Genomic DNA, 131,988 nt, shown 5'->3' on the forward strand with positions numbered 1-131,988 from the left:
AATAAAAGAAAAATAAATTATTACATATCTACAACAAGGAAACATTAAATATGGTTGTTGCAAGAGACTGTAGCGCTACACCCTGTGAAGGAAGGACAGGACAAGATAGAACAGGAGAAGAAGCATGCAGGACAAGGGTTGCAAATCCGGCTATACAACTGAAGTTTAATGGGACAGACTAAGTGAATTATAGAAGTCTGTAGAATGAGAACATAAATGGGGAGATACACGAGCAATTCGCATATACATAACTCATTTGGCGCAATAAGTGAGTGGTCCCACGACCAGTGAAAGAGTCCAGGGGTGTGTGGCTATGGACACATGAAAGTGAATTCACACCGTTCTACATGCACAAAGACTGACAAAAATGTACTATAATTTCTATAATCGTCAATGATGTATCCTAAAATCTGAATGGAGGAGAGATGGAATTTACACTTCTCCGCTCTAACATAGTGGTGGTTTTCGAGGAGGTGCTGAAGGACTTGGAGGAGCTGGCGATGTTTGTCAAGGAAGCAAGAGAAGATGAGGTCATTAAGATATACAAAGATGATTCAATAGAGCATGTCACGGAGGACATAAATGATGAGTGTTTGGAAAATCTCAAAGGCATGATAAGATACTCAAGTGTCCGAGGGTGTGTTGAAGGTAGTCTTCCAAACGTCCTCCTCTCAAATGCGGATAAGCTGATATCTGTTGCGTAGATCCAAATTAGTGAATATTTGAGAGTTGCAGAGGGGTTTGAAGGATGGGTCAATGAGTGGCAGGGGTCTTTATTTTTCACCATGTAGTTGGGTCCATGGAAGTCAATACATGGATGAAGAGTGACATCTTTCTTGTCGACCAAAAAAAATAATCTGCCTCCCAGTGGTGAAGAGGATGAGTCGAGAGGTAAGGGAGCCACAGATATCCAATTTAGCTTCCTTTTCTGCACAGGACAAGCTAACCAGGCACTGGAAGAGAGAGGGGCACTGGGCAGGAGGTCAATGGTTCACTCATATGGGTGGGAGAGTGTTGGGGGGGAAATGGTAATATTTTAACTGAACACTGTGCAAGAGGTCATGGTATTCCTTTGGAACATGGGAAAGATTGACAGGTGTGGCAGGTGGCGGAGGTTCACTGGAGGGAGAAACGACCAAGAGAAGACAATGAGAGTGACAGAATGGTCTCCAATTAGTGACGGACAGATGAGTTCAATCGATGTTAGGGTTGTGTTTCTGAAACCAGAGGATACCAAGGACTAACAGTCTCGGGGGAGCAAATGACTAACTAACGGCCAGATGATTTCAGGGAAGATTTTCTGAAACAGGTGAATCGTGCACTTTGGTGGGTAACACGCTTGATGACATGCCCCTGCAAGGCACTGATGTTGGATGGTTACTGTAATTAAGTCCTCAAGAGAGGTGGGTTCGCCAATTGCTGAAAGCTCGTCTTTTAGTTGTTTGGATAATCCCTTTAACAAAATCCCTCTTTAAGTGGCGTCATCCCAACCACATTTACCTCCAAGAATTCTGAACTCTATGTAGTCCAAACCCGCAGAACCTGAACCTTGGGGGAGGCGTAGGAGGTGGCGAGTGGCTTGCCTACCCTTGATGGGGTGATTGAAAATTATTTTAAGTTCATTCAAGAATGAATTAAATGTTGCAAGGACCAAAGAGGAATTCTGCAAATCATGGTAAACCATGTGGCATTTTAGTAACAAATTGGCTACGTGAACCTAGGAGGAGTGTGAGGCTCTAGGAGTGTGAGGCTCTTTGTATGGGAGGCGGGGTTGTTCCGTGCCTATGAGCTTGGAAGGAATACTCATGGAAGAATTGATGAAGTGGCTCTGGGAGGACAGGAGGGATAATTGTCTTGTGAGGGTATTCAAAGATAACATTATCTTGCAGAGGGCTTTGTCCTGTCTGCCTATTTGTGCATCCTAATAGGCGAATGCTTCTCTCAACACATCTGGTGTTGGTGGGTCGATGATGGCTCGAGTATTATGCCACGATACTAATTCGTATCAGCTTTGACATGATATTCCCGTGTAGGTATGAAAGCATCTGGAGAGGTGGCAGTCGAGTTTTTGACCAGCTTTTACAACAGAATTCCATCAGGTTAGAAAAAGTAGTCTTCATTGGTTTGGACAGAGGAAAGATAGTGAGTGTGAGTGAGTGTTACAAGTATGGTGAGGATGGAGCTGCCAAAGAAGAGTCTTAGAGGAAGACCAAATGAAGGGTGATGAATGTAGTGAGGGACACACATTATTATTTACTCTCATTATTATTATTTATCATTATGTATTTAGCTGCCAACATGCAGCTATGGGGGGTACGAATGATTGGGGTTTGGCATAGAAACATGAGATTCAGAGATGTATTTAAGCCACCAGTGGTTACTACAAGCTCTTTCTGCATTTAGTAAGTGTACCAGCTAAACTTGACTCTTGCGACAATGGTTAAGAGCAGTGACAATGCACCATGCATCACTGCATCCTTTTCCTGATAAAGATATGTCCAAACTTATCATTGCACTGTGTTTAAAGGAGATGAGAGGAGCTGTTTTGATCGGCAGCAATTGAAGTCGACATTGAAGTTAGCCCTTTTTTAAATATGTCATCTTGTATGCATCTGCAAAGTTCCCCAAATCTGGTCAACTTGCCTCCATAGAGATTTACACCTCCCACCAAACCGGATTCTCACTGGTCATGAAAATAGAGCCCTCCGTCATGTGGGAGGAAACTGAAGTGCCCGGAGAAAATGCATGCAGGAACGAGGAGAGCATGTAAAACTTCACACATTTGGGGCCAGGATCGAACCCAGATCCTCAGAGCCGTGAAGCCAACGCTTTACCAGCTGCTCCACCATGCTACCTGGATTTGTTTGTTTTGAAGAAATGATCCTGTTGTCACTGGATACCATATAGTCAATGTAATTCTTTCTCGAGGATGCTGTCAACAAAGTATGCTAATTTCAGAAAAAAGAAGTCCAATAAAATGTTCTTTCGCACACATCACTCTCTTCAATAACCAAGGTCATCATTCAAATAAATTGGGACAGTAATTGTCACATTTTTTGCCGTAATGTAAAGCTGACGCTGATGTAAAGCTATAATATTAGCGTCATCTTCTTCACAAACAGAATTTGTCCATTAACACGGATCTTCAGGCAGCCAATGGTAAACGCGTGAAAGCTTTGGACATTTTCGCCTATGCACTGGCCTTCTTTAAGGAGCAAGCACTGAAGGTAATGTATCTGATGCATGCATTTATGATAAGCATTACATACATTGCATACATTATTTGTTATATAAACTGAGGGTGGATCTAGGGAAATCCATTCCGTTCATTTATGAACAAAACATTCCCATTTTAGGTAAAGCAATCAGTGGGCTGTGAGTTATACATTACATATGTCATGAGCCAGGCTGGACTAGGGCCAAGAGGGGCATGGCCACTGCCCTGGCAAGTGACACCTATCACCGCTCACAGCTGTTTCACATTGGAAGAAATGTTTAATAGGTGGTAGAATTATGAGGGGGTCCTGGGAAAAATGTCTTCAGTGTAAGGAGTCATTAACTAGACCAGTGATGCCAAGACTTTTTTAACCCAAGATCTACTTTTCAAGCACCCAGCCTCTTGTGATCTATCGACAGGAGGGCATCATCGCGGGGGGGTGGTCTTGAAGGCGTGGTTGCATCGCCTCGACTGCCATGGAGACAGTAAAAGAAAGACTCTAAATAGGAGACCAGCATGCTAGAGCGCGCCTTTATGTGCGTGCAATCAGCATTTCTGCCACACCTGAATAAAGCGACAAGCTAGATGATAGGCTGACGTCTTTTTTGGCACGTCGTCACAACAAAACTGCCTCGTGATCAATGAGCACAACTCGACCCACTTTAAGAATCCCTGTCCTAAATAGTTACATACTAATGGCTAAATCAAAACACTATGACGCTTTTATGAGGAAAATCTTTTAGTCGTGTTGGTAATACTGAGAGAGAAATAAAAGAACAAATCTGCTCTTTGTTGCACAAATACAAGCCTTAAACATTCTTTGCTCACCGCCTCTTCATCTGTCATTCACCAGAGAGAAAACAACACACACACCTAGTGTGGTGTTTCATCCAACCATTAGGGGCACTTTGGAAAGAAGTGACTAGATATGGGGCATAGAAAAGGAAACGAAGAAGAAACAAAGATGAAAGTAACCAAGACACTGCTCACTGCCATGTGCTAACTGAAAAATGAAATGAAGTTAGAGAAGGGTTCTTCTGGGAAATAGACCACATATACACGACCATATAAAGCCCGTCATAATTAAATGCAGTGTGTTATTTCGCATTATTGATACAATCAATTGATTACAATTTAAAGCAACATATGTACATTCAGAAGGCGAACTTGCCAAGCACAGTGATTCATAAAAATATAATTATATATTATTGTATATCTATATAATGAATGAATGAATCATAACACCACTCATACCTACATACAAAGAGCTGACAGGGTGTTTGTTTTTCATCTTGCAGGAACTGAGTGATCAGACAGGTGGACAGTTTGATAATAATGATGTCCGATGGGTTATCACGGTTCCTGCCATCTGGAAAATGCCTGCAAAGCAATTCATGAGGGAAGCTGCTTATAAGGTCAGCTATGGGCTTCCAATTTCTATTCTTATACACAGGTTGATGTCTAGGATGGACAGTGTCATATGGATTGACTATATATTTTGCACATGAATGGTTAATGAAACAAATTCACAAAAGACACCATCTACCAAGATGTAGACTTTTAGAGCAGGGGATTTTACTTCATAATTGAGTGCATGCGCTGGAATAAGGGAGAAGTGTCTTCTTATGACTGCTGCACATAGAGGAGCCATCATGAATAGCCATGCACTTGCAATGATCTACAGCATTCACAGATGTCATGAGGATGGAGACAGACGATGATGAAAATAGAGACAAATAAATAATACAAAGGTCATGGAATGTTTGTTGTCAAAAGTGCTAAATTGCATTATGTTGCTCTTGCACAAATATAATGATTAGTTCTACAGAAATACATTTTGAAATTAATACAGATCAACTTTTGTCCGTTTGAAGACGTACTTTGTATTCCTTACTTATTGACTGTCCCGAATTTAAGCTTGAACTTACGGCTGACCTACTTCCCTTTGAGTTCACATTAGATCTTTGGGAGGGTGCAGATAAGAATATCGAATCAGTCTCAACCCAGCTTGCTTCTTTATCTGTCTTTCCGATCAGATCCCCTTGCAAGATATGTTTGGTGAGGGCATTAGATGTGTCTACTTGACGACGAGTCTCTCCATCAGGTCTCTTATGTTGATGATGTGCCTCATATGCTTCTTTCACTTCTGATGAAGCATTGTGTATTTTAGTCATTTGGTCTTGTCGTATCTCAATGGGGAGGGTTCCGTCATATGCTCTTTTAGCGTCCCTCACAAAAGACTTTCACTTCTTGTAGGCAGTTGTGAAACCTTTCAAAAGCCTTCTTGATTCGCTTTCTTGGAGTTCTTTGCCTTTTGCAGTTAGTTTTCTGGGGCTCTGACTTCTTCTAAATTCCTCTTGAGGAGCATCTTGTTTTTCTCATTCTTTTATAATGAATTTGCATTTAAATTAGCATAATTAAGATCTTGATATGACTGGTGTACTTCTATAATTTCAGGTTTATCAAGATAGCCATGTTTATCTAGTGAACTTACTTTAACATAAGTTACTTCTTAGTATATTCTTCAAAACGGAAATAGCGCGATGTAACTTGCTTGGAGGTCTGTCGAATGGCAGGTGCACACGTCAAGGAATCTTACGCCAGGGAGGTTGAAGCAGGTGCACACAACGTTCTCGCGTCGGGAAGGTTGAGACAGGCGCACACGTCCTTCCACTTCGGGCAGAATGAGCTCTTACTTGACCTTCCACCTTACGTCGTGGAGGCTGAGTTCTTATGCCGGGCAGGTTGAATTCTTACTGCCGGGCTGGTCTGAGTATCCATTTTATCCATACTAACTATATTCTTCCACCAGGCAGTCATGATGCTCAACTCCCTCTCTGCTTTGCCCTCACTTTTGTTATCCCTTCCTGGCACCCACCACCATTGACTCTAGACCAGAAATTAAGCTCATGCACAAACCGCACTTTTTGCACAGTACAGTACAACCTCGGTTCTCAAACATCCCCGTTCTCGAACCGCCTTCTAGAACGGATTGTGGGCGAGAACTGAGGCTGTACTGTATTTACCTTAACCTTGCAGCACTGTCTACATTCCCCAACTGATTATTCTACTATACTGTTGAGAATTGTTATAATTTAATACATTTTCCTTAATACTCAACCCTGTACATTGCTGCTCAAAATATCAATACCACACATCTATGCATACTGTTTAACTGTTTGATCTATTATAGCACCGCAGGTCTGAGAGAAATGGTACGTTGTATGTCAGGTGCAGTGAAGAAAATAAGTATTTGAACACCCTGCTATATTGCAAGTTCTCCCACTTAGAAATCATGAAGGTGTCTGAAATTTTCATCTTAGGTGCATGTCCAATGTGAGAGAGATCATCTAAAAAGAAAAATCCAAAAATCACAATGTATGATTTTTTTAACAATTTATTTGTGTGATACAGCTGCATATAAGTATTTGAACACCTGAGAAAAACAAAGTTAATATTTGGTACAGTAGCCTGTGTTTGTAATTACAGAGGTCAAACGTTTCCTGTAGTTGTTCACCAGGTTTGCACACAGTGCAGGAGGGATTTCTGCCCACTCCTCCACACAGATCTTCTGTAGATCAGACAGGTTTCTGGACTGTCGTTTAGAAACACAGAGTTTCAGCTCCTTCCAAAGATTTTCTATTGGGGTTTAGGTCTGGAGACTGCCTGGGAGACGGTGGTCCCAGCTCTTTTCAGGTCATTGACCAATTCCTGTCATGTGGTCCTGGGCTGATTCCTCACCTTTCTAAGGATCGTTGAAACCCCACGTGGTGATATCTTGCATGAGGCTCAACTCCCATTGAGATTGACCGTCATGTTTAGCTTCTTCAATTTTCCAATGATTGCTCCAAAAGTGGACCTTTTCTCACCAAGCTGCTTGGGTTAGGGTTTAGGTTAGTTTCTCCGTATCCCCGTAGCCCTTTCCAGCTGTGTGGTGTTGCACAATTTTGTTTCTGGTGTCTTTGGACAGCTCTTTGGTCTTGGCCATGTTACAGGTTTGAGTCTTACTGATTGTATTGGGTGGACAGGTGTCTTTATGCAGCTAACGACCTCACAAAGGTGCATGTGATTCAGGATAATACATGGAGTGGAGGTGGCCCTTTAAAGGCGGACGAACAGGTCTTTGAGGGTCAGAATTCTAGCTGATGGACAGTCATTGAAATACTGATTTGCAGATGTATCACACAAATAAATTGTCAAAAAAATCATACATTGTGATTTCTGGATTTTTCTTTTTAGATTAGCTTTCTCACAGTGGACATGCACCTACGATGAAAATTTCAGACCTCTCCATGATTTCTAGGTGGGAGAACTTGCATATAGCAGGGTGTTCAAATACTTGTTTTCTTCACTGTAGCAGGGCGTTCAAATACTTATTTTCCTCACTGTATGTATAACACATCTGACGATAACAATACTTGAACTTGATTCCTTGTCAGAAAAGAAAAGTTAGGATTTTGTGCCAACATATATTCATGTATTCTGCTAGTTACAAAAATGGCTTCATCTCTTCTTCTCGCTCTTGTACAGTGCAGATGCTTTTGCACTGCATTTATTTATATATATTTTTATTTTTCATGACTTTCAAATGTTTTTTTGCTTTGTATTCAAACGCTTTTAATTATGTAAAGCAAATTTGGTTACCTTGTGTATGAAATGCACTGTACAAGTAAATTTGCTTTGCTTTGCTAAAAGTTAAAATCGGTTACAAGTGATGGATTGGGTTCTTGTCAATAAACGTACAAAAAAAATATATTTTGTGTTCTGATACACGAGTGCAGATACCATTAATACTCATGTTCTGCGACATCACTATTGCGATAAATAGTGTGACCGGTGGTGATAGGGGTGAGAGTGGGCATCCTTGTCAAGTTCCTCTTTTTAGAGTAAAACTGTGATGTGATCCCATTTGTGGTGACAGTTGCTTTGGGTGAATTGAAAACTTTGCAAATCACTGAACATATGAATCACCAAAGCCAATTTTTGTTAGGTTCTGTTTAAAGAAAAGGCCAGTTAACTTTGTCAAAAGCTGGTTTGATTATTATTTTATTATTATTGATTATTATCTCCTTACATTGGTGGTAAAGCTCCATCTTTTTGTAAAACTTGTTTGGTCACAATGTATTAAAATGTTTTTTTTATTCTGTTGGCTAAAACCTTTGAAATGATTTGAGTGGGGTTTTTCCCTAATTTCAGTAATAGTTTTATTGCCGCTGTGCTAATAAGTCATCTAATAAGGCCTTTATCTTTTATCTCTGTCACCATTCTGAAATAAAGAAGTAGTTCTTGTACGGAACAGGGCGGCACGGTGGAGCAGCTGGAAAGCGTTGGCCTCACAGTTCTGGGGACCCCAGTTCAATCCCAGCCCTCCCTGTGTAGAGTTTGCATGCTTTCCCTGTGCCTGCGTGGGTTTTCTCCGGACACTCTGGTTTCCTCCCACATCCTGAAAACATGCATTAATTAGAGACTCAAAATTCCCAATAGGTGTGATTGTGAGTGTGACTGTTTGTGTCGATGTGCCCTGCAAGTGGATGGCAACCAGTTCAGGGTGTACCCCGCCACCTGCCCGTTAACAGCTGGGATAGGCTCCAGCAGTCCTGCGACCCTCGTGGGGATAAACGGCTAAGAAAATGGATGGACGGATGGATGTACAGATGAGAATTGTTAATAAAACTTTGGAAAATCCATCATTGCCTAATATTCTACTCGTTAGGATATTGTTTAGGCCCTAGGTAATCCTCTGAGGGTTAATGGGTTGTCCTATTTACTTTCTGAAATTAATCAAGGGTGTGTGATGAATACAAGCTACTGTATTTTTTGTATGATTTTTAAATAAAAATTATTTCTCCATATGTCAGCGAGTGCAAAGCGCTAACTTAATACTTTTAGGTAAACAAAGATGAGAGCAAATTATGCTCTGCTCACGGCGGGGCACAGAGGCAGCTTTCTTGTTAACTGTCATCAAACACCGAATCTCAAGTACTGTCACATTCTAGCCAAACAAGAATACCTATTTTCATAAAATGCCAGTAAAGACAAGTTGTGAAACAATTATGTGAATTATGGTAATGTCATAAAGAAATGTTTGTGTTGCTAAGGAATCCAGCCATCCATTTTTTTAGTCGCTTATCCTCACAATGGTTGTCAGAGTGCTGGAGCCTTTCCCAGTTGTCATCGGGTCGGAAGGAGGGTATGTCCTGAACTGGTTGCCAGCCAATGACAGGGCACATAGAGACAGATAACAGTCGCACTCTCAATCACACCTAGGTAAATTTAGAGTCTCCAATCACTGCATGTTTTTTGGGGATGGAGGAGGAAACCGGAGTGCCTGGCCACGCAGGCATGTGGAGAACATGCAAACGCCACAGGGGGAGGGCAGGATTTGAACCTCGGTCCTCAGAACTCTCTACAGCTGTGTCACCATGCTGCCTAATTTTGACCTTAAATATCTAAATGAACATGTACTTTACTGGTGTAAATTAGTTTTTCGACGTGCAGATTTTATTTATTTATTCTCCTTGTTTTACTCTTCTTCCAGATTCCCTAATTTATGTTAAAATAAAAAATAAATCTCTGCGGCGCTCCTGGGGATCTCCCCAGATGCCCCCCCACTCACAATGTCGGCATTCTCTAAGTTTATTTTTGTTGTCACTACCAAACGGTTTCAGGTTTCCCTCTGAATAGTGAAACACTTACATTTAACACTGAATAGGGGGTCATGGGCATTCCATCTTAATTGATCAGGAGAAGTTCTGATGCCGGATCCTGGGTGAACCCGCATCTCTATATAGTCCACTGCCGGACCACTGCTTGACGCCAAATTGAAGCATATTAACGCAATGTACGTTTAAAATGTTGACAGTCAATGTGTTCTGCATGTCTCACAAGTTCTCACAGTTACCTAGAAGCCTTCTTTATCAATGCACAAGCCGCTAATCACAGTTTGGGTGTAAAGCCAGCCGGGCAACATCGCTTTCTCACACCAGGGCCAAAGCTTTGGGGGCCCAAGTCAAATATAGTCATCCCACACCCCACTTCCCACCCTGCACTTAAATTCAATTTTGACAAAAGATGAGTTATGTAATTTAGGCCACTTTGTCCCACTTTTGAAATCTTATGGAATTATCAGCAATGGTTATCATTGACTAAAAAATGTGAATTTGACAAAATTCTTCTATTTCCTGAGCTAGATGAAGTCCTTAAAATCCTTTTTGAGAATTATTTAACAAGTGAATAATTGCAAAACACTTTTATTGTAATAGATTTGACCCATAAATTAATCATTATTTAATGTGCCATTCATCAATCCATTATCTGAGCCGTTTATCCTCACAAGGATCACTGGACTGCTGGACCTATTCCAGATATCTTCGGACAGGAGGCGGGGTACACCCTGGACTGGATGCCAGCCAATGACAGTAATGTCCCATTTCCACCGCTTTAATACTGACATCTTGGCGATGAAAAGCATCACTTGTGTCACTATCCACTTCATCATATTTTAAAAAAACAAATACTGAAGCATAATTTATTATTTTGATGACAGAATAATGTTTATCTTGTGCAAAGGAGCAGTATGTAAAATTTTTGACAATTATTATATTGACAGTGTATGACAATATACATTGTAGGCATTCTGACTAGGACAATAGATCTCTTTTGCTATTTACTTTTAAATAAGGATGTAGCAGAAATCAAATGTTGCATATGACTTTCCAAGTGACCCTTTATATTCTTATACTACATCTCCCTGACACGTTTGAATTCCAAATCATTGTTATAGTAATGCGACTCAGTTTACCTGGAAGTAGTCCCAAGTCAGTCATTTGTATTACACACAGATTGTATTTGTATTTACACACACTGATCAGACCAACACATTATAGTTTTCCTGTCTTCCACAGTGAGTGTGCATGTGTCAGTGTGCTAAAATATTCATGAAAAAGGAGGGGAAATGTGGATGATTTCATGGATGTAGACACAGGAAGGAAGAGGAGGGCTTTTAACTCTTATCTGCCATGTCTGGAGGCAAGGATGGTGGGGCATGCTAAAGCTGTGAATGTGGTGGAGAGAAAATGAGTAGTGGATGGGTTGGGCATCTGCAGTGAATCAGCATTGGGACTGAGCTGAGCCTCGGTCGAAGAGGACAGAGGGAGGGATCTACAATTCTGTCTCCCTTCTGGGACCATGATGTAATCCACAGTCCCTTCTTTTATCAGTGAATTAACCCCATTTATTTCGACCACATGAACCATTAAAACTAATCATAATTTTATTTTCTGGGTTTCGTGAAGTATTTTTCCCCCAGTTATAATTATTAGGTTCTATTTGAACTATAGAGAAATGTAAGAAAAAACCTGAAAAGTGTAAATGGGCTATAAATGGGAAGCTAGAATATTGACTTTGTGAGATGAGAACACCATGTCCTAATTGAGTGTCTATCATTTCCACTTTCTTATTGCCATGCCAGACTGAGTTGATGTTGAGGCAGTTATGTCGATTTTCGATATCCATCCATTTTCTGAGCTGCTTATCCTCACGAGCGCTGCAGCAGTGCTGGAGCCAATACCAGCTGTCATCGGGCAGGAGGCGAGGTACACCCTGAACTGGTTGCCAGCTAATCAAAGGGCACATGAAGACATACAGCAGTCGCACTCACAATCACACCTAGGGGCAATTTAGAGTGTCCAATGAATACATATTTTGGGATGTGTGAGGAAACCGTGGTGCCCAGAGAAAATCCATGCAGTCATGAGGAGAACATGCATACTCCACACAGGCGGTGCCTGGATTTGAAACACGGTCCTCAGAACTCTGAGGCCAACACTCTACAGCTGCAGCACCTTGCTCCCCGATATCCAGTAATATACAGATTGTTAAAGGGGAAATCCAGTGGTTTGCATTAACAATGTATCCAGTGGGTCATGTAATATGTACTCTATCTTGACAATGTGATGTTAAATCTTCTCTCATTTAATAGTGTTTTGAGAAGATTTTTATCGACAATTACGAATTTTCGGGGGTGCTGCCATTTTCACAAGTCACATGACCTCCGTGGGCATATGTGACGTGTTATGTGCCGTTCCAAATGCTCGATTACATGGGACACCATTATGCCCAGCGTTGATTTCTCAGATTTATCCTCATCTGATGAAGAAATAGCAGTTTTGGTTGATCGGAAAGACAAAGGAATACGTCCATCCAGAGTGGCGGAGCCGTGAGCTCCCTCCGAGCCGAGCCGTGACCTCCCTCCACGCCGAGCCAGGAGCTTGGTTTGCCGGGGAGGAGGAAGTCATACAAGGAAAGAGGTTAGCATGAAGTGGTACGCTGAGAGGACTCAGGAGAGGCGGACGTAATACATTACGATGCGACATAGGGCAAAGGTAGAGTTGGCGAAGGCTAAATAAGAGGCATATGACAACATGTATACCAAGTTGGACATGAAAGAAGGAAACAAGGATCTCTACAGGTTGGCCAGATAGAGGGATATAGATGGGATGGATGTGCAGGAGGTAAGGGTTATTAAGGATAGAGATGGAAATGTGTTGACTAATGCCAGTAGTGTCCTGAATAGATGGAAAGAATACATTGAGAAGTTGATGAATGAAGAAAATCAGAGAGAATGAAGAGTAAAAGAGGCTAGTGTGGGGGAACAGGAAGTGGCAGTGATTAGTAGGCGGAAGTTAGAAAGAGACTAAAGAGGATAAAAAATGGGAAAGCAGTCGGTCCAGATGACATACCAGTGAAGGTATGGAAGCAATTTCTGACTGTGGTTTTTGACCAACTTATTGAACAGAAAACTAGCAGAGAAGATGCCTGAAGAATGGAGTAAAAGTGTGCTTGTTCCCATTTTTAAGAACAAAGGCGATTTGCAGAGCTGTGGGAAGTATAAAGGTATAAAGTTGATGGGCCACACAATTAAGTTACTGGAAAGAATAGTGGAGGCTCAACTAAGGACAGACGTAATTATCTGCAAGCAACATTATGGTTTCATGCCTAGAAAAAGTACCACAGATGCACTATTTGCCTTGAGGATGTGAGTGGAAAAGTGCAGAGAAGGTCAGAAAGAGCTACATTGTGTCTTTGTGGATCTAGGGAAAGTCTATGACAGTGTACCAAGAGAGGAACTGTGGTGCTGCATGCGTAAGTCTGGTGTGGCGGAGAAATATTTTTGAATAGTACAGGACATTTGTGAAGGCAGCAAAACTGTGGTGAGGTGTGCCGTAGGTGTGACAGACAATTTTAAGGTGTAATTGGGACTGCATCAGAGATCAGCTCTGAGCCCTTTCCCGTTTGTTGTGGTAATGGATAGGCTGACAAATGAGGATAGACTGGAATCCCATTTGACCATAATGTTCGCAGATGACATTATGATATTTAATGAAAGCAGGGAGCGCTTGGAGAAACAAATAGAAAGATGGAGGCATGCACTGGAAAAGAGAGGAATGAAAACAGAATATATGTGCATGAATTAGAGGGGTGGAGGGGGAAAAGTGAGGCGCCAGGGAGAAGAGATAGCGAGGGTGGATGACTTCAAATACTTGGAGTCAAAAATCCAGAGCAGTGGTGAGTGTGGTCAGGAAGTGAAGACACTGGTCCAAGCAGGTTGGAACAGCTGGCGGCAGGTATCTGGTGTGTCGTGTGAGACAAAAATCTTTTCTAGGATGAAGGGCGAAGTTTATAAAACAGTGGTGAGGCCAGCCATGATGTATGGATCAGAGACAGTGGCACTGAAGAGCAGAGCTGGAGTTGGCATGTTGAGGTTCTCTCTACGAGTGAACAAGTTGGATAAGATTAGAAATGAGCTCATTAGAGGGGCAGCCAAAGTTAAATGTTTTGGAGACAAGGTTTGAGAAAGCAGAATTCAATGGTTTGGACATGTCCAGAGTTGAGAGAGTGAATATAGTGGTAAAAGGGTGCTGAGGATGGAGCTGCCAGGCAAAAGACCGAGAGGAATATCAAAGAGTAGGTTGATGGATGTTGTGAGGGAAGACATGAGGGCAGTTGGTGTTAGAGAGGAAGATGCAGGAGATGGGCTTTCATAGAAAAAGATGACGTGCTGTGGCAACCCCGAACTGGAGAAGTTGAAAGGAAAACAAGATTTACTGTATGTGTCTTCAGAATGTAACAAACACATGTCACAACAGATAGCACTTACATGGGTGTAAAATAATAGTTTTGATTAAAAAAAAAATTAACAGTCTTGGGAATGTGGTGATGGGTCTACAGTATTACTAGGCATGAAAATAAATATTTTTTAACATTATGTCTTGCAGGACTGTTGCTCAATACACCATTGCATTTAAATACAGGTAGACCAGAAAAAGGAATATATGCCACTCCCCTGTACCACTAGATTCCAAAAGTGCATTACTGGATTGGGATCTTTTGACAGTTGAGTTTAGCACAGTGCTGTGAACTCAATGTTACATTCAGTAAAGTCAATATTATTCAAGATTGCATGTGCTTTGTGACATTGGCATTCATTTTTTTTTCTTCTGATGGTTGTGTGTGAAAGTCAGTGTTATATGAAATAGATCAGTATGAGGTGACTGCGTGTTTAACAAACTAACCCAAATTCACATTATTGTTTTATTTGATTAGCAAAAATATTCTATCTTTTGCCATTATTTAGTCTGGTCTCGTCTCCCGTGACAACCCGGAGCAACTCATCATTGCTCTGGAACCTGAGGCAGCGTCAATCTACTGCCGTAAGCTCCGCCTCCACCAGATGTTGGACTTGAGTAGCCAGACCACTCAGAATGGCTTCAGTCCCACAGACAATGTTGGAAGTACAATGACCCAAGGTAATAACCATGAAACAGTAATTTAGGATCACTAAGACTTTTTCCTTACTGTGACATTTGCATTTTTGCATTAAAGAAATGTATTTTTTTCTGCTGTATGTTGATTCTCTTGTAGCTTCTCCAGGCCATGGTAAACAAACTTTTTTTCCACATCTAGACAGATGCATGCTAATTAAGTACATATTTTCTTTACACAGGCTGCATCAAATGTGAATGAATGTTGCCCAGAGTGCTCTCCCACTTCAGTTCTATGTTTGGTTAAAAATCTGGGGTTATTTCTCAACAGCAATGAAATACAAGGACTAGAGGAGAGTCAGTATGGTATATTAGCTTTGATACTACAACCCGGAGAGAATGTATTCAGTCTCATTTTAATCTGACTCGTTTTGTTTAAAGCAGGGGTAGGGGGAGAGCCTTGAAACAATTTATACAGTGTGCCCGTGCCCATTTGCAGTTCATGATTTGCGTCCTTGCATAGTTGCAGATTTTTTTTTTCATGATGTACCATATTTTCACAACCCTCAGATGCACTTAGAATTCTTAAATTCTCTCCTGAATCGATGGGACACCTTATGTGCACACTAAACACTACACTTCTAAAATCTGTAAATGTTGCCATATAGCTATTCCAATGAAGTCCCCCTGAACACATACTGTATATATGCACACATGCACACACACACACACACGCATACACACACATACACACACACACACATGTCGTGGAAAGCGTTGGCATCACAGTTCTGAGGTCCCGGGTTCAATCCCAGACCTGCCTGTGTGGAGTTTGCATGTTTGCCCTGTGCCTTCGTGAGTTTTCTACAGGCACTCCGGTTTCCTCCCACATCCCAAAAACATGCAACATTATTTGGATACTCTAAATTGCCCCTTGATGTGATTGTGAGTGTGGCTGTTTGTCTCTACGTGCCCTGTGATTAGCTGGCAACCAGTTCAGGGTGTACCCCGCCTCCTGCCTATAGACAGCTGGGATAGGCTCCAGCACTCCCGCAACCCTTGTGAGGGTCAGCAGCGAAGAAAATGGTTGGTTGGTTGGATGCTACTGTATCTTTTAAGCTAGTGTTGCTATATAGCTATATTCTTTGCAGCGCTAAACATGTATGTAAAAAACGTTTGAAGTGCATGATTTGTGTCAATTATTTCTTCGCTCATTGTTTTGTTGTGTACTGGTAGTGCTGTTCTATTTGCTGTGGTGGAAAGATTTTGATTTGGTGTGACACCGTGGGTGGGGATGGTGTGTTGACTGGTGACCCGCTTCCACTACTTGTAGTGGGGGGAGCAAAAGTATCACCTTGTGCTTCTGTTTACAAAAATAAAGGGTGCAATGGATGGATTCGTGCAGGACGTCTAAGCCACGCCCACTTAGATACTGTTGTTAGGCACCCCAAGCTACCGATCGAAATGGCGGACGGAGTGTGGCCGAAGGATGTTACGAGTGATTCACTAGAGCAAATTCACAATCATATTTCTGTTTCCTTTGTGGCCATTGTATCAGAAATATTGACATAGAGTGTATAGAAAGGCCTGAATTACTTTCAACAGGAATATATTCATAATGTCAAGGTTTCCCAAACGGTAACACCAGTTAAAGTTTCTGCAATGTGTTGGCCGGTTGGTGTGTGTTGGTGTGCTCCAATTTTATTGGTTGGATTAAAACTCTACAAGGGCTCAAATTCCATAACTTTTCTCATGTGCTGTGTGAGCAAAGCTACACGTCTCTGCCACAGCAGTGGAATAGATCTAGAGGGTCCAAAATCGAACCAGTGCAGATGAGTGAAGTAGTTGTAGCTCCACCAATAAAAAGGAGGAAATGAAAACCAATTCTTTGTCAGACGGAAATGAACTACAGGTTAAAATAATGAAATAAATAATGAATAATAGTAAAAACAATGGGATGGTCTTTGTAAATTTGTAGTGCTAGGCCCTTGTCACATTCCTGGAGATGTTCATCATCATTGTACTTTATAGCTGTTACACCGACTAACTTACATTGTAACAGACGGCTTTGTGCTGATTTATCAGACCAACACATCGCCCACAAGCCTTAATCCACTGTTTACATTCATCTAAATTACGCTTTGGGGTGGCAAATTGCACCAGATATCCTCCCAGTAATCTCTCTGGATAGCGCTCGTGTCCATTACACGTTCCCCAGCCACATCGAAGCACCATATTTCAGAATAGGAGATAAGCAGGACTATACACTCGCAATTCAGAGGCTTAAAGTAAACACACTCTCTTTGTGGGTACAAGATCCAGGATGTGGATAGCATGGGTGGAGTTCAGAAAATGATGCTCGCTGATTGGTCAAAAGGGAACTGTCAAGTCATTCTCATGAATCCATCCATTGTGCCCCACTGTCTCATGAGAGCCACCATGCCTGCACATAAAATTACAGTGCGCCTTATGGCCATGAAAATACACTACATTAAATTCAATGGGGAAATTCACTGAAATAAGAGCAACTTGAGCTGAGAGCTCAGTCACAGGACGAATTAAACTCGTATTTCAAGGTACGACTGTACACAGTATTTTCAGGACTACAGTGCATGGCAATTAATACGCCACGCCCACTCTGTGTTGTGTTTTTTTTTTCCCCTATATGAGCCGCGCTGGACTATCCACTGTGGATATACTCTATACCGCACGCATGGGTATGTTGTAAAATTAGATATTCACACAGACTAAATTTGTATTTGCATAACTTGTATCCAAACAATGACTGTAAACAGCCGTAAAACAGCTCAAATAACAAAAAAGTCATTGTTTTTATCCATCATCATCCTGTTCACTAAAATCACTTAAGTATTTGGGTTGAACAGCCTCAGTCAGGGGCCCCCCTATATCACAAATCAACTTCAGTTTCTCAGTCCCTCTCAATGCCATTTTCATCTTGAGTTTCCACTGATGTTGTGCTATTCTCCTCTCCTTACACTTCAAGCGCCACACGTTTAAAATCCACCAGAAGACCTTTGCATGCGGATACTTTTTTGTGAAAGATTTTTAGATTAATTAAATAAAAAATCTAGATTTTCCATTTGTGGCGGCACAGTGGTACGGCTGTAAAGTGTTGGCCTCACCATTCTGAGGACCTGGATTCAATCCCGGCCCCGCCCTCATGTTCTCTCCATGCCTGCGTGGCTTTTCTCTGGGTACTCCTGTTTCCTCCCACATCCCAAAAATATGCATTATGTGGAGTTACTAAATTGCCCGTAGGTGTGATTGTGAGTCCAACTGTTGTCTGTTTCCATGTGCCCTGCAGTTGTCTGGCAACCAGTTCAGGGTGTTTTCTGCCTCCTGCCCGATGCATGTTTTTGGGATGTAGGAGGAGACCGGAGTGCCTGGAGAAAACCCATACAGGCACAGGGAGAACATGCAAACTCCACACAGGCGGGGCCGGGATTTGAACCCCGGTCCTCAGAACTATGACGCCAACACTCTACAGCTGCCTCACCATGCCGCCAATGTGGTTACAATTATTTAATTAGTTTACAGATGTTAATGTTAAATGCATTAACCAACGGAACAATGTTTGGGATTATGTCACAATACAGAACAAACAAATATAAAAACTGAAAAATATTGTACTTAACATTTTCCTGAAGGATCCATTTAGAATTAGCTTTAAAGTTTGTAATAGTGAAAAATGAAGTGAAAGAGACAATGCCTGTAGTCAGTTCTTTTCCAAAATAAGAGTTCTTAAAGAGGAGGATGCTATTTATGTGGGACACTTTGAAGCAGGTGCAGGTGTAGATGGGCCTGGCTCAAGTTGGAGACCAACTCAAAAACGCAAAGAAATTGAGACAAATTTAATTTAATCTTAAATTTGTACATCTACATGTATTTGAGCAGTGTAAATAAATATTGACTTTGCCTTATTGTACTCTTCAGTCTTCCCGATTGCTTAATTTATGTTAAAATAAAATCCATCCATCCGGGCACTCTGGTTTCCTCCCACATCCACAAAACATCCATCCATCCATTTTCTTAGCCACTTATCCTCACAAGGGTCGTGGGGAGTGCTGGAGCCTACTCCACCTGTCAATGGGCAGGAGGCAGGGTACACCCTCAACTGGTTTCCAGCCAATCGCAGGGCACATAGAGACAAACACCTGCACTCAATCATACCTCAGAGCAATTTAGAGTGTCCAGTTAATGTTGCATGTTTTTTGGGATGTGGGAGGAAACCGCAGTGCCTGGAGGAAACCTGCGCAGACACGGGGAGAACATGCAAACTCCACACAGGCGGTTCCGGGATTGAACCTGGGACCTCAGAACTATTAGGCCAATGTTTTACCACCTGATGCACCATGCTGCCAAAATAAAATCCACCTAGAATATTTTTTGGTCATCTTTTTCATGCCTTTATTGTTTGGATGTATGTATTTTGTTATTGTTTTCTGTCATGTCGTTATCCAAGACGCTAATCCTCACAAGGGTTGCGGGAAAGCTGGAGCCTTTCCCAGCTAGCTTCGGGCGAAAGGCGGACTACACCCAGAACTGGTCGCTAGTCAGTCGCAGGGTAGATATCTATACCATCACTGAGCGGGAATCGATGCTACGCTGCCTGCAACAAAGGCAGACGTGTGTACCACTACACCATCAGTGATTCCTTTATTGCGTTATGTGCATATAAATTAGCCACACTGTTACATCACAGTCCTGCAAAATTCAGAATTCATAGAGAGATTTTTCTGGAAATAGTTTAAAAAGAACAAAAAACAATAATATATGTTGATTTTACATTTCATTGTCAGGCAGGCATTCCAGTGATCCAGCTATTTGTATACAGGTGCAAGCAGTTAAAAGTTAATTATCCATTATGTGTCCCTTATACACACCTGTACCGACCTCCGCCTGTTCTCCGACTGACCCCGTACGCCTGACGCCTTTGACACTCCTGCTATCTCTGATCGATCTCCCGTGTACCAACCCTGCCTGCCCGCGGACCTGCTCTCTATGCCGACATCCTGACTACTGCTGCTGCACTTAACTCCCTGATCCCCGACCTTGGAACAAATATCTGTAGCCGGTGTCACGACACATCGAGACGGACGAGAACCCAAATGCAAGACTCTGGAGACGGAGAGGCAAGTTGGGAAAAGTGTTTACTACATCCTTTGACTGGTCTAGGAACGCCTCGGGATCCTCTCGGAAAAGCGTGAGGAAGTGGCTTGGGAGAGGGATGTCTTGGCTTCCCTGTTCAAGCTACTGCTCCTACGACCCAACCTCGGATAAGTGGAAGAAAATAAATTAATGGATGGATGGATCAATGTGCGAGGTTAAGTTTATTAATTCATTTTTTAGTGGTTAGTGGAGTTCAGCCACGTTCTCTCCAGTGTCAACCCCAGCATCTCCTCCTATTGTGAAGTGGTAGATCACCTCACCAGGGATGAGCACAAAAGTCCAATAACAGAACACCACTTGGATTCTGATTGCATGTGTTCCTACACATCACGCCCTTCCAGGTCTTACTGTCATTGCCCACATGAACATAAAAATCCCACAACAGATCAATGGAGTCCCCATTGGTAGGGCTCTACACCACCAATTCAAAGACTCCAAAAAAGGTGAGTACTTTCAGCTGCTGTATGTTGCATTAAGACACATCCCGCCACCTGAAAGCAGAGGGACGCTACCCTCTCATCCCCAATGTACAGACACCAAGTCCGCAATATGTAATCCCACACCTGCTCAGCCTTTCCCTGTGGGCAACTCCGGAGTAGTGAGAGTACAACCCCTCTCAAGAGGACTAATACCAGATCCCAAGTCATGTGTGGCAGGCCTGACTTATATCTAATCGGAACTTCTCAACCTCAGACACCAAATAGGGCTCCCTCCTCCCCAGAGAGGTGACATTCCATGTGCCCAGAGCTGGCAGGACCATGACCGTACCCCCACTCTAAAGCGCGGCTCCCAGACGTGCCTAAACAACAGAAACACACACACTAAAACCAACATGTCCAGGGGCGGGTGGAGGAGAACCGGGGGAGGCCACCCCCCCAACCCTAGTCTGTCTGGTGGGTGTCCAGGCCACCAGAAGCGAGGCGTCCGGCCAGACACGTCAGGAGGACAACCCGGATGCCAAGCACCAGGATCCACACGGGGCGATTCGGGTGTACGTCCTCGGGTAGGAACCCAACGGTGAAGCAGGAACCAGACAACAACATGCAACCGCTCCGAACGAAGACCTCCCAAGCCGTGGTTGCGAGGCGACCGGGGATTGGTCGCCGCCGAGGCTCAGTCGCGAAGCAGACCTAGAAACTAGCTCATGAGGCGGCCAGAGAGCGGTCGCGCACCCGCACAGCCAGGGCTGGACTGGCAGGACCATGACAGCCGGGGTTTGACTTTTCAAGACACATTGAGCGATTTGATAAATAAATGCCCTGAACGCCGAGCATGCTACTTGATCACTTTTTTTAAGACAGAAAAATAAGCCATACGACATAGAGAGAACCTGGTCAAGGATGAAAACAATTGTGATCAAATAAAAGGCTGGACTCACTCCAATTCACTTGAATGTACCCGGGGTGATACAATTTGGCTAAAGCTGAACTATTTCATGAGTTTAACTTTTTTGAAAATATCAGACAAACAGATGGCATCACTAGGTGTTGCTTCAAGCTTATGTATCAATTCTCTGAACCATTACTTTTGACGACGATTGAGTCTGTGGTGGCGCCCAGCTGACTTGGGGAAAGAGCCAGGGTATACCCTGAACTGGTCGCCAGTCAATCACAGGGCACATATGGACAACAAATAATTTGTCCTCACATTCACAGAGACGGACAATTTAGTCTTCAATTAACCTACTTCGCATGTTTTTGGAATGTTAAGATGTCAGGGGTGTGGTCATGCCACTGCCTTGCACGTGGCCACCCCTGGCAGCAGCTCTTAACCTGCGCCTCAGTGAGGATAATTATGTCATGTATTTAAGCCTGTTTTTTGTCATTAGTTGCCAGTTCGTTGTGTGGGTTTAGTGTGAGTTCATGAGCTTCTAGTGAGTGCCACCATAGTCAAGTCTTGTTTCATGTTCCAAGTTTTTTGCCTTATAGCTATCTGATCTAATTTCTTATTTTTGGACCTTGCCTTTTTGCCACGCTTTTTTTTGCCTTCGCCTTGTTGGACTGTTTACCTGTGTATGACCTCTGCCAAGAATTAAACTACCTACGAAAACCATGTCACTGCCTCTGAGTCCTGCATTTGGGTCCTACCACATGCCGCTTGCTTGTGACCGAAGGAAACTGGAGTACTCCGAGTTCATATTTTGAAAAATATGTCCTGCTTGAGACTATAGAGAGGGGAAAAATGGGAGATATCGGGACAGAGCCAATAAGCATCGGCTTTAAAGGAGGAAGTGATATTAAAGAAAATCTCAGCTTTTAACAGCTATTTTTCAAATGCAAAACTGAAATTGTAATAATGGAATTTTCCAAAAGCAACTTTAATTTAAAAACATATTTTCTCTCAGAAATGTAATGGAGACGCTTAAGCGCAACTGTGCAATAATTACAGTCTTATCGGCATCTTAATATCCCACACCTGTAAAATGGATTATCTCTGCCTAGGAAAAGCGATAATTAACACCAATTTAAGGTTAGTGAACATTATTTAAGAGAAACAGACATTTTTTTGCATCCCAAGTTTTAGATCATTGAGTTCATTCTATGAAAAATGGTAGCCAAAATAAAAATAGTTGGGTTTCTGTTTTTGTTTTGTCGTGTTCTTTTTTTAATGAAGATGTATGTTCTATGTGCATTCCACCCACCTTGTCTTTCACACTATGAGCCACACATCTTCACAAAGCAGAGCTTTGCATTTTCCAACACTCTCACAAAAACTCTTTTTCTCATTAACAACCAGCCAACAAGGAGCAGGTTCGTCGCAACCGTCAAAGTCGCACCTTTCTGGTGGAAAATGTCATAGGGGAGCTTTGGTCGGAGCTGGAAGAAGGTAGCGTTTCTTTTTACCTGCCTGTCATTCTTTTCTTCTGCTTCTGCTTGGGAGTAACTGCTCTTTCTTGTTTCACCTACAACGGTCTGACTTTCAAGTACACATTTATCCAGTTATATTTTGAATTTAATTGTAAATGTATTCAGCAATGTGTATTTCTCTCATGCTTCGTAACATTAACTGTAAAAGCAGAATACCACCATGGCTTTAAAAGGAACGGATTCACTGTATTTTACAACAAGATCTGAGGAGATAATCAAGAGACCCTAAAAAGGCTGACTCATGCAGGTTAATGAAATCCTTTACAAAAAATGAATTGGAAAAAGAAAAAGACTTCAATCTGGTAATCGATTCTCTCAATTTGTGATGAATCACGCATTGAACCAACATGGACTTCATTCCTCTTTATGAACATCATGGCATCAGCAATGAGATGTTGAATAATGTCCACACTACGCTACATTATTCTGCTCAATACAATACTGGCATCTAAATAGAGGTAAAAATAATTCATTGTTTGTTCATTTTCCCATAACTTAATCAAAACAATGTAGTCAAATGCCAATCCTGAAGGCCACTTTATCCTCCCTCGATCGACAATGCTCGCATTGCATCATGTGACCCACGCAGCTCTGATGCATACATAGCTTGCATAACGTGCCGCACACACGTCAAGAAAGTTGTTGCACGGGGATCATCTCTCATGATTGGCCCGTTACATGACGTGATGACGTACTCACCGATCCTCCCAGCTACACATACCACCTACGCCACCACCTTCTCGATCAATTTTGTAGCATAATTAAACCTAAGGTAAGTAACAAAGTTTCTTTTGGCTTGTCCTGTTAGGGGTCGCCACAGCTTGAAATCTCAGATAAACGCTCAAATTTGTTAGGGACAGTTTTTACGCTGGATGCCCCTCCTGACCCAACTCCTCTTGGGGTGTAGAGATCCCAGTGGTTTACGAACTCATGACACCTAGTCTACCAAACCAATGCTTTAACCACTGAGCTATGGGGCCTCATAATCACAACCAAGGTATGTAAGGTTTAAATATACGGTCATTCACGTTCATCTGTTCAAGCAGATACGCTTCCAGGGTCACCATTGTTGTTGCTTTGTTCCTTGTTACGGAGAGGAAAGTAAGAACAGCTTCCGGAAATGCCCAAAATGTGCTGAGGAAACTCCACCATGTGTCACCCTAACCAATACCAGCCCTGGTTGACACTTCTGACCGGGAGAAGAACTACAGTACATTTTCAAAACTGAACGTGGGGGTTGCACTGGTGTACAAAGCCAAACTATGTGTGAGAGAACCTCAGTGTTGTTAGCGCGGTCGCTGCCCGAGCGAGCATATAGAGGCCTTTAGGTTAGATTTTAAGCTTGTGAAATAAGATTTGTACTGCTGTTGTAAGATGAAATATCTAAAACAAATGAGTAATTTTTATTTGCTACCCTTTTTCAAATTGTTAAGATCGTTATGTTTGCTTTGTGAAATACAAACTGACAATGCCATGCGATGGTCAATTCATATGTCAACACTAACCTTCAACATTCTGTCTGATGTTTAATTTCTGATTGAAATATCGATGCAAACTGATACTTAAAGCATGGACAATCTGAATTCGGTCTCAGTGGCCTGATTGGAGCTACAGATTTTCATGAACTCAGCTGCAGCCTTAGAGAATGTTCCAAAAATTAGCAGAGTAGGGATGGGAGGGAGAGTTAAGTGGTGTTTTTACCGAGCAGTAAACTTCAGTTTGTCATGGTTTCTGTTACTGTTCAGTAAATTATTGTGATTGCAAACTTTATTTTCTGTTGTAAAAAGAAAACAAAAACCAGCCACATCAAGAAATGTAAAAAAATAAATAAATACAGAAAAAGATCACTGATGCTGTGCTAATGCTTACTAGTGTATCCCTTAGAAATGTATATTGTGTTGCATTCCTCATAGTGGAAAAGCAAGCTTGATTAAGCTTTATTTATGATTCCAAACTGGGGCATTCAACTGAAATGTAGAAGATGACATCTGCCATATCTCTTCAGCCAGAAACTTAAAACCTTTTATTCAGGTGACCGTTATGTGGTGGTGGACTGTGGTGGAGGGACAGTGGACCTTACTGTCCATCAGATACGTCTCCCAGAAGGACATCTGAAAGAGCTTTACAAGGCTTCTGGTAACATTTAGCATATTTTTTTGTTGGGTATTTTTTCATTTTAAATAAATGTACCTCTCCATATTTATTCTTCTTTCAATCAGCTCATTCCTTTTTCCACATCTAGGTGGACCATATGGCTCTCTTGGGATTGACTATGAATTTGAGAAGCTGCTTTGTCAGATCTTTGGCCAGGATTTCATTGACCAGTTCAAAATCAAGCGCCCAGCCGCTTGGGTGGACCTCATGATTGCCTTTGAATCACGGAAGCGGGCAGCAGCCCCGGGCAGGGCCAACCCCTTAAATATTAACTTGCCCTTCTCATTTATCGACTACTACAAGAAGTTCAGGGGCCACAGTGTTGAACACGCCCTGCGCAAAAGCAAGTAAGTATGCCTATGGCTTTGTTTCCCAACCTTTGAGCTGAAGCACATAAAAGTAGTTTATGTTGGAAAAACATCACAGCACCAACACAGAAAAAGCATACAGTGCTCCCTCGAGATACAAATTTTATTAGTTCCTGGACCATGCCCATAACTCAAAACACTCATAGGTCAAATCATCTTTACTCATTGAATTGAATGGAAATGCCATTAATCATTCCCAGCCTTCTAAACAAATCAACAACGAAGTAGACCAAGTAGAAGAGAAAACAAACAAACAAAAACACTTTAAGATACAAATATTGTAATCATAAAAACATGATAGAGAAGGTATGCACCGAAAAAGCCCACCTGAGGTCAGGAGGGTTATGACTATATTATTTTTTTCATTAGATTTTATTATAACATACAGTAGTGACATTGTTACTGCAATTTCTCAAGTATATTGTGCAATTTTTCCCCTAAATAAATTTCACGTTATTATGTACAGGGCATATCATACATAGGTTGAACAAAAGTTGAAAAACTTGTTCCCAGTAAAATGAGGTATCTGAATAGATATGTGTTTTAGAAAATCTATTAATTAGTTTAAAATGTGATTTATAGGTCTATGTCAAATTGAGGTCACATTTTAAATATTATAATCCATCTATCCATCCATCCATTTTTGGAGCCGCATATCCTCACAAGGGTCGTAGGAGTGCTGGAGCCTATCCCAGCTGTCATTGGGCAGCAGGCAGGATACACCCTGAATTTGTTGCCAGCCAATCCCAGGGCACGTAGAGACAGACAACAGCTGCACTCACAATCACACCTCGGGGCCATTTAGAGTCTCCAATTAATGCATGTTTTTGGATTGCAGGAGGAAACTGGAGTTCCCGGCGCAAAAGCCATGCAGGTATAGGGAGAACATGCCAACCTCACATAGGCGGGGCTGGGAATTGTACTCCAGTCCTCAGAACTCTGAGGCTAACGCTCTAACCAGACACGCCACCGTGCCGCCATACTTTAGATCTAGATGTGTTAACTCAGGGCAGAACATGTTTTGTTTTCAGGTAAGCAAAGGTATTGGAAGACGACTAATAGGTGTTTGTAGTTGGTCAGGTGTTGCCTTCTACAATAACCTCTATTTACATTTGTATTATTATCTAGATATGGTAATAGGAAAGATGGAGATACGCACTGGAAAGGAGAGAATGAAGATTGGCTGAAGTAAAACAGAATATATGTGCGTGAATGAGAAAAGTGGAGGGCGAAGAGTGAGGCTACAGGGAGAAGAGATAGCGAGGGTGGACGATTTCAAGCGGGAAGGAACAGTTGGCGGAAGGTGTCTGGTGTTCTATGTGACAGAAGAGTATCCGCTAGGATGAAGGGCAAAGTTTATAAAACAGTGGTGAGTCCGGCCATTATGTACGGATTAGAGATGGTGGCTCTGTAGAAACAACAGGAAGCAGAACTGGAGGTACCAGAAATGAAGATGCTGAGCTTCTCGCTTTGTGTGAAAAAGTTGGATAGGATTACAAATGAGCTCATTGGAGAGAGAGCCAAAGTTGAATGTTTTGGAGACAAGGTTGGAGAGAGCAGGCTTCGATGGTTTGGACATGTTCAGAGGCAAGAGAGTGAGTATATCGACAGAAGGGTGCTGAGGATGGAGCTGCCAGGCAATAGAGTGAGAGGAAGACCAAAGAAAAGGTTGATCGATTTTGTGAGGGAGGACATGAGGACAGTGGGTGTTAGCGAGGAGGATCCATGAGATAGGCTTAGATGGAAAAAGATAACACGCTGTGGCGACGCCTAACAGGACAAGCTGAAAGAAAAAGAAGAATATGGTAATAGGACATTAACTGACATCATTTTAATAACTATGCAACAACGCTAGGCACTCTGGGAAATCTTCTAATAGAAGTGTGGCAGCTTGCTGTTAGAGGAAGTTCCATGGTGACCAGCGACATTATGAAGTTGCTAAAATACTGTTTAAAGTCAGTCACTCCATTTTTCTCCATCATGCCAAACAAATGCATTAATTAGAGACTCTAAATTGCTCCTTAGTGTGATTGTGAGTGTGTGTGTTGTCTTTCTCCATGTGCCCTGCGATTGGCTGGCAACCAGTTAAGGATGTACCCTGCCTCCTCCCTGTTGACAGCTGGGTTAGGCTCCAGGACTCCCGCGACCCTTGTGAGGGTCAGCAGCTAAGAAAATGGTTGGTTGGTTGGTTGGTTGGATGCTACTGTATCTTTTAAGATCTTTTAAGATATCGTTTAAGAATCAGCGGCTCAGAAAATGGATGGATGGATGGATGGATGGATGGATGTTTGTTATTAGAGTGCAGACAAATGGGAGATACTCAAACACACGCAAGGCAACGCAAAGACTGCAGGGGTATTCTCATAATTAAAAAGTCAAACACTGAAGGACACCACAGACGATGAGTGGCATGACGTAACAAAAGAAAAACACAAGGCGTGGAAGCAGGGAACTAAATATAAACAGACTGACGAGGCAACATGGCGTAACTTCACATGACATTAGTGGATGCATATAGTTAACTGTCTTACATGAGGGAGCATAACTGATGAGACTACATGGAGACGGACAACAAGCAGGGGGAAGGAACAAACAGGAATATCAAAAAAGATTATACACAATCCAGCTCAACAAAAAATGTCACTAATGCAATTGCACATTTCAATGCATTGATCCATTAGATTTTGCCCAAAACTAAAATCAATTCTGTTTGTAGAATATACTCAGATATTCACTGTTAATGGCTTTGTGCTTGAGCACAAGCATTTTTAAAATTTGCCCAAGCCAACATTAGGGTAACAGTATTACAACCCTTTTTTAGATTTTTCAGTTTAGCAATGAGCATAGTAAGCCAGTGACCCCAGTTTGAATTTTAGAAGATTTATCCCATCTCCTATCTGTACATTTGAGTATTCCTCTCATCGCGTCTTTACAAGAATTTCTTTTGGCTGAAACATGAGTCTTCTATGGTTCTTGTGTGTCTCTGACACAGAGCTGGAGGTGCATAGTATATCACAGGGAAGGAAGACCACTTGTGCTTGCCTACACAATCTCATGCAACAATAATGCATATGAATCACATGCATGTGTCATGATCCTGCCGCTTCAGTGCGGCTGCGCTGATTGGGAGGCACACACCTGTGCCTCATGCGGCCTGATCATCCCCCGTATATATAGGACCCGGTGACGACTGGTCCTCGGCCAGTTCGTTGAGCTTTATGTCCCATTCCAGCACTCTCGTATTCCTGACTGAACCTGTGTGTACCGACCTCCGTCCGTTCTCTGACCAACCTTGTAAGCCTGACTCCTTGACACTTCTGCCTGCGTTGATTGTTTCCCCGTGTACCGACTACTGCCTGCCCACTCATCTGCTCTCTTCGCCCGACGCCCCAACAACCGCTGCTGCACTGGACTGCCTGCTCGATCCCCGACCTCGGCATACAATAAACGTGTCTCTTCTTGAACTACCTTGCGTCTTCCGAGTTCCTGCATTTGGGTCCTACCTCTCGTTCCGATGGGACGTGACAGTATGGGATTATTACAGGAAAAAAATTTAATGCCCTTGAGCTCAAACGTCTCCCCACCCCTGATCTGTGCTAATATTTTCTATTAAGTATATGAGTGGAATTAGATTTTTCTTTTCATTTCGGCCTGTTGAACTATAAAAGGTTTATTTATCTTTCAATGTGATGGAAATGTTTTTTGTAACTTTTTGTTCATAATGGATTCCTGAAGCAAAGGCCAACTGGTTGAATAATATTGCTTGGAATTAATCCAACACAATTACTGCAAAATCCCTCTTCATTTTTGACAACAGGGTTTCATTATCATATCAACTCCTTAACCTGGGTAATCATGGAAGTTTAATTAAACTAAATAAGCGAACATGAAAGGGCACTCTGTATAAGATTAACGTAATGTGGAGGGGGAGGGTGATACACTAACTGCTCTAACTGCAAGAAGACTGCATCTTTGCACAACTTTGACTCTTATAACAAATACTTCCCTTTTAATTGAATGTCTATTGTTCTTCATTCTAGTTAGTTTCTTGTTCTTCTCAGTACTCAATATGAATGTTGTATCTGGGCGGCACCGACTGCCGGAGACAAATTCATTGTGTGCTGTTACATACTTGGCCATTCAATCTGATTCGGATTCCAATTACAGTGAATCACATTTTTGTATGAAACATTCCAGGTCCAACACTGTTCTATACTGTAACAAGTGGAGAAAACCTAAACTCCTAATTGACTATGACCTCAAAGGACTGTCTTTGTAATTTTAACCAAGAATTAGTCACGGCTAGAACGCAACACTTTTGTGTAATCATTAGTAAGAACCTCAACAATACTCACACTCTGTTTGTTGTGGTTGACAAGCTCACAACCCCCTGAATCAGATAGCTCCAGAACTTGAAAACAGCTGATAAATGCGATGAGTTTGTTATTGTGAAAAAACACAATCCATCAGGTTAAATACTGTATCAGCACAAATCAGCAAAACGGTACTACATCTCAAGCCAACCAGGGAAAGATGTATTAGCATGTCAGAATTTGATACAGTTGACCAAAAAACAGTAGAGAAAACTGCTCAGCAGCTGAAACCAGCAACAAGCTGTCTTGACTCCATACCATCTAACTGTTTCAAACTATTGTGAAATCAGTGCTAGCTGATTTGCAACAAATAATCACTTCTGTCAGGCGAATTTCCAAAAGCTGTTAGAATAGCTGCTGTTAAGTCTCTTCTAAAAATCAGAGGACTGGTCACTTCTGTATTAGTAAAATATAGACACATCTCTAATCTCCCTTTCATAGCCAAGATTGTTGAGGAAGTTATTTTTAATCAACTCAGCAATTTCTTGAATTTAAATGGCCTTTTTTCTGTTTTGTTTTTTTACAAATTTTAAGCAGGTTTCCAAATTTATCACAGTACATAATCTGCTCTTATCAAAGTGCTAAATGATATAAGATTGAATACTGACTCAGTAAAGGTGTCAATTTTGGTCTTGTCGAATCTCAGTGCTTGCTTTTGATACCGTAGATCACAATATACTGCTAAACAGGTTGGAAACCTGGGTAAGACTAAATGGAACAGTCCTACCTGGAGGAAAGGACTACTTTGTAACCATTGGATGTGCTCATTCTCAAAAAATGCCAATTACATATTGGGTCCTTCAAGAGTCAGTACTTGAACGCCTCTTGTTCAGCCTATATATGCTACCCTTGGGTCTGATGTTCCAGAACTTTAGTTTTGACTATCATAGCTATGCAGATGACACAGTTATATGTAGCAGTGTCTCCAGAGGACTTTAGCTCAATTGAGGTGTTTTGCCACTGTCTAAAACAGATACATAACTGGGTGAGTCAAAATTTCCTTCAACTAAACCACAACAAAACAGACATAATTGTTTTTGGCAATAAAGAAAAAAGAACTATTGTTCGTAAATACCTGCACTCACTATCTTTAACAAGCAAAGACCAAGTCAGAAACCTCGGTGTTCTGATTCTGACCTGACCTTCAACAATCATATCAAATCAATTACGTAATAAAACTGCCTTTTACCATCTGAAGAACACATCGAGAGTGAAGGCTTGCATGTGTCAAGCAGACCAGGAGAAGCTCATCCATTATTTTATCTCAAGTAGACTTGACTATTATCTTCTGACTGGGCTCCACAAAAGGCATTAAAGCATTAAACAGATACAGCTCATTCAGAATGCTGCAGCTCGGGTTGTGACCTGAACAAAGCGGTCAGAGCATATAACTGTCATGTGCCAGGCTGGACCAAGGCCAAGAAGGGCGGGGCCCGGCCACCGCTCTGAGTGGTTTCATCTATGACACCTGTCGTAGGTCACAGCTGTTTCACATGAGCCGCTGTGATGAGACCATGTATTTAAGTTGGTTTTGTCATTGCTATTTTCCAGTTCGTTGAGTATGCTTTACCGCATCCTGGGTTACTCCGCCACTGCGCCATTATAGTCCAATCATGCTTTTGTTATGCTCTTTAGTTGGCTCATAGTTATCGGATCTTGTTTCTTGTTTTTTGGATCCTGCCTTCTTGGACATTGTTGTCGTGCACAACTTTAGTTTATAATAAAGCCCACTGAACATCATGCCTTTGCTTGGGAGTCCTGCATTTGGGCCCGCCCCTGTACCGGAGGTCCATGATAGAATGAACTGGCCAGAACGGGACCCAGCAGGGAAGACTCGGCGTCGCCAGGCATGTTGAAAGGGACGCCGCCTCCCTGAATATCAAGCATCTCCTATCTGGGTGGGCTCCATTATGTCATCCTCTCCTACCTTGCCACCTGCACCGCTCGTGTGCCATGACTACGTCCCAACCATTACCTGCTCACCACCGCATATTGTTTTGGATTCAGATTTTTGGGATTATGAGGAAGACTTAAATTTATCCCCTCCTTGACCTGTCACCTTTTCGTGGTGGAGGGGTTTGTGTGTCTCGATGGTCCTAGGAGCTAAGATGTCTGGGGCTTCATGCCTCTGGTAGGGTCACCCACGGCAAACAGGTCCGAGGTGAGGAACCAGACAAAGTATGACTCCAAAAACCCTATGATGTAGACAAAAATCGAATCTTGGTTTCCCTTGCCCGGATGCGGGTCACCGGGGGCCCCCTCTGGAGCCAGGCCTGGAGGTGTGGCTCGAAGGCGAGTCCCTGGTGGTCGGGCCTGCACCGATGGAGCTCGGCCGGGCACAGTGCCAAAAGGGTAATATGAGTCCCCCTTACCCATTGGCTCACCACCTGTGAGAGGGGCCGCAGGGGTCGGGTGCAATATGTGCTGGGTGGTGGCCAAAAGCGGGGACCTTGGTGATCCGATCCCTGGCTCTCGGGACATGGAATGTCACCTCATTGGCAGGGAAGGAGCCCAAGTTGGTGTGTGTTGTCAAGAAGTTCCGACTAGTTGGACTCGCCTCTACGCTCTACTTGGGCTCTAGCACCACTCCTCTTGAGTGGGGTTGGACTCTGTTCCACTCTGGAGTTGCCCACGGAGAGAGACGCCAAGCAGGTGTGGGTATACTTATTACCCCCCGGGCTCAGGGCCTATACGTTGGGGTTTACCCCAGTGGTTTAGAGGGGAGCCTCCCTCATCCTGCAGGTAGGGGGACAGGTCCTGACTGTTGTTTGTGCTGATGCACCAAACAGCAGTGCAGAGTACCCACCCTATTTGGAGTCCTTAGAGCGCTCTGGTGACTCCATCATTCTGCTGGGGGACTTCGATGCCCACATGGGCAATGACAATGAGACCTGGAAGAAGATTGGGAAGAATGCCCCCCCGATCAGAACTCGAGTGGTTTTCTATTATTGAACTTCTGTGCTCATCACGGATTGACAATAACAAACACAATGTTCAGGCATAAAGGTGTTCACATGGACGGCCACCAGACTGACTGGTTGTGGGGTTGGTGCCCTCCTCTGGTCCCCCTTTCACCATCCCATGATCATATTTTTTGTTCTGTTTTTCGTTTTTTGTCGCATTTGGATCCACGCCTTGAGGAGGGGTTTTGTCATGTGCAAGGCTGGACCACGACCAAGAAGGGCGTGGCCTGGCCAACGCTCTGAGCGGTTTAATCTATGACACCTTTCGTCGGTCACAGCTGTTTCCCATGAGGCACTGTGTTTAAACCATGTATTTAAGTTGGAGTTTTGTCGTGGCATTTGCCAGTTCGTTGAGTATGCTTTACCGTATCCTGGGTTACTGCACCATTATAGTCCAGTCACATTTTTGTTATGCTCTTTAGTTTTCTAATAGTTATTGGATCATGTTTCTTGTTTTTTGGATCCTGCCTCCTTGGACTGTGTTGTCATGCACAACTTTAGTTTATAATAAAGCCCACTGAACATCATGCCTTTGGTTGGAAGTCCTGTGTTTGGGTCTGCCCCGTACCGGAGGTCCATAACTCTGATTATAAAGTCTTTACATTGGCTTTCAGTCAGTTTTAGAATACATTTTCAAGTTCTGCTACTGGTCAATAGATCAGTAAAAGGTTTAGGTCCTGAATACATGAAAGAAAGGCTAATGGAATACAAACCTAGTAGGGCTCTGAGATCAACTGACTCAGGTCTAATAATGGAGTGAAGAGTCCAAAGCAAATGTGGTGAAGCAGCATTTGGCTATTATGCTGCAAAAAAATTAAACAAGTTGCCAAGTGAGATGGCATCTGCCTCAAGTGTATGTTTTCAAATTCAAATTAAAAACTCGTTCTTTTTCTCATGCATTTTAGAGTATTTCCACTTTTCAGTTATATTTCTTGCCATAAAAACTGTTAATTGTGCTTTTTTTATGTTTTTATTTATGCATTTGAATGTTTTTAATCATGTAAAGCGCATTGAGTTACCTTGTGTATGAAATGCACTATACAAATAAATTTGCTTTGCTTTGCTAACATCAATGAAGAGCATAAATCATAAAATTGCTAAAATGCTAAATTAAGACCTTTTTGCAGTGTCAAAGCGAGCATTGTTGTCTTTGTAAAAGCAGTGACTGATACAACTCTTGGATTGGCTCTTATTAGAGTGTGCTTGATTGAGATATAACATTGTAGCTGATTACTGTACAGTATTTTGAATTAGGGTTAGAGAATGCACTGTATATCATTTCCATTGCTTGAAAATCTTATCCAGTACTGTAGTCACTTTATAGATACTGGTAATACAAGTTAACTCAATGTTCTAACATTAATTGGAGAGAAATGCAAATGGTCATTATGTAGACCATTCTCTTCTGACGGCATCATTGTATGTAATGTTTTCTGGTACTTTTCAGACTGTAATGTTATGTACTGTTTATCATTTAATACTGTGGATAACTATTGTTCAGTGATGATGAACTCCTTTCTCTCTAGTGTGGACTTTGTTAAATGGTCATCACAAGGGATGCTGAGGATGAGTCCCGATGCAATGAATTCTCTTTTCAAGCCCACCATTGACCATATAATTCAGCACCTCAGTAAGATATACGTCAATCACACACATCGCACCGTATCTTGTTCGAAACAAATGTAATTCTGCTGCATGTTTGTGCGTTGATTGTTTCTTCAAATGTGCTTCTTCCCCCTTTACTATTTTTATGCTTTGTTAACAGATAACTTATAAGACAAGTCATAGTTTTAGTCATAATTGCAGTAGTCGTAGCAATAAGGACAAAATATGTGTGTAGCAAATCACATCATCTTATATTCAGGCCATCCAGATGTAATTGTTTTGTCAATACATTGATGCAGTAACATGCATTCATCCATTTTCTTTGCCGCTTATCCTCACAAGGGTTGCAGGGCGTGCTGGAGCCTATCCCAGCTGTCAACGGGCGGGAGGCATGGTACACCCTGAACTGGTTTCCAGCCAATTGCAGGGCACATTGTGACAGACAACAGTCACAATCACAATCTCACCTAGGGGCAATTTAGAGTGTCCAATTAATGTTTTTTGGGACGTGGGAGGAAACCGGAGTGCCCGGAGGAAACCCACGCAGACACGAGGAGAACATGCAAACTCCACACAGGCGGGTCCGGTATCAACCACAGGACCTCGGAACTGTGAGGCCAATGGTTTCCAGCTGACTCACCATGCTGCCCTGCAGTAACATGCTTTTTTTTATCAGTTTTTTTTTTAGATTTGTAATCAATTTTTTTCTTATCCATCACATCACAATGACGCAAAAAAAAGAACAACAACTTTTCAGCTCGGACATAACATAAAAGGGACATGGCAGTTCGGCAAGATACGCTATATGTAATGTTACTACCCAAAGGACCTCACGGAACATAAACATTGTATGTGGATGGATTGAAAAAACTGTAGTAATAAAATTATTTGATTTTGTGATCCACTTCAGATGAGCTCTTTGAGAAACCTGAGGTGAGCGACATCAAGTTCCTTTTCCTCGTGGGAGGTTTCGCCGAATCAGCTCTGCTACAGCAAGCTGTGCAGAACATGCTTCAGGGCCGTAGTCGCATTATCATCCCCCACGATGTAGGCCTCACTATCCTGAAGGGGGCAGTGCTGTTTGGTTTGGATCCCAGCATCATCAAAGTCCGCCGCTCCCCCCTTACCTATGGTGTCGGTGTCCTTAATCGCTTTGTCGAAGGCAAGCATCCACCAGAGAAGCTCCTAGTGAAGGACGGAACGTGCTGGTGCACTGACGTCTTTGACACATTCATCGCCGCTGACCAGTCAGTAGCGCTCGGTGAGATGGTCAAACGTAGCTACACACCAGCCAAGCCCTCGCAGCAGGTCATCGTCATCCACGTTTACTGTACCGAGAAGGAGAGCGTGGGCTTCATCAGTGAGTCTGGCGTCAAGAAGTGCGGGTCGCTTCGGTTGGATGTTAGTGGCACAGAAAGCACGGCCCCACGCCGCGAGATCCAGACGCTCATGCAGTTTGGTGACACCGAGATTCGGGCAATGGCAGTCGATGTGTCCACCGGGCGCACAGTCAAAGCTAGTATTGACTTCCTTAGCCATTGAGTAAGGAGACTAAGAGCTAATGTTAAGTTTGAAGGCACATTGGAAACGGCACACATCTCATGCCCATACAACTAGTAGAGTATGAAAAATATTCTTAATTTAGGCTTTGAGACAGTTTGGGTATTAGACGTAACAGTCTAATTCAAGCCTATCACTGAGACCATTTACCCAATACTCGCATTGTAACCGCCAATTTAAATGTACTGTTTATGATTGATCTCTTTTGAGCTAAATGATATCATGACCCAGCAAGCGCAAAGTCTCAAAGACAAAAAAAAAAAAAAAAAAGAAAAAAAAAACAAACATGGTCTGGTTTAATTTGAAAATAATGCTGATGCTTTGAATGGACCTTCAGTATTTGTGCTCTTGCAAAACAGCTTTAGGTGAAAAGCAGAAAATAGAAACATACAGTGAGCTTTGTTGCAACGTTTTCATAACGTTAGTTCTCTTTGATATATACATTTTAGTTCAGTTTACACTGGATATGTATTTTGATTTTGGAATGCTTTTCTGACGCAAGCCTCCAATTCATGTGGGGTTACAACTGGCACTTCAGAGCTCCGGTGGAACGGAGTTTGGGGAAATGCCCGGGAATCAAAATGCACCATCTGTATGAAAGGCAGTGCTATTTACTACGACACTATGATAGTGTGAGTGTGTGTGTGTGTGCAGCATGAGTGCCACTGAGAAAAATTAAAAAAATAAAACACAAGATGAACAGTAAATCTAAACACCATGAATACTGTACATGGAACATTGTTTGTTAAAAGCCTCAACAGTACCATAAATGGACATGGGAAGCAGTGGTGTGAGAAGATGTGTTGGGGGCAGAGGGAGATGTTATTCCCCACCTTAACCGGTTTGAGCGCCCAGCCTGAGTTGGATACTCAGGGCTACCAACCCACAAAGCAGTTACTATTACATTCTGATCATACGCTGTTTGGTACAATGTCATATGGTCACTGGGCGGGATTGATTCAGTCCAATCAAAACACAAGCTTACATCCAGTCATTGAATAGGTGAAGCAGCATTACAGCTTTTCTTTAATAATGCAACCATAAGCTCCCTTGGTCTGAGTTCTAAATTACTGTGGAAATTCCAGGCTTCCTTGAATATGGCCAATGAGTCCAAGAATGTGAAATATGTTGCAACTGAGCACCGCCATCAGATTCAGTTTATTGTTGCCTTTTTGTGTTAATGTTTCAGATTATGACATAAAATGTTACTTAATTGCCCACTTGGAAAAGCTCAATATTAATGTACAGTCATCCCCTGTTTGTTTATTTCTGTATATACAGTATTTAAGTATTGTACAGATTTTTAGCATTGTGTCAATAGCTTTAGCTTGAGTAGTTTTATCCACATGTGGGAGCATGAGCCCGCATGTTTCTTCACTTTTCATATCAAACACATCATCCACAATAGCAGGAGAGCCACTGTGACCAGGGCCACCAGGTCATTAATTGTGGTTCCATTTTGTTTAGCATGTCACACCAGTGCCTGCTAGCATGTTGTCAGCATCCTAGTAAGTTTCTTTTGGCTTGTCCCACAGCATGTCATCTCAGACGAACGCACATATATGTTTGGCACAATTTTTACGCCGGATGCTCTTTCTGACGCAACCCTACTCAGGGAGAGGAGGCCCCAGTGGGATATGAACCCACAACCCCTGGTTTATCAAACCAGTGCTCTAACCACTGAGCTACGGGGCCTCCAGCATCCTACCTCTTCAAAATTGATTAGAGCCGTATTTAATATGTACTTACTCTAAAAGGATATTCAAACAGGCGAAGGGAAGTGGACCAATTGCTATGGACTGTAAATTCTAATTTAACGGTGACTGACTAATGACAATGATAATGAAATTTAAGTTCCCTCCCCCTTTTTATTCATGATTCCAATTGGAAAAGTTTTGTCGGAACCTATTCCTTTGTTTCAAATTCAGTCAGCAATAACTCGCCGGTAAGAAAAAAATTCCATTTAACATGTCTTACAATGTATCATGTCAGGCTTCAGCCTGACACATGACACTTTTACCACTGTTTTAAGATAAGATAATCATTTAGCAAAACAAAATTTAGGACTTTAATATAGACTGAAAAGGATTTCACAATGATCCCTGAGAAGGGTTGTGTCAGGAAGGGCATCCGGCGTAAAAATTGTACCAAACATATGTGCGTTCATCTGAGATGACACGCTGTGGCGACCCCGAAAGGGACAAGCCGAAAGAAACTTACTTACTTACATTGAAGCCTTTTAAACTAACAACAAAGAAAAATACCGAGACAATACAGTCTATCCCAATGAAACCTCTTCACATTAATTGTACATTAAGAAAGTTTCTTTCGGCTTGTGCTGGTAGGGTTCGCCACATGGTAACATCTCAGATGAACTCTTATATTTGTTTGGCACAGTTTTTATGCCAGATGCCCTTCCTGAAGCAACATTACAAAACATAAAAATAATGTACTGGTTCTGGAAGTCATGTCAAGTCCAGAGACGTAACCTGTAGCCTATCCAGAAAATGTAAGCATCACAGCCCGGATAAATTCACTTGATTGTCTCTTCATAACCTGCGTGGAAAGTTGCAATCACAGCTTGTGAGAGCCCCTCACTGAATGCTCACAATGCCCAGGGCCACCTCCTCCTTGTTCCACCCCTTTGCAGGCCACTATTAGCTACACTTTTTAACCCCCAAAGTAGTTGCAGCTAAGTGTTGCATTATTTATTTAACACGATTCATCAACAATCAACTCCATAAAATTGACAAAATTCAGAAAGATGAAACTAATCGATTATTACCAATCCCCAATAGCTTAAGAATTGGTCAGTTAATTATTAAGTGGTTTTACGTCCATTGTCCCAGACCTTGATGCTGCAGTTGTTCGGATATCAGCATTTGACTTTTCTCAGTGTTTTGGCAAATCTTTTTCTGACACCATAAGTCATGAAGGAATGTTGTCTTTGTGGGTTTTTATTACAAATAGAAAGAAAAGTCTCTGCAAAGAGAGGAAAAGGTACAACTCCTACAAGTTGACACCCCTTACAGAACCTTAGACAAAAAGCCCCTTCATTATATCAAAGTGTAAGAGGCAGAGAAGGAAACCAAACATTCCTCTATGTCCAGCTGCACTAGCATTCACAACATAACTAGGAACAAGTATTACACACTGTTAGACTGGGATAGAGCAGGTAGTCACAACAAATAAAGCCTGTGAAGGTTTTTTAAGACTAATAGAAGCAATATTTTGTTGTATATATAGCAAGATAACATTTCCAACACATTAGAATGTTAGAGGGTGAATTTAAAGGAAAACTGCCGAAGATGAATTAGGTCCTGGAAGCTGTCAGTGACTTACAGTGGGGTTTGTTTGTGCGTTAATGTTACTTGACAAAAAATGCTGTCACATTTTTGATTGCCTGCAGTTTTAACCTGGTAATTTGTGCCTTGAAATTTGTCGCCATCAGCACATAAGCTTTACTTGTGTTTTTATTTTTCTATGTATAGGGATTCATTTATAGTAGAAGGGTAAGATGTCAGTCTGTCATGATGTCTTACTTGATGAAAGGGATTGAACTATTTCTATTGGAATTAATTGTTGCTTCACATTAACACAAAAGGACTACAAGTTGATTTTAGTTTAAATTTAGTAGGATTTTGTTTTATAAACGCTGTAATGGTCACTGAAACGGAAAGTTCCATGTCATTGGCTAGTATTAATTTTCCAATGTGATTTGAATGCAAAAAAGTAGAATAAAATGTTTCAAGGGGTGTAGAGCTTAGGGAAGGTTGAATGTTACTATCGTAGTTATCCAAACAGGATTATCTCAATAATTTTCTTTTCCTAGTCAGGTGAGTTCTGTTGGACACATTATCGTAGGCATTGGCACACAAATCGTTGGGAAAAATATTGTACCTGCAGTAAATCACTCTTGACAGCAACCTTGTACTGTGCCAGTATTTGTCATGTTGTGCTTCTGCGTTATTCTCAACGCTGTAAAGTTTTCTTATTTGAAATGGAAATGCAAACTCTAGCTTGTGCTTTCCAGGGTCATGCACTGCATGTGTGGCTGCTACCACCTCACCTCTCTGCAATGCACGTTTCGCATGTGTCATCATGAGAATGACCTATCAAAACACAAGTCGACTGCAGTTACACAATCACACATTACTGCTGGTGGCCTTGGAAGTATCAGACCTGAAAAAATGTGACATGCTGTGAGGTGGCCACCACATGCTGTACAATGATAAACTATTACATCTGTTTATAACACGTATGCACACTCAATCAAATATGCAATGGAATAATGTTTTAATTTGATGTATTATTTCTATCGGCTTAATACAGTATTTTCACTGTACTTGGACCTTTCACACAAGAGTCCTTTGTTTTGTTTTAATCAAACTTTATTTGCTATTCTGTTTAGTAAACCTTACTCTTGCTTACTTTTGTCTTACATTCAGAATAATAGAAGAGAGAAATGTTAGAATGTATACTCTGTAATTCTAAACAAAGCTGGGGAGATGTGGAAATTGTTAACAAAATGACTGACTAAAGAAAGTGAGCTACGAGTGTTAAAGTACCATATGAAGCTAAAATGCTTTCTGTTGTCTACAAGGCAGAATCTAAGGTTTCGATGTCAATCCCATCGTTGGTTGCTAAATTGGAAGTGGATGAGTCTTAAGTAGAAAACCAATGTAATTCAAGTACGATCCCTTTCACCCTTTCGATTGTAAATCAAGCACTTACTTAGTTGAACTTTCAATCATCTGTCTTGAATGTAGTATTTGTTGGCAATTTTTCAATGTTTTTTTTAAATTTCCAGATGCTCCATGTCTTTGTCTGCTAATTTTGCATTTAAAAATGTATTCTAAGCATTAACAACTATACACTCTCAGCTTCTCAAATAAAAATGTCTATTTCAAACTTTTTTACTGCTTGCTGTCTTTTTTAGTGGTTATGTTGGTAGGATACACCATTTATTGACTGTATTTGGTTTTTGTTTTTTCTCCTCAAAAGGCTGTAAAACAATTATCCAGATTCCAAAATCAGGTTATCGTGTCATATGCTAGGGATAGACATTTTAAATGCTATAGGCACCCAAATTTCCGCAAATGCGAACAGGGGTCCACACTGGACCACACACTTCCTAACTTGACATATGACAAAAATGACATTTTAAATATGGTCAAAATGTGTGCATCTCTTTTATTTTCAAGTTATCCAGTTTGTATTATATATATCCTTCTTTAAACAAAGATTAAAAAATACAATTCAAAGGTGACCCTCCCCCAAAAAAAGCTAAACAGCAACCTTAACATTAAGTGCAAGAATTCATTTTGCACATATTTTCACAAAATGATGGAAATGTTCCATCATTGTAAATCAATATTGTGTGGGCTTTGTATGTATTGTTTGCCCTCCTAAAAATATTCTATAGAACATTTCTAAAGAAAGGTTCCATAGAAATGCTATAGAAATTCAACAGAACTTTAGGACCCAAGTTCTATAGAACTCTGTTCTGAAGAAAGTTCAATAGAACTGTTCTCAAGAACTGAAACAACATTGCTTTTACATTGTATTGGTAATTTGCATTAACGTGACAGTCCCACATATAATCAGCGTTGCCTTAGAACACAGAAAAAACTTTGCCATGCTACATGGAAATTGAGCCATTAAAACATTATAGATTGAAACCTTTACTATGCAGTGTGAAACCAGACTGTTTTTCAATAAAACTACAGACAATTACAAACAATTAGGTTATACGGCCCACAGTAAAACATGTATGTTTGACGTTGAGAACAAATGACTTTTTTCTGTCATTTAGAACAAAGAACCTTTTCCTTAAATTATGTTACTAACAAAATAAAATATAATATTCCACTACGTGAACTTGAACCATGTACTGCCACCGCATCTGTTAGGCGCATATTTCAGCCATGACGCGACTAATTTCTCAGGGTCCCCTCGTGGTTTCTCAAAACACATTCTGAGTTCAAAATTACTTAAATTAATTATTGTACTTAAATTAATTATTTATATTTATTATTAAGAGACTTGGTTATTACATCCGGCAAACACTATAACTATCAGTTAGGAATCTATCAAATGGAAGAATCCATATTTTGTTTATAGAAAGAGAATTTGAAGTACTGTAATTTCTCATACATTAATGCGCAAATTTTTCCCAAAAATATTTTCAAAAAGTAAATTAGAGCACATTATGGTATGGATGAAAAATAAAAAATACAATCACATTGTATAGTCATATACAGTGTACATACTGTACACATTTCAATATGATATTTGATGCCTTATGTTACACATTTATATACAATGAAGAAAATAAGTATTTGAACACCATACTATATTGCAAGTTCTCCCACTTAGAAATCATGGAGGGCTCTGCAGAAATCAAAGGAGCATGACTGCATCCATGTATTGTGAGATTTTGGGGAACAACCTCTTTCCGTCAGTCAGAGCATGGCTGGGTCTTTCAACATGACAATGACCCGAAGCACACAGCCAGGAAAACCAAGGAGTGGTTCCGTAAGGTTCTGGCGTGGCCTAGCCAGTCTCCAGACCTAATTCAAATAGAAAATCTTTGGAGGGAGCTGAAACTCTATGTTTCTCAGCGACAGCCCAGAATCCTGTCTGATCTAGAGAAGATCTGTGTTGAGGAGTGGGCCAAAATCCCACCTGCGATGTGTGCAAACCTGGTGAACAACTACAGGAAACATTTGACCTCTGTAATTGCAAACAAAGGCTACTGTACCAAATATTCACATTGGTTTTCTCAGGTGTTCAAATACTTATTTGCAGCTGTATCACACAAATAAACCGTTAAGAAATCATACATTGTGATTTCTGGATTTTTCTTTTTAGATTATCTCTCTCACAGTGGACATGCACCTACCATAAAAATTCCCGAACCCTCCATGATTTCTAGGTGGGAGAACTTGCAATATAGCAGGGTGTTCAAATACTTATTTTCTTCACTGTATAGTACAGTACTGTGCGCTACCAACCTGAACTATGACCTCCTCACGGGAGCTTGTCATTTTATGTTCATTGGCTTAACATATTTGTTGCTACTGCACCATCAGAAATGACTCCCCGTGAGTTTGCTTCAACGTAAACTAAGACAAAAAATGTCAACTACAATGGCTAGTTGTGCAGCTGCTTTTAAAAGAAATGTGTCGATCACTCCTGCCGATGTCGCGGCCAACCCCGAACCAGCGCGGCAGTCCAAAACAAAGAGACCTGAATGGGTTGAGGTGGCTATCAAAACAATGTGAGCTAAAACCATGTATTGCGGGCATAATGGACACATTTTAATACTATTAAAATATTATGCCATCGTTGAGCATTTATTTTAGTTGGTTGAGGGTTCTAACAATTACAGGGACCAGGACAAGCGTGTCCTGTGGCCTGTCCTGAGATATATTATTTGTGTGATCTAGCGCATTCCCCATGGCGAAGGACACACAGGCGCTCCCTCCCAATAGATGCTTTTCACGTGACGTCATGAGTCACATGATTTTGTTTCAATTAATGATTGTTGTATAGACATTTTTTTTAAATCAATCCAAGTACAAATAATCAAAGTAAAAACCTAGCAAAATAGAAATACAGATAATTCCCAATATTTTGAGCATATGGGTAGTAGCAAATTAGTGGTTCACATTGTACATTGGTAGAAGAGTTTTCCGGATTTTTTAGGTCAACTTTAGGCGTGCAGATTCTACTTCAGGACGGATTATACACGAGAAATTATGGTATGTTGTTTACCTTCTAAAATCTGATATGTTCCGGTAACCCGAAATCCGAACTTTACTCTCTTGCGTTGAAAATTCATCCTTGACATGACCTCATTATTCAGAAGTCTGCAAATACTTTCAATTATATTAATAAATTCAATATTGTTTGAAAGTTAAAACAAGTACGAAATCTTCACCTGATTCTCAACTGCATATTACTGGTAAAAAAAAAAAAAATGACATTCTGTACAAAATATATAATATTCAATTACCTCTTCAGGATCCATTTGATATTTGAGGCTTACCCATCCAACTTTCAACATTTGGAATTTCTGCAAAACAAAAAGAGCAAGGCAAAATTGGCAGTTTGTTGGTAAAATTAGAGTCATCAAATTTTTCCAATTTTAATCATTCCAGTTCTGCCGAAGGGTCTTCTGTCACCTTCTGTTCAAGGACAATGAAGTCGGCCAGAGATTTTTTCTGTACAATGTCGATGTCCTCTTCTTGTGCTGCCTTATGGTCTTGATGCCTGACGGTGTCCCTTAAGCAGCATCAGCACTTTTTTTTTTGGAACCCTGAACAACAACACACAATGCAAAAGAAAAAATGCGAAAAAAATTGTCTTAAGACGAGTTATTCGTAGACATTTGGCTTACTTGCTTCTTACATGGACCAGCTCTCTTTGGAGGAATGGCAGAGGCTTATGGTTGGTGGTAGATGGGTTGAGGTTGATGGTAGATGTTTTGATTTTGAATGTCTCAGGGTTCTTCATGGTGACGGTGAACCACCTGTTCCACTGCCTAAAACATTATGAATAAAACAGAATATCAGAGTAGGAATGTTTTTTTATTGTGCTTTTTGGGACGGATTTCTTCTTATAAAGTGCTTTAAACAGAACATGTATTTACTTTAATGGTCTTGCAGGGCAATTAGAGGACTGGCAACACTTTCCGAATCCTCCACTTCAGGTGTTCTGGAGGTTTTTGGAGCTGTAAAGAAAATAAACCATGACCTGCAATATCACATCACTGAAAATTCAATATAGTCATGACATCAATTCATTGAATTCCTGGACTCTTTGAAAAATTATCATTTTCAGTGAAAATTAAAACAAAACATCCCAAATGATACATTTATATAAAAAATATTACATCACTGAATGACACTGTCGATATGCATGCACTGAGAGATTTAAATAAAACATGCCAATTACGATTTCTCTTTGCACAACTGGGAAAAATAACTTACAGGTCACTTTTAACTATCTTATTCTGCCCCAAGGAATTTTGGGCGGGTACCATAACCACTTGTGTTAGCTGAAAAAAGAACAGACAATTTGGATTAATTATAAATGCAACCGGCACAGCCTGCTCCCTTAATTAGACGGAATATATATCCTCAATGGTGGAGGCCAGTGTGTCAGGATATTTAAAATAGATTTGGTTGAGTAGCAAGATTCCATCTAATAAAATTGCGTACCACTCTCAAGATGAAAATATTTTTTCGTCGGAAGATTTTCTAAGGTAGCTTTGCCTGCAAAATAAGTGAATATATTAATGTAAGTACCAAATTTTTAATTACACATGTTCTACCTTCAATGTACTTCACAAAACATGGGGAATTCCCACATAAATATTACATAACCAAGACCAAGTTAATCACAAACTTAGAATCTGGAGCAGAGGTTGACACTTATGTGATGTGCTTTCCTCATCTTCTGACAATTCCTCCAGACTCCCTTCAATGCAAAAAACAACATTTAAATTAATATACAAACACTAAAGGACAACTTTGATGTGAGAGAGGGAGGATAAAAACTTGTTGTACAATCTTCAAAGGTTCTCTTCTTGATCTTCCGCTTCTGGACATCCTCAGCTTTAGGTACATTTTCACCCTCCACAGTAGTTATATCGTAGTCGTCACATTCATCATAGCTCACCGGAAGGAAAAAAATATTCAAGTTTGTAAAATTGGTTTTAGCTAGAGAAAAGGACATTTGTGAATGAAACGTAACATTTTATCTGTAGAATGTCGATGTTCTATTCTTGTGCTGCCCTGTGGTCTTGATGCTTGATTGTGTCCTTTATCTCACTAAGCAGCATCAGCCCTTTAAAAAAAATTATATATATATATCAATACCTGATTTGAACTTTATTTTAAGGAGTTTTAACTCCCACCATTTGTCACCCTTTACTGGATTCTGTTTCTTCTTCAAAGCAGTTCGCTCGTTTAACTTTGGCCAGTACAAGATTTCTTCTGACGCGTCAATCCAACACAATGGCACAACTCCCTCTTCTTCCACATTTCTTTCAATACACACTGCTTTGGCCCCCATCTTTATGTAACACTGACACACACAGACAGACTAGAAAAAAAAACATCCTTACCGACGGCGAAAAGTTTTGAATAAAAAGTTAAACAACTCTAGCGATTTAAATAATCCAAAATGTAAATTGTAGACGGAAACGTGGACTACATTATCAGCTTCTGTGTGTTTTGGTGACATAATCAAGCCTTGTACATAATAGTGACGCACATCTTACTGCAGATAGTTTCTCATATAAGCACGGCCAGATCCATTGCGCAGTGCAATGAACGGTCAGTTTGTCAAGTACCTACAGTTATGCTGGTGCCACGAGGTAGTGGGCTACGCTAGCTAGGTGCACATTCAACGTTTGTGACCAATCCAAAGAGACAAACCATGAAAGCCGCCCAAAGGCGAAAACATGCCGGACTCACCGCTCTCGAGCGCATTCCCCATGGCGAAGGACACACAGGCGCTCCCTCCCAATAGATGCTTTTCACATGACGTCATGAGTCACACGATTTTGTTCACGACACAATACCAAGACTACAATACAACTCGCGTTTTTTAGTGATCATTTTGTGAATGTTGATTTGCTCAAAAGCGTGTTACGGCCTTTTCATCATAGTTTTTCCACTGTGTGGCTGATGGTTTTAAGAACGGACAGAAAAAGGGGTCTGAGACTTCAGGCATGGTTTACCTTTTGCTGAGCATTCAGCTAATTTACTGTGGTAACCTCCACACTTGTTACATATCCTTACACGGGTCTGTAGGCTGTCAAGATGCCAAATAACACCCACAGTAAAACTTTGCTTTCCAGGTTTGCGATGGATAATGTCCCATTAATGATAATGGAAAATTCATCCTCGTGGTTGGAAGACCGAACGCCTCCATCATGGTCAATCCATCTTCGTTTGTTTGGTTTTTTTTCCCCTCCGTGAGTGGGATGTTATACTACCGTCACTCTGACACCATGTTATGATCTTGCTACAACGGAGAAAATGAGTATTTTAACGCTCTGCTATATTGTAAGCTCTCCCACTTAGAAATCATGGAGGGCTCTGGAATTTTCATCGTAGGTGCAAGTCCACTGTGGAGAGACAATCTAAAAAGAAAAATCCAGAAATCAAAATGTATGATTTCTCAACAATTTATTTGTGTGATACAGCTGAAAATAAGTATTTGAACACCTGAGAAAACCAATGTTAATATTGGGTACAGTAGCCTTTGTTTGCAATTACAGAGGCCAAACAGGGACGGGTTGCCGTGGTCGGGGTAGCCAAACACCTTCCCTTCCTTCCAGACAAAACTGAGAGTCATAAGCTGCCTCGTCAAGAATCTGGTCTTTCTTGCAGTGCGGACATTTGATCTTGATGAGCTCCACCCCGCAACAATCGCAAGATGTGTAGCCGTCAATGTCAATACAATGTAGATCTGGCTTGCAAACGAAATCAATAAAACTAGTAAAATTATGTAAAGGTATGCGATAAGGATGGACACTGATTGCTTGTCTTTTCTGCATGTCGTTGTTTGTGATAACTGTCCAACTGTTGTGCAATATCTGATAAAATTGTCGAGTTTAGGTCTGATGATGACGAATCTGCCATGATATGTAGACAGTCTTGCCGTCCGAGATGGCATTGTAAACAAAAAACACGTGTTGGGTGTGACATCACTGCAAAACATCTATCGAGAGAAATGGCGGCTGGCTAGCTAGCTGGCTAGCCTCCCTGCAGCAGATGTAACACCACTCACGACAGACGCCTCAGGTGGTCAGGGATATTCGCTCATTCAAATTCAGAAAGTAGTATAAAAATTTGACTTACTTGATAAATTGTCTCATTGACATATCGCATTTAATAGAGACGTTGAAATAATTGGACAAAACAGACTGGCCAAGTGATGGGAAAGCCGAAAACAACCTCCATGTTTGCTTGTCCAAGCACTTGGAAATCCCGCCCCGGAACTGATATACGACTCGGTGTCGTAAACCCACAGATCAACCTACTTTGGCAGCAAGGTATATTACGATTCGTGCAAGCGATCTGCTACTGAGTGCAAGTACTGCTGTTGCTTGTAACCGTATAAAATGCCGCTTAAAAAACAAGCTCCCTAGCATAAACGTATCTTCACTGGTACAGGCACCGCAAGTCCACACAACAATGAAAATGAAATGAAAATGATGGGAAGAAAAAAGGGTCTAACTGGACAATTCCTTCAACAGAATCCACGTCTTATAAATAACACACTGTGCTGCCCACTGTGTTGCTCTATGTTCAGTATAGAATTCTATAGATTTCTATAGAAATTCTGTATAATTTTTTTTCCAGGGTGACTGGTGACACCACAGTAGCACACCTGGTTAGAAGCGTTGCCCTCACAATTCTGAGGTTCAGGGTTGGGATCCCGGCCACGCCTGTGTGGAGTTTGCATGTTCTCACCGTGCCTGCGGAGGTTTTTTCCGGACACCTCCAGTTTCCTCCCACATTCCAAAAACATGCATTAACTGGAGACTGTAAATTGCCCCTTGGTGTGATTTCCATATGCTCAATTGGTTGGCAACCAGTTCAGGGTGTACCCCACCTCCTGCCCGATGACAGCTGGAATAGGCTCCAGCACTCCTGCGACCCATGTGAGGATAAGTGGCTGTAGGAATAATTGTGATCATAATTATCCTACATCTGCTTCCAATAAAGAAAAGCTTTGCTCTGCTCTAGATAACGTGGCAGCCTCCTAGCAGGAGATAGCAAGAACAAAAATATCTAATCATCAGAACTTTTAGAACTGCTGCCTGTTAAAGAAATGATGACCACACATGTATTCAGCAATCTTCAATACGTGCACACGCACATGAACAAACATGTACACCTTGTTTCAAACTGTTTTGCTTGTCGTCTCCTTTTTGTAACATCCATGTAAATAAGGGGCGTCTTAAAACCAAATAAATAGAGGTGCTGAGGAGAGGATAATCTGAGAGTGCAGTGGTGAATTGTACGAGACAGTTCCTCTCCTCTCTCCTCGCGAGACTTGAACTGGTGTCTTTGCTTTCTTTTTTGTCCTTTTTAATGAATGTCTGATTGGTGAACCTGACAGCGGCCCAGAAAATGGATGGATGTTTGACTGGTATGTTTCATCAACCGGGGAGAGGAGGGGGATTTACCAAATCATTGAGAACACACGTCAGGCCCAGGCCCATGGGGCAAATTTGGACTGTGTTATACGTAATTAGATTTTGCCCACAAGATCATATCAAATAAGTATTAGAGCTGGCCCGCTGGCTGCCACCCCAATATAGCACAAGAAATACTACAAATCCCAGAATGCTTTGCAAATGTGTTGCGGCTGCTGTCAGCCCACAAATTGCCCACACTTCCTCTGTTTACTTCATTAGCATCTTCAACCTGTTCCCAAACTCTTGAAGTAAACTCCTAATGAAAAATGGCCAAACAAAAGACAGAAAACTGGACCTTTCAAGACAAGTGGGAGGCAAATTATATGTTCATCATTTTTAAAGACAAACCTGATTGTCTTGTGTTTGAAGCCAGTGTGCTTGTTAAAAACTAGAATATACAGTGGCACTATGAAATGAAACAACAGGACAGATAGAGTAGTGTTGAAAATAATAGCAGTCCAATGTGACTAAGATGATTAATCCACGTTTTTAACTAATTATTAGTTGAGTGATTCAAAAGATTTACCAATCCTTTGAATGTACAAAATGGTTTTGAGTTTGTAAAGTCAACAGCACACTGCTACTTTCAACACATTGCCCAATTGCACAACCTTAAGAGTGTGTATATCATGAATGCTGGGTCTTGTTGGTTTTCTGATGTATGTAGCAATAAAAAAAAAGTATCCCGAAGATGTAGATTAATCTGGTTAGTCACAATGGACTGCTATTATTTTGAACACTACTGTATAAGGATCTGAACAAGAAGCAAAAGCTCTAGAAGATGGAGATGAAAACTAGTCGGGTTTCACAGCAAACTATGTTCACCAAAGCAAAATCCCACAGTGAGGCTGCTGTAAAGGCTAGTTTTATTGTGGTCACAGAGATCACCAAATAAGCCAGACACTTTACGGAGGGAGTCTTTGTTAAAAAAAAAAAAAAGCGCCTGCACGAAGTTTGAGAGTTTTGACACCCCTGATTTAGGGGTTTTTAAGTGGATTAGTTTTAAGGGGACTAATACACAAAAACTTTGCCCGAACTACATACAACTGTTTGTGGGTGCTTCAAACAACCGAAAATAGACCTGGCAACACTACTGCATTGCAATGTTCAAAACTATATATTTGCCATACTAAGAACGTTAATCATTCTCATTCAAGTGTTTTTGTTGAATGCGTCTCTTAAGTAACTGTCAGGTCACTTTTACACATCTTTTGCGTTTTTTGGGTTTGCATTAAACCCTGACTTTATGTCTTATATAATAACCTCCTGGTCAGTTCCATTGAATGCTAATGCATTCCAATATTTGGCACCGTACCAAAAAACATAAGATTCTAGTGTGCTTTTTGTGCAAATTATTCAACAAAGCCCGATTTCACAGGGTAAAAGAGCTTCTGCCTGTCCTGTACTCATCAGTCCCACAAAACAATCATGCCTGACAATATCTCAATGCAAAAACTAGTTACATAACCTTGCCTTTAAGTTTGTTCTGAGGATATTCCTGATGGAGAGGACCAGGTGAAAGCACAACTAAGCGATGTCTGCCATCTTCTGGTGATTTGATGGCACTGTGACAACTTAAAACTGATCAGATATAATTAACTTTACGCCATATCTGCGTTTTTTTATGTGTACGCTGGTTTTCTCTGACATTCCCAAAACATCCGTGGTTGGCTACTGAAGATTAAATAAATTGCCCATAAGTGTGCATGTGGATCTGAGTGATTGTTTGTCTATACTGTTTGTGACCTGCGATTGTGTGGTGATCAGTTCAGAGTGCTCCCTGCTGCTCGCTCGGCCCAAGTCAGCTGAGATTGGCACCAGCACACCTGTAACCGTAGTGAGAATAAATTGTGTGGTAAATGGATGGATGGGTGAGAATGGCTAAAAGTAAAAAAAGAAAAATCTTCAAACATTCTTAGTTTAAGTAAATGTTTGATTAAGTAAAGGAAAATGAAGATATTTCCTTTTTCTTCAGTTTCTGGAAAGAAATGCCAAATTTGATAGTGGCGGTAAGCAGTACAGTAAATGGGTAGCTGGAGAAACACACTTTGAGTTAATAACTAAGAAATCACATCTACATAAGTATTCAAAGCCTTCCCCATGAAGCTAAATTGAACTCAGGTGCATCCTAGTCCATCTTGAGATGCTTCAACTGATTTATTGGAGTCCACTAATTAAAAAGGCACACGTGCTTTTATAAGGTTAGAGAGTTGACATACATGTCAACATATATGCACAAACAAAGCATAAAGAAAAAGAAACTGTCCTGATGACCACAATGGCCTCTATAATAACTAAAAGACATTTTCAACCAACAAGTAGGACTATATAACTGTATGTATGTATATAATCAATGTGGAAAAAAGGGGAAAAAAAGCAGTTTTAAAAAGAATCCTCTCTCTTGTCATGAACATGCATGTATGCACCCACAAAAAATGTGTTCTCTGCATTTTACCCATCACATTGAACACAAATTGTTGGTGGAACACACTGGAGCGGGGTTCAGCTGAAGCGCCTGGGGAGCAGTTCGGGGTCTTAGTGTCTTGCTCAACCCTCTCACCCACTGTTAACTGGGATGGGCTCAAGGACAGGAAAAACAAATGGTTCATAGTCTTGTGTCCATGGTTCATATTGGAGTTGAAACCAAATTCTTATGGAAGGTCAGGTTCACCAATGAACAATGACTACCAGTAAAATCAAGATCTTGTAATGTACAATTATTATTAGTCCACTATATACAAAGCAGCACCAATTCACTATTGATGAGATCTTGAAAGACATGAACAAAGAAAATCATGCAATTAATTGAATTGAAGTTGGACTTAAAAATGAAAAGGTATGTATTTGTAAACCCTCACTACCACCATGTGAGATTTCTGTAGAATTATCTCTAATTTGGTCGAGGGGAATCAGCAGATATTCTAATGTCTATTCATCCCACATTCAAGCACGTGATCAAATGAATTCTATGTTATTTTTTTATGTCAGAATGTACAATATTTTTCACACAATTTCAAGTATGGTAAAATAATAACATGCTATCTTGCCAGGCTACTCTTTTTATTTTCCATCAATGAGTAATGTTGCATCAAGGGTTTTTAACTCATGTCCATGTCAGTGTCATATCAAGTCTAATAATGTTGCCCCTGAGGAGTTCTGCCATAATGGATCTCTGTGTGGAACCTGGCATTAACTGTTTTATAGTATTTCTGTCCGTTTTTTGCAGTCCTTTATGAAGTACCAAAAAATGAGACCAGAGTTAAAGTGCAAGTATCTTCATGTAAAATAACATTGGTAGAAGTTAGTCACCTTTTATATCACATAACTAAAAGTCTTAAGGAATCTCACATTTGCTGTACTTAAAGGGGAAATCCAGGGGTTTGCATTAACAATGTATCCAAGAGGTCATGTAATATGTACTCTATCTTGACAATGTGATGTTAAATCCTTTTTCATTTAATCGTGTTTTGAGAAGATTTTTATCAACAATTCCGAATTTTCAGGGGTCAGCCACATGACCTACGTAGGCGTATGTGACATGTTATGTGCCGTTCCAAATGCTCCATTACATCCCACGTCCCACGTAATTGAACGTTTTGAATGGCACATTACACGTCACATAAGCCTATGCAGGTTATGTGGCTCGCGAAAATGGCAGCGCCCCTGAAAATTCATAATTGTCAATAAAAATCTTCTCAAAACACTATTAAATGGGAGAGGATTTCACATCACATTGTCAAGATAAATTACATATTACATGACCTATTGGATACATTGTTTATGCAAACAACTGGATTTCCCCTTTAAGTGTCGAAAGAACAAATCCTATTCCAATAACGTTGGGACATTGTGTTAAACAAATAAAAACAGAATAGAATAATTTGCAAAGCATGTGCAACCAATATTTAATTGCATAATTAAAGACAAGATATATTATGTCCAAACGATTATCATTGCAGCTCTAGAGCGTTGGCCTCACGGTTCTGAGGTCCGGGATTGAAATACTAGCCCTGCCTGTGTGGAGTTTGCATGTTCTCCCCGTGCCTGCATGGGTTTTCTCTGGGCACTCTGGTTTCCTTCAACTTTCCAAAAACACACAATTAATTGGGCACTCTAAGACTGCCCCTCAGTGTGATTATGAGTGTCACTGTTGTCTGTCTCAACGTGGCCTATAATTGGCCAGCAACCAGTTCAGGGTGTACCCTGCCTCCTGGCTGATGACAGCTCGGATTGGCTCCAGCACACCCGCGACCCTTGTGCTGATAAGCAGCTCAGAAAATGGATGGATGAATATTATAATTGCTCATACTGATAAACTTTGTTTTTTAAGAAAATAATGACTAAGTTTGAATTTTATGGCTAGGACAAAGTCATGTTTACTGCTGTGTTACGTCACCTTTTGTTTTAACATTCAATAAACGTTTTGGAACTGAGCACACTAATTGTTGAAAGTTTACATGTGGAATTCTTTCCCAATTTTGCTTGATGTACAGCTTTAGCTGTTCAACATTTCGGGGTCTCTGTTGCTGTACTGTATAGTTCATCATACATATTTTCAATGAGAGACAGTTCTGAACTGTAGAGAGGCCAGTCGAGTACCCGTACTCTTTTACTACAAAGCCATGCTGTTTTAACACACGCAGAATGTGGCTTGACATTGTCTTGCTGAAATAAGCAGGGGCTTCCATGAAAAGACGTTTCTTGGATGGCAGCATATTTTTCTCCAAAACCAGAATGTACCTTTCAGCCTTAATGGTGCCTTCACAGATGTGTAAGTTACCAATCCTATTGGCACTAACACAGCCCCATACCATCACAGATGCTGGGTTTTGAACGCTGTGTCCGTAACAGTCCAGATGGTTCTATACCTCTTTGACCCAGGGTACATGACAAACACAATTTCCCAAAACAATTTCAAATGTGGTCTTATCAGACCGCACAACACATTTCCACTTTGCATCATTCCATCTTAGATGACCTCAGGCCCAGAGAAGCCAGCAGCATTTCTGGGTGTTTTGCGTCGCATAGTACAGTTTTCAGTTGCAATTACGGATGTAACACCAAACTGTATTTACTGACATTGGTATTCTGAAGTATTCCCAAGACCAAGTTGTCATGTCCTATACACATTGACCACAGTTTTTCGATGCAGTGCTGCATGAGGGATCAAAGGTCAAAGGCATTCAATGTTGGTTTTCAGACTTGCCGCTTATATGCAGTCATTTGAGGAACATTTTGTGTAAACTGTTGGACTTTTTTCTCACATACATGTTCACAAAGAGGTGATGCTCGTCCCATCTTTGCTTGTGAATGACTGAGCAATTCGGCGAAACTCCTTTTATCCTCAAACACAGAACCCAATATAAATACAAGTTGAACATAATTTGCAAATTATTAATTTTATTTTTGTGTCTGACACAACATCCCAACTTCATTGGAATTGGAGTTGTTGACATGGCTTCTAGAATTTCCTTTTGAAAATCAATCCATTTTACACATATAATTACAAATATTTGCAGTTGTTTTCCATTAAAATATTTTTGTTTATCTTACAAACCTTCATTTTCAAAATGTCTTAACTGTTAAGTATCCAAAATGAAGATGCTTGAGTTGCAGCATGTTGTTTGTACACGATAATATACAGGGGTGGCATGGTGGAGCAGCTGGAAAGCCTCAGAGTTCTGAGGACCCGGGTTCAATCCCAGCCCTCCCTGTGTGGAGTTTTCATGTTCTCCCCCTGTACCTGTGTGGGTTTTCTCTGGGCACTCCAGTTTCCTCCGACATCCCAAAAATATCCAACATTAATTGGACACTCTAAATTGCCCCTAGGTGTGATTGTGAGTGTGGCTGTTTATCTTGATGTGTCCTGCGATTGGCTGGCAACCAGTTCACCGTGTACCCTGCCTCCTCCCCATTGACAGCTGGGATAGGCTCCAGCACTCCCCGTGACGCTTGTGAAGACAAGCAGCTAAGAAAATGGATGGATGGATGGATGGATGGATGATATACAGAATTTTTTGGGGATTGAAGATGGATTTTTGACCCATTCAAAAATTATTTGGCAACCTTTTTCCTGCAGGTAAGACAACCCTGGTCCTACTAGAGGTGCATATGCCCTCTTCGAAATACATATGCCGGTGCCATTCTAATGACAGTTTATGTTAAGACCTGGGACTCAAGTATGTTGCACAGTGTGTTTTTTTTTTTTTTTATTATAAATTGCCAACTATGGCCTTGTCATGTCAGTTGCAAGTTTTATATTTTCATTTTTTCAGGCCCTTCTGAACAATAGTTTGCTCTTTTCCAAATGTGGAAGGTTTTTTCTTTTAAACCATTCTTTCATGTTACAATTCAATCCTGACATATTTTATATAAAAAATATTAATCGCAGGGCTTCTTTAAAAAAAAAAATAATTCTCGCCAAGTTAACTTCCTGTGGGGATTCAGCAGTTGAATAAGAACGTAAACAGGAATGTACTGAGTGACCATATCACATTTATGCATTGAGTGTATTATTTTTACAGAAGTGGTGCAAAAGAGCCACTCAACCCGTCACAGGGCAAGGTTCGTTTTAGCTTGGATGTGCATGAGTGCATGTGTTTGTGGAAGCAGACTGTGGACAGGGTGAAGAGGTTGCAGAGGCATGGCCGATTTTCCTCCAATAGCCATCAAGAGAGAGCAGTTGCTAAGGTAATCGGGCGGTTCCCGTACTCTCCAAATGGTCCTTCATTCAACTGGCCTCCCACATCCATTCTCTCCTTTTGATTGTTGCACGACTCAGTGCTCAGTGGCTTAACCAATGAAAATCATGGAACAATAAAAAGGTAGGCTGACTCATTTTGTCTTTTTTAGGCTTGATCATCTGAAAAATGACAGTGAAGGTCAGGAAATTATTTTTCTCTGAATTGGATATATTTGTGTAACTTCTCTAAGGATTCAGGGATGCTGCAGCACTCACAACATATACAAAATAAGCCACCATCAATAGTATAACCAGAGGGGGCCCCATAGCTCAGTGGTTAGAACATTGGTTTGGTAAACCAGGGGTCATGAGTTTGTTTCTCACTGGGGGCCTCCAATCCCCAAAAGGGGCTGCGTCAGGAATGGCATCTGTTGTAAAAACTGTTCCTAACAAATATGAGTATTCATCTGAGGCTGTGGCAACCCCAAATGGGACAAGCCGAAAGAAAGTTGACCAGGACTAATCGAGGGTCACTGCAAAAACTAACTGAATTGCTATCACTCATCATGTGTTGAAATCTATCATTCATATAATCATACTAGAGCTATTCATGTTATATAATTGTAATCTATAGACGTCAGTGGCTTTCAGTTCAGATTTTAAACTGCAGTCGTTATACTCAGTGGTGGGAACTAACAAAGTTTGTTCTTTCCATTCTTACATGATCACTACACTTACATATTTATGCTATCTGAATTTTACCTGTTTTTTGTTTTCTCCTTTTCCCCAGACAACTTTTAACTTTGCAGCATGGTGCTGACAGATTATAGTAACTCGCTCACAGTTCTGAGGACCGGGGAAAAATCCTGGCCCCACCTGTTAGGAATTTGCACGTTCTCCACTTTCCTGCATGACTTTTCTTCGGCCACTTTAGTTTCCTCCTACATCCCAAAAACATTCAGGTAGGTGAAAACTGGAGGGTAGCATCCAACGAACATGGCTCCAACGCCCACCACAGCCCCCTTCCCCAGTGACAGACTTTTGTTGGTTCGCCATCATATCGCAAGGGTCCATCATCACCATGTCCAATAAATGTTTGCTCCGTGATGGCATGTCTCATTTCAGATGGTGTAAATGTAACATAGCATTTCAGAAAAGGACATCATACCAACAGTGAACTGTGATTGTAGAAGTATGATGGTCTGGAGCTGCTTTGTTACTTCAGGACCTTGATGACTTTCTGTCATTGATGGAATTGTGAACTCTGCTTTCCTGTTTTCCTTCTCCAGTGCCTTCCTGTCCCTCCACCCACAATACTCACTCATACCACACTGCCAAGTTCGCACACTGCTCATGCTCCCGTGTCCTGCTCACACTGTGCTCAAGCCTTGAGATTCTTTACCTTGCGCTTCATCCCAATTGTCCCTTTCCAACTGATTCCTCATTCATAGTCTGCTTTTGGGCCCAGTCCAATATCATTTGGTTTTCAACCGTGACAGAATAGTCTGGGCAACTCAACCCAGCAACTCGTAAGAATGGAAGGAAACGCTCGTCCACCAAGGCACCAACATCCGCCAACACAATAAAGCACTTCACATCCCCTTTAACACACTAACAAAGCAAGTATCCTTCATTTCCACTCAGAAACACTCTGGTAACCCCTAACTAATCGAATCCACAGTGAGTATTCCTCCCAAACCCATTAATTTCCTTTGTGGAAGAGCTGCTCGTTTGGCTAATGCTATGTGCCAGAGTTCCTCACCAGTGTCACTCACCTTTGAATTATTTTCTGACAAACTGAAAAAGGTTTTTGACCACCCTGTCAAAGGCAGAGAGGCCTCATGGCGGCCCTTGGTCATTAATTAAGGCTCCAAATCTGCAGCCTGTTATTCCACTGACTTTCATATTCTGGTGGTTAGTGTGGTTGGAATGGCAGCTAATTGATTTTTCAAATCGTTCAAGCAGCAATGATGAACCCACGATGTATGACTCACGAGTCCAGGTACAGTTTGGGGAGCCTATTTATTCGATCCAAGGTCAATATACAGGCAGGCAGCCCAAACCAGCAGCAGTGTCAGAATTACAAGGCAAAGAGGCAAGGTGTCACCAAGGCAGGGTTCAATACACAAAGGTGTATCCTCTTTTACAGGGTTTGCATGATCATTTTACTTGGAATATTCAAGTTATTCTAGTTAGTATGAAGTGGTCAAATTTTTCATCATGTGACATGTAATTGAGCTTAAATTTGATTGGCCACACTTTTTTGCCTCAAGAGCTACTTTTGAAAATGACTCAATGACTCAAATTGATCTAACTACACTCAAAATGCCGGAATGTAAATATGGTGGAACAGTGAGAGACTGCTTAGCACATCCACCTCACAGTTTTCTGAGGATGCAGGTTCCAATACACCTTCACCTGTGTGGAGTTTGCATGTTCTCCCTGTGCGATTGTGGGTTTTCTCAGGGTACTCCAGTTTCCTTCCACATCCCCAAAACATGTGTGATAGGTTTTACTGAAGACTGTAAATTGCTCGTAGGTGTGAATGTGAGTTTGTATGGTGGTGTGTTTATTATATGTGGCCTATGGTTGGCTGGCAACCGCCTCTGCCCACAGTCAATTGCGGCGCATGGATATGCTCCTCCCACTTCAGTCCTTTTCAGCAGGTTGTTGGCATGCTCACATCCGGCAGAAGTGTGCAGTCAGCCGTCAGCAAGCGTTGGAATGTTGGCACACTGATAGCAAATGTGATCTGAAAGGGAACGTGGATGAAAATGAAGAGTGGGATAATGTGATTTTATATTCATAATCTGGTCTTATTTGTTGGAATTGAACCTTCTGCAATGATCATCACGGGTGAAAATCACTGCAGGAGCTGCTATTTCATCCAGGGTGACATTAGAAATCATGAAGATAGTTATGTTTTGTTGTGAAAATCAACATATATACTATACATTTTTGTGACTTGGCAGCACCGCAGACCCACTTGCTTAAAAGCCAGAAATGCCATGTTCCCACCACAATGAGGGCAAGTACTTCATGAATGAGCTAACTTTAGACATCACAAATACACAAAAATCGGATTCGGTCCTTTTGCAAGCCTAATGTGTTTACCGTCTTTTGCATTCAATGGACAAACTAAATGGTTGTCGAACTCAAACCATGTTTCGGACAAATTGTCTACGACATGCATAATATAGTGGAATAAAATGGATTCTGATGGAACAGGACCTTTACTGGATTGTTTTTTAAAGGCATGGCAAGGCATGCTACTATTTATAGAGGTTAATAAATACACAGGGTGTCAGAATTCTCCAGTGTTGTGGCAGACCAAATTTTGTACGTAGCCTCTGCACAAGAGCTGAGTTTCATTGTACTTGACTACTGTACAATAAAATATTGAGCTAACCACCTCTGTTCAACCTTTTGTTTGCTTTTTGTCTGTTGATCACTCACATAACTACTGCTGCATCAATTTATTTCCAAGGTCAAAAACATACTGTTCACAAGATTTTCTTAAGCAGGTCAAGTCAATTGCTATGTTGTTGTTTTCATCCGATGGCTCGTCAAAGCAATTGACATTTTGGCCAATTGTTACCTTAATAGAAATCAAAGTACATTCGCCTAAGGTACTCCCTCTTTATTGGACATCTCCAACTTGTCTCGTACATCTCTTACATTGTTTCTCCATTTTTGAATGAAGTTTCTCTTGAAGATGGCACAAACGACTCAAGGTCCAGGGGTTATATTTGTTGTGTAAGCATTCCCTCGCAGTGCTATTTTTCCATTTCAACCTACATCTATACTGCAACTCATTCACGCCGTGTCGATAAAACGCTTTGTTCGCAAGAATGCCACCCCCAAAGCTACTAGCTTAAAAAGCAGAGAATGGAAGTGCTGTCATTTGGAAATTCTCTCTGACAAACACACATAATTACAGGAATTAGTGTGCTATTTTGTCATTACCCTTCACTTTCAATGAGCCAATAATGAAAAGAGAAACAAGAGTGTGAGACAAAGACGGATGTCTTTAGAGGATTTCAAGACAGCCCCCACACCACCTCTTAGCCCACACATTCACTTTGGTGTTTTATTAATATTATTAATGCAGTCAGGCTGAAGCATCGAAGCGAAGAGTTTCTCCCTCTGATTGGTATTGTGTGAACACTTGATGGCTCAGCTCAGAGTGATTTCAAATAGACTTTGTTAGCGGCATGATGAAAATGTCAGCTCGTCTTTTTAAAGTTGTGTATTTGCAAGCGTGATTACAGGGTGTGCGTTTAAATAAATGAAGCCAAAACAATGACACACAATCAGGACTTCATAAACCAGCGAAAGGCCACAGACAGATTAATGAATGCATTGCAGACACACAAACATCCATGCATAAGATTTTGGAATTACACATATACGTGACACGTTGTGCATTCAAATAAGCAGGTGAAAGCAGTGATATCACCATGTCATTTACTGTTGATTTTGTGTTTACATAAGTGGCACATGATGTCTCTGCACTAATAAGAGTGATATTTACCCGTTCCCTGTCCTGACAGGCCTTGACAGTCACAACAAGTAAGTCAGCAGCTTAATACGTAGAAGAAAACCCTGGGCTGTAACTAATAACTTTTTAATAACACTCTTCAAGCTGTGTTTTTTTTTCCTTAATCAAGTTCTTTATTTCAAACTCTTGGTTTCAAAAGAGATGGGCATTTGTGTACTTTCAGGTAGCTACGTACCGCCTCACAAATTCATCAAATACCTATGACAAATTTGTCTTGTAAATGACGATTTAAAATAGTATATTTGGTAGTACTGCACATTCTTATGAGATCCAGTATGATGGCAATATGGTCTTTCTAATAGGAGAATAATACTTGGTTTTGAGTCAGACTGTTAGAAAGGCATTTATATTAAATAGTTAGTCACAATTGCGAGCTAGATTTTTGTTAACACCATTGTGGAACCTTCAAATTCGAACAAAATCTGTTGAAAAATGCAGATTGATGAGTATGGTGTTCTCATTTCAATTTGGTTTCTTTCCATGGGATATACTATGACATAAAGTGAATTAAAATGTCCTTAGATCAAATTATCACCGTCATAAAATGTTTACTGACTCCACGGGTTTTGTGGTGATCTTATGTCATGGATTGATGGTGCTAATATGAATTGCCAGGATTACATTTGAATTTAGGTACTTTTTTCCCCACAACATATGGACTTTTAGATTTATGACTTTGGAGTTTCAATTTACTTGAACATCAAAATATTAACTGGCTTTGCGTTCTTTTTGGCTATTTTGCGTTGGAGAGTCCGTAAGTGCAACCTCAGCAATGGGTTTGTCAGCAGCACTGGTGTGCTAATTTTTCCAAATCCTGTCCTGTCCTTTTGTACGTTAGTTATTGCATCTCCTCACCAGTTATCTCTCCCAGTCTACAAATAAATGTTGTCATGGTACATGGGTTCAAATATCTAGACCAGGGGTCGGCAATCTTTAACATTCAAAGAGCCATTTTGATGCAGTTTCCACAGAAAAGACAACTCTGGGAGCTGCAAACACTTTTTGATATCAGAAATGAAGATGTTAGTCAAGATTTTTGTGTGTGTGTGTCCATACACCCTCTCCATCTCTCATATATATCCATCCATCATCCATCCTCACAAGGATCGTGGGGCGTTTGGAGCCTATCGCAGCTGTCAACATACAGGATGCGGGGTACATCCTGAACTGGTTGCCAACCAATTGCAGGGCACATAGAGACAAACAGCTGCACTCACAATCACATCTTGGGGCAATTTAGAGTGTCCATTTAATGCTGTATGTTTTTGTGATGTGGGAAGAGACTGGAGTGCCCGGGGAAAACCCACTGAGGCATGGGGAGAACATGCAAACTCCACACAGGGAGGGCAGGGATTGAATTGTGGGGCCAATGAATTCCAGATCTCTCTCTCTCCCTCTCTCTCTCTCCCAGAGAGAGAGAGAGAGGAGAGAGAGAGAGATACACACACACACACACACGTATATATCAATCTATTCATTTTATTAGTCGCTTATTCTCACGAGGCTCACGGGAGTGGTGAAACTGAACTGGTTGCCAGCCAATTGTGTGCTTGCATTTGCCTGACAGTTCTGAGGATCAGGGTTCAAATCCCGCCTCCACCTGTATGGAGTTTGCATGTTCTCACCGTGCCTGCCTGGGGTTTCTCTAGGTACTCCGGTTTCATCCCACATCCCAAAAACATGCATTGATTGGACACTCTAAATTGCCCTTTGGAGTGATTGTACGTGCCTCTATTGTTCATCTCTCTGTGCTCTGCGAATGGCTGCCAACCAGTTTGGGGTGTACCCTGCCTCCTGCCCGATGATAGCTGGGATAGGCCCCGGCATTCCGAAAAAAACTCATGAGGATAAGCGGCTTAGAAAATGGATGGATGGATCGAGAAATTCAAACTGTCCTGGTGAACAGCTACATTGTTACAACACAAAGCCATACACATCCACCATTCTGCAAGCCCATAGCCCATGCATCTGAACAGGAAAGTTTTTTTTTTTTAAAAAAGATGAAAATTCAGAACCATGGAAGAATTGTTTTTTCAATTTCAGATATTTTGTATCAGACAAAATCAAAACAAATCTCCATCCCTGAACAGACTGTATTCCACCTCATGGTCGAACAGTCAGAAGCATCCAATCGCATTCCACCGATGTCATCATTCATTCCCAGTAGGCCTTAACTGTTGCGTGGCCTTGTGTAGTTAAAATGTAAAATGGTTCAGGAAACTGAGACCTTCTATTGGATGTTTGAATTACAACATTTCATGCATATAAGGTAGACAGAAAAAGGGAAGTCACAGCAGTCATGTTTTATATGAGGTTTAAAAAATGTCAGACAAAGCATTTGGAGCAGTTCTCATATACATGTGATTAACATGACTGTGTGTGTATGTGCATGCTGATCAAAAAAAATACAGTAATTTATACAAATGATGCATCATCATAGATACACACGTGTAGCACCTGTAAAGAATTTTTTGCTGTACTTATCTCTTCTAATCGTTGTCATGTTATTATTATGTTCTCTGTGTATGGGAGATGAGCAGAGGTTTGCATGTTTCGCCTGCCAGCAGGTGGCAGTGGGGTGTCTGCTGATGCAGTTGACAGAAGGAGAAGAAGAAGAAGAAATTCAGAGAGAACAGTCAGGGAGAAGGATTCTGGACAGCGAAGGAGATAACGTATAGACTCATAAGCATGTTGTGTTCTTTTTCTCCAGAGTTTTCTTGCTGTGAAAGCAAAGAATGAACATGTTTGACACACTATATGAGCCGTCTGTCGTGAGTGGTGCAACACAGGCACACACGAAAAAAAATGTGTGAATTGCAAAAATATTTTTGAATTTCAAAAACATGTGTTCACAGCGACATTTGTGGATTTGTAAAATATGGACACTTTTGAGACCTATCATATCCATTGTCCAAGCTGCTTATCATCACAAGAGTTGCGGAGGTGCCGGAGCCTAGCCCAGCTAAAATTGGCCAAAAGGCAGACTAAACCCTGAACTAGTCGCCAGTGGGACGCAGGGCACATATCGACACCATCACTGAGCGTGAACTAATCCCATGCTGCCTGCACCAAAGTCACACGTCTGTACCACTCACCAATAAGTGACCTTTAGAGATAAATGGTTCACCATAATTGTAATACCCGCTTGTCAAAAAAAAAAAAAAAAAACCTGCCACCAGAGTACAGACTTCATCCAGAATGAGATTTCCAGTGTTCACTTCCCTGTGTGGTGTTTACATAATTCACCCGCGGGACCTTGAGTTGGGGTGCGGGGTTCCGCACGGACTGTTTTTGTTGTTGTGCTTCCGGAGAAAAGGTTAACAGAGTTCCCGCCGTTATGTGAGTAGTGTTTTGATGTTGAACAATAAAGCAAGTTCTGTTCCTGTGTCCGACACTCCGCCTCCAACTCCTTTTCTCCGGCGCTACACTGGTGACCCCGACGTCAGTCCCGGTGTTTTCGAGACTGAAACGAACATGGCAACCGCCATCCTCAAATTGCCGGAGTTTTGGGAGACATCCGCGGCAGCGTGGTTCACACAGACTGAGGCTCAGTTCGCCCTCCGCAGGATCTCAGATGATTCCACGCGTTACTACCACGTTGTCTCAGCACTCGGGAGCTCAACGGCGGCCAGAGCAGTGAACTTCATCACCTCTCCCCCGGCCTGAGATAAGTATGCTGGGATCAAGGCTCACCTTCTCAAGGTTTTTGAGCTTTCACGGCCGGAACGTGCCCGACGTCTGTTGGCTATTAATGGACTGGGGGACAGCAAACCTTCCGAACTCATGGAAATGATGCTAAACCTGCTGGGCACGGAAGAGCCCAATTTCATTTTCATGGAACTGTTTCTCAGGCATATGCCACCGCATGTTCAGACGGCGCTCGTGAACAGTACTGTCACTGAGCCCCGGGCCCTGGCCGAGGAGGCCGACCGTTTCTTCCTGGCAACCCAGCGCTTCTCCCCTGAGACGCTGGCCGCGACGCGCATTTACTCACCTTCGGGCGCGGGGGTGGCATCCAGCAGGGGCCCCTTCGGCACCGACAGCCGTGCTGGCACAGGCTTGTGCTACTTCCATGCCCGTTTCGGTGCGAAAGCGAAGAGGTGCCGCGCCCCTTGCAACTACGACGCGTCGGGAAACGCCAAAGCCCATGCTTCGCAGCGGCCGTGAGCGTGGGCGCGAAGAGCCGGCTGCTGTTCGTCAAGGACAACCTTTACGGGCGCAAATTCCTTTGCGACACCGGCGCCCAGAGGAGCGTCCTGACGGCCACTGCGGAGGACGCCGCTGGCGGGACTCATGGGCCACCCCTACTGTCCGCTAATGGCTCCCCTATCCGCTCTTATTGCATGAGGACTGTGGACTTGTGTTTCGGGAGTCAGCGCTTCATATGGGACTTTGTCACTGCGGATGTCTCATTCCCTCTCCTCGGCGCTGATTTTTTTTGTGCCCACGGGCTGCTGGTGGATGTTAAGAGGGGCCGTCTGGTGGATGCACTGACTTTTTCCACGGTCGCCTGCGTCCGCAATTAGGCGACTTATGGTGGTCTCTCCAGTTCGCTATCAGACGGCACCAAGTACCAACTCCTCCTTGGTGAGTTCCCTGGCTTGACACGGCCCACTTTCTCCTCTGCCACGACTAAACATGGGGTCGAGCACCACATTGAGACCAAGGGCCCCCCGATCCACGCGAGGGCCCGACGGCTTGATCCCGAGAAGCTAGCAGTTGCTAAGTCCGAGTTTGCCAACATGGAGCGTCTGGGCATCGTCCGCCGCTCGGATAGCCCGTGGGCCTCGCCACTACACATCGTCCCTAAACCGAGTGGTGGGTGGCGACCGTGTGGTGACTACCGCCGCCTTAACGACGCCACTACGCACGACCGCTACCCTGTTCCACACATTCAGGACTTCTCAGCCCACCTGGCAGGCAAAATCTTGTTCTCCAAGGTCGACCTGGTGCGCGGGTATCACCAGGTTCCCGTGCACCCCTCAGACGTTCCCAAGACAGCTGTAATCACTCCGTTTGGACTGTTCGAGTTTCTGAGGATGCCGTTTGGTCTTAAAAACGCGGCACAATCTTTCCAGCGTTTAATGGATTCTGTGCTCAGGGACTTGCCATTTGTGTTCGTCTATTTGGATGACATCCTCGTCGCCAGCTCCTCGGAGGATGAACATCTGATGCACCTCCGCGACCTCTTCGCAAGACTTGAGCAGCATGGCCTGATCATCAACCCGGCGAAGTGTGTTTTCGGGGTGCCCTCTATCCAGTTCCTCGGGCACCTCATAGACAAGAACGGCGCCGCCCCCCTTCCGGCAAAGGTGGAGGCCGTCTCCGCTTTTCCCCGACCTCGCTCGGCTCGGGGCCTCCGGGAGTTCCTGGGGATGGTGACTTTCTACCACCGGTTCATCCGCCGGGCGGCCCACATCATGCGCCCGCTCTATGAGGCTCTTAAAGACAAGGCCCCCAACCGGGACGTTGAATGGACGGCCGAGAGGATGGAAGCCTTCGAGGCTACGAAGGCCGCACTGAGTCGTGCCGCTATGCTGGCCCACCCGAGCCACGGGGCCCTTGTCGCTCTCACTACCGATGCATCGGACTACGCTGTTGGAGCCGTATTCGAACAGTGGGTCGGCGGCGCCTGGCAGCCGCTTGCCTTTTTCAGCCGTCAGCTGGTCCCCAGGGAGCGCAAATACAGCACGTTCGATAGAGAGCTCCTCAGCCCCTGGCTGGCGATCCGCCACTTCCGCTCCCTATTGGAAGGCCATGAGTTCACGGCATATGTGGACCATAAACCCCTCACTTTCGCCATGTCCAAGGTGGCCGAGCCGTGGTCCGCCCGCCAGCAACGCCAACTGTCATTCATCTCTGAGTACACTACGGACATCCAACACATCGCCGACAAATCCAATGTGGTCGCGGACTGCCTCTCCAGGGCGATCGTCGGCACTGTGCATCTGGGTCTCGACTACTCCCGCATGAGCGCAGACCAGGCCTCGGACCACGGGGTGCAGGCCCTCAAGACTTCTGACACGGGTTTGCGCCTGGAGGAAGTCGCGGTTGGTGACTCGGGCGTCAGGTTGCTGTGCGACCTCTCAGCTGACCAGCCTCGGCCGCTGGTCCCTGCAAACTGGCGAAGAGCGGTTTTCGAGGCGGTCCACAACCTCTCCCACCCCGGAAGGAAACCGTCCGTGAGGCTGGTGGCCCAGAAGTTCGTGTGGCGCGGTCTCAAGAAAGATGTGCAGGCCTGGGTCGACTCGTGCGTGGCCTGTCAGCGGGCTAAGGTGCATCGCCACACAAAAGCCCCCTTGGAGCCCTTCGCTGTCCCCGAGAGGAGGTTTGACCACGTCAACGTCGACTTGGTAGGTCCACTTCCTCCCTCGCACGGATTCACCTACTTGCTCACCATGGTGGACAGGACAGGGAGGACGGCGAACCGCGTGCGAGCGGCGGGAGGGCGCGCGGCGGGGGCTGTCGAGCACCCCTCCGCTGACGCCTCCCACCTCCGCGGACGCCGCCTCGACCGTCGTGGATCCGAGGTCGAACCCGCAGGCTGGGGGAACCGTCCACCCGAACACCGGCGGAAGCCGGCCGGCAGGGGCCCCCCAAAGGCGGGTCACGAGTGCCAATCGGTCAGTGAGAATGTGCTGCGGTGCGTTGTGGGTGCGGGGTCCGGCCGGCACGGTCGTGCCCAGTTCCGGCCGGAGGAGGAGGAGGACAGCCGCGTCAGACGCGGCTTCTCCGTCGTGCCGTAATCTGGACCCACAAACGGGAGGACGGCGAACCGCGTGCGAGCGGCGGGAGGGCGCGCGGCGGGGGCTGTCGAGCACCCCTCCGCTGACGCCTCCCACCTCCGCGGACGCCGCCTCGACCGTCGTGGATCCGAGGTCGAACCCGCAGGCTGGGGGAACCGTCCACCCGAACACCAGCTGAAGCCGGCCGGCAGCCGTTCCCCTCTCCTCGACAACGTCGTCAGACGTGGCCCGGGCGTTCATCGGCACGTGGGTTGCACGCTTCGGGACACCGTGCGACCTTTCCTCAGATCGTGGCCCTCAGTTTAGCTCTGAACTCTGGAACGCAGTCACTGAGAGTTTGGGGGTCAAGCTGCACCGCACTACCGCCTATCACCCCCAGGCCATGAAAGCAGCCCTGCGTGCCGGCTTGACGGACGGCAACTGGTTGGATAAACTCCTGTGGGTCATCCTCGGCCTCAGGTGCGCCCCCAAGGAGGACCTGTTGTCCTCATCCGCCGAACTCGTCTACGGCCAGCCACTGCGGGTCCCCGGCGAATTAATCCCGGACGCCACAGCGCCCTGGTCCGCAGCCAGGCAACGGTCCTCCCTGCTGGAGGCCGCAAAAGGGTTCGCGCCGGTTCCCACGTCGCAACATGGCACCCCAGCTGCCCGGCTGCCCCTTCACCTGCGCTCTGCGGATTTTGTGTTTGTTCGTCATGACGCCCACCGTGGACCTCTCCGCCCCCCATACGACGGGCCGTTCAGGGTCCTGGAGCACGGGGATAAGAGCCTGCTCGTGGACATTGGCGGCAGACCCGAGACTGTTTCCATGGACAGGGTCAAACCCGCGCACCTGGACATTGCCCAGCCTTTGGGGTTGGCCCTCCCCCCGCGCCGGGGTCGTCCCCCTTTGCCCTGTGCCCCTGCGCCTGCCGGGGTACCCTTGACCCCGCCTGAGCCCTTGTCCCGTGACTCAATGGACATTGCGGCCCCGCCCCCCTCGGCCCCTACAGTGCACACCCGCCGGGGTCGGGTCATCATCCCTCCACGGCATAAGGATTTTGACTATGGGTGAATTCTGGGGGGGCTTGTGTGGTGTTTACATAATTCACCCGCGGGACCTCGGGGTGCGGGGTTCCGCACGGACTGTTTTTGTTGTTGCGCTTCCGGAGAAAAGGTTAACAGAGTTCCCGCCGTTATGCGAGTAGTGTTTTGGTGCCGAACAATAAAGCAAGTTCCGTTCCTGTGTCCGACACTCCGCCTCCGACTCCTTTTCTCCGGCGCTACACCTGGACCAGCTTACTGTAAAATGTAGAATTTAATTTCAAGTTCTTCTGCTCACCTATAAAGAACTAAATGATGAGGTGTTGCTATACTTTAAAGAGCTACCTTGCCAAAGATCATATTTAATGTCCCAGAATCTATAAATCATGAAAATGAAGGAAGAATCCTTATTGTCAAGATCCTCTACTGTTGAAGCTCTGACCAGATTTGGTCCATGAGACATGCACTATCAAGGTATTCAAGACCAAAAATAAAAATCTTCCTCTTTAATCATGCTGCTTTGCTGTGCTCCATCCACTCCATGCTACCCCTGTAAAAAAAAAGAGAAAAAAAAACAACTTTGAACTTGAAACTATTATTTTCCTGTCTTAAGTTCCTGGTTCGAATTTGTAGTAATCCATATAGGAGTCAAGGGGTTTCACCATACCGAATTTACTCAACAGCTTACTTTACGAGCATGGTGCACAACCACAACATCTTCTTCCCGGTACACTAATATAATTGTACATAGCTTTGACTAACCCTTAGCGTCCTTTTGTCAGTATTACATCCCTCCCCACTTAAGCAGATACAATACATATAAAATGAACAGAGAACATGAACAGGAAACATTTCAATTTTTTTTTTACACCAACACTCATCCAGTCAGTAATTCAACTGGAAGTGTTTAAGGCAACTGGGGAACTACAGCTCCCAGATTCTCTTGGCAGTCCAGCAGCATCTGACTCCACCACCTTATCACTGCTGAGAACAACATCCTCCACATCCAACAAAGTGTCCTCCATCATTCCAGTGTGGCCTTCTACACAGTCTCACTCTGCTGGCTCTCCATATCCTTTTGCGGACGTGCCAGAATCTGATCCACATGCTTCCTGACCACACTACCATCCTTCACCCTAACCTCATGCGACACTGGCCCAGTCAGTGACACAATAAGGCGCAGAATCCACTTGGGGCCAAAACTAAAGTTACAGGTGAACACTGTGTCTCCGACATCAAAACTGCATTTTTTTGCTTTTAGAGCAGGGGTGTCCAAACTTTTTGCAAAGAGGGCCAGATTTGGTAAGGTGAAAATGTGTGGGGGCCGACTATTTAGCCTGACATTCTTTGAACCATTAACATTAAATACAAATTAACTTTTTGGGATTTTTTTTAATTTAATTACAAATGGCATACTTTTACTTTTACATTTTTTTTTACATTTAGGTTTTTACCGAAATCACAAACCACAAAAAATTAAGAAAACTATAAAGGATATCTAAGTTCATGTGAAACATTACATATTATTCACTATTATATGCTCACTGTAGGAAAAGTGGTGAAAACAAAACAATGATCACTGCATATTCAAACTGTGATTTTGACGATCACAAAAAATTAATTAACTGAGATTTAAGAATTTATTTAACTCAGAGGACTTAACAAAGGTCTTGCCTGCACTAATGTGAAGGGTGATACTGGGATCTTGACTGCAGTATGTAGTCCATGTCTGGCTCAAGAGCAGTGGTTTTGATGCGCAAGACGTCACGCAGGTGAGAGTCACTCAGTCTCGTCCTCATGCGGCTCTTGTTAATGTTCATAACGGAGAATGTCTTCTCGCACATGTATGTGGAGCCAAACAAGCTCAGCATTTTCTTAGCAAATGTCCGAATTGCTTGGAACCTGCCTTCATCCAGCTGGCGGTAGAAGTTGACAAGAGGGAGCTGTTGGTGCCGACTGCGATGCTCGGCGTCACACTGCAGCTCAATGAGCTCCAGTTGCAGGTGGTCTGGAGCGTCATCAGGGTCCACGGAGAAAGGAGAGGAAAAAAGCGTGATCTCCTTTTCAATAGCTGCAAAGTCCCGAAAGCGCTGCTGAAACTCCTCAACCAGAGATGAGATGTCTGCTGCATACTTTGTCATTTGCGCACTGATATTGATCTGTGGGAAACTGGTCACAATTTCCTGCAGTGACGGGAAATGTGCGGTATTGGGCTGCGCCTGTGACAGGTGTCTTTGGAAAAGTAGCAGCTTGGTCCGAAAGGCTTTGATGTGTGAATACAGTTGGCTTACCACTGCATTTTGCCCTTGAAGGCTTGTGTTCAGCGCATTCAGATGTCGCGTTATGTCAACTAAAAATCCCAAATCAGCCAGCCAAACAGGATCATTTAATTGTGGCATGGGTTGTCCCTTTTTAGTCAAGAATTGTCCAATTTCCTCCCTGAGAGAGAAGAAGCGCTGCAGCGCAGACCCCCGACTGAGCCACCTTACGTCGGTGTGATACAAAACATCTCCGTATTCAGCCTGGATGTCGAGAAGAAACTGTTGAAACTGGCGGTGGCACAGCGCTTTGGAGCGAATATAATTAATAGTCTTTATCACCGGTTTCATAACATTATCATATTTCATATATTTGGCACAGAGAACTTCTTGATGAATAATACAGTGGAGTTTAATAGCGCTGCCTCCTTCTTCGCTGACTTTGTTACAGACAAGGCTTGATAATCCACTCCGCTCGCCAGCCATGGCAGGTGCGCCGTCCGTAATAATCCCGGTGACTTTATTCCACTGTAGTTTCATGTCATCTACGGTGGAACAAACAGAAACAAATAAATCCGTTCCTCTTGTTTGGCCCTTCAGACTCTGGAGGTCCAGAAGCTCTTCACTCAAGTTCATGTCATTGTCCACTCCTCTTAAAAAGATCAGTAACTGAGCGGTGTCGGACGCATCCGTGCTTTCATCGCACACTAACGAGAAAAAGTCAAACTCAGTTCCTTTTGCCTCTAACTGTCTCTTAATATCTAATGAAACGTCTTCAATTCTCCGTACCACAGTATTACGAGCCAGGCAAATATTGGCAAACTCTTGCTTCTTCGCGGGACAAATTTTCTCAACCATTTCCATTACACAGTCTTTAATAAATTCACCCTCAGTGAAAGGTTTGCAGTGCTTTGCAATCAGCGTTGCCACTTCGTAGCTTGCCTTTGTGGCATTTTCATTTGACTCACGGACTCTTGTGAAAAAGCTTTGCTGTGCCGTTAAAACAGCTTCCAGTTGCTTCACTTTTTCACCGCGTTTGTTCCCAGTTAGCTTGTCGTAGCTAGCATGTTTCGTCTGGTAGTGCCTCTTGATGTTGAATTCCTTGAAAACAGCCACAGTCTCTTGGCAAATTAGGCAGACACAGTTGTTTCGTATTTCAGTGAAAAAATACTCAAATTTCCACTTGTCCTGGAAGCGGCGGCCCTCGCGGTCAACTTTCCTTTTTTTGTTTACAGACGCCATGTTAGAAATGGGCTGGGCTGAAACGATCACGCAAGGTCAAGGGTCACGGCGGCCAGAGTGCGGCCACAGGGCTACTGCCATCTTCTGGTGAAATGAAAAATATGAAAAATAGCTTTTTGTACACATGTATTTTATACTGTGGTCAACAGTGCTGGCGGGCCGCATATTATTGATTTCATGATAGAGGCCGCGGGCCGGTAAAAATTTGTCCACGGGCCGCAATTGGCCCGGGGGCCGGACTTTGGACATGTCTGTTTTAGAGGATGATCTCAGGACTGACGGTCCTGGTTCTTTAACACTCTCCTGTTAAGATGCGGAAGGATCCGGGCCAGTGTACAATGTAACTTCTTTCTAATAAGTTGTTCTGCCGGAGATAGATCTGTTGAAGTCTTCAGAGTTACTCTAACACAATAACACCATGATCACCTCCTCTGTCAAAGTGCCCTCCTTGCATTTTCGTAGCATTCCTTTCAAGTGCGACTGTCATGAAATGGATGATTTTTGGAATATTATAAATGAAAAACCCACAGCCAATATGGTCCCGTGTTTTTTCACCACAAAACTTGAATTTGACATATACTGCTTTTTATAACTTACGCCATGAAAATCCTCTCAGGTATTTGTTTTCGAGAAGAAGCAGGAAGTGACGTACAGGACAGAGGCACCCCCTAGTGGACTCGTTTGTTTCCATTTGTTTTACTTACGGGAAGGTAGCTCGTTGTTCCTTTGTGTTAGCCAAGATGCTGGCTCATTGCAATGCTGGACATTGCTTGCACACTCGGGAGAATGGATTTAGCCTTCATAAATTTGCAAGAGACATAGTTCGTTGTGAAAAATGGATTGCACGGGTGCAGAGGACGAGATCTTCGTGGGTTCCAAATAACAGGTAGGAAGTAATAATTCATCCTCGACACTCTTTGATGAAGTTGTCTTAAAATGCTGTCTTGGCTCGGCAGTGGCAAAATCACCGTAGCCCTCACAGGACACAACCATTTTGGATCTTCTTCTTTTCCTTTCGGCTTGTCCCGTCATCTTTTTCCATCTTAGCCTATCTCATGCATCCTCCTCTCTAACACCCACTGTCCTCATGTCGTCTCTCACAATATCCATCAACCTTTTCTTTTGTCTTCCTCTCGTTCTTTTGCCTGTCAGCTCCATCCTCAGCACCTGTCCACCAATTTCCTCACTCTCTCGCCTCTGAACATGTGCAAACCTTCCAAGTCTGCTCTCTCAAATCTTGTCTCCAAAACATCCAACTTTGGCTGTCCTTCTAATGAGCACATTTCTAATCCTATCCAACCTGCTCACTCCGAGCGAGAACCTCAACATCTTCATTTCTGCTACCTCCAGATAATTTTTCATCACAAATGGGGCAAAATCACTTCCTTCCAGAACTACTGGCCACCCTTTGTGTACCATTGCTCTCATTCTTGAAAGTACCAGGTCTTTCAGGTGCTGCTGTGACTAAGAACGAAATTAAGTGGTGTGGGGATCTGTGGTTTTGAAATTATTTAACAGGATACACCAATGTCACCAATTCATTCCACCAGTGGGCTAAAATAACACCAAACTATTACATAAATCCTGCAGTTTAAACATGCTTTACTATAGTATTCTATCATTTTATTGATTCTATCTGTGGGGTTTGGGGTTTTAGAGCCAGAGGGCACAAGTTCAAGTTCTTATTTGGACATAAATGTAAAAATGGAAAGTATCATGAGCACTTCACTCGAAATGAGTCCTTTCATGTTTGTTTGTGTGGGATCTGTTTCTCAGTGTGACGTGAAATAAAATATAGGGGAGAGCACTGTGTAAATTCAATTTCCCCTTGAAGTATTATCTCAGCCTAGTACTATATGAAGTCGTATTTAAGCCATATTCATGTAAAATTGCTGAGTAAGAAAATGGACATAGACTGAATTCAAGATTTTATTAAGACACCACTTACATTACGGTTATTGTGGATGGTTAAGCTTGGCAAGGAAGCACGGACTGAATCACATTTTCTGCAACATTTTCTGTTCCACAGAAGTGAGTGCTGTGACAGAAATAAAGGTGAGATTAATTGACGTAAAAGTGAAGTGTATGCATGCATGCATTTTTTTTTTGAAAGTTTCATTTGTGCTGAAGAATACATTCTAAATCAATTTGATAATCAACACTGAGGAAGGACTGAAATACTAGAAAACATTTAATTCACAAAATAAATATTTCCATAGGGTGGAGTTTTCAGGTTTCAACCAGCACACACAGTCCAGTTTCCAATATAACCCCGGGATGACAGTCCCATGTTGTCCTCTAGTGGCCACTTGCTGAACTTCAACATGTGTATCAGCTCGGCAGTTGAACTGCACAAACATTTCCCTTTGGCAACTTCAGACTGATTTCTTTTGTATGTTTAGGCAAAAAAAAAAATAAAAACAAAATAAAAAAAATAATAATTTTCTTTCGGGAAAAAAAAACGTGACAGTGTGGGAATCTTATCTGTTAAGTAAGCACAAATGTTTACTTACACCTCCTTGTCCTTTCCCCTCAGCAGCTCCACTTTAGATGCGCCGTACTTAGGTTTCAAGGGATTGATAATGTGGTTGTTCCACCGAAATTTGACTTGCGTTACCTTGCTAACATCAATTTCAGCGTTTATGTGGACTTCATAGGTCTTTCCTGGTTTCATTATGCCACTGAAAAAGAGACAGTATGCATCACTCCATACACTAGCTGATATTGAGCACTGTGTGTGTGATGCCCACGAAGTATACTAACTTAACACTTAACTAATGTAACAATAATTCAACTGTTGCTATTTGTGAGTTCCATGAATGAATTTTGACATTGTCATTAAGAAATGCAGATTTCAAAAATAGTAAGTTTCTTTCAGCTTGTCCCTTACAGGGTCACCACAGCGTTCATGCACATATATGTCTCGCACAATTTTTTTTATATACACCAGATGCCCTTCTGGACCCTGACGCAACCCTTCTCAGGGAGTGGAGGCCCCAGTGGGATATGAACCCACAACCCCTGGTTTACCAAACCAGTGCTCTAACCACTGAGCTACAGGGCCTCCAAATGCAAATTTCAATATTCATCCCAATTTTGGGAAGTAAATGAAAATGACATCAAGGTTACAAAGTGTTAATTTCGAAATTAGTAAAGAGTGAGATGATAAATGTGTAATGTTTTTGATGTGATCATTGTCGATGATCAACAGGAAATGTAATAAATATCTGGACAGACAGTGACAATGCAGTATTGTCTATACTGGGTAGATTTAGGAAACAGGGAAAAACAAGTACATTGTATGTTTCAGTTATGTATTTGTGTTAGTTGTGAAACTGTAAATAATGTTTTGGTGGGCAACAGACAACTGCGTCAGTGTCTCCATCACATTCTAACCAATTTTCCGCCACTATATTCCGGTACCTGTAACATGTGGTGGTGACAATGATATTTAAACCTTTTGGAGATATACTATGTGGTTGTTAACTGCTTAGAGTAATAGGGTATGCATTAATGAAATTTACTGGCATATCCAGTTTATGTGTGACTACTGTAGCATGCCACAGTTTTGGATGCTGGATTTTCACTTCATGTTGGGACTTTTCTTTTTTTCTTATTTTTTTTTTTTTTACATTGGTTTTGTTTTGAAGGCACAGGGACATTTTTCACAACAAATTCTGATCTTTGAGTCACCCAAAGTTCCCAAAGAGGGCGCGCAGTATGCAAAAAGACAATGGGGATGTATATATTGTGATCTTGATAAAAATGTCAGACATTTACAAAGTACGACTCCAAAACTCCAAAACTTCTATGACGAGTATAAACATCAGATCTTGGTTTCCCTTGCCCTGACGCGGGTCACCGGGGCCCCCCTTTGGAGCCAGACCTGGAAGTTGTTTTTGAAGACAAGCACCTGGTGGCCGTGCCTGCACCCATGAGGCTCGGCTGAGCACAGCCTGAAAGTGTAACATGGGTAACATGGGTCCCACCTTCCCATTGGCTCACCACCTGTGAAAGGGGCCATAGAGGAATGTCACCTCTTTGACATGGATGGAGCCCGAGTTGGTGCGTGAGGTCGAGAAGTTCCGACAAGTTCTAGTCGGACTCGCCTGTAAGGACCGTTTGGGCTCTGGTGCCACTCCTCTTGAGAGGGGTTGGACTCTGTTTCACTCTGGAGTTGCCCACGGGGAGAGACACCGAGTAAGTGTGGGTATACTTATTGACCCCCAGCTCGGGGCCAGTACGTTGGGGTTTATACCTGGTGGATAAGATGGTAGCCTCCTCCGCCTGCAGGTAAGGGTCGGGTCCTGACTGTTGTTTGTGCTTACGCACCAATCACCAGTACAGAGTACCCACTGTTTTTGGTGTCCTTAGAGGGAGTGCTGGAGAGTGCCCCCTCTGGTGACTCCATCATTCAGCTGGGGGACTTCAATCCCCACGTGGGCAATAAAAGTGAGACCTGGAAGGGCGTGATTGGGAAGAACGGCTCCCCCAATCCAAACTCAAGTGGTGTTCTGTTACTGGACTTCTGTGGTCATCACGGACTGTCCATAACCAACACAATGTTCAGGCATAAGGGTGTTCACATGTCCACAGACACCAGGTTGCAGTTCGATGATCGACTTTGTGGTTGTGTCATCGGACTTTCGACGTTATGTTTTGAACACTCGGGTGAAGAGAGGGGCGGAGCTGTCAACTGATCACCACCTGGTGGTGAGTTGGATCCAATGGTGGGGGTAGATGCCAGTCCGACGTGGCAGGCCGAAACGTATTGTGAGGGTCTGCTGGCAACGGCTGGCAGATTTCCCTGTCAGAAGGAATTTCAACTCCCACCTCCGAAAGACCTTTGCCCACGTCCTGGAGGAGGTGGGGGACATTGAGTCCAAGTGAACGATGTTCCATGCCTCCATTGCTGAGGCAGACGACTGGAACTGTGGCCAGTGCCTGTCGTGGGAGCAACCCACGAACACGTTGGTGGACTCCAACAGTGAGGGATGCTGTCAAGCTGAAAAAGGAGTTCTATCGGGCATTTCTGGCCTGTGGGACTCCCGAGGCAGCTGATAGGTACCAGCTGGCCAAGCAGAATGCAGCTTCGGTGGTCATCGAGGCAAAAACCCAGGCATGGGAGGAGTTCGGTGAGGCCATGGAGAATGACTTCAGAACGATTTCGAGGAAATTCTGGTCCACCATCCGGCGTCTCAGGAAGGGGAAGCACTGCACCATCAACACTGTGTATAGTGGGGACTGGGCGCTGCTGACCTCAACTCGAGATGTTGTAAGTCGGTGGGGAGAATACTTCGAAGACCTCGTCAATTCCACCAACATCCCTTCCGACGAGGAAGCTGAGTCTAGGTGCTCTGAGTCGGGCTCTTCTATCACTGGGGTTGAGGTTACTGAGGTTGTTAAAAAGCTCCTTGGTGGCAGGGCCCCGACGGTGGATGAGACCCGACGGTGGATGAGATTCGCCCGTAGTTCCTAGTTGCTATGGATGTTGTGGGGCTGCCATGGTTGACATGCCTCTGCAACATCGCGTGGACAGTGCCTCTGGATTGGCAGACTGGGGTGGTGGTCCCCCTTTTCAAGAAGGGTGACCAGTGGGTGTGTTCTAAATATAGAGGGATCCCACTCCTCAGCCTCCATGGTAAGGTCTACTCAAGGGTACTGGAGAGGAGGGTCTGTCGGGAAGTGGAGTCTCGGATTCAGGAGGAGCAATGTGGTTTTCGTCCTGGCCGTGGAACAGTGGACCAGCTCTACACCCTCGGCAGGATCCTCGAGGGTGCAAGGGATTTCGCCCAACCAGTCTACATGTTTTTTACAGACTTGGAGAAGGCATTCAACTGTGTCCCTCGGGGAGTCCTATGGGGGGGTTCTTCGGGAGTATGGGGATATGAACTGTTCAGTCCCTGTACGACTGCTGTCAGAGTTTGGTCTGCATTGCTGGCAATAAGTCGGACTCGTTTCTGCTGAGAGTTGGAGTCCGCCAAGGCTGCCCTTTGTCACCGATTTTGTTCATAACTTTTATGGACAGAATTTCTAGCCGCAGCCGAGAAGTAGAGGGTGTCCGTTTTGGTGGCCTCAGCATCGCATCTCTTCTCTTTGGTTCTGTTGGCTTCATCAATCCACGATTTCCAGCTCTCACTGCAGGGCGTCGGTGGAAATTCAGCTACTGTGGGTCGAAGACAAAGAAGAGGAGGAAACCGGATCCAGCGTCAGAAGAAAAAGAGGAATGCACAGAGCCTACAACTGAGTGGAGGGACTTTGAATGTTGGGACTATGACAGGAAAAGCTCAGGAGTTGGTCGACATGATGATTAGGAGAAAGGTTGATATTCTGTGCATCCAAGAGAGCAGGTGGAAAGGTAGTAAGGCTAGAAGTTTGGGAGCAGGGTTTAAATTATTCTACCACGGAGTAGATGGGAAGAGAAATGGAGTAGGGGTTATTTTAAAGGAAGAGCTGGCTAAGAATGTCTTGGAGGTGAAAAGAGTATCAGATCGAGTGATGAGACTAAAATTTGAAATTGAGAGTGTTATGTATAATGTGGTTAGCGGCTATGCACCACAGGTAGGATGTGACCTAGAGTTGAAAGAGAAATTCTGGAAGGAACTAGATGAAGTAGTTCTGAGCATCCCAGACAGTGTACAAGAGCGGAGGTAGAACCACGCAGGTAGATTATATTTTGTGCAGACGATGTAATCTGAAGGAGGTTACTGACTGTAAAGTAGTGGTAGGGGAGAGTGTAGCTCGACAGCATAGGATGGTAGTATGTAGGATGATTCTGGTGGTGGGTAGGAAGATTAAGAAGACAAAGGTAGAGCAGAGAACCATGTGGTGGAAGCTGAGAAAGGAAGAATGTTGTGCGGCCTTCCGGAAAGAGGTGAGACAGGCTCTCGATGGACAACCGAAGCTCCCGGAAGACTGGACGACGACAGCCAAGGTGATCAGAGAGACAGGCAGGAGAGTACTTGGTGTGTCTTCTGGTAGGAAAGGGGAGAAGGAGACTTGGTGGTGGAACCCCAAAATACAGGGAGTCATACAAGGAAAGAGATTAGCGAAGAAGAAGTGGGATACTGAGAGGACTGAGGAGACGCGAAAGGAGTACATCGAGATGCGACGTAGGGCAAAGGTAGAGGTGGCAAAGGCTAAACAAGAGGCATATGAAGACATGTACACCAGGTTGGACACGAAAGAAGGAGAAAAGGATCTCTACAGGTTGGCCAGACACAGGGATAGAGATGGGAAGGATGTGCAGAAGGTTAGGGTGATTACGGATAGAGATGGAAATGTGTTGACTGGTGCCGGTAGTGTGCTAAATAGATGGAAAGAATACTTTGAGAAGTTGATGAATGAAGAAAATGAGAGAGAAGGAAGAGTTGAAGAGGCAAGAGTGAAGGACCAGGAAGTGGAAATGATTACTAAGGGGGAAGTCAAAAAGGCACTACAAAGGATGAAAAATGGAAAGGCAGTTGGTCCTGATGACATACCGGTAGAGGTATGGAAGCAATTTGGAGAGATGGCTGTGGAGTTTTTGACCAACTTATTCAACAGAATACTAGCGGGCGAAAAGATGCCTGAAGAATGGAGGAAAAGTGTTCTAGTTCCTATTTTTAAGAACAAAGGGGATGTTCAGAGCCGTGGGAACTATAGAGGAATAAAGTTGATGAGCCACACAATGACGTTATGGGAAAGAGTAGTGGAGGCTAGACTCAGGACAGAAGTAAGTATCTGCGAGCAACAGTATGGTTTCATGCCTAGAAAGAGTACCACAGATGCATTATTTGCCTTGAGGATGCTCGTGGAAAAGTACAGAGAAGGTCAGAAGGAGCTACATTGTGTCTTTGTGGATCTAGAGAAAGCCTATGACAGAGTACCAAGAGAGGAACTGTGGTACTGCATGCGTAAGTCTGGTGTGGCAGAGAAGTATGTTAAAATAGTACAGGACATGTATGATGGCAGCAGAACAATGGTGAGGTGTGCCTTAGGTGTGACAGAGGAATTTAAGGTGGAGGTGGGACTGCATCAGGGATCAGCTCTGAGCCCCTTCCTGTTTGCAGTGGTAATGGATAGGCTGACAGATGAGGTTAGCCTGGAATAGCCTTGGACCATGATGTTCGTAGATGATATTGTGATATGCAGTGAAAGCAGGGAGCATGCAGAGGAACAATTAGAAAGATGGAGACATGCACTGGAAAGGAGAGGAATGAAGATTAGCCGAAGTAAAACAGAATATATGTGCGTGAATGAGAAAAGTGGAGGGGGAAGAGTGAGGCTACAGGGAGAAGAGATAGCGAGGGTGGAGGACTTCAAATACTTGGGGTCAACAATACAGAGCAATGGAGAGTGTGGTCAGGAAGTGAAGAAACGGGTCCAAGCAGGTTGGAACAGCTGGCGAAAGGTGTCTGGTGTGTTATGTGACAGAAGAGTCTCTGCTAGGACGAAGGGCAAAGTTTACAAAACAATGGTGAGGCCGGCCATGATGTACGGATTAGAGACAGTGGCACTGAAGAAACAACAGGAATCTGAACTGGAGGTGGCAGAAATGAAGATGTTGAGGTTCTCGCTCGGAGTGACCAGGTTGGATAGGATTAGAAATGAGCTCATTAGAGGGACAGCCAAAGCTGGATGTTTTGGAGACAAGATTCGGGAGAGCAGACTTCGATGGTTTTGACATGTTCAGAGGCGAGAGAGTGAGTATATTGGCAGAAGGATGCTGAGGATGGAGCTCCCAGGCAAAAGAGCGAGAGGAAGACCAAAGAGAAGGTTTATGGTTGTGGTGAGGGAAGACATGAGGGCAGTTGGGGTGAGAGAGGAAGATGCAGGAGATAGGCTAAGATGGCAAAAGATGACACGCTGTGGCGACCCCTAACGGGACAAGCCGAAAGGAAAAGAAGAAGAAGAAGACTGGAGCGATTCGCAGCCGAGTGTGAAGCGGCTGGAATGAGAATCCGCACCTCCAAATCCGACACTATGGTCCTCAGTCAGAAAGGGGTGGCGTGCCCTCTCCAGGGTGGGAATGAGATCCTTCCCCAAGTGGAGGAGTTCAAGTATCTTGGGGTCTTGTTCATGAGTGAGCGAAGAATGGAGCGGGAGATCGACAGATGGATTGGTGCAGCATCTGCAGAGATGTGGACTTTGTACTGGTCCATTGTGGTAAAGAGGGAGTTAAGTCAAAAGGTGAAGCTCTCAATTTACCAGTCGATCTACGTTCCTGCCCTCACCTATGGGCATGAGCTGTGGGTTGTGACAGAAAGAACACAATCCTGGATACAAGTACCTGAAATGAGTTTCCTTCGCAGGGTGTCCATGCTCTCCCTGAGAGATTGGGTGAGAAGCTCAGTCATCCGTGAGGAGCTCAGTTTTGAGGCGCTACTCCTCCGCATTGAGAGAAGCCAGATGAGGTGGCTGGGGCATCTGATTCGGATACCTCCTGGACGCCTCACTGGTGAGGTGTTCCGGGCATGTCCCACCGGAAAGAGACACTGAGGATGACCCAGGACACGATGGAGAGACTATGTCTTATGAAAGGACACATTTGAAATGTCCATGGAATGGTAATGATTTGTTATTTTTCCCTCTTTTTTCAATTCGTTTAATACATATACATCAAAAGTTGACCGATGTTGTGGAATGGACATCTCACCTTTGTTAAGCAAAAATTAACTTGCTGATTAAGTATTAGTGCTGAGATCCTTTATCCTTTAGCGTCATCAAACCATGTTCAAGCATGGGGAAATATCTCATTTGATTGATTGTTCTGAATGTTTTCAAAGGTATTCTCCAGTCTCTAGACTGGACCATGACAATACTGAGTATCTACAGACAGCCTGCTTCACGCTACATGCTACATTGAAAATAACACAACTGCGAGTGCACCGACTGATTTAATGAAATCCTACATCTTTAAGTGACAGAAAAGAGATCCAAGAAAGTATCCGTTCACCAGAAATGAAACCTCTGAGAGCATTTTAAATGCCTTACACATGAAGTTGGTATTCTTTTGTTGAGTCCTTTTCTCCAGCTAGAGCCACAAACATGAAGCCTGGGTTAGACCAGCTTGGGCCATCCAAGCTTACCTTTACACTGCAGCTGTAAACTAACACAAAAAAAAAGATTACATGATTTCAGTAGTTCATTTTCTGTGAGACTTTCACGTTATCTTAAAGCTAGTTTACACTTTTCTAAAGACTTGAAAACCTTTGTGATGAACAAATCATTCAAACAAGTAAAGAAAGAATACTGTGTAGTAATTCCACACGTTACCTATTCTGAATCATTTCCATCCATCCATCCATCCATCCATCCATCCATCCATCCATCCATCCATCCATCCATCCATCCATCCATTTTCTTAGCCACTTATCCTCAAAAGTGGGAGTGCTGGAGCATATCACAGGTGTCAACAGACAGGAGGCTGGGGTACACCCTATACTCATTGCCAGCCAATCGCAGGGCACATGGAGACAGACAACAGTCACACAAAGACATGTTTTTGGGATGGGCAGAAGGGTGGTGCAGCTGGAAAACGTTGGCCTCACAGTTCTGAGGACCTGCGTTCAATCCCGGCTCTCCTTGTGTGGAGTTTGCATGATCTCCCCGTGCATCTGTGGGTTTTCTTTGGCACTCCGGTTTCCTCATATATCCCGAAACCATGCAACATTTAATTGAACTCTCTAAATTCCCCCCAAGTGTGATTGGGACTGTGCCTGTTTGTCTCTATGTGCCCTGCGATTGGCTGGCAACCAGTTCAGGGTGTACCCCGCCTTCTGCCCATTGACAGCTGGGATAGGCTCCAGCACTCCTGTGACCCTTGTGAGGAAAGGCGGCTAAGAAAATGGATGGATGGATGTTTTGTGGATGTGGGAGGAAACCAGAGTGCCCGGATCCCTGGAGAAAACCCACGCAGGCACGGGGAGAACATGCAAACTCCACACAGGCAGCCCAGGATTGAAGCCTGGACCTCAGAACTGTGAGGGCAACACTTTACAGCTGCACCACCGTTCCAACCCTATTCTGTATCATTGATCATTTAACTAATAATTTTGTCTTGGATGTGAATTTACACACACATTTGTTACACACCATTGCTTGAAAATAGCTCTTCTATCCTTCTAAACTTCTAACCTTCAAGAGTCAGATAAGTTAAAATAAAAGTGCATTCAGTAGCATTCACACCTTTCTGTAATGTTGCCCAAAAATATTTACATAATCAGCTTCACACATCAATCTCCAGTTAGTGTATCCAGTAGTCTCAATATCTTCGGTTGGAGGGTGTGTTAAAATTCAATTGATTGCACATTACTTGGAAAGGCACATATCTGTGCCTCAGTTTTGCACCATGGATCCCCTGTGTGCTCTCGTAGTGTTTTTTATCGCATCGCACCACAGTATCACTGCCAGTCAGCCACTCCCATCTCAACAGTCACTCTGCTCATCTGGGAAGAACCCCTTCCAAAACTGCACAGTCTTCATCTGAACTTTGAATTGAATTGCCTGTCACTGTATTTCTTCTGATTTTCCTTTCAGCTTGTCCCGTTAGGGGCCCCCACAGCGTGTCATCTTCTTCCTTCCAAGCCTATCTCATGCATCCTCCTCTCTAACACCCACTATCCTCATGTCTTCCCTCACAACATCCATCAACCTTTTTTTTGGTCTTCCTCTTCCTCGTTTGCCTGGCAGCTCCATCCTCAGGACCCTTCCGCCAATATACTCACTCTCTCGCCTCTGAACATGTCCAAACCATATAAGTCTGCTCTCTCGAACCTTGTCTCCAAAACATCCAACTTTGGCTGTTCCTCTCATGAGCTCATTTCTAATCCTATCCAACCTGCTCACTCCAAACGAGAACCTCAGCATTTTCATTTCTGCTGCATCTAGTTTTGCTTCCTGTTGTTTCTTCAGTGCCACCGTCTCTCATCCGTACATCATGGCTGGCCTCACCACTGTTTTATGAACTTTGCCAATCATCCGAGCGGAGACTCTTCTGTCACATAGAACACCAGACACCTTCCGCCAACAGTTCCACCCCGCTTGGACCCATTTCATCACTTCTTTACCACACTCTCCATTGCTCTGTATTGTTGACCCCAAGTATTTGGAGTCATCAACCCTCGCTATCTCTTCTCCCTGGAGCTTCATTCCTCCTCCTCTGCCCCTCACATTCATGCACATATATTCTGTTTCACTTCGGCTAATCTTCATTCCTCTCCTTTCCAGTGCATGCCCCGTGTTTCTAATTGTTTCTCTGCCTGCTCTCTGCTTTCACTGCAGATCACAATATCATCTGCAAACATCATAGTCCAAGGGGATTCCAGTCTAACCTCATCTGTCAGCCTATCCATTACTACCGTAAACAGGAAGGGGCTCAGCGCGGATGCCTCCACCTTAAATTCTTTTGACACACCATCCTCCAAAGAGGTGCTGGCTGCCACTGCTATCACTGTCGCAAGATGATCAGCTCATGCCCAAGGAGAGGTGCTAGCAAACCAGGTGCAGCAGCCAGAGGCCGTTTTCAATGGGCCAGTTGTTCCGGCTCCTTCTCCTGCATCTTCTCTGTCTAAGAACACGGGTACTCCATGTACTGGTTGACTCAGTGGGGATTCTGGAAAGATTATACAGGTTATCCCAAGCCTTGGGTTCCTTTTTTGATGAAGTGATCCTTGTTATTCTACTTGAAACTACACACATTTACCTCCAAAGAAGCAAATATAGCTATTAGCATCAACCATCTGAAAGGAAGGAACTCTAAGGAACCGCCAAGTAGGAGAGATGAACTCATACCTACGCCGCATTCCAGTCATTCTCTACCACTTCATACCTCCACCTGTTTCTGTTATGATCTTGCATGATGCTTACTTAACATGCATCAGAGGTACAAAAGTCGCAGACAACCTCTGACTTCCACAGTAAACCTGGTCAGAGGGACAGGAATTCATCGACCCTCAACCACGCTTTTCTTCATGGCCTGGCTGACTCCGTAAAAGATTAACTAGTGTTGAATATTCTTCCATCCACACTGGATAGTGTGATGAAGTTGGACATTACAAGTACCTGGTGAAGCCCTTGGGAGTTACCAGTGCCCCTGCAGTGTTCCAAGACTTTGTCAATGACGTGATGAAGGACATGCTGAACTGTTATGTGTTTGTCTTTTGGATAATATCCTTTTCTTCACCATTTACAATTTGTACTGCAGTGTCTCCTAGAAAACTCCCTCTTGGTCAAAGCTGAGACAGGTGAGCTCCATTCTCATTCCAACTGCTTCCTAAGGTACACTGTAGCTGAGAGGAGCAGAGACTTACCCCACCACTACTCCGACAGCTCAACCACTCCCACCTCTCTAGTCACTCTCCTTACCTGCCCACACAGGTGAAACCACCATTTAAGTCTCTCCAGCTCTTACTCACACATTGCCAGATTGCTGTTTACACTTGAACTTGGACAAATCACCTATTGGTGACCCTGCCTGCCTCTGACCTTCCTGGCTCATTCTCCTGATAACCTAAAGATTCTGTCCCCGATCACGAGTTTTCCTTTAGCAATTGCTGCTTTCTGGCAGTCTTTCACAAGAGTCATGGAGTGGTCTGCTGTAATGACATTGGAGAGTGAGTATCCCTGTCTTGCTACCTGTGAATTCTGGAGTTTTTTGAGTCATACCTGTTTGGGACTCCAAAAGCTCTCCAAACTTACAGAGACTCTTCTATCTGAACTTTAAATTGAATTGATAAGCCACTCACCTGTCTCTGTTCCTGTTAGAGCTGACATTGAAAGGCTTTACGAACTGTTTCTATAGTTTGGTGTATTGCACGTTTTCCGGAAACACCCTTTACATTATATATATGAAAATAAAGCCAGGGTGATGCCTGCACACCTTAGAATAATTGTCGTAATTGTCATTACCATGATAATCATAATCAGTATGTCAATGACAGTATATCAGTGGTATTAAAAAAGTTAATTATTGGGGCTGTTGAAGTGGTTCCAAATAAACTGGATACTTTTATAGGGAGCTTCTGTGTTAAAACCCGTAATGGTTCTCATTCAAGTTTGTAAATGTATCTATAGGATGTAAGATCATAATACATTTTTATAATGGTAATATAATGTAGAATAAAGAGGGTACTTACGTCCAAAGGGTTCAGAACTGCCTGTGCTCAGGAAGTACTTTGGCTGTGAGGTAATATTGGTCATAGGGAACCTGTCGGCATAGAGACCCATCAGAGGACATTTATCATCAGCGCACGGGAAACATTTTCCCTGTAAAGATAAAAGGTATAGTGAGGCAAGATAAGAGGGCGCTAGAGCTTCTGCAACAATTTTGTGTGCATCTGTTGAATTTTTGTCTTTTCATCTAAAAGAGGAACATTGATGTGAGTGAAGTCAGTGCACATTTTTATGTGGATGCAAAGGCATGTGGTCTCTCAATCTAGATGTTGTAGCTCATCTCAAAGATGTCTGATGGGGTTGAGAGCTGGGCTGGTTAGGATCTTTGTAACCAAACTCATTATATAGTGCCATATTGAACATGGTACAGTCATAGAGCAGAGAATTGCCTTTCCCGCAAAGTGGAAAACAAAAGGCCTGGCCAAAATATCTTGGTATACTGCATAAGAGTGGTCTATCAAACACTTACTGATGCATTTTTTGTCCATAAAGTGTATGTATAGTAAATTTGTGGGAACCAACTGGATTTGTGGGCAGTATATCCGGCTGCAGGAATAACATGGACCAAACACAATGCTGGCTTTGATCAAGACGTGTCTAAAGCCAGGATAAACTCTCATTATCGCCAACAGCTGCAGATACAACTTGTCTCAATAGAAGACAAGATGGAAGCCTGTTTATATTTCCCCTCTGTTGCACCAAAAATCCAATCTCGCTGAATCAACTCCTAAAAGCAAATAAATTGTTCACGGTCATATCGGTGTCACATTGCTGCAACAGGTGGCGGCTCCATAAACACGCTGCCATGAATATACCACCCTTCCACTAATGCCAAATTCTTTCTTGTATCCTGAAGGCACTTTTTAAATGGGGGTTCTCAATTGAATTAAATGAATAAAAAGTATCTAGCGATTTATTTAATGAAAGTTTGGATAGTACTTCTTTTGTCCAAAACCATACCATGATATTTTTGGGAATTTTATACTTCTATGTGAATGGCCATTTTATGTTCCAGCATGACTGTCACTCAGGGTCAGCCTTCCTCAAAGAGTAGCAGCTACTATAAATGCACAGTAAAGAGCAATTCACTTCTCCTCTTTCAGTTTTTTCAGCTGCAATGATTTGTGACTTTTGTGGGGCATCTGACAGAAATCCATCATCTCCAGAATACAACATCCTCTCCATCCATTGTCACGACCCATCGAGACAGAGGAGGACCCAAATGCAGGACTCCGGATGCCATCCAAGCCACCAGAAGTGAGGCGTCCGGCTGAACAGGTTAGGAGGACTTCCCAGACACCAAGCACCAGGATCCCCACGGGGTGATTTGGGTGGACGTCCTTGGGGAGGAACCCAACGGCGAAGCAGGAACCAGACAACAGCATGCAACTGCTACGGACGAAGACCTCCCAAGCCGTGGTTGCGAGGCGACCGGGGATTGGTCGCCGCCGAGGCTCAGTCACGAGGCAGTCATGGATCGGTCACCAGTGGAACTAGGCCATGAGGAAGCCAGAGAGCGGTCGCCGCTGAGGCTTCCTCGTGAGACAGCCAGGGATCAGTCGCTGCCGAGGCGAGGTCGGGAAGTGGCTTAAGCTCGGTGGCCGTTGTGGCATGGCCCTCAGATGGCCGTGGACTGGTCGCAATTGAAGCAGGAGAGGGAGTTGGCAGCCATCGGGACTGGGGTGTGAGGAGGCCGTAGACCTGTCGCTGTCGGGACAGGAACGGGAGACGGAAGAATATCTATCGCCGACGAGACAGGAGCATGGGTCGACCACCCGCCGGTTGCCGTCGAAGTAGGAATGGGGGACGACGGTAGACCGGTCGCCGATGAAGCAGGAGCGTGGGGCGGCCACGGACACCGGTCGCTGCCGGTATTCCTGGACATGGACGAGAGGCGGCTGTGGAGCTGTCGCCACCTCCTTGGCAGCAACGTGAGCCGGCTGCAGAGCCATCGCCACTAACTGGACGGGAACGTGAGGCTTGGAAAGTGGCTCCTGAACTCCCACAGGCGGCAAAGCGCTGCATTGTTGCTCCTTCAGTGTTCGCCTTGGCACTACAGAACTGGGCGCTTGTTCACGAATGGCATCAACAGATCATCATTGGTGACAGCCTGGAGCAACGGGGAAGATAAGGTCCTCCCCCTCTTAACTGGAGGAAAATAGTTCACCTCGTCTTGATCTGAATTCACTCCAGCCTCTGAAATTAAGCCCTCTGCACATCGCTTTTGGGTCTTGTTCATTGGGAACACGCACAATGAAGGCGCAGACTCATCCTCAATCGGCAATTCCACCCTTCTCCTACGATGGTCGCGCTGATGCCTGTCATCACCGCGACACAGGTGTGACGCGGCAGTGATTCAGTCGCCACCCACTACGTGAGGCGGCGGATCGGTTTCCACTGCCACGTGAACTCGGCTCGATAGCGGATCAGTGGCGACCGCAACGTGCACTTGCAGTGGAGCTGTTGCCACCGCAACGTGGGAATGGCGCGGAGATGGGTCTGTTGCCACAGTAATGTTAACCTTGCTCGGTAACGGGTCCGTTGTCGCTGCAGCGTGAAAGAGAGTAAGCAGAGAGTCAGTTGAAACCGCAACATGGGCGTGTTTTGGGAGCGGATCAGTTGCAACTGCCGTGTGAGCCTGAGTCAGCAACGAGTCCGTTGAAACCACGACGTGGGCGTGTCTCGGGAGAGGGTCCGTTGCAACCGCAACGTCGGCATAGCTCGCCTGATTCTCTAATCCCTGCCAAACCTGGGCCGTGAGGACCGCCAGTTTAGGACTTTGCCGCTCTATCTCCGCCCGCATTTCGTGGCAGAACACCTCATGATTTGGCGACCCCTACTCACTCTGGGCTGGAAGCTTTGCCACCGGCTGCAGGTCTGCTGGTTTGACCGTTCCCGGTGAGGAGTGGATGGACGTGGATGGTGTCTTTATTGTCACGCGGCGGGAGTTACAAGGGGTACCCTGCATGGGCATCTCCTCTGGCCCCCACGCGGAGGACCCGGGTAAATGGCCAAGCGGGTTCCCCAAAAAGGGTTGGAGGACGAGGACTTGGACCTACCAGGCGAAGACACTCGGAAGCTGAAAACACGGAGAGGTGAAACAAACTGACTGGGGTTAAAGATAGGGAGAGGAAATTCATAGTTGAAATCTGAGTCGTAGTCAGGCAGCCAATCATATAAATCAAAATCCTCCTCATAATCCGAAAAATCGGAGTCCAAAAATATATGAGGTGTTGAGCGGGTCGTGCTCGGGACGTATTCATGGCATGCAGGCAGTGCGTGTGACACGGAAGAAGGGGACAATATCGGGGAGCCTACCCGGATAGGACAGGCTTGGTCCCTCGGCAGTTGGATTACCTCGCGTCGGTCCTGGGTCTTTCCTGCTGGGTCCTGTGTTGGCCAAATCGTTCTGTCACGACCCATCGAGACGGAGGAGTACCCAAATGCAGGACCCCGGAGATGCAGAGGCATTTTGGGAAAAGTGTTTATTTGTTCCATGGTCGGGTAACAGGTAGATAGTCAAGTGCAGCAGCGGTAGTCAGGACGTCGGACGTAGAGAGCAGCTCCGTGGGCAGGCAGGGGTTGGTACACGGAAGATCGATCAGAGAAGGCAGGAGTATCAAAGGAGTCAGGCTTACGGGGTCGGCCGGAGAACAGGTGGAGGTCGGTACACACGGGTTCACGATCAGAGATACGAGTTGCGATGATCTGGCAAAACCAGACCATCCACTGGGTCCTATAAATACCGGGGTCACTCAACGAGGATGATCAGACCAGATCGTTAATTTATCACATTTAGAATTAGAGAGAGCGCAGCTTTAATGTAAGCATCTGGTGGGATATAAACTGCCGTGATAATTGTCATGGCCCTGCCGGTCCCTATGCTGGCTGTACCGGTCCCCAAGGCGGCACGCACCTGCTGCAATCAGTGGAGGCGCACACCTGTGCCTCGTCTCTATATCCCACTTATATAGAACCACATGTACGGTCTGGCCTTTTGCCAGATCGTTGCTTCATGCTGCGTTCCCGCACTCTCGTAATCGCGTTCCTGATCTCCCGTGTACCGACTTCTGCCTGCCCACTGACCTGCCTCCTACGCCTGACAGTCTTGTTACTGTTGCTCCCGTTGACTGCCTGCCTGATCCCTGACTGGACAGAATAAATATGTTTCCCGAACTGCCTCTACGTCTCCCAACTCGTGCATTTGGGTCCAACTCCGTGTTCTGGTCATGACAATAATGGCTGCAATTAATTTTCTTTTTCGTTTTGTCTCTTATAGGTGAAGGTATACCGATGATAAAAATTACAGGCCTCTCTCATCTTTTTAACTGGGAGAACTTGCACAAATGGTGGCTGCCAAAACAACCCCCCCCCCACACACACACACTGTATGTCTCAATATGTAAATAGTTGAGTTTAGAGGAAATACTGTACTTACAGCAGTGAACCTGGTCCCATTGGAGCAAGGAAATCCTACAAAGCCTTGAGGTTTAACCATACTCTCCTGGTAGTACTGGTAAGCTCGGACATGATTGCAGGGATCAAATTTTTTCGTACCTGACAGAGAAGAAGGGGCCAAAGAGTAAGTAAAGAGTTGTGTAAAAGATATGAACCCCATATCAACATTCAAAGGATTGTCCTTATCTTAAATGGCATAACAAACCTATCTTCAGATATGTCAGATAATAATGTAGAGATGACATATGCTTAAAGCCCGGGTGTCATCCCAATAAACATTGTAAAATATATATTGTAATGAAAAATACATATAACAGTATTCACTTCACGTCTATATGAAAAAAAGTGAGCGGAGAGCGCGTCATCCATGCACAAAGTTGTGCAATTGAGTGTCCCTCGACATCCGAGTGGTCGGCATATTAGTCGCGTCATCTGTCCTTGACGTCATTGTCACTTCCGCCGTTGAAAACACGCAGTACCTGCTATTACAGAAGCCGAACAACAGAGATATTCGCATTTTTCCGTCCCCCCTTCTGACACCGAAGTTCTTTTCGAAAAGGACAACACCACACAACCGAGTGAAGTTACCGGGCCAATATTACACTATTGTTTCGAGCCCTCAGGGCAATATTACACTATTTTTTCGAGCCATATTCAGATGATCACTTCCAAACCGCATCCTGTCTGATCCACTCCCGCGGCGGAGATGAGCCATCGCGGTTCATCGCAGCCGACCGGTGTGGCTCATGACAGAGCCGAGCCGTGCTGCTTTATTCACAGTCAAGCCGGGGCCCTTTTTGCGCGCACGCGTCTCATTTACGCATTCTCCGCTGGGTTCCTCAGAGTCGCCCCCGTAGCAAAGCCCGATGCGCAGCCTGCGCAGAAGCTGTGACTGCCGAATGCAGCGCCTCAGCCGGTGTGGCTGAGTTTCGGCGCCCATGGTGTCATATAAGGAGGAGGTGGAGCCAAGCTATGTTGCTTTTAGGGGTATGTTCAAAGACGCCGCAGTACTCGATGAACACTATCGAGACATTGTTGGCTGGGGGACGCGCACATCGACACATTTCATACGCAGATCTTTTGTTACGTTATGAGAGAGACCGATTACATGGTCCGCCCCAAACTATTTTTTTTTTTGGAGCTGTATACACACCTACCTGTTATTTGGAACCCACGGTGCCGTGCTGCTTTTAGAGGTATGTTCAAAGACCGGTAGTATTTGTTGAACACCGTCGAGCCGGGGCGCATTACTGCCTACCTGTTATTTGGAACCCACGAAGCTCTCGTCCTCTGCACCCGTGCAATCCATTTTTCACAATGAACCATGTCTCTTGCAAACTTATGAAGGCTAAATCCATTCTACCGAGTGTTCAAGCAATGTCCAGCAATGCAATGAGCCGGCATTTTGGCTAACACGAAGGAACAACGAGCTACCTTCCCGGAGGTAAAACTAATGGAAACAAACGAGTCCACTAGGGGGCGCCTCTGTCCTGTATGTCACTTCCTGCTTCTTCTCAAAAACAAATCCCTCGAAAGGATTTTCATGGCGGGAGTTACAAAAAGCTGTATACGTCAAAATCATGTTTTGTGGTGAAAAAACACATGGGACCATATTGACTGTGGGTTTTTCATTAATAATATACCAAAAATCATCCGTTTGACGACACTTGACCTTTAAGGTATCATTTTGAAATCATAAAGCTTCAGGAAAAAAAAGCACATTAAGATTGTCACATGGAATTAACTTAAATGATCAACTTGGATATTTTGACAACAGACGGGAATTTACGGTCAAGCAAGGAAAAATAAGTACAAGAAAATAATAATATTAACACCCTGCTATATTGCAAGTTCTCCAACTTAGAAATCATGGAGGTGTCTGAAATTTTCATTGTATGTGCATGTCCACTGTGAGAGAGAAAATCTAAAAAGAAAAATCCAAAAATCACCATGTATGATTTTTTTAGCCATTTCTTTGTGTGATACAGCTGCAAATTAGTATTTGAACACCTGTCTACCAGCTACATTTCCACCTCCAGTCCATGTATTATCCTGAGTCAGATGCACCTGTGTGAGGTCATTAGCTGCATAAACACACCTGTCCTCCCCATATAATCAGTAAGACTCAAATTTGTAACATTGCCAAGACCAAAGAGCTGTCAAAGACACCAGAGCCAAAATTGTACAACTCCACACGGCTGGAAAGGGCTACGGAGAAATTGCCAAGCAGCTTATTGAAAAAAGGTCCACTGTTGGAGCAATCATTAGAAAATGTAAGACGCTAAACATGACAGTTATTCTCAATGAGAGTGGAGCCCCATGCAAGATATCACCTCATGGGGTCTCATTGGTCCTTAGAAAGGTGAGGAATCAGCCCAGGACTACACGACAGGACCTGGTCAATGACCTGAAAAGACCTGGGACCACCGTTTCCAAGGTGACTGGAGGTAATACGCTAAGACGTCATGGTTTGAAATCATGCATGGCATGGAAGGTTCCCCAGCTTAAACCAGAACATGCCATGGCCGGTCTTAAGTTTACCATTGACCATTTGGATGATACAGAGGAGTCATAGGAGAAAGTTTTGTGGTCAGATAAGACCAAAATGGAACTTCTTGGTCATAATTCCACTAACTGTGTTTGGAGGAAGACGAATGATGAGTTCCATCCAAAAAACACCATCCCTACTGTGAAGCATGGGGGTGGTAGCATCATGCTTATGAGGTGTTTTTCTGCAGATAGGACAGGACGACTGCACTGTATTAAGGAGAGGATGACCGCAGTCATGTATTGTGAGATTTTGGGGAACAACATCTTTCCCTTTACTTTACTTTATTTTGCAGACCGCACGATTCATCACTTAAACTTGTCCCTTAGCACAATTGACACTGTTAACACACTTATCTATATAGATTTCACATCTTGAACGTTTTATAAGGAATAATTCCTAGAAACACCAATGTCTTGTTCTTGTTGCTATGTTTTTCCTTGTTCTCTATTTCCTGTTCTGTATGTCGTACTAGGGCAGCGCTGATTGCTGGAAAAAAAATCTTTGTGCGTTGTGTGTGTTGGCTAGTAAAGATGATTGTGATTCTGATAAAGACACTCCCAGTGCTTGCAGAGTGAATCTATCCTGAATCTCAGTGTGGCTTGTTTGCCAAAAAGTCCACCATTAACATGGTCTTCTCCCTCAGACAGCTGCAGGAGAAATGCAAAGAGCAAAGACTGCCGCTCTTTGTAGCCTTCATAGACACGGCGAATGCCTTCGATAAAGTCAGCAAGGATGACCTATTCAAGATCCTCCCAAAAATAGGATGTCCCCCCCAGGCTGATGAACATCATCATGACGGCATGACGGATACCATCATCTTTGATGGATTTATCTCAAAGAGTTTCAAGATCAAGATTGGTGTGAAACAGGGCTGTACCTAGCTCTGACATTGTTCAGAAAATTTCTCACTGTCCTGCCGAAGCACCCCTTCAGATCAGCCACTGAGGCCAGCTTTGTTTGAACAATATCCAGTAAAGGCCAAGTCCAAGGTCCTGCAGAAATGCCTTTTTGAGCTCCTTTTTTGCAGACAAAGAAATCACGACCCATACAGCAGAGGAATTTCAATTGCTTATGGATCTCCTCGGCCAGACATGCAAGGCCTTTGGGTTGACAATCAGCCATGCAAAAACATAAGTCGTGGGGCAGGAGATAGTTTCTCCACCTGACATCTGACTCTCTGACCAAGCACTGGAAGTTTTTCATGACTTGGAGTAGCTGGGGTCCACCATCTCTGATTCTCTCTCTTTAGACACAGAAGCAGACAGACGCATTAGCAAAGCTGCTCCGATACTACCTAGACTCAACAAGAGTTTGGACAAATGCCAAGCTGACAGAGCACACAAGAGTCCCAGTGTATAAGGCCTGTGTTATAAGCACTCTCCTTAATGTAAGTGAGGCATGGACAATAAAAGCCAAATAGGAGCAAAAGCCTAGCGCTTTCCGCATGCGCTGTCTGCGCCACATCCTGGGCATCACCTGCCAGGATAATGTGAAAAACATCCCCGCTTATCCTCACAAAAGTCGCAGGAGTGCTGCTGCCTATCCCACCTGTCAACGGGCAGGAATCAGAGTACACCCTGAACTGGTTGCCAGCCAATCGCAGGGCACATCAAGACAAACAGCCGCACTCACAATCACACCTGGGGGCAATTTAGGGTGTCCAATTAATGATGCATGTTTTTGGAATGTGGGAGGAAACCGGAGTGGGCGGAGAATACCCACACAGACACAGGGAGAACATGCAAACTCCACACAGGCAGAGCCGTGATTGAATCCAGGACCTCAGAACTGTGAGTCCAACACTTTCTAACCGTGAAGCCGATTTAACTATTAAGTCGACTAATATTATTCTTAATGTGCAGAAAGGTGATTTTAAATTTCACACCGGTATAGTAAACACAACTTCAATCTACATGTCAAAAAATGTTTCTATTATTTTTGCTTTAGCAGCTTTACAATTGACCCCTCCGTACAGGGCACTTAACCACCCCTCCTGAAGTGACGTCACGCCATGTGCGCTGACGTAAGACAAACAATAAAAATGGCAAATACAATACAATACATTCTGAACTGAGACAGACTCCATGCTTCTGATTTCATTCAAATCAACGATATATTATAGATTCTAAATACAATACATTCTTAACTGAGAGAGACGCCATGCTTCTGATTTCAACAAAGAATAAGTGTGTCAATCATTCACACGTAGCAATGTTATGCTAGCGGAGAACGTCTCATTCACTTATACGAGACGTGTATTAAAAATCAAATTTAGGGCATATCTTCGTGCAAACAGTCTGGTTAAGCTTCGGTCGCGAGCCAGCAAGAAATCAATACGTATGTGCAGTCCAATCATCGCTAAATATCGCTCAACAAAGAATAAGTGTGTCAATCGTTCACACGCAGCAGTGTTATGCTAGCGAAGAACTTCGAATTCATTTATACGAGACTGGTATTGAAAATCAAATATAGGGCATACCTTCGTGCAAACACATGTGTTCCGGTTGATATTAGATGGATTTAGTTGATGATGCGGTTTTCACAAAGTTTGATCCATCAAAGGCATTTTTCGTACTGGGTCTTCGGTTTTGGAAAGGGTACGAATCGAACTCCACCAACTAGCCTTTCAGGATACCTGTCATCACTATTACAAAGTCCGTGACTACACCATATTTTTTGTTAAATAACCCAAATAGGCGATAAAACGCTAACTAAACCTATACTGGACCATGCAATGTTGTCTGAGAAAATGGCGGGAGCAAAAACGGGCTTTGGTTTATGCAGATCTCTGGCCTCTGATTGGTCAGTGACACGGATTGCGCAATATCCACGGAGGGGTCAATTGGGACCTCATATTGTGGTTGTATTTAAAGTGCTTGATAAATTGAGTTAATGGAAGTCTACATCGTGTGAAATCTCTAATTCACGTCTACACCTCGGTCGGAACTTGTGATATTTCTGTACTTAAAATGTTTGAATGATACAACCATGACAGTAATAACCATTGCTCCTTGGTAAAAACTTTAACTTTAAGGTATCGATTGCATGCCAGTTAATCTTACCCTCCCAAATAGCATCCAGGTTTGTTGAACTGCCTTTGTTTGCTTTGCAACCAGGCATTAGTTCTCCTCCATTGGGGTAAAAGTCAATGTGGCCAATGGGCTGGAACATCCCAAGACCTGTATATTGGAAACCAAAACAACATCATTTACATGTGAGTGCTGTAAAATCATGAAAATGTTCCTCAAAGGCATGATTATTAATTCGGTGGGATGGTGGAGCAGCTCTAAAGCAATGGCCTCACAGTTCTGAGGTCCAGGGTTCAATTCCGGCCCCGCCTGTGTGGGGTTTGCATGTTCTCCCCGTGCCTGCGGGGCTTTTCTCGGGGCAGTCCAGTTTCGTGCCACATCTCAAAAACAAGCATTAATTGGAGACTCAAAATTACCCCTGAGTGTGATTGTGAATGTGATTGTTGTCTGTCTCCATGTGCCTTGCGATTGGCTGGCAACTAGTTTCGGGTGTACCCTGCCTCCTGGCCATTGACAGCTAGGATAGGCTCCAGCACTCCCCACGACCCTCGTGAGGATAAGCGGCAAAGAAAATGGATGCATGGATAGTTTCAAGGATTTGATGAGTTGCCAATTACAACAACAACAACAAAAACAGATCAGCATCATCAGCAACTTTAAATTTCTTTTGATCAAGATTGATGCTTTATCTTCAACATTTCAAACTGTCATGTCGTGTCATTATCCAAGCCACTTATCCTCACAAGGTTTGCAGGAAAGCTGGAGCCTATCCCAGCTAGCTTCGGGCAAAAGGTGGACTACATCCTGAACTGTTCGCCAGTCAGTCGCAGGGCAGGGATCGACACCATCACTGACACTATTCATACCTCAGGGCAATTTAGAGTCTTCAATTAATGCATGTTTTTGGGATCTGTGGAGAAACCAGAGTCCCTGGAGAAAACCAAAAGCAATTACAGCTGCAAGTCGCTTGGGGTATGTCTCTATCAGTTTTGCCCATTCTTCCTTGCAAAACAGCTTGAGCTCAGTGAGGTTGGATGCAGAGCGTTTGTGAACAGCAGTCTTCAGCTCGATTGGATTCAGGTCTGGACTTTGACTTGACCATTCTAACACCTGGATACGTTTATTTGCAAACTATTCCATTGTAGATTTGGCTTTATGATTTGGATTATTGTCCTGTTGGAAAATAGATATCCATCCCAGTTTAGGTCTTTTGCAGACCTAAACAGGTTTTCTTCCAGAATGGTCCTGTACTTGTCTCCATTCATCTTCCCATCAATTTGAACTATCTTCCATGTCCCTGCTGAAGAAAAGCAGGCCCAAACCATGATGAGCTCTGTTGCTTTTACGCCCAACATATCATTTTGCATGGTGGCCAAAAAGTTCGATTTTGGTTTCATCTGACCAGAGCACCTTCTTCCACATGTTTGGTGTGTCTCCTAGGTGGCTTGTGACAAACTTTAAATGAGACTTTTTATGGATATCTTTGAGAAATGGCATTCTTCTTGCCAATCTTCCATAAAGTCCAAATTTGTGCACTGTACAAGTGATTGTTGTCCGATGGACAGACTCTCCCACCTCAGCTGTAGTTGATCTCTGCAGTTCATTCAGAGTGATCATGGGCCTCTTGGCTGCATCTCTGATCAGTCTTCTTCTTGTTCGAGGTGAAGGTTTAGGGGGATGGCCGGGTCTTGGTAGATTTGTAATGGTCTGTTACTCCTTCCATTTCAATATGATTACTTGCACAATGCTCCTTAAGATGTTTAAAGTTTGGGAAATCTTTTTGTATCCAAATCTAGCTTTAAACTTCACTAGAACAGTATCTCGGACCCGCCTTGTGTGTTCCTTGGTCTTCATGATGCTCTCTGCACTTTAAACAGAAGCCTGAGACTATCACAGAGCAGGTGCATTTATACGGAGACTTCACACACAGGTGGATTCTATTTATCATCATCAGTCAACAGTGGATCATTCAGAGATCCTCACTGAACTTCTTGAGTGAGTTTGCTGCACTGAAAGTAAAGGGGCTGAATAATATTGCACAGCCCACTTTTCAGTTTTTTATTTGTTAAAAAAGTATAAAATATCCAATAAATTTTGTTCCACTTCACGATTGTGTCCCACTTGTTGATTCTTGACAAAAAATGAAAATTTTATATCTTTATGTGTGAAGCCTGAAATATGGCAAAAGGTTGAAAAGTTCAAGGGGGCCGAATACATTCACAAGGCACTGTATATCCAGTACCTTTTCCATTACACCTCATTGAAAAATCTAGTCTTTTGTTTTACACAAGATATTTTCAAGACCCACTAAAGATGACAATATCCAATTTCTAGACTTCACTCATGATTACATATCAGATTTCCATACTGTAAATACATTACATTAATACATTATAGTACATACATTTAATTTGTCCAAAGACACTAGTCATAAAGAAAACAGTATTTTAGCTTCAAACCATTATGTCAACAATTTGTTATGCTCGTTATTGCACCATACACAGGAAGTCTGCAAACCGATTTTCCAGGTTTGCTCAGGTTATGTTTGGAATATAGTTGATGAGTGTGGTCCCTAATCGGCACTAGATGAAGCCCCATTGAACTTGTCCAATATACAACTAGACTGAGTTGATTAAAATAGTACAAATATTGCTCTTGACTATATGCTTTTCAACCCATCAATTCAACGTCCACTTCAAATATTTTCACCATCAATAATGGGTACCAAGTTTGGAGTAGAAAGGATGTCCATCAGTGTGAATGATATCAACAAAATTGGCATCAGTTTTGTCCAAGTGTACTGCTACATTTGTGTCATGGAAGTACGGCTCAGTTGGGTCAAGTCCTGCAATGACAGACAAGAAGGATTGCATAATGTGAGCTGGCACCGTTAAGGTTCTTTTACTCAACAATGTTAATATTATGTGTAAAATAATTCTGTGGCTGTCAATCATTCAGTTTTTCAAATCAAAATAAAAAAACTTTTTTAACTTTTTAAATTATGATTAAATGCAATGCATCACATGCCAAATACACCACATATTTGGTTTTGGAATGGTATGTTAAACTTGTGCTTCGATGAAAACAGAGTTCAGTTCTCTGATCACTAACATTATAGCAAAGTCCACTGCATTTCAGATATCCATCCAAGGTTAAGGTTAAGCGTGTAGTCAAAATGAGTTTTGACTAATCTGAGTTATTAGATGATTAATGTGATAATTTTGTTGTGATTAATTTTGAGACTTTGCTTTAAGATTGATAGCCCTTATTGTGTCATATATGAGGTAAAAATGTTATACAGTATGTACAAATGTAGAACATATACTGTAGGTGGACGTGCTGTATTTCTGTTTGATGTTTATTTTTTTGTGTCAGGTTTACCTGTGATGCGTGCAAGACCACTGATCTTGCTTCCAATTTCTCCAGCAACATGAGCGCCAAGGCTATGACCAATAATATGAAACTTATTTGCCATCTGCTTGTAGTTATCCTGGGCCGGGAAATATATTCATTCAAGTTAATCATACTGAACCTCAAGCTGTTAACATCACTGTCATTCAACCTCAAACAATCATTATGATAGCAGCAGTCATACATCATCATTTCACAATTGATTTGTATGACTAAATTAATAAATTAAATTAAATAAATAAATTAACTGAATAAATATTAATTAATTAATTCATTCATTCATTCAAATTCACTAATCCACCCATGTGCACACAAACATACGTACAGGTACATAATGTACACACACATACACGCACACATACGTACTAAAGCTGTCGAAATGAATGCGTTAATTGACCCATTAAAAAAATGTATCGCATTAACTATGTGTTAAAAACAGTTTTAACAACACATGATCCTTTACCTTAAACATGGATGGGTATCAGAAAAGCAGTGAAGGTTGCTATAATGTCTTTGATCATGTTAATGCTTATGCCAGAGCAAAGATCAGTGAAGAGACTACAACTAATGTGTTCTGCAGGAAATTAAAACAAAGGTAGTTTGCAGCTAGTAGTGCAGCGCTGAACTCTCCTCATCGAACTACAAAGCGAGACCTCAGACACCCTGTGGGGGAAATTCATTTCGTCCCCCTGTATCCACAGTCTTGTTCTTTCAGTCACGACCCACAGATCATGACAATAAATGAGAGTAGAAACCTAGATCAACCAGGAAATCTAGATCTTTCCCTTTCACCTCCTTATTCACCTTGACAGACCGATAAATAGTCTGTGTCACTGCACACTCTGCACCAAACTGCCTGTTGAGCTCCCACTATGATCCCTTCAGTGAGAGCTGAAGATCACAGCTTCATGTAGCCATCAGAACCACATCATCTCGCCTGCCACCATGGGTGATCTAGGTACAAGACTGGACCATCCCCGGGACTCACGGTTGTGGTGTTCTTGAGCAAGACACTGATTCCCGAACTGCTCTCCAGGCGCCTCAGCTGCACCAGCTCCAAAGTTTTCCACGAACAATTGTGTGTGTTAAACGTGATGGGTAAAATGCAAAGAACAAATTTGATGCAGATGCATGAATGTTTATGACAATAAAGTTGATTCTGCATCTTCTTCTTCTTCATCTGCATAAGGCTGAGTTGTAATACTGACGACCCCCTCAATTCCTGGGCTCTGTCTAGGAATTCTGACCATGAAGGTAATGAACAGAATTGGTAACGAAGGACAGCCTTGATGGACTCCATCTCTCACTGGAAATGAATCTGACATACTGCCGGCATTGCAGACTAAACACATTGGTCGTATAGAGGCTGAAAATCCTGTTGAAACATTAACATTAAACATTGTTCAGAAGAACAGCGTAGTTTGATTAAAAGTTTGACTGGAAAGGAGAAACCTTATAACAAGGTGTCACAAAAGTATAGGCTGTTCAGATAAAATGATCTCTCATGCCTTATAGTGGAGAGCAAAACCAAAGACTCGTGGCAGAAAACCGCAGACAACCATCAAAATGGACTGCAGAATAACCAGAATGGCAAAGGCTTGGTCAATAATTAGCTCGAGGATGATCAAAGACAGTCTGGAGTTGCCTGTAAGTACTGCGACAGCGAGAAGACGTCTGTGTGAAGCTAATATATTTACAAGAATCCCCCACAAAGTCCCTCTGTTAAAAAAATAAAAGTAAAAAAAAACATAAAAAACATGCAGAAGAAGCTACAATTTGCGAAAGAACACATCAACTGGGGCTGAAAGAAAAATGAAGGAACATTGTGTGGACTGATGAGAGTATGATTGTTCTTTTGGGGTCCAGGGGCCACAGACAGTTTATAAGATGACCCCAAGACTAAGACTAACCCTAACCCCAAACTCTTAAAGCCACAGTACACAGTTAGGGTTAGGGTTATGCTGCATGTCTAGCTCGTCTTTGCGCTACGTTGCCCCGACTCTTTTGCTAACTAAAGCACCGGTGGTGGGCGCTGTCATTATAAACCACATTGATGGGCTCCGTATGTAGTGTAACATTTGTAATTACGAGTGTACTCCTTTAAGACTGGAGGGGGGCGGTGTAAGGCTAACTATGCAGGAAAGTCTGTGCTCGAGCAGTGAGTCATTGTGAGAGAAAGTTCAATGTGCTGCCGAAATGTTCAAAAAGCATGTTTTCTTTGTTTTTGGTACGCCGTCTCACGATGGACCAAAACTGCCTCATGATCGACCAAGCACCCCTGCTCTAAACACTGTTATACTTCCATTAAAAACCCATATTGCACAATTCCCCTAGGGTCCTCTGATCACTGCTTAGTCTACTTAATACCTATATACACGCAAGCATTTAAGTGTGTGAAGCATTTGGTAAATTCACTTAAAAAGTGGACCAACGAGCCTAAATTAAAACTTCAAAACTGCGCTGACGACACAGACTGGAGTGTCTGAAAATTCAGCGAGCAGCCTTGATACATTCACAGCTATTGTTACTGCAATATCAGTTTTCCTGTGGAGCAGTCTGAATTTGTCCGTTTTTTGTGGCAGCCCCAAACCAGAGTGTAATGGGGGTACACAGCACTGATTGCATGACCGCTATGTAGAACTGCCTCAGCAGCTCTTGTGACAGGCCATGCTTCCTCAGAAGCTACAAGAAGTATATCCTTTGCTGTTTTTTTTTTTTTTGTTTGTTTGTTTTGTTTTAAGGATAGAGTTGATGTTTGTCTCCCATTTAGGTCTAGTGAGACTTTAATTTCCAAGAACTTGAAGGTCTCGACGGTTGACACAAGACAGTTGGACAGCCTCAGGGGCAGCTGTGGTGAAGGATGCCCCCTGAAGTCCACAATCATCTCTACAGTCTTAAGTCTCGCCACTTCATGTCAATATGCAGACTCATCGGCGTCTTTGATAGGGCCGATGACTGTGGTGTCATTGTCGAATTTCAGGAGTTTGACAGTCGGGTGCCTCGAAGTGCAGTCGTTTGTGTAGAAAAAGACGAGCAGAGAGGAGAGGACACAAACTTGGGATGCCCCGGTGCTGATTGTGCGTGTGGATGAGGTGGTGTCCCCCACCCCACCTGCTGAGTCCTGCGAGTCAGGAAGTTGAAGATCCACTGGAATTGTCAGCAGCACCTTACTTGCCCTTTAAGACTTGCACGCCACTTGAACTAGGTTTAGAGCGGGCAGGATCCTTTCGGACAATCCACTTCATGGCCACCCGCTTTTCCAGCTCCTTCCGTCAGGTAAGTGTTTACCGATCAATGTAAGTCAAAACATCTGTGACTCTTATAAGGAATAGTTCCGATTAATTGAATGTTTATTCTTGATTTGTTCTGAATGCCGTACCAGGGCAGCACTGACTGCCATAGACAAATTCCTTGTGTGTTGTTACACAATTTGCCAGTAAAGCTGATTCTGATTCCAATTCTGATTCAGAATAACAGCTGAAAGGTGCCACAACAAGTTGGTTGGCTCCATGCCACACAGATGTGAATAAGTTATAAAAAAAAAAAGACAACTGTGGTCATACAATTAAATATCTATGTTTAGTGAGTCAAAGGATTGGTAAATCCTAGAAACAAAATAGTCTGTACAAAATTGGTTTGAGTCTCTACAGTCAACAGCCATGGCTTCACAGTACCGTTCAATTGTACGCCGTTACAGCTGTAGAGCTTTTATTGAAGATAATCCGCCTTATTTTTAAAAGATCGGAACAATGAGTCAGCTATGCTTCTTTTACAATCTCTCCATCTTGGAAGGACTTCTTATTATTAATGGTGATGTGACAAACCCTATGCTTCTATGGCGGCTGTTGAACTATATTGTGTGAAAAGTGACTGGTTTGTGGCCAGTTGAGATTTTACTTCGTTCCCTTTTTTATTCTCAGCTTGCTTTTCAGCGGAATGTCTGTTACATAAACAGTTTGAAAATACTACACATTTCACTTCACTGGCAGGTGAGGCAAATGTGCTTCGAAAATACCATTGTGAAAAAAAAAGGTCTGCCTCCCTCTCTGAGTGAAAGTGATATGTTTTTGTCTTCTTTGCTCCAGTATCCATACTAATGTTTGATAAGATTTCTTTACTAATAAGTGAGGGGGCGGGGGGGACTTTGACTAGCGTAAATACGGCTGACGTATTTTTTTTTCGGCACACTGTCGCGATCGACCTTAATTGCCAACTTGATCTCGATCGACACATTGAGCACCTCTAATCGAGTCTATATTCTACGATAACTAATACTAAGCTATGGGTTGTTTTCACTGATGTCTTTTTTTTTGCTGTGCCACCGTGCGCCGCCATTTAACCTCTCGACCTAACGTGTACGAGTGTGGAAGTCTACGGAATGCTCTCGGTTACAGTTTGTGTTTTTGTGTTTCACGGGCGTCTCAAGACTCAGGTACACAAGAGAGGACTTGCTCACCATCAGAGAGCCTTCTTCTGACTTTTCTTCTGACTTTTTTTCGACAACTCTCGGCAATTTGCTGAAGCTTTTTCCAGAGTTGCTAGTTGGCGCGCTCTTCAAAGCCTCGCAATCCGGTACACAAATCCCGCTGTGTACGCAGGGACATCTTCTAACACTTCCGATGGAAAACTTTGGACGTTCTGCGACTCTGTGCTTCGCGGAGACCTGGCTTTGTGGACGATTGCCAGACGCTGCTATCCTGCTGCTCAGTCTCAACCTCCATCGTGCTTATGTTTCACCAAGGTAAGCTAACAAGCTTAATCAATACTCTTTTCAGAAGGCCAACATTACAGTTAAGATCCTTTTTTGTTAGTCACTTGAAAGATTCGAGAAATTTTGTGAAATACTGGATGTGTTTATTCTTTTGTCTTTCTGGCATTGTCATCAAACTTTAAACAAATAATAAAATTTTGCTTTGCTTGTGGTGAAGTAATATACAGGTTTTACTTTTTGAAAAAAAATCTAATAAATGGAGTTTGCCTCGATATTAAAAAAAATCATAGTCCACTGGCTTTCGTTTTCTGTGTTAGCATACAGGTAAGTGCTCCTCCTTCGTGATTTGTGTCACAGAATAAAAGATCAAGGGCACAATGCTGCGCCTTTGGTACGCATTCCTAAGTCCCATGATGTGTTTATGCCAAGTAGCCTAATAGTCAGTCTAGGCTTGATGTTCTGTCGGTCGCGTCTTCAATAAATGCAGTTCGAAACATAATGTCGCCCACCTTGCCTACGTATAAGTCACGGAGCTCAGGGATCGAAAATGGCCGCCATTTCAGGCAGGCCAACAGGTGACATCACGTGAAAACAACCCATTCTTGACCAAAGCACAAGGCGGCCATTACGCCATAGAAGAAGGCAGCTCATTGGCTTGTTCAGTGAAGCTCCAGTGAAACAGAAATTCGTATGTTAAGTTGTTGTCACGTTCTTTCATGCAATGTCGGCCGTGAATTATAAAAACTATTGACTCGGACATAATTTTTTAATAAATGCGAAATTACGATATTGTTGTGAAAATTTCCACTTGCCCGGTCGGGCAAACGTGCCGTACATTTACTTGCCCAATGATGCTTTTCAGGCAAGTCGGGGAATTGGGGAATAGGGCAATCGTTAATTTTGAGCCCTGATAAAGAATCCTAAATATACTTTAAAATAAATATGTTTTGCATTTTTGTAGTGGGTAGATCTTTGTCATTCATTGGTCATTCTTAATAAATAAACAAACAAATAAACACGCCATCCCCCAACCCCCAACCACCCCTCCTCACCCCGTCAATCGCGAGAGGCTGGATGCTTGAGAAGTAGATCTTGAGCACCCCTGGTGTATATCATTAATGCTGGGTCTTGTTGGTTTTCTGAGTCTACTGTACCTACTGGTAACTTCTTTTTCATGTACCAATAAAACATATACTGAAAATGTGGATTAATCTGGTTAGTCATATTGGACTGTTATTATTTTGAACACTATTATATGGGTACACTGAAAACCATTTAAATGAAACCATGTTGCTTTTAGGACAAATTTTGTTGTATGATTAAAATGCTATTAATCAATATGAACTAATTAAGAACCCTCTAACTGCAGTAATTTGTTTTTCATCAAGTCGCACCCCTAATACATACAAACAAAAGAGTAATAATTTTTCTTTCTCTTTACATAAACCGGGACTGCAAGTCTATAAAACTGCCTTAAAAGCTAAAATACTATGCCCTCTTACCAAGTTTTCATTTATTCACTTTATATTCCAATCTCTATTTTGACAGGCAATAATCTCTCAGAATGCTGATCTGTGGATGGAGTGTGAAGGGACAAGGAACTTACCATGAGAAACATCATCATGGCTGCCACCTGTGCAGCCAGCACTCTACCATTATTGGCTGCCTGGGCATATTGAGTCCTCACACCATTTTTCCACTCAACAGCGATGCAGTTCACATTCTCCCATCTCAGCATAACCTAGATAGAGAAATGCTATTGTCACTTTCTTCAAACAATATTAAATATTTACTTTTAGAACTTAAGGGGTTGTTTCCTGATATTATCCCCCCCCCCAAAAAAAAGAAAATATATTGCAATGAATGTTCTCCAAAACTAGGCCCAAAACTTTTTTCGAGGAAAGTACAACCCTTGTTCTCAGACCGGAAACTATTTCCAACCGGAATCTATTCTTTAATGGGTTGGGTTGTGGGGGGGGGGCACCTTCTCCTGGTCTGAAGAAAACAATAACTTCAATCTGTCAGTCTTTCCTGGTCCAGTGGTTGGGGACCACTGCCCTAAATAATTGCCTATCACTGTTGACATTTTTCTAAAACTTGAAATTTCTGCTCTTAAACACAAAAAAATTTGATCTGACAATGGCAATATCTGTCTGCAGGAACTAATCATTTTAAGTAGGGTGATTCAAAGACTTTTCTGACCCTGCACATCTCTTGTGGCCAGTCTTCATCATCTTTTTTCAGATAACCATGAATGATGAAACGAGTTTTTCTCATGGCACCGTAGTTTGATGCCTTAATGGTTGAGTCTGTCTTGATCTCCTGTAAGATTCAACAGCAGCTAAAAACACTTTTTAACAATGGTAACTTTATAAAGAAATCACATACCATATTTGCATTTTCAAACGTGAAAGGAATAAAAATGAAAAAGGGAGCCTCATTCTTGCCTGGTAGTAACTGTTTCTCTGGGTGAAAAGAAGGAAGCGGGTGGCTAATTTCTCAGGGGCCCACGGTAGGACCGGCAGCGGTCGCTGGGCAGTTCCCCCCCATGGTGGCAGGTCATTAAAGCAACCAAGCTCACCAAAACAGATCTCAGCAGCTGCAGAAATGGAGGACGAACAGTTACACTGAAAATATGACCACAGGCACTGTCTGATTCTATCTCTCAGTGGAACTTTCTGTTCATTCATCCATTTCAATGCCCTTCATTCTGTTCAGAGTTGCAGGGAGCTGGATCCTGTCTTGGGTGACTTCTGGGGAACTTGAACAAATCTTCACAATTTTTCTCAATGGAGCTCCACGAGGAACTCTAAGTCGAGATAAGAAATTATAATCCTTGGCAGGCTGGAGCCGTTGCCAAACTGACTTAGTTTGACTTGTGCAGAACACCAATTATTCATGACCAGTAATCTGGCTCCACTCTAGCTGCATGAAATTCAGCTGTGAACCACTACTTTAATATTGAAAAATGAATATAACACATTCCACCAAACCCAGTACAAAGTGAACAGTTTAAAAACAATAAAATGCTAGTTTCAATTTTTAAATCAAACTGCTTAAAATACGTTCTCTATGGTACTCAGTATGGTACAGATTTATGGCGTCAGGTCGCTATCAATGACAAGAGAGCTCAAACTATAGACACAAGCATGAAAACTGAAGGTGAAGAGTGAAAAATATCGTGGGGTATAAAATTATTATGGTGGGCACATAAGAAAGCAAGGGGGCGCACACAATTAAAATGCTCGCTCATTTTTGGTAACGCACCGATCACTTTCTGATTTCCACACTCACTTCTGTTCATTTTGCTCTCAATTCTGATTTCTGCTTTCTCAGTGTGATTTTCTACTTGCTTTCGATTTTTCACTGAGCTACGCTTGCTTCCAGTTTTACCTGGCCTGACGTCATCAATTAAAACTTGGCTATCTCCAATTGTTATCTACTTGGACATGGGGCCACAGCATCAGAAGAAAATGTAAGACTTTTAGTCCATCAAATAGCAAATATTCCCGCTTTAGTGTAATGAATGTGACACAAGGTCCTCCTCCATTTATGCTGAAAGACAGGCACACTATTGAACCCAGGGCGAAAAAATCAGAATCGAGAGCAAACAGAACGGAAATCAGAAAGTGAAAGGTGCTTTTCCAAAAGTAAGCGACCATATAAGTGTGTGCGCCCTCTCACTTTTTTATGTGCCCATAAATATTAATTTTACAACCGACAATAATATTTTTACCTCTTCAGTGTCAGGTTTTATGCTCATTTTTACGTAGTTTGAGCTCCTGTTATATTGATAGAGACCTGGTGCCATAGGACCTGACCCTGTATAGATGCTCCTGTATAATACACAAAACAAAAAACATCATATAGGTCTCTGGCGCTTAAAATCCAACAATAACTTACCATAAGATGTACCAGGAAGTAAGGAGAGCAGAACTAAAGCCCATATTGGTGACATCTGTTGAGTGTAAATTGACAGGACATATTTTTAATTAAAATATAATAGTCCATCCATTTTCTGAGCTGCTCATCCTCACAAGGGTCACGGGAGTTCGGGAAGCCTATCTCAGCTATTATCGGGCAGGGGGCGGGGTACACCGTGAACTGGTTGCCAGGCAATCTCAGGGCACATAAAGACAAACAACAATCGCACTAACACCGAAGGGAAATTTTGAGTCACCAATTAACGGATGATTTCTGGGGTCTGCGAGGAAGAAAGCTCACACACATGCAAACCGGCAGGATTTGAACCCCAGTCCTCTGAACTGCGAGGCCAACGCTCTAACCAGTGCTCCAACGTGCCACCAATGTTAATAGCACATAAATAAATAATACATTTGTGATGATGATTTGTAATTTACCTTAGTGTCAGGCAGAAAGACTTCAAATCAAGCCTGTTTGGACTCTGGGGTGCTTTAAATAGTGCTGTCAGATGCATAAATTCATGAGCTTGTGGGAAATCTGCAGATGGCAGAAAAAAAGGTAAACTTATACCACATAATGAGTCATCGTTTCTTGTGTACAAGTTTCAGCCTTCACCCTTGGGGTCACAGTAATCAGGATGTAGTGGACAAACCTATAGTCATCCAAAAAAAACTTATGTAATAATAACATGGCATCACATTAGTTTGCATTTATTCCAGATATCTTAATTGCATCGCGGCTTGCGTACCAGTTATCTCTACTTACTACTCGATATGACGGGCATATGGAACTGTCACAGAATGGACAGCATTGGGGAAAATATTCAATTGGAAAATAAACTTTTTCTTAAAGAGTTTGTCTTTTTCTATAATAATATACAAGTCAAGAAGAAACAACACCAAACGGAGAACAACCTCCATTGTTGGTCTTTATCGGCACCAAACGTGCACAAGCACAAGGGCCACTGGTATTGTTTTGATTGTGGGTTTTTTTGGTTGATTGACTTAAATATGCAAAATGAATGCAATTTAGTGTTGGTTTGTGTGTTGATCAAGTAGGCTTTTAATGTTGGTCCAAAAAATGTTAATCGAATAATTTTTTGATTGATTTATTGAGTCACAGTTGAAATGCCCCACAATGCAAATGTGAGTATCCCTTTGAATCTTAATAACACGAGCTAAAATGTATCTTGCCATGGACAAACAAACATAAACTATAGCATTGCACAATAATTTCAAAATTGCTTATTTTTTCATTTAAGTCATGACTGAGCCTCCTTTCCACCCATGAATATATATATTTTTAAATGTAGTCAAGATTTTTGTGCTATTGACTTTGACATGTTTTTTGTTGGATCTTATGTTGAAAGAGGAGTTTATTGCCATTGTGCGTCCCATTCTTATCAGAACGAACACTGGCAATTGCATTGATTAATTTACAACATTATTTTAATTGAAACATAATAATCCATCCATTTTCTGAGCCGCTTATTCTCCCAAGGGTCGCGGGAGTGCTGGAGCCTATCCCAGAACTGTGAGGCCAACGCTTTACAGCTGTACCTCTGCCCATTACGATTGTATTATTATTAATTTAATTATTCTTTTTTGTTTTCCATATAGCTGTGGTTGTTGTTAAAGTGCAAAATAAATCAGGATGAATGAGTAGGGTTCTGCCAGGGATTTGGGTACTTATGGGGAGTGGGGGGGAACACCAGGACCCACCTTTGCCACAAATTTAAATTATTTTCCTGAACCCTTGTTAGTCATGTGTGCGTCATCATCTTTGGTCTGTTCACAGCATTACTAGGTCTCATCCCTGAAGCAAACCGAACATATTTTTAGTTGAGGCGGTCAGCGGTCAGGAGCGAGAGGTGGATGCTGTGAGGCAGGCACTGATGAAACAGTAGCGGTAGGCAGATGTCGCAGGCCGGGCACTGAAAGCACAGGAGCACGAGGCAGAGGACTGGGCGGCGCACTGCCAAAACAGGAGTGTGTGGTGGACCAAGGGCACACCAACGCAACAGGGGCAAAAGGTGGCAGCCGGTCAACTAATCTCCTCTTCTGAGTCAGATCCATGAGAACTGCAAACCCCGTGGACAGAGTGGCCCAATGCTCTTTAAAGTGCTCGTGACACAAAAATCAAAGTTAAAATGGGTATTGTTCTCAAAACTACAAATAATATTAATCACTTTGATGATAATACGAGTTGGAAAAAGTGAGCTGGTAGCGGTTCATAAAAGCGTCAGTCTGACTCGATACAATGCGTATCACGATGGCAGGCTGTGACGCCATGTGCAGACATCACACTGGAACCCTCGGCACTGAAAACACGGTGTGCCAAATGCAATGGCAGATGAACGAGAGCAATTTTCAGATTTTTCTTATGCCCCTTCTGAGACAGAAGGTCTTTTTGAGGAAGAAAACATCTCAGAAGCAGGTGAAGCAACAAAGGCCATTTTACCATATCGTTTTGAGCCATAATTATACGATATGCGCATCACTTAACTACTGACACCAGACTCCAATACAGACACTGACGAGTGGGCCGACGAGGAGGATGAGGGACTCGATGAAATATTCTAAATGACTGGCCCATAATTGTTCGATTTCCTAATCATTTTACAAGTGTTGTGTATGTAGCGTATTCAGGAGGACTCATGCCAGGTGAAGAAAATATCATGGATGTTATCGAAATAAATCTAGAGCTGTGTTATGTGTCTGTATTTTTATTTTAGTTATTTATTCTTTATTCTTTTAATTTTCTTTCTTACATACTTTGTTACTTACGTACTTTATTAAATTATTATGATGCAGATCCTTTGTTATGTTCTGAGGGATGGGGACTCTATTACTTCATTGGACGCAGATTTCTGGGATGTTCGAGAAGTGCCTATTAAGGAAGAGGGTGGCTGTTGATGGAGCTTCTTACTACCACTCCCACTGCTGCTTTCGGAGAAGTATACAAGTAAACAGGCCACACACTGCCTTCCGCCTTCGTCTTTTGAACATTTCCAGAACATTCGCCTACTTAGAACATTCGCTGGAAATACCATTCACCTAATTGGAACATTCATTCGACTTTGGTGACTATACGTCGTTTGGCCAGTTAGCTCATGTTACACTCTACTAAACTGTCCTTGTACTTCTATTTAAAGTTAGTTTGTTATTGTTTTGTGTTGTGTTGTATTGTGTGTGATTAAATTGTCTTCAACGCAATACAACTGCTTTGTTACATTTTGCTGGTTTGACCAAATGGATTTATTATAAATTCACACGTAACATAAGCTATAAACTGTGAGACAAATTAGTCACCCTGTCCCCATTAGGTTTTTTTTTTTTTTTTACTAGCTCTATAGACACCTACCTGTCATTTGGAATCGACAAAGCTCTTGTCCTATGCACCTGTGAAATCTATTTTTCACAACGAATCAGGTCTTTTGGAAACGTACGAAGACTGAATCCATCCTCCTGTATTCAAGCAAAATCCAGCAACACAATGTAGGGATTTGCGAGTTTGGACCCTACGCGTGTTCACGAGTCGAGGAAGATATGACTAATGATTATGAAAAGTTAACAGCAAATGGATTTATTACAAAGGAATGTGCAGTACAGATGTCCGGGTCTTATCTAGGTATCTGCCGTAAACGAGACGTTTGTCTTCTGGCAGGAAAGCCAAAGAAGAAGACAAAAGCTGCCCAGTAACACACGGCTTTTATATGTATGGGTCCATGGTAGAAGTGGCTGCCCTCCCGCAGTCAGATCCTGGGCCGGGATGGAAACTTTCCGCTCCTTATCTAATGTCGTTCGTCTCTACATCAACACCTGAGAGAGGAAGATGGCGCCAGCCGGTTTTGTGCGTACAAAGATCAAGGACAACCACCGGCTCCACAACACATCCTTGTCTGATTACCAAATGGGCAACACTTTATCTGTTGATTAAATATATAAGGTCATATTTAAGCAAATAATGAAATAAAAGTAAAATAGCCTTCAACGAGCTGGCATTTTGGCAAAAATGCAAAAAAAACCCAGCTAATTTCTTGCCTGTACAAGAGGGAAATACATATAATTCTTCATGTGAAGTTGTCTGTCATGATACGTCTGTTGTGGCATCTTCTTCAACCCCTCACAGATTTTTCATGGCGCGAGATACGACAACATTCTGACGTGCTGTGAAGAAACGGATGATTCCATTCAGGACGTTTTTTTTTTTTGGTTTGTTAAAAAAATAACAAATTTACATGTTTTTTGTGTCACGAGAACTTTAAGGTGGAGAGAGAGGGCCATAAGCTGCTCATACCGCTGCGCTTGAAGGCCACCGTGCACCGGCTCTGAGTCTGCTGGATTCATGTCTGGCCAGTTAGTTCTGTCAAGAGTGGGGACAAGGGGCAGGACCCAAATGCAAGACTTCAATGTAGGTGTCATTGTAGGTGCATTTCTAGTATGAGAGAGATAATCCAGAATCCAGAAATCACAATGTATGATTTTTTAACGATTTATTTGCGTGTTAGAGCTGCAAATAAGTATTTGAACACGTGTCTATCAGTTAGAATTCTGACCCTCAAAGACCTGTTAGTCCACCTTTAAAAGTCCACCTCCACTCCATGTATAATCCTGAATCAGATTTACCTGTATATCTACATATATGTGTATGTATATAAGATATCACCTCGTGGAGTCTCAATGATCCTTTAAAAGGTAAGGAATCAACCCAGGACTACACGGCATGCCTTGGTCAATGAAATGAAAAGAGCTCGGACCACCATTGCAAAGGTGCTGTTGGTAATACACTATGACGTCATGGTTTGAAATCATGCATGGCATGGAAGGTTCCCCTGCTTAAACCAGCAAATGTCAAGTCTTAAGTTTGCCACTGACCATTTGGATGATACAGAGGAGTCATGGGAGCAAGTTTTGTGGTCAGATGAGACCAAAATTGAACTTTTTGGTCATAACTCCACAAAACGTGTTTGGAGGAATGAGGATGAGTTCCATCTGTTATGTGTGAATTTAGACTAAAATCCCGAAACTCAAACCAGCAAAATATGACAAAGCAGTTGTATTGCGTTTAAGATAATTTAATCACACACACAACAACACAACACAAAAATAAAACAATCAACACAGAATAGAAGTTCAAAGACCGAGTTGTTGAGCCAAGCTATGAATAGTCACCAGAGTTGAACAACCAGGCAAATGTCCTTTCCAGCGAATATTTCAAGTCAACAAATGTCCAGAAATGTCCAGGAATGAAAGGCAGAATGCAGTGTGACGTGTACTTCTCTACTTGTCCAAAGAGTGGTGGTAAGAAGCTCTGTTGACGATCCTTCTCAGTCGTCTTATATAGGCACCTCTCGGAACATTCCAGAATTCCACATCACAAAAGGACCGCATCATAGTCACATAAAAGTATGAAAGAAAAATAAAAATACACAAACATAACACATCCAAAGAACACCATCCCCACTGTGAAGCATGAGGGTGGTACGTCATGCTTTGGGAGTGTTTTTCTGCACATGGGACAGGACGACTGCACTGTATTAAGGAGAGGATGACCGCGGCCATGTATTGTGAGATTTTGGGGAACAACCTCTTTCCTTCAGTCAGAGCATTGAAGATGGGTCGTGGCTGGGTCTTTCAATATGACAATGACTCAAAGCACACAGCCAGGAAAACCAAGGAGTGGCTCCATAAGAAGCATATCAAGGTTCTGGCTTGGCCTAGCCAGTCTCCAGACCTAAACCCAATAGAAAATATTTGGAGGGAGATGAACCTCCGTGTTTCTCAGTGACAGCCCAGAAACCTGTCTAATGTAGAGCAGATCTTTGTGGAGGAGTGGGCCAACATCCCTCCTGCAGTGTGTGCAAACCTGGTGAACAACTACATGTTTTCTCAGGTGTTGAAATACTTATTTGCAGCTGTATCACACACATAAATTGTTGAAAAAATCTTACATTGTGATTTCTGGATTTTTCTTTTTAGATTATCTCTCTCACAGTGGACATGAAAATTTCAGACCCTTCCCATGCAACGGACTGGCAACTAATAACTAAACAGACGAGGCTTGAATGCATATTAACATCAACGTTGCAAGGAGCAGACAGACGCGAGGCAGTGGCATGACCATTCTCTTGAGAATGGAAGGTGTATCAGTGGACTTAAGGAGGTAAAAAGTATCGATTGGTATGGGCCCATTCAACAACCCTAACCTCAATGGGGGGACAACATACAGCCAGTCATCTGGGCACCCTTCAGGAGTGCGAGAATCCTTCAGCGCGTCCTTAACCTGAGCCTCAATTTCCCATGTGAAAACCGAGACAAAACAAACTTCAAGCAGGATAGACACGGGGTCGGATTCCATTTTTTCCCTTTCATGAATCCGCAACAGCGCATCAGGTTTCCCGTTCTTGGTTCCCATCCGATAGGACATCACAAAGTTAAACCGCATAAAGAAAGTGAACATCTGGCTTGTCTGGCATTTAGCTTTTAAGATGACTCAAAATATGGTAAGTTCTTACGGTCGGTTAACACATGGAACGGAACCTGAGCTCCTTCTAGCTAGAGTCAGAGTCACAACGTTAATAAAAAGAAGTCCTTCCAGGACGGAGAGATGGTAAAAGAGGCATAGTTGACTTGTTGTTACGATCTTTTAAAAATAAGGCGGAAATATTATCTCCAATAAAATCCCTGCAGCTGTAAAGGAATACAGTTACATGGCGCTGTGAAGCCATGGCTGGTGTGGAAGGACATCGGAAATTTTGAGTGTTTCTCACTGCTGATGAATCCCCTGACGTGAGTGACAACCCAGGTGTTAGGTGAAACCCAATCCATGTTTTAAATCTGTATTTTAAAACCATAACCCTGTTTGAAAACCCTATTTTGAAAGCTTAACCGTTTTAAACCCTACTTTGAAACCCTAACCATGTTTTAAATCCCTACATCAAAACCTGAACTGTTTTAAAACCTCAATTTGAAACTCTAATCTGTGTTTTAAAGCCTGAGGCGGACCTGGCGGATCATGTAGACGATGTGGAACCACGTGTCCCCCTTTCCTTTAAGACGTACTGCTGTGGCTGTCTGCTCAGTAACTTGGAAGGGACCTGTCCACCTCGGTTCAGACCATTGTCGTTTAATCACTTTTAACCACACAGAATCACAAATGTTCCTATCGAGGGGACTGTCTGGTAGTCTTTGTCAAATGGGAGAAATTGAATTGTTAGTTGTCTTGAGCCTGCAACTTCACCCACAACCAGTGGAGCTATGGGTGCAGGAAACGATCTCTTAGTATGACACTCGAATGGAGTCTAACCTTTAGTGACATTCGAATGTTCATTAATGCCAATGGAAGAGCTTGCATCCAATTGTGTGTGGCCCCAGCTATCTTTTCCTCAATGTTCCTGTTCATGCGCTCAACCCGACCCCGCGACCGTGCAGGACACACAGAACCAAAATGACGTTTCAAACCCAACGTTTTTTCTACACACTGGAGATGCCCCTTATTTACATGGATATTACAAAAAGGAGACGACAAGCAAAACAGTTTGAAACAAGGTGTACATATTTGTTCATGTGCGTGTGTATGTGTGGAAGATTGCTGAATACATGTGTGGTCATCATTTCTTTGACAGGCAGCAGTTCTAACAGTTCTGATGATTAGACGTTTTTGTTCTTGCTATATCCTGCTAGGAGGCTGCCATGTTATCTATAGCAGAGCAAAGCATTTCTTTATTGGAAGCAGATGTATGATAATTATGATCACAATTATTCCTACATTTCACCCCTGTTTATCCTACATTTGTTACCACATTTTCTAGACCAGAGCAAAGCATTTTTCATTGCAGGCAGAGCAAAGCATTCTTCATTGCAGGCAGAGCAGTAACTGAATTGGAGCAGAGCAAAGCATTTCTTCTTTGCAGTCAGATGCAGTTACTTAATACTACTTACAATTATTTCTACATTATCCTCCTGTTTATCATACATTTGCTCAAATCCTTAAATCATCTAATAGATCTCCCGTTCGGCTTACACTCGGAGGAATATATAGCACTAATTACTTGTAATCTTCTGGATCAGAGAACAGGTCTGGAAGAGAAGTCATAACATCATCATCGTGGTCAACAATGTATATAAATGTACAAGTATGTGTGTGTATATATATATATACATGTATGTGTGTGTGTGTATATATATATATATATACATGTATGTGTGTGTATATTATATATACATGTGTGTGTGTGTGTATATATATATATATATAATATATATATATATATATATATATATGTGTGTATATATATATATATCTATATATATATATATATATATATATATATATACATGTATGTGTGTGTGTATATATATATACATGTATGTGTGTGTGTGTGTGTGTGTGTATAATATATATATATATATATATATATAGGCAGACGCGGCAGAGCAGCAGTAGGTGTTACCATCCAGAAATTCCAGGATAAGTCCCTAAGGGCTGCATTTGATGAGAGGGCACGTGGCGATGAGGAGATCTCTGCCCAAAAGATTGACTGGACAGTTAGGTGCAAACACAAAAGAATGCAAAAATATCTGTGAAAATCATTGAACAGTTACTGGAGTTGTCAATTGCAGGGCAGTTTCTTCACCCTTGAAGCCAACAAGTGAGATGGTTTTCCTGGAAGAGAGGTATCGGCGGCAGGGCTGTGATAGTAGAATGCTGAGCTCCTGTGTCGACCATAAATGATAAAGTTAATCCTCCTCAGGATCATTAAAGGCTCCTGCAGGCCTAAACATGTGAATTCAGGGCACCATCATTGCGGAAACTGTACACCAGAGGGCGGTAGAAAATGTTGGTTTGGAACTGAGGGATATCCCTGTTGCTGCTGCGGTAGCTGCTGGTGCTGTGTAAGATGACCTCTCTCTCAGGATTGGTTGTAACCTCGTCGATTGTAGCCACGTGCAGGTTGTTGGCCTCTGCCTCAGCATCTCCATCCGGACACTTGAGGTCGCTGCCTGCAAGCGCGGGCCCAATGACCAGGCCGTCCACAATGGAAGCACATGTCACGGCCACCAGGGGGCGCACCTCGACCTATGAATGAACCTGCTTGATACATCATGCACTCGGAACCGACAGAGGGAGATGAAATTACAGCATGAGTGGCTTCTTCCTGATTTTTCAGATATTGTAACTGCAACATAGCAAGTTGTGTTTCTGTACTTTTGTGTTTGTCTACCTTAGATTCTTTCTCTTTAGCATATTTCCTCAAATGATGTTTAAGATGTGACAACCACCGGTCAACCTCAGCACCGGGAAGGTCTAGATTGGCCTCCATGGCCTGCGCCACAGACTTGGGAACGCCCTTCAAAATGACTGCTTGGAACACTTGCGAATGCACGGCAGAGGCCGTAGGAGCGTGTCCTCTTTTCAGAGTATAATCAGTGAGGGCTCGGTCAACAAAAGCCGCGGCCTCCTCATCTGCTTTGGGAGAAAACACCATATAACACACTCTGGAAGTGGAAACAAAGCGTCCAGTGCTGTAGACAAGGTCAAATAATTTTCTCGTGTAAGAGCCTGATGATCTGGAAGAGAAGAAAAACCTGAATTTTGCATCAGAGTATTCAACTTTGAAAGTGGACATGGTTGTATAAGTAGAAAACGGATATCGCCTGCTGTTAACATTTGTCCTGTAACTGCTCTCTGCACTGCTTGAAGCCAATTGACACCACCAGATCGCATCGGTGGAAGTTTCTGCATCACCACACTCACATCAGTGGAAGAGAAAGGTTTGTAAAACAGAGCAGAGTTACCAGTAGCTGGATCAATTTTGGCCAACATGGGAGCCTGTAAGATTTGGGAATGAGTCACAGGCCGATGAGGAGAAGATGGACCTTCGGAAGATTTCTTGGTGTCTTTAGGACCTTCGGTTTGATCCAGAACAGAGTCGTGGTGGCCACCTGAAAGATTCTGGACATGACACTTTAATTCTGTTACTTGGTTCTGTAACTGATCAATGTACAACCTGTTTTCCACTTCCCCACTTGAAGGGCCTCTACCAGCGTAGACAGCAAATTCCTGTTCTCTCTTCAGTCGGGCTGCTTCTTGTTCAGCGGGCACATTTTTGCTCTTCCACTTCAGCGTTCGCTCTGTCTTCATGTTCAGTGGTGATTCTCTCAAGTTGATCTCTAATATTTTGTGGAACCTCTTGGTGTCTATTTAATTGACCCCTCTGTACAGGGCACTTAACCACCTCTCCTGAAGTGACGTCACGCCATGTGCGCTGACAAACAGTAAAAATGGCAAATACAATACAATACATTCTGAACTGAGACAGACTCCATGCTTCTGATTTCATTCAAATCAACGATATATTATAGATTCTAAATACAATACATTCTTAACTGAGAGAGACGCCATGCTTCTGATTTCATTCAATCATTCACACATAGCAATGTTATGCTAGCGGAGAACGTCTCATTCATTTATACGAGACGTGTATTAAAAATCAAATTTGGGGCATATCTTCGTGCAAACACAGTCTGAATAAGCTTCGGCCGCGAGCCAGCAAGAAATCAATACGTTTGTGCAGTCCGATCATCGCTAAATATCGCTCAACAAAGAATAAGTGTGTCAATCGTTCACGCGTAGCGGTGTTATGCTAGCGGAGAACGTCTCATTCATTTATACGTGACGTGTATTAAAAATCAAATTTAGGGCATACCTTCGTGCAAACATATGTGTTCCGGTTGATATCAGATGGATTTAGTTGATGATGCGGTCTTCCACAAAGTTTGATCCATCGAAGGCATTTTTCGTACTGGGTCTTCGGTTTTGGAAAGGGTACGAATCGAACTCCACCAACTAGCCTTTCAGGATACCTGTCGTCACTATTGCAAAGTCTGTGACTACACCTCTTAACCATATTTTTTGTTAAATAACCAAAATACGCGATAAAACGCTAACTAAACCTATACTGGACCATGCAACGTTGTCTGAGAAAATGGCGGGAGCAAAAACGGGCTTTGGTTTATGCAGATCTCTGGCCTCTGATTGGTCAGTGACGCGGATTGCGCAATATCCACGGAGGGGTCAATTCCGCCTTGTACATTCCTAGCTGATTCAAACGTGTAAATGGGTCAGCTCTCAAATCTACAACTTTGTCAAATTTTCCTTCTAATTCTTTAATGGTGGCAGTCACTCCAGCAGCCAGAGTTACTGCAACCGTATTCATGTTTGATGTTTGTTGTAAGCGAGTGAGAGACGTTTGATCATCTACATCTACTTCAAGTTACATTCAACACTGGAGCCTGAAATTTCCTGGCTTCATGGTAAGGTGGTACACATGGGTCATTTGGAGACAACGCCAAAAGATGTTTCTCCTCAAGGAAGGAGGCGGCGCGGAGGGCACTTTGGGTGTTGACTGTACCAGACCAACACTCTCTTCATTAATGCCACAAAACACGGAGTTGAAGACATTGGGAGGAAACCATCCATTCTCACAGTTTTTCCTCATCCATTCTTTTAATTGTTTTGTCAATTTTCAATTCTCATTGTCTCGTTCTTTTTCAGGCATGCTTTGATGCCTTGATGCCACAATATGCCACATATGCCATCAGAACTATATACAAAAGAAAACAAATACTCATTAAATTCATATTACACAAATAAATGACAAAACACACATAACATACATTCCTCACGTGTTCACTTACCACCACTTGTTCAGAATGGTTTGGTATTTGCCGCAAATCGAGCCATTCACTTTCCCTTTCAAACTCTCCCTGCATTTTGGTTTAGATCGTGTTTTATCAAAAGTGCTCGAATCTCTTTATTTTCTCAAAAGTACTCGATACCACACAAACAAAAGTACTCAAACCTTAATTTAGCAAAAGCGCTTGATTTTCTTTTCTCAAAAGTACTCTTAAAATCTTATTTTATTTGAGGAATTCTAGTTTCTAGGATTCTTGAAAGAACGAAACAACCGCTCCTAAAATAAAATTACAATTGCGCATTTCACTGTTCATCCGGGTAATTCTTCTCAACTTCTGTTCATCCAGGTTATTCTTCTTAACTTTTTATAGTGCACACTTCGTCCATTGATTTCGAATGAGGAATTCTAGTCTCTAGGATTCTCCAAAAAAAAACGAGACAACCTCTCGGTTCAGAAAGTTTTGGACTGGCTTCAATCCACTGGTCTGTCTGCCAGTCACGGGATTTACAACCTTTTTGTGTCGGCACAACCTCCGATCAAAGGGCACTTCAAAACCCTTTTTAGAGTGTTACGCCCACACACTCTACGGCTTTTCAACTATTTAGGTGGGACGCGATGGTGTCCCACCAGGGCCTCTGACCCAGGACTATACCACCCACAATTTCCCCAACTGTTCAACCAGCCAGAAACTAATTTCACACTGACACAAATTCAAACGTGACGTGGACCTAAACACCAGTTAACAAACAGAAGATGACTTTTGGAGGATAAATGTCCTCTCACCTTGTCAATTGTTGGGCGGCTGATCTTCGGTCTGTCAACCAACACCTCAGTCCGAAATCACGTCGGGGTCACCAATTGTTGGAGGACGGCTTTTCCCCCGCATGTTCGTTTAATTTCGGGTTGTGAGAATGTTGGGTATCCAAATACAGGCTGGAGATGATGAACAGTTTCTTCGAAGATTTTACTTACAGAATATTCTGGGCACAAATGAGTGACAGACAATGGCTGTAGCAGTGCAAAGATACAGAGGACTTGCAGCATTTTTATACAATCAGAAGGGTCCGCATCACAAAAGTATGAAAGTAAAATAAAGACCATCACAAGGTAATCGCATCATAAAATGAAGACCATCACAAAATATCAGCATCATAATGACTAAACCAAATCTATCTGGTAAAAAATGGCACATTCCTACGTCCTGGTCTCTAGTAAACATTTCAGCAAGATTCACTTAAGGCTAACTGATGAGTTGGCATGCTTCAAAAATGAGTTATACAATCATGACTAAATATGAGCAGAAGACACACTTCAAACCCTACCATGAAATGCAAACCTGTTTTAAACCATACTTTGAAACCTAAAACCATGTTCTAAATCCTTACTTTGAGACCCGAACTATTTTTAAAACCCAACTTTTAAACCCGAACGATTTGTTTTGAAATCCTACTTTGAAACCCTAACCCTGTATATTAAAACCCTACTTTGAAACTTTAACTCCATTTTAAAATCATATTTTGAAACTCTAACAGTGTTTAAAAACCCTGCTTTGAAGCCTTAACTCTGTTTGAAAACCCTAATTGGAAACCCTAAACCTGTTTTAAACCCAACTTTGAAAATCTAACCATATTTTAGACCCTGTTATGGAACCTTAACTCTGTTTTAAAACCTTATTTTTACACCCTAACCCAGTTTTAAAATCGTACTTTGAAACTCTGTGATTTAAAACTCACCTTTGAAATCCTCACAGTTTTAAAACCCATTTTTAAAACCCTAACCCTATTTTTGAAAACCCTACTTTGAAACCCTAAACCTGTTTTAAAACTATCCTTCCATCTTGTACCTCTTTCCCAGGTCAGCTCATGGGGGGAGTAGCTTTAGCAGGGTACCCAGACTTCCCTTTCCCCAGCCACTTCATCCAGCAGTTCCGGGGGGATCCTGAGGCTTTCCTAGGCCAGCCGAGGGACATAGTCCCTCCAGCGTGTCCTGGGTTGTCCCGGGTCTCTTTCCAGTAGGACATGCCTGGAACACCTCTCCAGGGAGGCGTCCAGATGAGATGCGTCAGCCACCTCACAGCTCATGACAGTAGGTGAGGATAGGGACGACTGGTAAATTGAGAGCTTCGCCTTTTGACTTACAGTGAAGAAACTAAGTATTTGAACACCCTGCTATATTGCAAGTTCTCCTACTTAGAAATCATGGAGGGGTCTGAAATTTTCATTGTCGGTGCATGTCAACAGTGAGAGAGATAATCTAAAATGAAAAATCCAGAAATCACAATGTATGATTTTTTTTTAACCATTTATTTGTGTGATACAGCTGCAAATAAGTATTTGAACACCTCTCCATCAGCTAGAAATCTGACCCTCAAAGTCCTGTTAGTCCACCTTGAACAGTCCACCTCCACTCCATGTATTATCCTGAATCAGAATCACCTGTGTGAGGTCGTTAGCTGCATAAAGACACCTGTCCATACAGTCAGTAAGACTCACACTTGTATCATGGCCAAGGCCAAAGAGCTGTCCAAAGACACCAGAGACAAAATTGTACAACTCCACATGGCTGGAAAGGGCTACGGAGAAATTGCCAAGCAGCTAGGTGAAAAAAGCTCCACTGTTGGAGCGATCACTAGAGAATGGAAGAAGCTAGACATGACAGTCAATCTCAATCAGAGTGGAGCCCCATGCAAGATAGCACCTCGTGGGGTCTCAGTGATCTTTAGAAAGGTGAGGAATCAGCCCAGGACAACATGACATGACTTGGTCAATGACCTGAAAAGAGCTGGAACCACCATTTCCAAGGTGGCTATTGGTAATACACTAAGACGTTATAGTTTGAAATCATGCATGAGACCAAAATACAAGTTTTTGGTCATAACTCCACTAACCGTGTTTGGAGGAAGACGAATGATGAGTTCCATCCCAAGAACACCATTCACACTATGAAGCATGGGGGTGGTACGTCGTGCTTTGGGGATGTTTTTCTGCACATAGGACAGGACGATTCTACTGTACTAAGGAGAAGATGATTGTGGCCATGTATTGTGAGATTTTGGGGAACAACCTCTTTTCCTCAGTTAGAGCATTAAAGATTGGCCTTGGCTGGGTCTTTCAACATGACAATGACCCGAAGCACACGGCCAGAAAAACCAAGGAGTGACTCCGTAAGAAGCAAATCAAGGTTCAGGTGTGACCTAGCCAGTCTCCAGACCAAAACCCAATAGAAAATCTTTAGAGGAAGCTGAAACTCCGTGTTTCTCAGCGACAGCCCAGAAACCTGTCTGATCTAGAGAAGATCTGTGTGGAGGAGTGAGCCAAAATCGCTCCTGCAGTGTGAGCAAACCTGGTGAACAACTACAGGAAACGTTCGACCTCTGTAATTGCAAACAAAGGCTATTGTACCAAATATTAATATAACAATTTCAGACCCCTCCATGATTTATAAGTGGGAGAACTTGCAATATAGCAGGGTGTTCAAATATTTATTTTCTGCACCGTACTTCCCTCTTTACCACAATGAACAATGGACATACAAAGTCCATATCACAGTAAACGTTGCACCGATCCACTTTTCGATCTGCCGCTCCATTCTTCCCTCACTCGTGAATAAGACCCCAAGATACTTGAACTCCTCCACTTGGGGCAGGATCTCATCCCTTACCCGGAGAGAGCACGCCACCCTTTTCTGACTAAGGGTCATGGTCTCAGATTTTGAGGTGCTGAGTCTCATCCCAGCTGCTTCACATTCAGCGATGAACCACTCAAGTGAGTGTTGGAGATCACAACTTGATGAAGCCAGCAGAACCACACCATGTGCAAAGAGCAGAGATGCGATGCTGAGGCCACAAAACCGGACACACCCTATGCCTGTAGCTGTGCTGTAGCTAGAGATTCTGTCCATAAAAGTTATGAACAAAATCGGTGACGAAGGGCACCCTTGGCAGAGTCCAACTCTCACCGGAAACGAGGCTGACTTATTGCCAGAAATGTGGACCAAACTCAGCGGTGGTACAGGGACCGAACAGCTTGTATCAGGGGGTTCGGTACCCCATACTTCCGAAGAACCCCCGACAAGACTCCCCGAAAGACACGGTTGAACACCTTCTCCAAGTCCACAAAACACATGTAGACTGGTTAGGCGAACTCCCACGCACCCTCGAGGATCCTGCCAAGGGTGGAGAGCTGGTTCACTGTTCCACGGCCAGGACAAAAGCTACATTGCTCTCTTGAATCTGAGATTTGACTTCCCGATGGACCCTCCTCTTGAGCACCCCTGAATAGACCTTACCAGAGAGGCTGGGGAGTGTGAACCCCCTTATAGTTGGAACACACCTTCCAGTCCCCCTTCTTAAAAAGGGGGACCACCACCCCGGTCGGCCAATCCAGAGGCACTGTCCGTGATGTCCACACGATGTTGCAGAGGCATGTCAACCAGGACAGCCCCACAACATCAAGAGCCTTTAGAAACCCCGGTCGAATCCCATCCACCCCCGGGGCCCTGCCAACAAGGAGCTTTTTAACCACCTCAGTGACCTAAACCCCAGAGATATCCTCAGAGCATCCAGACTCAGCTTCCTCATGGGAAGGCGTGTTGGTGGAATTGAGGAGGTTTTCGATTCTCCCCACTGACTCACAACAACTTGAGTTGAGGTCAGCAGTGCCCCATCCCCACTATACACAGTGTTGACGCTGCACTGCCTATGTGTTCGGAGGTTGCTGCCACGAGAGGCACCAGACAACTTACAGCCACAGTTCTGGTAGGCCACCTCAGCAATGGAGGCACAGAACATCGTCCACTTGGACTCAATGTCCCCCGCCTTCCCCGGGATGTGAGCAAAGTTCTTTCAGCTGTGGGAGTTGAAATTCCTTGTGACACGGGAATCTGCCAGCAGTTCCCAACAGACCCTCACAATATTTTTGGGCCTGTCACACAGATCTTCCCCTACAATCAGAACCAATTCACCACCAGCTGGTGATCAGTTGACAGCTTCGCCCCTCTTTTCACCTGAGTATCCAAGACATGCTGTATGGTGCATAAGCACATACAACAGTCAGGACCCGTCCCCCTACCTGAAGGTGGAGGGAGGCTACCCTCTTATCCAACCCTAACATAGAGGTCCTCCATGGGCAACTCCAGTGTGGAACAGAGTCCAACCCTACTCAAGAGGAGTGGTGCCAGAGCCCAAGCGGTGCGTAGACGCGTAACATATCGGCACGAGCAATAGCTGGCGGAGGCTCATTTGCCAGTGAGGCTTGGATGGACGTCGGCTGTGGCTTGGTCGGTGAGCAGCAGGAGGCACAACGCAACACCCGACTTGGGCATCTCCTGTGGCTGCCACGCAGAGGACCTGAATAGATGACCAAACGGATTCCCCAGAACGGATTGAGTGAAGAGGACTTGGGCACACAGGATGAAGGCATTTACTTTACACCCCACCCTCCCACCCACGCGCTCTTAAATACGTACACTCATAATTACAAATTTTACAGTACTGACGCAGCCCATCAATGTGTTTTATAATGATCTCCGCTTTAAAACCCTTAAAGCCTTAACTCTGTTTTAAAGCCCTTCTTTGAAAACCTACACCTGTGTTTTAAAACCCTAATTTGAAACACTAACCTGTTTTAAAACCCTACTTTTAAACTCTGTGTTTTAAATCCCTACTTTGAAACCCAATTTGTGTTTTCAAATCCTATTTTAAAAGCCTAAACCTTCTTTGAACCCCTAATCGTGTGTTTGACAACCCTACTTTAAAACCCTAACCCATTTTTTTAACCCAATTTGAAACCCTAACAAACTTTCAAAACTGTACTTTCAAACCTTAACTCCGTTTTAAAATTTTTGTTTGTGACCCTAACCATCTGTTTCAAAACCCTACTTTTAAAATCTAACCCTTTTTTTTTACTTTGAAACACAAACCCTGTTTTAAAAGCTTACTTTAAAGCCCTAACACTGTTTTAAACCCAACTTTTGAACCCTGTTCATGTTTTAAATCCATACTTTGAAATGCTAAACCTATTTCAAACCCTACTTTAAAACCCTAACCCTATGTTTTAAAACCTAACCTTATTTTAAACTCTACTTTGAAACCCTAGCCATGTTTTAAATCCATATTTTTAAACCCTAATCTTTTTTTAAACCCAACTATGAAATCCTAACCTTGTGTTTTAAAACCCTAATTTGAAACCCAAACCCTCTGTTTCAAGACCCTACTTCAAAACTCTAACCCTGTTTTAAACCCAACTTTGAAATCCTATCCATGTTTTAAATCCATACTTTGAAACCTTTATCCTTTGTTAAACTCTGCTTTAAAACCCTAAACCCCTGTTTCAAAACCATACATTTCAAACCTAACCCTTTTTTAGATTCTTCTACTAACCCCAACCCTAACCATCTTTTAAATCCATACTTTCAAACTTTAACTCTGTTTTAAAACCCCAATTTGGAACCCTAACCCTCTGTTTCAAAACCCTACTTTTAAAACCTAACCCTTTTTGACATTCTACTTAAAATTCTAACCCTGTTTTAACACTCCCTTGAAACCCTAACCCTGTTCTAATCCCGACTTTTAAACCCTATCCATATTTTAAATCCATACTTTGAAACCCTAATCGTTTTTTAAACCCTTCTTTGAAACCCTAACCCTATTTTATACTCACTGAAGAACTTATTGACACAAATACTGCTGTCTTTCCAGTTGGGCATGTTACTCAGATGTAAGTAAGAAGCTGAACTATGCATCTTGTGCCTTCCTTATTGTAAACCCAAATGTTTTCACTCATCAAAAAAAAAAATTGGACTAACAAAAAAAAATATCTTTCTCAAAGTGTGCTGACATTTACTGTCCTTCACCAATAATACTAATAAGTTGTTTAAATTACTAATGGATGTTTGAATTAGGTGGAAGTTTTATGGTTTGCCTGTGCATAAAACAACAACAACAACAAATCCATGTCGAGTCAGTTTACCATCCGGTATACCTTTTTGACTGTTACATCTTTGTAACACAAGGTATTTTGCTTATGTATTTTTGCATACACCAGAGAGCTAATGCTTTCAGGAGTTTATATCAAAACTTCTAATTGGGCTACTGAGTAATTTCTGCACCTTCAGAGTTTGAGACAAACTTGCTATTTTTGGACAAAATATGCATACGTTTGAATGATTTGCTGCCTCACAAATAAGATATATCGTAAAGGAGATGAAGATGATCCACAATCAAAGTTTAGATAAGAAAACTCACCGGAGAAGTATTAAATTGCCTTGTATGATTCCTCATTGATATCACATTCTTTTATGTATGTTCCAAACAATGAATGTTTTGGGAAAATCATCATGGGAATCATGTTGGTTAAGCAGGCCAGCAGGGGCCAATTTTCGCCAAGTGATGCCATCAGAGTGTTGTGGTGTTCTCAACCAAGTGAGCCAAGATTTGGACCAGGGTTAATCCCATGGGAAAACAGCTCAGCGTCTCTGGGCTCCTAGATAAATATCTGCCAATTACAAGTGTCAGACGAGCTGTGTCTGAGCTTGTGTGTGTGCATACGTGCGTGCAATACCTTGTAACAAACACACTTGCTTTATTTTACAGTTCTTCATCTGCAGACCATCCAAAAGTGTGCCGTACATCATGATAATGGTTGCCTTCCAAGCAAATAGAGAAACACAATATTTGTAGTCTTTGGTATAGTCTTTTTTTTTAAATGTCTGAATTAGTTTTATCCAATTAAAAAACTGAATTAGCCAAACAGATATTTAAATCAAAGTCAAAATTATTTGAAGAATTTATTGAACATAAACAACAATGTCAAAACAATCTAATTAGTAAAATGAAGTTTTGAAAAAAAAAACTACTGAAAATGGGCTCCTCCTGCCAAACACACAGCTAAAAATCTGGTGACATTAAAGAATTGTATCAATTTGAGCAGAATACTTTGTACATTTAAAATAATTAATCTTCCTTGGAGTTTAAAAGAAGACCTCTCAAAGTGGTAGTAGTGGTAGTATTCATTGCAGTGTTGACCGATTACTAACGCTACAATTGTGAAACTCACACACACCATCATGTTTTCATCCATTATTGGGAAGCAATTAAAAAAAAAAGCTAACAGGAAATTGAATGCACAATGTCACGAGTTGAAGTGTCCTTTGGTCTGTGCTGCCAGGGGTTACTGTGGGAATTTAAATCCTCCAGATGTCTTACAGTTGGAGGATGAGTACAAGTGGAGGCTACTTTAGGCCTGAATTGTGCTGGACATGAGTGGGAGGAAAGAAATGCAACACAAAGCTTCAGGTTTGAAACCAGAAATGCACTATGAGTGAAAGTTTGTTTTTACTTGTGCTTGCCAATATATACATAGACAATACATTGGACAAATCTCCAAGAAGCTTTTGAGTAACCTAAGTAGTTGAGTGAAAGAGTGCAGACCTTTGAAAACCTGAGCTCACGAGAAGTATTTGTATAGCAGTAGCACCTATGGGGTCACCAGTCTTACGACCAATTTCAAGGGTTCAAAGGAAAGTTAAGTACTTTATTGGAAGGGAAAAGTTGGCATTTCTTTCAGTAACATAAAGTACAGGGTTGGTGTCAAGACAAAACACTTCAATAGATTTATTTACGTTTTTAATGTAATTCTAAATATAAATGTAAAGCAAGTCAAACATTTTGTTGTTGTTTTCAGTAATATTCATAGCTTTGTCTGAATATGTGCGTTAGTGGTTTATGCTGTTGCTCAATAGCTATGCCTTGACAGAACACAAAAGTGCTATAAATTATTGAATAGAACTCTTGAAGTCATACAGCTAAGTAACATTACATGTTGTAACTCCCATTGCAACACAAACCTGTTTGGATGCTCCTCCTGAATTGGATTCCCTGGGCCCACCACCCATAGCTCCCTCGATTGTTTAAACATCTATTTGTCCATGGATGAACAAGAATAATTTACATATCTGTATAATACATAAACTTGTGATAGAGGATTAGCTGGGATGGGCTCTAGCACTCCTGTGACCCTTGTGAAGATAAGCAGCTCAGATAATGGATGAATGGATGAACATACTAATTTGAATTCAAGACTTTGTATGACTTTTTTAACTTTTCAATGCTTTGCTGACAAAAAGTATTATTCATCCTAAATATTCATCAAAGCATCTTTACAGTACATCAGTCTGGCAAGAGGTTGTCACTTTCATAGGTTTTGTTATTTATTTATTATTTTCATTACAGTTGCAAAGTCTTAGCAAAATAGCGGTCGAACATCTAGATGTAAACAGGACCTAGAGTTGTGTCACATTAAAATTAACTTGCTGTTATGTTATCTTTCCTGATCATATTGCTAATATTGAATAGAATACTACCAACATTGCCACTGGCAATAAGTTCAAGCATTAACTGTAATATATTATAGAACATTGTGACTATGTTAGTCTTGTTCAGAGCAATTAAACTGAAATATGAATCGGGTTTTTCATCAACTTATCTCCTAAACTGTGTGATTTCTTTTTCTGAACTCGCTCCTGAAATTTATCAAGGCTAAATAGGATGAACAAACAGCTCATAAAAAGTATTGCCAAAAGTCACTTTGTTTTAGTTAATAACTTTGAAAAGCACGTATCAGCTCGTTCAAAATTATTCCAATCCCGTAGCAGGAATAAACAGCAAGAAGAGATTTACTTCGTCACACATTATTTTCCAACAGTAATTACTGTGAAGGTGTTTTTATATTGAATCCTAATTATATTTTAACAGTCCTGGTCCTCTGAGACAATAATCTGACATATTGCTTAGAGATGATGAAATTGAAAAAGACTTTACTTCCCCAAATTATAATAAAACATTGGTATACACTACATCAGTAGGGAAAAAAACACTAAGCATCCATTCCCAAGAACGTTTCTGAAAGAGTTTAATAAAACAAATCCTAAAAAACAGTTTATATTTTTTTACGCATACCTTAATTTTCACAGAGTGATTATGTTGATAATGTACACAAAAACTGTGCAAACTCCCTGTCTGTAAAATTTGAAAGTCAGCTGTGCTGTACTGTGCTGTGAACTAGTTGCAAAAGCAACTGCTAGAGGAGACTGGTGCGACTTGTGAAAAACGATCTTGTCCTTGATATGTCCCAAGAGGCTTACATCAGATCCAATTGCAGTAAAACATTTTAGTCACCTTGGTGCTGACATGATGTTGTCTGGCTCATATTCAAAATGGTGTCAATGTAGAATGTCATGGACATTTTGGGGATCTATTTTTTCTAAAACATCCATCCATTTTCCGAGCCACTCATCCTCACAAGGGTCACAGGTGTGCCGGAGCCTATTCCAACTGTCACCAGGCAGGAGGCAGGGTACACCTGAACTGGTTCCAGTCACAATCACATCTACGGGCAATTTAGAACAGGAGTGCTAAATGCATCAATCGCGAGGCCATCTTGCTCAATCACGGGACGGCGTGGCAAAAAAAAAAAAAAAAAAAAGACGTCAGTCAATGTTCCCTATAGAATGCCCGCGTGCGCAATTGTGCAACGCTGATGTAGTGTCTTCGCAGATATTCTGCATTGCGCCAAAAAAAAAAGAAGAACCATTGCAGCATTTTGCGATGTGATTCATTGAGTGAGGGATGACTACTGGTTGTTTCATCTGATGGCACAATTCACATACGTACTGTAAAAAATGAAAAGAAGAACCCACCGGTTTCTTTTAGGTAGCACACAGAACTTTCTCTAATAGTGACCGCTGCTCTGCCACACTCTCATTTTCCTAGTTTACCTTCGATGTGGAGTTTGCACCTACGTGAAAGTAGCTGTGTATGTGAGAATTTGTGTCCCTCTTTTCATGTGTTGTCTTATCAAAATATGATACAGTAATCCCTCTCTACTTCGCGGATCATATACTTTGCTGTGAAAAAGTCTTGGCTACAATTAATTCATGATTCAACAAGGGTTAGGGTAATTACTTTTTCCACATGGGGCCAGGTAATTCCCTCCCTTAATAAATTGTAAGTACCATTAGAATACAGCATTTTAAGTTCGCTTGGGTTATATTAATCAGATATTTACATTTGTTTGCCGATCTTAAAGTTAGGAAACTATGTAAAAATATAAAAATTGACACTATATAAACTGTGTATGATAACAGAATAATCATGGAAACTGTTCCAGATTGTTTATGAATGGATTCATTTCCTTCCAGGTTTTTGAACCATAAACCCAAAGCACTCCCAAGCCTGACCTTGAAGATAGCCCGTAGGTTGTAACCCTTGTAAAAAAAGTTTCATGCATTCATTTAGGAGGTGTGGGTCTGCAATTAAGAAGCAGTTCAGCATCTAGGTTTTGTCATAGAGTCAGAGATGGCGAGACAATGATCTTCAGTCCTTAATCTTTTCTAGTGGGAATCAACCAGTAGACAATGGAGATGTACATGTTCAATAAGACCAGGAAGAGGTAAAAGAGCAAACCCTAATTCTGTGTACAGATTTGACTTATATAATAGAAAATGGTCAACAAATCATATGTGGCACTCTAAGTTTTATACATTTTGGTGTGTGTGTATATATAAAATGTGTGTATGTGGGTCTAACAGCTTCTGAATATGGTGCCAAAGTTTTTTTTTTTTCATTTTATACCTTACCTGAATTAACAAAGTCATAAACAAATTTACATTGCAATAGAGCTTGTGCACCTACATCACCGAAATCACGTGACTGGCCATATTGCCGGTCAAACAAAGCATTGTTCAATGCTAAGTCAGTTGAGACGAAACAAAAATATGTCTTATAGCACGACGCCCAGAGTTTTGTCCAATGCCGTTAAACATTTAGAAGGGGATAATAAATGAAGGTACGTGGAAAAATTTGATACACTTGGCGTAGAGGTCCCATATTTAATGCCAAAGTCGATGTTTTCGCCGATAAGAAATTGGAATGTTAATTTGCTTCTGCTTGTCTTGGACAACTGGATATACACATGTATTTGGAGAGTAAGTCTGGACACGTACAAATACTTCGTTGCTGGGTCTGTTCTCAAAAAAGAAAAAAATCCCACATAGTGATGGACCCACTCAGATTTTTTCAATACAAATAGCATAATGTAAATAATTGACTCCTGGTTTTACATAAACATGCATGAATGTCATAACCTGAACGCTAGGGCGGACCCAAATGCATGACTCGGGAGACAGGAAGGCAGTAGAAAGAGGATCTTTATTCATTCTGATGTCGAAAGCCGGGGAGTCAGTCAGAGCGAGCAGT

The 131,988-nt window shown here is 42.8% G+C and overlaps 2 protein-coding genes, 1 long non-coding RNA gene and 1 other non-coding gene across 24 annotated transcripts in view; 1 reads left to right on the forward strand and 3 right to left on the reverse strand.

The window, feature by feature from the left end:
* The window catches only part of hspa12a (heat shock protein 12A), a 90,473-nt gene extending 49,499 nt beyond the window's left edge, over positions 1–40,974 (forward strand). For 3 of the 4 annotated variants that reach the window (XM_061837840.1, XM_061837841.1, XM_061837843.1), the window contains 8 exons: positions 3,123–3,227; positions 4,516–4,632; positions 14,853–15,024; positions 22,906–22,995; positions 25,068–25,172; positions 25,279–25,537; positions 34,421–34,524; positions 35,410–40,974. In XM_061837840.1, the coding sequence (XP_061693824.1) occupies positions 3,123–3,227; positions 4,516–4,632; positions 14,853–15,024; positions 22,906–22,995; positions 25,068–25,172; positions 25,279–25,537; positions 34,421–34,524; positions 35,410–36,041 (1,584 nt within the window). In that variant the 3' untranslated portion in view covers positions 36,042–40,974. The remainder of the gene's footprint in view (positions 1–3,122; positions 3,228–4,515; positions 4,633–14,852; positions 15,025–22,905; positions 22,996–25,067; positions 25,173–25,278; positions 25,538–34,420; positions 34,525–35,409) is intronic. The other variant, XM_061837842.1, reaches the window with a different exon arrangement.
* The window catches only part of LOC133510129 (uncharacterized), a 116,824-nt gene extending 68,753 nt beyond the window's left edge, over positions 1–48,071 (reverse strand). For 8 of the 16 annotated variants that reach the window (XR_009797516.1, XR_009797514.1, XR_009797518.1 and 5 more), the window contains exons 1-10: positions 47,939–48,063; positions 45,635–45,914; positions 45,474–45,545; positions 45,287–45,340; positions 45,056–45,123; positions 44,716–44,796; positions 44,475–44,607; positions 44,249–44,382; positions 44,080–44,139; positions 4,472–4,597 (exon numbers count right to left, since the gene is read on the reverse strand). This is a non-coding gene — a long non-coding RNA (uncharacterized LOC133510129). Of the gene's footprint in view, positions 1–4,471; positions 4,598–35,422; positions 35,562–35,626; positions 35,828–41,076; positions 43,311–44,079; positions 44,140–44,248; positions 44,383–44,463; positions 44,608–44,715; positions 44,797–45,055; positions 45,124–45,286; positions 45,341–45,473; positions 45,546–45,634; positions 45,915–45,984; positions 46,173–47,938 lie in introns of those variants that run through there. The other 8 variants (XR_009797519.1, XR_009797520.1, XR_009797521.1 and 5 more) reach the window with 6 other exon arrangements.
* Positions 37,682–37,754, reverse strand: trnai-gau (transfer RNA isoleucine (anticodon GAU)). Its single transcript has one exon. It is a non-coding gene; the product is annotated as a tRNA-Ile (tRNA).
* A 9,932-nt stretch (positions 48,072–58,003) lies between the features above and the next one.
* Positions 58,004–108,486, reverse strand: LOC133510175 (inactive pancreatic lipase-related protein 1-like). 3 transcript variants are annotated; one of them, XM_061837936.1, is made up of 14 exons: positions 108,472–108,486; positions 108,014–108,068; positions 106,558–106,709; positions 106,313–106,432; positions 105,717–105,851; positions 99,370–99,478; positions 98,714–98,833; positions 96,022–96,138; positions 90,389–90,507; positions 85,914–86,043; positions 81,772–81,886; positions 74,310–74,477; positions 73,745–73,834; positions 58,004–58,718 (listed from the first exon to the last, which is right to left on the reverse strand). In XM_061837936.1, the coding sequence occupies exons 2-13, from the start codon at positions 108,066–108,068 to the stop codon at positions 73,765–73,767; spliced, it is 1,410 nt and encodes a 469-aa protein (XP_061693920.1). In that variant the 5' UTR covers positions 108,472–108,486; the 3' UTR covers positions 58,004–58,718; positions 73,745–73,764. The 3 variants fall into 3 exon arrangements, with proteins under 3 accessions (XP_061693920.1, XP_061693918.1, XP_061693919.1); XM_061837934.1 differs by lacking the exon at positions 58,004–58,718 and adding an exon at positions 68,575–68,846; XM_061837935.1 differs by lacking the exon at positions 58,004–58,718 and adding an exon at positions 71,054–71,099.
* Positions 108,487–131,988: the final 23,502 nt, after the last annotated feature.

This window comes from Syngnathoides biaculeatus, chromosome 12 (genome assembly GCF_019802595.1).
Source record: "Syngnathoides biaculeatus isolate LvHL_M chromosome 12, ASM1980259v1, whole genome shotgun sequence".
Taxonomy (NCBI): Eukaryota; Metazoa; Chordata; class Actinopteri; order Syngnathiformes; family Syngnathidae; genus Syngnathoides; species Syngnathoides biaculeatus.

What these genes read in the sequence shown, in the direction of transcription:
- LOC133510175 (XM_061837936.1), bottom strand. Translation starts at nt 108,068, where the DNA reads ATGTCACCAATATGGGCTTTAGTTCTGCTCTCCTTACTTCCTGGTACA. An exon ending in ACTTCCTGGTACATCTTATG is followed by an intron (nt 106,710 to 108,013) that starts GTAAGTTATTGT and finishes CCATTTCTGCAG; the next exon opens with CTGCTGAGATCTGTTTTGGT. An exon ending in TCCTTTCTACTCCAAACTTG is followed by an intron (nt 96,139 to 98,713) that starts GTACCCATTATT and finishes TCCAATATACAG; the next exon opens with GTCTTGGGATGTTCCAGCCC.